General features: G+C 41.3%; 2 protein-coding genes, 1 long non-coding RNA gene and 1 pseudogene across 4 annotated transcripts; 1 reads left to right on the top strand and 3 right to left on the bottom strand.

The window, feature by feature from the left end:
- The first annotated feature begins 26,108 nt into the window (after nucleotides 1-26,108).
- GLRA1 (glycine receptor alpha 1) lies at nucleotides 26,109-130,065 on the top strand. Of its 2 annotated transcripts, none has more exons than XM_002804589.4 (9): nucleotides 26,109-28,348; nucleotides 60,830-60,957; nucleotides 66,473-66,540; nucleotides 92,825-93,048; nucleotides 96,440-96,522; nucleotides 97,642-97,779; nucleotides 101,313-101,527; nucleotides 123,501-123,647; nucleotides 129,588-130,065. In XM_002804589.4, the coding sequence occupies exons 1-9, from the start codon at nucleotides 28,293-28,295 to the stop codon at nucleotides 129,900-129,902; spliced, it is 1,374 nt and encodes a 457-aa protein (XP_002804635.1). In that variant the 5' UTR covers nucleotides 26,109-28,292; the 3' UTR covers nucleotides 129,903-130,065. The 2 variants fall into 2 exon arrangements, with proteins under 2 accessions (XP_002804635.1, NP_001181426.1); NM_001194497.1 differs by having other exon boundaries at nucleotides 28,000-28,348; nucleotides 129,612-130,062.
- Nucleotides 52,992-53,869, bottom strand: LOC714001 (histone H2B type 1-K). The gene has a single exon (XM_001110898.5). It carries the CDS (start codon nucleotides 53,807-53,809, stop codon nucleotides 53,429-53,431), a length of 381 nt encoding a protein of 126 aa, XP_001110898.2. The 5' UTR covers nucleotides 53,810-53,869; the 3' UTR covers nucleotides 52,992-53,428.
- Nucleotides 92,496-136,528, bottom strand: LOC144329588 (uncharacterized). Its single transcript, XR_013394965.1, has 3 exons — nucleotides 136,392-136,528; nucleotides 135,996-136,110; nucleotides 92,496-95,117 (listed from the first exon to the last, which is right to left on the bottom strand). It is a non-coding gene; the product is annotated as an uncharacterized LOC144329588 (long non-coding RNA).
- LOC106998999 (glutamine synthetase-like) lies at nucleotides 101,979-104,311 on the bottom strand (annotated as a pseudogene).
- Nucleotides 136,529-144,179: the final 7,651 nt, after the last annotated feature.

Genomic DNA, 144,179 nt, shown 5'->3' with positions numbered 1-144,179 from the left:
TCTGTGATTCCAAAAGAAATGGGGCAAAGAGCACATTGATAGGGAAACCTTTCCTGCCTCTCAAGACCACTGAGGCCATCTTCTCCCTAACCTTTAAGATAATGCCCATGTTGATTTTTATTTCCAAACTTGCAATTTGGCAACTTGCTCTAGCCTTCTTTCCCCTACTTTTTCTTCCAATGATTTAGGCCGAGCAGTTGCTTGAGCCAAAACAAAAACAAAAAAAAAAACCCAAGCTGAAGTCTGCACCCTTCCCTCCAGAAGATAAATTATGTTGGTTTTTGCAGTGAGTGAATTGGGGCAGGAGAGAGATTTCACTAGAATAAAATGTTCTAGGCTGAAAAGGTGACTTCAAGTAGATTTGCTTTGTTTGCAGAGGTTCCAAGACCCCCTGATTTACCTGCTCCAGCCTGGGATGGCTGCTCACCTCCAGGTGATGGCCTAGGGGGACCCTCTTAAGACTTGGAGCAGAGGTGGCTCCGAACTGAAGGGCACTGACCATTGGCAGCTTGCCTCTGTCCTCTTCCCTCCCTTCACTCACAGGAACAGAGCTGTGAGTGAAGACAGGAAGAAATAAACCATCCTCTGTTTTTCAAGAGAAAGATAGCTTTTAGCAGAATTGTCTAAGATATCACACCCAAGGAGAGAGCAGGCCTACTTCCACCGACTCAGCATATTCCAATCAACGTAACAATGACTTTACATGGTACAGGAGATGATTTTAAGACACAGATGCATTAAATCACACGGAGCCATTTAGTGAGGAAGATATTTACTTTCCAATAAGCCTCAGTTTGGTGCTAGTGTGTCTTTAACCCTGTCCTACCACTTTCTTAATCATCCTTGTTAAACAAAAAAAGCAGTCTCCAGCCCAGGTCCTTTATCAGGGAACAGTATCTGCTAGAATGTAATTACTTTTTCTGTTTTTGTTATACTTGTTTTCACATCATCTACTTTTTAAAGCAAGTGATCATGGCTTCCCATTTATTGTAGTGTTATGAGGATTCCTTTTAAAATAAATACATGTACGTTTTAAAGGTGGGCCAATGTTAAGGAAAATATTAAGCAAATAATATAGGTGATTCACAGATATGACAACAATCACAAAGATACAAAAGACTAAAATTGGATAAATGTTGGATTAATTGGAAACAAATATATGGCATGCAACTTTTTTTCCCACTTCTTTTTCAAATTACATAATATATCCTCTTGCCTTGTTTTCCCAATTGAAATCCACTCAGGCTCTCCCACTTCCTTTTTCCTCTTTTCCCAAGGATTCCTTGGTAGCAGAGGAATTTGCTACTGGTGAAAAGAATATCATTTTCCTTCCCCTTAGATTCAAGGTGAATGCTTGGAGCCATACGAATGCCCATTATACTCATTTATTCATTCATTTAATTAACAGACATTTGCAGGCACCCACTCAGTATCAGTCCTGTGTCAGGTGTGATGATACATCAGTGAACAGGAAACACACAGTCCCTGCCTTCCTCGGGCTCAGCATCTAGTTGAGGAGGCAGAAGACTACACAAGCAACTGCAATATAGTGTCATACATCCTGGAATGGGGGAGCCACATGGCACTGGGAGCACAGATAGGAGATCAAGGAAAGCTTCCCAGGTGAAGGCAGCAGTGCCTGATGTGCTATGTCTGCCAGCTCCATATAATCACACATGGAGACCAGTCTCAGTACCTTCACTCTTCTGCTGGGAGATCTTGGGCTAGGTATGTCAACCCTCAGCCTCAGTTTCCCAGTCTATTAAGTGGGGATCATTTGATCTCCCTCTTAAAATTATTTTAAAAATTTCATGAGACAATGAGTAGAAAATGTTGTAGCACATTGCCCAACACATAGTAAATGCTCACTAAATGCCAAGTAACTTCCTTAAATATCTTTCATCCAAAAACTATCTCTTACACACTTGAAATTGTATGCAAATATTCCTGCCCGACCTGAGCCAATTCTATTGGAAAAAAAGCAAAGAGAAGTTAAGACTGTTTATACAACACACAACAGATCTAGGACAATACTGAATAGACATACTTTGCTTCTGATCTGATAGTCTGTCCTTAAGTACAATTGGGTCTTGAAGAAAAATCCTGGGGTTGGGGAAGAATTGATTATAGTGGCCAAGATGGGGAAGTTCCAAAGAAAAAGGTTATGTGGTAGGGTTGGTTGGTTGGTTGGGGATGGTGGTGGGTGGGGAGTGGAAAGGGTGGGGTGAGGGGAAAAAAAAGAATGAATACAGTGAAAAATAGATAATAAATGTTGGAAGCAGAAAAAAATAAAGAATAATCTCTCCCTTTCGTGTCCTCTGCAGGGACATGGATGAAGATGGAAACCATCATTCTCAGCAAACTATCACAAGAACAGAAAACCAAACACCACATGTTCTCACTCATAAGTGGGAGCTGAACAATGAGAACACATGAACACAGGGAGGGAAACATCACATACTGGGGCCTGTTGGGGGATGGCGACTGGGGGAGGGATAGCATTGGGAGAAATACCTAATGTAAATGACAAGTTGATGGGTGCAGCAAACCAATATGCACACGTATACCTATGTAACAAACCTGCACATTGTGCACACATACCCCAGAAATTAAAGTATAATAATAAAAAAGAATAAGCTCTCCTTAATTAAAAGTAAAAGAGAGCTCTCCAGATTCTATTAGAAAATGTGAAGAGCTATAGCAGGTATATGTGAGTACTGTGTCTTTTCCAAAATGAAAATTAGAACTATTGAAGGAACTACAAATCTCTACAAATTTTTATGATGCTTTCATGTTTATGAAGTGGATTCCCATGCATCACATCCTCACAATGGCCCTATGAAGTAGGTATTACTATTAGCTCCATTTTATGGATGGAAAACTGAGGCTTGGAGAGAGGATTTGATTTGCCCAAAGCCACCAGTGACTACATGAAAGTGCCAGGGATCAACCTCGGGCCTCCTGACTCCATGCCTGGTGACCTAGACTAGGGGACAGCAATTTTTTCTGTCAAGGGCCAGAGAGTAAATATTTTCAGCTTTGTGGGCCGTGCAGTCTCTGTCAAAACTTCTCAACTGGCCCATTGTGGCATGAAAGCAGCCATAGATGAATGTAAACAAATGGGCATGACTATGCTCCAATAAAACTTTATTTATGGACACTGAAATTTGAATTTTGTGTCATTTTCATGTGTCATGAAATATTATTCTTTTGGGGTTTTTTTGACCGTTTGAAACTATCTTCAGCTGGTTGGTTACAAAAACAGGCAGCAGGCCAGATTTAGCCTGTGGATGGTAGATTGCTAACTCCTGTTCTAGAATATCTTAAAGATGAATGAGGCATAGCCCTGCACTCACAGACTTGGAGCAAAGGAGGCACAACCAATTCTACTTCAAGAGAATTTGTTGCAGTTAAATTTCAATCACTGCAATACAACCGTCACAATACTTGTCACACCTGCAAAAACTTTCTCCTATTATTTAACCTTTTTTCCCATTGACTGACTTTTTGACTTAAATAAGTTTCTTTTTACATGTTGTCATACTTTTATAAATAAAAAACTCATTTTACTTGCCAAAACCAGAAAAGAAACAAAAAAATAAAAACAAAATAATTAGATGAGTGCTATTAAATTCTAACTACCTCCAATCACCTGCCAAAGTGATTGGGCCTGAGGCCTGCTTTGTCTTCTTCCTTTATTTGAAAAAAAAAAAACCTAGCGGTGGGGCGCGGTGGCTCACGCCTGTAATCCCAGCACTCTGGGAGGCCGAAGTGGGTGGATCATGAGGTCAGGACATTGAGACCATCCTGGCTAACACAGTGAAACCCTGTCTCTACTAAAAAATACAAAAAATTAGCCGGGCCTAGTGGCAGGTGCCTGTGGTCCCAGCTACTCGGGAGGCTGAGGCAGGAGAATGGCGTGAACCCGGGAGGCGGAGCTTGCAGTGAGCTGAGATCCTGCCACTGCACTCCAGCACTCCAGCACTCCAGCCTGGGCGACACAGCAAGACTCCATCTCAAAAAAAAAAAAAAAATCTGGCAACGGGCAAAAAGGTGTTTTAAAATCACACTGACACCAACATGACACCTTCCTCTTGATGTAGTCAGAAATACTACAGAGGGACTAACTTTCTCAGCATGTAATCCAATTCTATTCAATACCAGGTCTTTATCTATGTAAAATCATCTTCCAGGCCATAAGGCCCATGAAGCCCACACTCTGGAAACTGCTATAATACAAGCAAAGTGCCACAGATTTGTACAAGCAGGAGAGATACATCTGGGTGGAGGGCAAGAAAAACTTCAAAGAGAAAATGACCTTTCAAGGACATTAAATAGTATCTAGGATTTCATCAGGCATGAAATTCAGAAAGAGCATTCCAGACTGCTGAATAAAGGGGTGAATGGGCAATAAGACCAAAAAGAAATATGGCTTCTAAATCATGAACGGCATGGAATATCATGCCATGGGCTTTGGATCCAAGCCTTCTTGTTTTCTTGAATGTTCTCCAAGTCAATGGATGCTCAAGGTTATATTTTTAGACTCCTCTACATGAGGGAGATAAGAAGATGTAGTCCAGGGTCTCTAGAAAAGGCTCATGGTGGGGCCGGGCACAGTGGCTCATGCCTGTAATCCCAGCACTTTGGGAGGCCAAGGCAGGTGGATTACCTGAAGTCAGGAGTTTGAAACCAACCTGACCAACATGATGAAACCCCGTCTCTACTAAAGATACAAAAATTAGCCAGGCATGGTGGCATGCACCTGTAATCCCAGCTACTCGGGAGGCTGAGGCAAGAGAATTGCTTCAACCCAGGAGGCGGAGGTTGCAGTGAGCCAAGATCACACCATTGCACTCCAGCCTGGGTGACAGAGCAAGATTTCAACTCAAAAAAGAAACAGTCCATGGTGACATGGGGACAGAGAGGATTATTAGAACTGGTGGTTCTTGACTTTTGTACCACTGAAGATCATTTTGCATTTTCTTTTGTGCATTTCTGACTTTGAAATATTTCAGTCTACTAAACTGCATGATTTAAGTCTTGATGACTGTCCTGTTTTCTTGACCACTGATATGCATCCTCCCCAGTCATCCTGAGAGACTGGTGCTGACTGCACTCAATTGCTCTGATTTCAGCCAGAAGTTAAGGAAGAGCCTTGACAGGGGAATTAGTGTTCTCGTTTGAGCAACCGTGTCATGAGGAACTCGGACTCCAAATCAAGGACTCTCAATGCTGAACCTGATTGTCCTGTTCTAGCTCCACACACGAGTATGAATTCAGGGCCTGTTCTCCAGGACCACCAACGATTTTACACCACACAGAACTGGTATGGAAATGGAAAAAGATAGCCTCGACTGTAATGTTTTAAAAGAAAGAAAGAAGAAGGCATCATGCTCTCAACTGCTTACTCTCTTCTTCATTTGGAAACCCATACATAAATATAAAGACTGTTCTTCCATTATAGACTGCAATGTAATCACAGAGAAGCAAATGCTGTTTGCGGGAGCTGCTTCCCACCTGCGGTGTTCCCAGGGTGTTCAATAACTCAATAACCTCACAATTGGTTGGTGGAATCACAGTGTAAGGCAATGTCACTGCAATGCAGCTGTAGAAAATGCCCAGCAGGGCCTCTCCAAGGATCTCCCATGAAGGCAGCAGTACTGGCCCCCGCAGAATCATCCAGGAAACAAGGCCCATCCTCGTACCTCCTCGGTGACAGTCACCCCCAATACACACAGGGCTTTGAGGCTTGCAGAGGGTTCCCAATCTCCTGAGCAAGAAGTGAAACAAGACACCTGAGTCCCAGTGAACTGAGATGACCTCCAAACTCCCACTGCCTAAAATAACCTCTTCTAGCCCTGCTCACCTCCTACCTGAAATTCACAGCTTCCTGCTCTGGCATAAGATTGTTTTACAAAAAACAAAAGTGCTACAAATTCATCGTGGCCTTGCCATGTTACAGTGAATGCCTTCTGAGTATGGGAGCTCCCACACATGGAAGCCTGTCTTCATTTCTAACTCCTACCTTACCCTTCAACCTCCTCACACTGCTCTTCAGCACTTTCTGAAGTTTGGTCTTCACTTTACTCTCCAGCTTTCTTCCCCACTACTCTTCTCTATACCCTCTGCTGAGACCCAAAGTCTGTCTCCTAAGGGAGTCCTGCCCCCGCCCGTTTGCCCTGGCTAAGCTTATTCTGGAGAACACCCTCCTCTCTATGATCCATCTCCTCCAGAAAGTGTCTTCTGAATTCCAGGCCATGGTGACCATATCCCTCACCTCGCATCCTCCCCCTTGGAAACACTGAGGAGGCAGCAAGTCCAGGGGAGGAGTGTGCCATGGTCCCTGCACTGCTCCCCTTATTGAATTCATTTCCCCCTGACACCCACAACCCATGTCGTATTTCCCAGACGCTGATTTTTTTTTTTTTACTTTAAGTTCCAGGATACATGTGCGGGATGTGCAGGTTTGTTACATAGGTAAACACCCACCATAGTGATTTGCTGGACCTCTCAACCCATCACCTCGGTATTAAGCCCAGCATGCATTAGCTTTTGTTCCTGATGCTTTCCCTCCCCCCGCACCTCCCCCTGCCAATAGGCTCCAGCGTGTGTTGTTCCCCTCCCGGTGTCCCTGTGGTCTCTCATTATTCAGCTCCCACTTATAAGTGAGAGCATGCAGTGTTTGGTTTTCTGTTCCTGTTTAAGTTTGCTGAGGATAATGGCTTCCAGCTCCATCCATGTCCCTGCAAAGGACATGAATAAATGCTGAATTTCTTATGAGCAGGGATTATGCCATCTTCCCTACTGCATACCCAGCACTTGATTCAGTACCTCCCCCAGTGGAGATACTCAAAGAATGTTGCCTGAATGAATAAATCACGAATCGAATATGCGAGTGAATACAGGCTTGGGAGTCAGATACACCTGGTTTCAAACCCTGACTCTACTGTTCCATAGCCTGTAACCTTGGGTAAGTCACTTGCACTCTCCAGGCTTTAGCTTCAACTTCATCATCTGCAACATCTACAAGAGAGTCAGAATACTCCCGAGGAGTTGTTGGTAGAGATTAAATCACATAATGCACACTAAACTCTTAGCACAAGCCTAGAGCAATAAAAGCATTCAATAGATGATACCCATAGCTGTGGACCTTGAACCTCAACTGTATGCCAGGCACTGAGATAGGCAGTGGGGATTCTGCAGTCATTAAAATACAGGGCCTGCTTTGTATTTTAATTACTGTGTTTATGTAAATCTTATCTTCCCAGTTAATGATGGAAGAGTACGTTCATTTTGTTAAATAGTTTATATTAATGATCTCCTGTGATCTTCACAATAACCCCATAAATTAGGCACATTTAACAGATTAGGAAACTAAGGCCAAAGAGTTAACCAACTTGGCTAAAGTCATACAGCTCACAAGGGACCAAATAGACACTTGAAAACATACTATCTGCCTCCAAAGATCCCTTAATCTCAACACCAAGCACTCCTCTTATCTCTAACAACCTGTTATTTACCTTTTCCCACCAGGGGTACCACTTTATGTTACCATAGCATCTATAAAACACAATTGGTTTGTGAGTGATGAGGTAGAATATACACCTATGGGGAGAGAGATAAGGTGTGTAGAGGTGAACAGTAAAGCAGGATGACTGGTTTTCAGATGAACTCTTATGAACTCTTTTCTCTGCAATTGCCATGGTACCTGGCTTACAGCGTGTTAAGTGAATGAACACCTGGAAAGAAGAGACCCAAGAAATTACCAGATTGTAGATCCTGAGTAATCAAAAGAAACTTAATGACTGAAGGAATTGGGAAGCTGAGGCAGGACAAACAATGAAATGGAACACGACCAAAGCTGAGCTTCATGTGAGAAGAGCTGGTTTTAACCCATCTTGCTCACTTGTCTCACTGTTGAACAGTAGGCAAACCCTAGCCTCAGGTCTCTCATTGCTAAAACAGGACACCAAAGACTTGACCTTCCAAGCTTGTTGGAACACTAAGAGACTCCAAGATTTCTGAAAGTGCTTTTTAAAAAGTTAAAAAGGCAAATTTTGAGGATGATATTTTAAATGTATTTCTTATAGAACTAAAACTGTGACATGGTAAAAAGTACCACATCAATTGTTCAAGAAGCAGGATTTGCGTCCTAGCTTTCCTTCCCTGGGCTAGTTTGCTTCCTGAGCAAACTCCTTAACCTCCTGGAGTCTTTTTCCCTATCTATAAGACCAGGGACGTGAACATTAACTCCTCAGGGTTGGCCTGAGTGCTAAATATGAAGATGGATACAGTAGCTCATTCTATGTCTATGTTATCATATCTGGGATTGTCTGCAACTGTGTTTTGTTAATTTGTTAAGTTTATTCTATAAATAATAAATCCTTCCCTATTGCTCTCCTAACAGAAGACAGCATGATTTACCATAAATGGTCCAAACTTTAGGATCAGATAGAACTCCCTTGGGATCTCAACTCTAATCCTTCCTAGCTGGGTGCAGGCAAGTTACTGCCCCTCTGTGTCTCTTCATCTTTAAAGCAAAAATGATAACACTACCTCATTTCTCTTTTTTAAAATGGAGATGATATTAAGTGCACAAAACATATATTTATTAAGTATCGATCATGTGTAATAATTTCTTATCAAGGAGCTTATATAAAGAAAGAATTTATGTAAGTTTTTGATTAAGTTTTGTTCTATTGATAGTGAACCTCAAACCTTATAGAACGAAGAATTACTCTGGGAGCAACTTGGCTCTCCATCAAGGGTTGTGCTGGGGACTTGAGATCTTTCCTTGCCATTCTCTAAATGACCAAAAGACAAGAATGGATTTTCTATTCCCAGGAAACATGTTTTGTTGATGCACTAATAACCCAGCCACTGGAAATTCAGGTCAGGGATTTGGGGGAAAAACAGAAGCAACTACTATCAGCCTTTGGGGAACCCAATGTTAAACTCAAGCTTTTAAAACAGCTTCTGAAATCTAAAAGAAAACTGCCTTTAATGAGTGCCGGCAACCAGGATCCCAGAAGAGATTGGAGAAACGATATTGTGTTTTTATCTGCATTGTTGGCTTTGGAAAGTGGCCGGAGGCCTCAAAGGCTCAGATCGCCAGTCTCACAGTCAGCTGTCAACTATATGCTCAGAGGCACGAGCTCTAATGTCTCTGGGGGACCTCCCTGACCTTTTCTGCCTGAAGCCTAAGATGCTACCAGGAAGGAAGGATTTTGGCAGCCCCAAGGAAGTGCAGGACACAGACAGAGTTTAGGGATCCTGGTAGGAGAGGAAGAGTAGACGTAGAGCCTCAGTAGTAACAACAGTTGAGTCATAATATAATAACAACTAGTAGTAATAACAATTGAGTACTTCCTCTGTGCCAGGCACTATGTTAAGTGTTCCTTGCGCATGACTACACAACATCCCAGTAGTGGTACTATTACCATCATTTTACAGATAAGAAAAATAAAGTTTGGAGATGTTCAGTAACTTTGTCAAGGTCATACATTAGTAAGTAAGAAATCCAGAACTTGAATTCCAGAGCCCACATTCTTAGTCACTATGCACCACTGCCTATATGTTTATTAAATGAGTGAGGATTTACCTCTTGAGTATAAGTTTTGCTTCCATGAGCAAGCAAAAGCCAATTATACTGTAGATCTCTTAAATACTACTGTCTAAGTAGAAAGGGACCTGGAAGTTTGATCCGTCCTAAGATATTGAATCTCCTCTGAACTCTTCTTACCAAGTGATCACTCAATACTTGCTTTCATACATTTAATGACACAGACTTTAACTATCCTAGAAGATATCCCCTTCACCTTTCAACAGCTTTGGCTATAGGAATTCCTATATTAAGCTGAAATGTCTACCCACTGGTCATATATCTGCCCTTTGGATGGCACATAACAAATTTAATCCTTCTTCACATAGCAGCCCTCTAAGTACTCTGGAAACAATCATTCTGGTCCCTTGAAATATATTACCTCTACCTTCCTCCACTAACCCCACCCCCCCAATAAAGAATTAAGGCATTTACTTACTTGTTCATGCTCTGAATAAACAATTATGAATCGCTCATGGTAGGTTTATCTGAGTATCTACCTAGTTATTCTAGGAGAGAAAATAAAAATACACACAAATGATTACATTATAAGGTAGAAACTTATAAAACTGTAAGGATACTGGAAAGAGTGCTATGCAAGTTCAGAAGATAGTGTTTTTTTAGCTGGGTGATATGTGCAGATGATGTAGAAGAGATGCTGTTTGGGCTGTCTCTTAAAGTATGAGATATACATATTTTAGAGATGGAGTGTTGCTATGTTCCCTAGGCTGGTTTCAAACTCCTGGCCTCAAGCAATCCTCAATCCTCCCACCTCAGCCTCTCAAAGTGCTGGGATTATAGGCATGAGCCACCATGCCTGGCCAAGCATTAGAAATATTACTGATCATCTGTTGTAGCAAATAACTGGATAATCGTAGGGTTATGAGATGCTGTAATAATATGAGGGCACTGACCTTGGAGCGGATCTGCTACACTGTTGCTATATCTCACTGCCCCTCATTTTTCTCATCTGTAAAATAAAACTTGTAACATCTGCCCTGACCATCCCTGAGGTGCCATAAGGATGAAGTGCAAGATGACGATGAAAGGGAATTGCTACGAGGTGTGCAGGGAATTGTTAAACCCTGTTTTCCTAGGCTTGAAGATTAACCTGACACTTACACAACTTGGTGAGAGCTGGGGAATCAGAAGACACATGTTTGGTGAGAGCCTTCCAATCCAGCACAAGCAGAGGAAGAAGAAAAACAAATGCCAGAGCCAAGCAACATGGCCTAAGTGTGAGCCAAGACAACCAAATAACAGCCCCAGTTCCTCGGCACCATTTCATTCAGAATAATCCTATAAGACGTGATCAAAGAAAGGATCAACAGCTCAAACATATTACCAGCTACCTAAGCATTTAGAGGAGAAGGCCCACTGAGAGATTAAGACACTTAGGACATGTCTGAGAGGTTTTCCTGCAGTTAGAGCTTCACTAATTGATATCCAAGCATCAGCAACTCTTCCATCTGGCTCGTTATTACCGCCACCTAACAAATAAGAGCTTGATCTCATCCAGAGTCAAGGGCCCAAAGCAGAGAGCTGGGGGAGGGGCATGGTGAGGTTTTTTTTTCAAGGTCATGCAAGACACCCTTTCACCTCTAATCAGGCTACACAGATACACTCTCGGGTTTGTACAAGTCACATGTCCACATAGTCAATCAACCATCAACAGGCATTTCTGAAGTACTGTATGAATCACAGCTATCTTGGGTGTAAGGGTGAGACAAATCCAACTAAAACTAGCTTAAGCACAAAATAAATTAATTGGTGCATTAAATCAAAAAGGCCAGATGAGATTGTGGTTTGAGGCTGACTGGATGTAGGCTCTGAAACAATCAAACAATATTATCTAGCATCTATTAATACCTCTCTCCAACTCCCAATTCTGAGTGCCTCAGTATTGGCTTTATCCTTTTTGTTTTGTTTACAGTGGGTGGGGGTATGGTTTATGAATAGTGGGCTCCCCTACTTACATCCTCAAAGTGGTAAGTCTTAAAAGAAAAATGAAGTGAAACTTTTTCCAACAAAAGACTCAGAATTAACTGTGATTGGATAGATTCAGGTCACATGTTTATTCCTGAGCAATAAACATGTTTATTGGGTGTTTAGGGGGTGGAGTATATCGACTGAGCAGTCCTGTATTAGGCATGCGAGATCTTTGGCTAATCCTACCAACAGAGGATGAAAAAGGGGTGCTCTTCACGGAAAATCCAGATACTATTATCAGAAGAATGACAAGTGTATGCTAGGAGAAAAAAAAAAAAGCAAAACAAAAATCCAGAGGTCAATTCTCAAAACTCTTGTGGTGGAAACCCAAAAAGGAAATCCACAATAAGATCATATTTTGTTATCAAGAAAATTATTCTTTAATTGAGAGGATTTGCCCCATGTAAAATTAATAGAAAACCTAATTATAACTAATGATCTAAAATGTACAATACAGATCAAAAGTCTAAAAACAATGATGTTAAGGATTAAAAGTGCAGGCTTGAGGTTAAGTCTTTTTTTTATTTTTTTTATTTATTATTATTATTATACTTTAAGTTCTAGGGTACATGTGCATAACGTGCAGGTTTGTTACATATGTATACTTGTGCCATGTTGCTGTGCTGCACCCATCAACTCGTCAGCATCCATCAACTCGTCATTTACATCAGGTAAAACTCCCAATGCAATCCCTCCCCCCGCCCCCTCCCCATGATAGGCCCCGGTGTGTGATGTCCCCCTTCCCGAGTCCAAGTAATCTCATTGTTCAGTTCCCACCTATGAGTGAGAACATGCGGTGTTTGGTTTTCTGTTCTTGTGATAGTTTGCTAAGAATGATGGTTTCCAGCTGCATCCATGTCCCTACAAAGGACACAAACTCATCCTTTTTGATGGCTGCATAGTATTCCATGGTGTATATGTGCCACATTTTCTTAATCCAGTCTGTCACTGATGTACATTTGGGTTGATTCCAAGTCTTTGCTATTGTGAATAGTGCAGCAATAAACATACATGTGCATGTGTCTTTATAGCACCATGATTTATAATCCTTTGGGTATATACCCAGTAATGGGATGGCTGGGTCATATGGTACATCTAGTTCTAGATCCTTGAGGAATCGCCATACTGTTTTCCATAATGGTTGAACTAGTTTATAATCCCACCAACAGTGTAAAAGTGTTCCTATTTCTCCACATCCTCTCCAGCACCTGTTGTTTCCTGACTTTTTAATGATCGCCATTCTAACTGGTGTGAGATGGTATCTCATTGTGGTTTTGATTTGCATTTCTCTGATGGCCAGTGATGATGAGCATTTTTTCATGTGTCTGTTGGCTGTATGAATGTCTTCTTTTGAGAAATATCTGTTCATATCCTTTGCCCACTTTTTGATGGGGTTGTTTGTTTTTTTCTTGTAAATTTGTTGGAGTTCTTTGTAGGTTCTGGATATTAGCCCTTTGTCAGATGAGTAGATTGCAAAAATTTTCTCCCATTCTGTAGGTTGCCTGTTCACTCTGATGGTAGTTTCTTTTGCTGTGCAGAAGCTCTTTAGTTTAATGAGATCCCATTTGTCAATTTTGGCTTTTGCTGCCGTTGCTTTTGGTGTTTTAGACATGAAGTCTTTGCCCATGCCTATGTCCTGAATGGTACTACCTAGGTTTTCCTCTAGGATTTTTATGGTATTGGGTCTAACATTTAAGTCTCTAATCCATCTTGAATTAATTTTTGTATAAGGAGTAAGGAAAGGATCCAGTTTCAGCTTTCTACTTATGGCTAGCCAATTTTCCCAGCACCATTTATTAAATAGGGAATCCTTTCCCCATTTCTTGTTTCTCTCAGGTTTGTCAAAGATCAGATGGCTGTAGATGTGTGGTATTATTTCTGAGGACTCTGTTCTGTTCCATTGGTCTATATCTCTGTTTTGGTACCAGTACCATGCTGTTTTGGTTACTGTAGCCTTGTAGTATAGTTTGAAGTCAGGTAGCGTGATGCCTCCAGCTTTGTTCTTTTGACTTAGGATTGTCTTGGAGATGCGGGCTCTTTTTTGGTTCCATATGAACTTTAAAGCAGTTTTTTCCAATTCTGTGAAGAAACTCATTGGTAGCTTGATGGGGATGGCATTGAATCTATAAATTACCTTGGGCAGTATGGCCATTTTCACGATATTGATTCTTCCTATCCATGAGCATGGTATGTTCTTCCATTTGTTTGTGTCCTCTTTGATTTCACTGAGCAGTGGTTTGTAGTTCTCCTTGAAGAGGTCCTTTACATCCCTTGTCAGTTGGATTCCTAGGTATTTTATTCTCTTTGAAGCAATTGTGAATAGAAGTTCATTCCTGATTTGGCTCTCTGTTTGTCTGTTACTGGTGTATAAGAATGCTTGTGATTTTTGCACATTAATTTTGTATCCTGAGACTTTGCTGAAGTTGCTTATCAGCTTAAGGAGATTTTGGGCTGAGACAATGGGGTTTTCTAAATATACAATCATGTCATCTGCAAACAGGGACAATTTGACTTCTTCTTTTCCTAACTGAATACCCTTTCTCTTGCCTAATTGCCCTAGCCAGAACTTCCAACACTATGTTGAATAGGAGTGGTGAGAGAGGGCATCCCTGTCTTGTGCCAGTTTTCAAAGGGAATTTTTCCAGTTTTTGCCCATTCAGTATGATATTGGCTGTGGGTCTGTCATAAATAGCTCTTATTATTTTGAGGTACGTTCCATCAATACCAAATTTATTGAGCGTTTTTAGCATGAAGGGCTGTTGAATTTTGTCAAAAGCCTTTTCTGCATCCATTGAGATAATCATGTGGTTCTTGTCTTTGGTTCTGTTTATATGCTGGATTATGTTTATTGATTTGCGAATGTTGAACCAGCCTTGCATCCCAGGGATGAAGCCCACTTGAACATGGTGGATAAGCTTTTTGATGTGCTTCTGAATCCGGTTTGCCAGTATTTTATTGAGGATTTTTGCATCAATGTTCATCAGGGATATTGGTCTAAAATTCTCTTTTTTTGTTGTGTCTCTGCCAGGCTTTGGTATCAGGATGATGTTGGCCTCATAAAATGAGTTAGGGAGGATTCCCTCTTTTTCTATTGATTGGAATAGTTTCAGAAGGAATGGTACCAGCTCCTCCTTGTACCTCTGGTAGAATTCAGCTGGGAATCCATCTGGTCCTGGACTTTTTTTGGTTGGTAGGCTATTAATTATTGCCTCAATTTCAGAGCCTGCTATTGATCTATTCAGGGATTCAACTTCTTCCTGGTTTAGTCTTGGAAGAGTGTAAGTGTCCAGGAAATTATCCATTTCTTCTAGATTTTCTAGTTTATTTGCGTAGAGGTGTTTATAGTATTCTCTGATGGTAGTTTGTATTTCTGTGGGGTCGGTGGTGATATCCCCTTTATCATTTTTTATTGCGTCAATTTGATTCTTCTCTCTTTTCTTCTTTATTAGTCTTGCTAGCGGTCTGTCAATTTTGTTAATCTTTTCAAAAAACCAACTCCTGGATTCATTGATTTTTTGGAGGGTTTTTTGTGTCTCTATCTCCTTCAGTTCTGCTCTGATCTTAGTTATTTCTTGCCTTCTGCTAGCTTTTGAATATGTTTGCTCTTGTTTCTCTAGTTCTTTTAATTGTGATGTTAGAGTGTCAATTTTAGATCTTTCCTGCTTTCTCTTGTGGGCATTTAGTGCTATAAATTTCCCTCTACACACTGCTTTAAATGTGTCCCAGAGATTCTGGTATGTTGTATCTTTGTTCTCATTGGTTTCAAAGAACATCTTTATTTCTGCCTTCATTTCGTTATGTACCCAGTAGTCATTCAGGAGCAGGTTGTTCAGTTTCCATGTAGTTGAGCGGTTTTGATTGAGTTTCTTAGTCCTGAGTTCTAGTTTGATTGCACTGTGGTCTGAGAGACAGTTTGTTATAATTTCTGTTCTTGTACATTTGCTGAGGAGTGCTTTACTTCCAATTATGTGGTCAATTTTGGAATAAGTGCGATGTGGTGCTGAGAAGAATGTATATTCTGTTGATTTGGGGTGGAGAGTTCTATAGATGTCTATCAGGTCTGCTTGCTGCAGAGATGAGTTCAATTCCTGGATATCCTTGTTAACTTTCTGTCTCGTTGATCTGTCTAATGTTGACAGTGGAATGTTGAAGTCTCCCATTATTATTGTATGGGAGTCTAAGTCTCTTTGTAAGTCTCTAAGGACTTGTTTTATGAATCTGGGTGCTCCTGTATTGGGTGCACATATATTTAGGATAGTTAGCTCTTCCTGTTGAATTGATCCCTTTACAATTATGTAATGGCCTTCTTTGTCTCTTTTGATCCTTGATGGTTTAAAGTCTGTTTTATCAGAGACTAGTATTGCAACCCCCGCTTTTTTTTGTTCTCCATTTGCTTGGTAAATCTTCCTCCATTCCTTTATTTTGAGCCTATGTATGTCTCTGCGTGTGAGATGGGTCTCCTGAATACAGCAGACTGATGGGTCTTGACTCTTTATCCAATTTGCCAGTCTGTGTCTTTTAATTGGAGCATTTAGTCCATTTACATTTAAGGTTAATATTGTTATGTGTGAACTTGATCCTGCCATTATGATATTAACTGGTTATTTTGCTCGTTAGTTGATGCAGTTTCTTCCTAGCCTCGATGGTCTTTACATTTTGGCATGTTTTTGCAATGGCTGGTACCGGTTGTTCCTTTCCATGTTTAGTGCTTCCTTCAGAGTCTCTTGTAAGGCAGGCCTAGTGGTGACAAAATCTCTAAGCATTTGCTTATCTGTAAAGGATTTTATTTCTCCTTCACTTATGAAACTTAGTTTGGCTGGATATGAAATTCTGGGTTTAAAATTCTTTTCTTTAAGAATGTTGAATATTGGCCCCCACTCTCTTCTGGCTTGGAGAGTTTCTGCCTAGAGATCTGCTGTTAGTCCTATGGGCTTCCCTTTGTGGGTAACCCAACCTTTCTCTCTGGCTGCCCTTAAGATTTTTTCCTTCATTTCAACTTTGGTGAATCTGGCAATTATGTGTCTTGGAGTTGCTCTTCTCGAGGAGTATCTTTGTGGCGTTCTCTGTATTTCCTGGATTTGAATGCTGGCCTGCCCTACTAGGTTGGGGAAGTTCTCCTGGATGATATCCTGAAGAGTGTTTTCCAACTTGGTTCCATTTTCCCCCTCACTTTCAGGCACCCCAATCAGACGTAGATTTGGTCTTTTTACATAATCTCATACTTCTTGCAGGCTTTGTTCATTTCTTTTTCTTTTTTTTTTCTTTTGGTTTCACTTCTTGCTTCATTTCGTTCATGTGATCCTCAATCACTGATACTCTTTCTTCCAGTTGATCGAGTCGGTTACTGAAGCTTGTGCATTTGTCACGTATTTCTCGTGTCATGGTTTTCATCTCTTTCATTTCGTTTATGACCTTCTCTGCATTAATTACTCTAGCCATCAATTCTTCCACTTTTTTTTCAAGATTTTTAGTTTCTTTGCGCTGGGTACATAATTCCTCCTTTAGCTCTGAGAAGTTTGATGGACTGAAGCCTTCTTCTCTCATCTCGTCAAAGTCATTCCCCGTCAAGCTTTGATCCGTTGCTGGCGATGAGCTGCGCTCCTTTGCTGGGGGAGATGTGCTCTTATTTTTTGAATTTCCAGCTTTTCTGCCCTGCTTTTTCCCCATCTTTGTGGTTTTATCTGCCTCTGGTCTTTGATGATGATGGTGACGTACTGATGGGGTTTTGGTGTAGGTGTCCTTCCTGTTTGATAGTTTTCCTTCTAACAGTCAGGACCCTCAGCTGTAGGTCTGTTGGAGCTTGCTTGAGGTCCACTCCAGACCCTGTTTGCCTGGGTGTCAGCAGCAGAGGCTGCAGAAGATAGAATATTGCTGAACAGCGAGTGTACCTGTCCGATTCTTGCTTTGGAGGCTTCCTCTCAGGGGTGTACTCCACCCTGTGAGGTGTGGGGTGTCAGACTGCCCCTAGTGGAGGATGTCTCCCAGTTAGGCTACTCAGGGGTCAGGGACCCACTTGAGCAGGCAGTCTGTCCCTTCTCAGATCTCAACCTCCGTGTTGGGAGATCCACTGCTCTCTTCAAAGCTGTCAGACAGAGTCGTTTGCGTCTGCAGAGGTTTCTGCTGCTTTTGTTGTTGTTTAGCTGTGCCCTGTCCCCAGAGGTGGAGTCTACAGAGACAGGCAGGTTTCCTTGAGCTGCTGTGAGCTCCACCCAGTTCGAGTTTCCCAGCGGCTTTGTTTACCTACTTAAGCCTCAGCAATGGCGGGCGCCCCTCCCCCAGCCTCGCTGCTGCCTTGCGGTTAGATTGCAGACTGCTGTGCTAGCAATGAGGGAGGCTCCGTGGGCGTGGGACCCTCCCAGCCAGGAGTGGGATATAATCTGCTGGTGTGCCTGTTTGCTTAAAGCACAGTATTGGGGTGGGAGTTACCCGATTTTCCAGGTGTTGTGTGTCTCAGTTCCCCTGGCTAGGAAAAGGGATTCCCTTTCCCCTTGCACTTCCCAGGTGAGGCGATGCCTCGCCCTGCTTCAGCTCTCGCTGGTCGGGCTGCAGCAGCTGACCAGCACCAATCGTCCGGCACTCCCTAGTGAGATGAACCCAGTACCTCAGTTGAAAATGCAGAAATCACCGGTCTTCTGTGTCGCTCGCGCTGGGAGTTGGAGACTGGAGCTGTTCCTATTTGGCCATCTTGCTCCGCCCCCCCAAGGTTAAGTCTTAATACCACCAGTTACCTGCTGTAACTGAACAAGACAATCTCTCTCTGTGCCTTAAGCATTATTCCTCTATAAACTGGGGACAATAATAGACTCTACTCCATAGAGTTATTGTGATAATTTCATGAGAGAGTGTATCAGAAGCATGAAATACAGTGCAAGTCACAGTGTAAATAAATCTTGTAAAATTTTATTCATTCATTAATGCTTACTATGTGCCAAGAACTACTACAGACACTAGTAATAGATTGGGGAAGAAGAAAGTCCCTGTTACTGTGCTGCTTATATTCTAAAATGAAAAAGTAAATACATAAATGAACAAAAATTAGGTAAGGATGATTGCTGTAAAGAAAAATTAAGCAGAATGAATAGTAGTGATGGGGAAAGTACTTCAGGAAGAAGAGTAAGAGGTTTTATCGAGGAGGTATCATTTTAACTGAGATCTGAATGACAAGAAGAACCAACTGTGTGAATATCTGTATCTGTAGCTTGGAAACAAGAATGAACAAAAGTCTATGGCTTGGTAAGAGATGGGGAGAATGGCAGGAAGTGTCGTCAGAGAGGGGGGTCAGGGCTGAACATATAAATCCTATGGGCAATTGTATTTCATTATAAGTATAAAGACAATTCAATGCAAACACTAACTGTGTGAAGAATGAACTCTGGGTTGGATGTAAAACTAGAAGTGACAGCTAGAGAAAAAAAATTCTTGATGGAAGAAAAAGAATAGAAAGTAATAGCTGATCCCTGAAGAAAGCATAAGGTGAGCAGGCAAAAAGACCAAAAGTGAGCCAGTTGAGGGAATCCATGGGTATAGTGCAGAGTAATGGGGACCTTCCAGTGTCTCCTCATTGCCTCCTGGTTATGAAGGAGTAGTTTGGCTCTGACAAACATTGAGAACAACTATAACAATCGCATCAAAAATGAAATCAGATGTTTGAAGGCAATGGGGAGCAACCATAACTTGAAGAGCCACAGAGAAGGAAAATACATCAAAGTGGATCCTAAATTGGTGCTTTCTTCACTCAGGACATTTTCTGACCTCAGTACAGAGCAAAAGAGCAAAACAGAAAGCAGTGGCCTAGATCTCACAGCAGTTTCACTGGGATGGAAGACAAAAAATTAATTAAATGCAGCCAAAAATTGAGGAGCCAATATCCCCCCGCAAAACACACACACACACACACACACACACACACACACACACACACAGAAAAAGTGAGCTCAACATTCTGCATGCAATTCCTCATAATGCATTTGCCAAATTCTCAGCTGCACATACACGTTGTCAGAGGCCGAGGAGCCAAGCAAACATAGCTAATAACCTCCTCTAGGAGGTGGAGCTAATTTGCCTCTCCTTGAGTGTGAGCTGGACTTAATGGCTCAACCTCCAAAAGAACAGAATATGGGAATAGAAAAAATGTAACTTTGTTTATAGTAGAGAAACCTGGCAAACATACTACCTAAACCAAATGATCAAGTTTATCATCAATAGTGATAAGTTATGTTGATGTCAAGAATCCCCACAATATCACTTCATCTCTGTGATACTCTTCCAAAAACTCATAACCTCAGTCTAGTCAAAAGAAAATCATCAGACAAAACCAAATTCAAAATTGAGTGTCATTCTATGAAATACCTGACCAGCACTCTTCAAAACTCTGAAGGTCATGAAAAACAAGGAAAGACTGATAATCTGTCACCATTTTTAGGAAACCAAAGAGAAACAATGACTAAATGTAATGTGGTACCCTGCCTTTATTTGATCTTAAGACAGTAAGAAAAACAATAAGAAAAAAACTGTCCCAATATCGATTTTTTAATTTTGGCTAATGTACCACATTATATAAGATGTTAACATTAGGAGAAATTGGGTGAAGGATATATAAGAACTTTTCTGTACATCTAAAAATAAAACAAAATGAATGACAGTGATGGGAGGGATATTTCAGGGAGGAAGGTCAGAGACAGCTTCATTACAAGACATAATAAACATATTTTTTAAAAAGCAACTTCTAAGGATTGAAAAGCTTAGCAATGATTTTGGCAGTCTCACAGAGTTGAGGGAACAGAAATCGGAAGTCAGGGCCCACCAAAGAGAAAGGCAGAGAATTGGCTTTCAATTAAGACCCTAATAGGCTATGCTCATGGAATAAGGTAAATCAGAAAGAGACATCCTCAGGAAGCCTGAAACACAACTTAAAATCATCTTAATCCATGATTAAATCAAGGTGATCTGTCCATACTCTCTCTGCCAACCCAAAGGAAATTTAATCTTTCCCAGAAGATGACATGATCCAGTGCCACTATAATTTTTCATATACAATGTAAGGCAGTCACTCAAAAAATACCAACTATATCAGTAAACAGATACAAATGAACAAAATCTATGATAAAAAATCAAGCGATAGAAACATACCAATAGATGACCCATATTTTAGAATTACCAGACAGGAAATTTAATCAGGATTAATGCACTCCAGAAAATTGGTAAAAAGATGAGGAATGTCACCAGAGAACAAGAATCCATTTTAAAGAGAAAAGAAAAGAAGAAGCAAGTGGTAACACTACAGCTGGAAATTAAAACAATTGAAATTAATATTTAATTAATTTAATAATTAAAATTAATTTAACAAGTGTAAAATCAGATCAAACACAGCAAAAGAGAAGATTGGTAGAAAAAGTAGAGAAGATCGAGATTGGTGCAGAGAGAAGAAAAGAGAATAAAAAATGCAGAAAAGTGCATTAACAGCATACAAGACACAAGGAAAAAGCCTAACATATGTGCAATTGGAGTTCTAAGTGGAGAGGAGAGAATAAAGAAAAAGCAATAATGAAATGATGATTAGTGATGAAATACATCAAGGCACAAATTCAAAAAAGCTCTATAAGCCCCAAGTAAGATTTTGTAAAGAAAATCAAACGTAGGTATAGCACATAAAACTCATAAAAACCAAAGACATAAAAATCCTTAAAACCACCAGGGGGAAAAAATGAATAATTATCTTAAAAGGATCAAAAATAAGACTAACTGCTGACTTTTCAAAGATACGATGTCAGCCAGAAAACAATGGGATAACATTATTCAACAGTATACTTCTAAATACCTCTAAAATGAAAGAATAAAGCAGAGTGGATACCAGAAAATATTTTGAACTGAATAATATTGAAAATATATCTTATCACAATTTGTGGAATGCAGCTGAAACAAAGGTCAGAAAAAAAGATATATGAAAATAAGGAAGGTTGAAACTTAATTATCTAAGCATCCATCTCAAGAAGTCAGAAAAAGATAACCAAATTAAACCCCCAAAAAATGCATAAGTTGAGAGCAAAATAAATGGAATAGAAAACAAATTTATAATATAGAAAAGAATTTCTAAGTTGGTTACATGAAGTGACCAATACAATGGCTAATGACCTAGAAAAAGATAATCAATAAAAAAGGAAAAGTACACATTACCAATATAACAAAAAAGAATACATCACTGCAGATTCTGTAGACTAACAAAATAGGAGGATTATAAAAAATTTTATACAAATGTAAATTTTAAATAAAACGGACAAATGCCTACAAAAATACAACTTACTAAAACCAATACATGAACAAGTACAATCAGAATAGTTCTATATATATTAAATAAATTGAACCTTAAAATATAAACCCTCCACTAAGAAATTTCCAGATGGCTTCACCAATGAACACTCCCAAACATTGAAAGAAGAAATAGCACAACTTTGCGTGGATGTTTGTAAAGAATAGAAAAGAAAAAACATTCACAACTTGAGGATGCCACCATAATCTTTATACCAAAACCTGAAAAAGACATTTTTAAAAAAGGAAAGTTACAGGTCGATCCCCCCTCAAGAACAAAGATTATTTACTCCATTTAGTCATAAGCAAGCAAAATGAAAGTAACAGAAATCAGAATAATATTAATAGATATCTTTGGCAGATAATGACCGGGAGGAGATAAGAGGCAGGCCTCTAGCGTCCTCATAATGTTCTATGTGAGTGCTCATTTTGTAAATAATTTATCAAAATGTATGTATTTATGTGTATTTCAATATTAAAGGGTTTTTAAGTATGCAGTACAGGAATCTCCTTTATCACCTCCTTCCTTCCAATGACACTGATTATGCTTTTCTTGTGCTACCATTTTCCAAAGTTCCTAACACACAGACAGTACTTAATAAATATTTATTTTAAAATGAATGAACAAATCTTTATTTAGACATGCAAAACTTCAGCACAGTGTCAGACACACAACCAGTGTTCAAGATATATGTGTTTTTTAAATAAATGAACAAGGCTTTGAGTGAATGAACAAACTCAGTAAAAGTGTGTCCTGTGTCAAGCCTTCTTAATCACAAAAGTCTTTGTGGACACAGTAGGAGATGAGAGACCCAATGAGAAAAATCTGACTGGGCTGGATGCAATGGCTCACACCGTAATCCCAACACTTCGGGAGGCCAAGGCAGGCAGATCACCTGAGGTCAGGAATTCGAGACTAGCCTGGCCAACATGTTGAAATCCCATCTCTACTAAAAATACAAAATTAGCCAGGCAAGGCGGTGCACATCTATAATCCCAGCTACTTGGAGGCAGGAGAATCGCCTGAACCTTGTAGGTGGAGGTTGCAGTGAGCAGAGACCACGCCACTGCACTCCAGCCTGGGAAACAAGAGCGAAACTCCATCTCAGAAAAAAAAAAAGAGAGAAAGAAAGAAAAACTAACTGAATAAAGATAAAATAACATGTAAGGGCAGATGAGAAGAAAGTAGAAAAAAGAGGCAGAGATAGTTTGAGAGAAAGATGGAAATGAAGCACAGGGAGATCGCTAAAAGTCTCTTACGAACAGTAAGCTGTTAGAGCACCAAGTACAAGTATAGGCTTGACTACAAAAGAAAACTGGGGAGTCTCTGGTCTCTGAGCAGGTCAGCTTTGATATGAAGCATTTTTCATCACAGATCGTACCTCCTCTTCTTTTATTTTAGGTATCACAGAAAAAAAGGTAGGGAACCATGACCTGAAAGATTAAGAGTCCTCCAATCTAGATTCAGTTTTGTTGTGATATCTTAAGCCAGTCATTCCCCTTTCCTGGACCCTGAGTAGCTAGTAAAATGGGAGGAAAGGTCTCTTCGTATTTTATGCATCTATTCTTTACAACTAAAATTCTTCTGGTGTCACTGAGATCCCCTAAGTAGTTCTGGGGTCCCTTCTTTAAAGCATAAAGAACAGATAATTGCTTTGCAAAAAAAAAAGTAACAAGAGCACTCTGGATTAGGATTAGAAACAGCTGGCAGCAAGCCTCTAATTCTTTGGAGAAAAGACTCTTCCACAGTACCATTTTCAGGCCTTTATTCATCATACTACAACACAATTAGGTAAGCTGCTCAGTTGTTCCAAATATCTCTCTTTGCAAAGTATCATTCAGGTCTATCAAAGCAGTGTTGAAACATACAGCACTCTCCTCTGTGAATGTCATTATGGACAGAGGCTTGGCATTATATTAATTACATTAGCTGGCTCAGGACAACATAATCTCACCTGATTAACAATATTCCTTACTCTCTTTCTCCTGTATTTGTGTCCTCTGCCTGAATTTTTTTGTTCTTTTGTTTATTCACTCATTTATCCTTGCAATAAATATTTACTGAGCCCCTCGTATGTGCCAGACACTATATTATTTAGTATCTGATACCGATATGTGATATATATCAGTATATGTCAGTAACAAAAACAGGTAAAGTCTCTTCCCTCACAGACTTTCCTTTCTTTCTGCATGCCCTTTATCTTAGCTGAAATAAACAAAAAAAATAGTTGAAACACCCTTTAGCTATAATTAGGGTACTTGTGTTCTTGTCCCAGCTGTGCTATGAGTCTAAGGGGTAAGTCTATTAACCTCTCTGTATATAATTTTCCTCTTCTGTACACGAAAGTGTTGAACAAGACTATCCTAAGGAATTTCTCACGTGGACGTTTTCAGTAGCTCCTAACTAGTCTCTCTGCTTTCATTTTGCTCCTGCCATCCCTGAAATCTGTTATTGGAGGTAGTACCTGCTCTTGTCCCCAACTTCCTCTCTAATCTCATCTTCTACCACTATTCCCTGCACTCACTCTGTCCAGGCACACTGGTCTCCATGCTGTTTCTTGTACACTGCAAATATACTCCCCTCTTGGGGCTTTTGCATTTGCTTTTCCCACTTCTTAGAAAGCTTTCCTTACCTCCACCGTCCCCCAAGGTTCACATGACTCATTCCTTCACTTCCTTCAATTACATAAATGCCTTTTCAGGAGCCATTCTCTGATCTGATCACCTTACATAAAATAGAACCTCCATGCCACTCTCTGACCTGCCTTTTTCTTTTTAATTCTTATGACTACCTAACTCACCATATATTTCCTTGTTTGTCTTCTGTCTCCCTCCAACAGAAGATGCATAACATTAGAATAGGGCTTTTGGCTTGTGTTGTTCCCTGCTATATCCCCAGTGCCAAAAATAGTACCAGATACACAGTAAATGCTCAAAAAACATTTGTTGAATGAATAACATAATGAACCTTTTCTAGTAATAAAATAAGTTTCACTGTGTGTCAAAATTTATTCATACTTAGTAGGGTTCAAATCCAGCTACTAGGACCTATAAGACACCAGTCAAGTATTAGAACTACACTGGAGTCAGACAACACAGAAAAGTTACCAATAGAAATGAATCATTAGCTGAAGCCAATCCATTCCATTCCTTGAAGATTTTTGTTTCATAGCATGGTAAGCTACAATAAGATTAGACTTAAATATTTATTCCATGCAGTTTCTTGCAATGAGAAAAGTGTCATTACTACCCTCATTTCACTTAGGCCTAGAGAAGTTTAGTCATTTATCCAACCTATCCAACCTTTTGAGGAAGAGATAAAATAAGGACATAAATCCCTGACTGCCAAGCCCACAGTTATTTATTTTCAATAGTGACCTATACGAGAACAAAAAGATCTGTCCTGGCATAAATATGTGATGTGTGTGATGTGTAGGGTAAAAAGTGTAGATTAACTAACCTGAGGGACTCTTCCCACTGAACTTCTGAAGCAACTGCATATTCCAAAAGTTTATCTTATTTACAGTTTATTTTATACACTATCAGTATATACTGTACTGTTTATCTTATATACTGTCATATCCCCAATACTTGGCACATGCTCCTTTCATATGTGCTGATTAAATGAAAGTATCAGCCTCATAGTAAACAGAGGCCTATTAACAAACAGGTGCCCCTCAACCACCCCAGGTAATAATTACTCTCACTTCCTGCACAGGCCACAGCCTTGGAGCCACTCACACTCATGAACAGCCACACATGCACAGCACCCCTTGAAGGAAAAGAAAAACAAATTTCCACATGCTGCATCACACCTGGCTTTGCAGGTATTTCATAGTCAGATGAGGGACAAGGACAAAATTGCCAGCTTACAGCTTGTTTCAGTATTTCTAGGAGCACCACAAAGACACACATAGATACATACACATCTATGTATATGTGGAGAAAGACCCATTTACAAACACAAATGTACAAATACACATATGCATATCAAAATCACTTCAGAATTAGGCATGATACAAATCATAAATAAATTTATATATACAGTAACATACAAGCTGGTTTTGCCCAAGCATACTCACAAATGTACAAAAACACATACACAAAGATAATATTTACCTCAAGGTCTGACTGTGAAAAGTAAATGAGATTATGTGAATTCACAGTAGCTCTTGACACACAGAAACCATGCTAATAAAGGTTAGCTCTTGATTATATATATAAAAATACATATATTATTTATTATATTTAAATTTGTATCCAACTCATATTAATATACACCTTCAAAACAAAATTTCCTTTTCAGTCACTACTCAGAATATCATGGAAATTCTAGATTGTGGGAGCCAATAACAGAACCGGTAGTGTGGGATGTGCTATTGTAGTGCAGGGGGAGGGGAGGGAAAATCCTGCTGGTAGGAGGCTAGTAAACAAGACTTTCCAGAAGTTTTTGCTTGGGAGAAGGCCTAGCCCTGGAGGGAACTGAGCTGATGAGTACTCTTGGGAGACCAACCAAAGGAGTTTCTAACGTTATTGGATAAGGAGAAGGGGTTGTCCTCTCTCAGTAGCCTTGGGAGGGAGAGTCCCCAGAGTGCCAGTGAGTTCAAATCAGCCAGAAAATCCTTTAAAGTATTTATCCTGTAGTCCCATAGCTTGGAGAAAATCTGATTAACTCCATCTCCCCAGATGGGCTTTAGAGTGAAATGTATAGCTGGCTTCTAAGATTCAAATAAGGTGGGAAAACAGCGGAAGAAAAAACAGGGAATGTGAGTCATAACACAATCTCTGTGTGTACAACTTGGCTCTGCCATCAATTTGGAGCAAGCCACAGCTCTGTGAGGCTCAGTTTCCCCAGCAAATAAAAGGCAAATAAAACTGTCTCCTGTCCAGTTGGAATAAGGTGTTTTTATTCCCTCTCAAAAGGGTGCCAGCCACAACACCTCCCACTCAACCCTGGAAACTGCTCAAAGAATTTCTCTCGTATTTCCCTGCTGCGGTGACCCTTGAGGGGGTCTTTATCCACCAGACTTCTTTTTGGATATTCCTCCTTTCTTTCTGGGGCCAAATATTATAACTTCAGAGCTCTTTTTAAAAAATCAGGGATCTGCTTCAACTCTTCCTTTTTAAAAGGATAAATTGAGCCCAGAGCACGTCTTAACTAGGAACCATGTGTTTTACTCACATGCAACTGAATTCTTTAAAAATCAAGGCAACCTTTTGAGAGACCTAGAGTGATTAATTCCATAACCTCTCTTACCCTACCGCTTACACGGAAAGAAGCTTGGGGGTAGGAGGGGGATTGCGCAGATCTCGTCCAGCACTCCAAGCGTTAAATTCAACCCGGAGTCTAACAGGCTATTGGCCGAATACCGGGAGAAGATCTGGTTTTCGTAGCCGCGGGCCAATGAACACCTCGAGTGGGAGGGTTTGAAGATACTAAGGAGTTTCCCCCCTTTTTTTATCCTCTCAACCCCCTCCCATCGGCTGTCTCCGCTCCCATCCCCCACGCCTCCAGTTTGTTAAATTAATGCAGTAAGAAAGTCTGAAGATCTGTAGGAGCCTTGACCAAGGAAAGATGAGCGAGCTCAGAAAACCGAGATGCATCTGAGACATTGGGCTCCTGAGCCCCGCGGGGTAGCCATGGACCCCGGTAGCCCCTGAAACTTGCCCCGGGCTCTCTGACGCCTGCGGCCCCAAGCAATGGGACACCTTTTCTGCAGTGATCATAACTTATTCGGCGGGGACCGGGGACCAGGAAACAGGAATAGCAAGGCGACAGCAGAATAGCACCGAGGCAGGGGAATGAGATTCCGAGACTGGATTGCGATGCGCCAGCCTGGCATACTCTCCGAGATTTAACTGAAGGCAGCACCGTCAACCGCTTTCCCCTCGCCTCTAACCCCCTCAGCCGGCCCAGAGCCATACAGCTCTGTTCTCTTTACCCAAGATGCTCGCCCAATCCAACGGTCCGAGGCCAACGTTCTGATCTCCACAGAAGATTTTTTTCCTTGCATGGAGCTGGCCGTTTAAACAGAAAAACAGGGGTAAAAAAAAAAAAAAAAAGGAAATATACCCACCCCCAAACGTGCCTCCCCAGCGCCGCAGGGAGCCAACAGACACGCTGGAGTTTAACAAACAGCAATACTCTTCGCGCTCCTGAAAAGCAGGGCTGGACGCTCTCCGTGGTGCTGAAACGCCTCGCAGCAGCCGCTGTCCGTGGTATCCACAGCCCCCTCGCTCCGACTTCCCCTGGGGCTCTCCCTCCGAGCCCCTGTTCCCCGCCTCCCCTTAACATCTGGATTATTTTTTTCAATAGCGCTTTCTGGTTTTGTAAGTGCCAATTTGAAACATTTTTGCCCCCATAACTCGTGGACTACAAAGCACAAGGACCTGAAAAATGTACAGCTTCAATACTCTTCGACTCTACCTTTGGGAGACCATTGTATTCTTCAGGTATGCAATTTTCTACTGACCACATCGCTGTGATGGAAATGGGGGGAAAGAGTACAGAGGCTACCTTTGTCCGTGGTCCCATCATTTTGGGGAAGAGGGGTGCTGTATTCCACTGCAATCGGGTCCTTCCATCCCCCGTCTCCCTTCTCCCCCCTCCCGCCCCCCCGCCACCTCCCCCCACCCCCGCCCGCAGGGTGTCTGGCTTGTGCGTGGAGGTCTGAGACAGTCGCTGTTCTGGCAGCTGTTTGCCTGTTTCTTACGGTTTGTTTGTCCTTCTGTCTGCTACACCCCCCACCATTGGTCCCCAGCCCCACTGCATGTTGGCTTTCACTCGGCTGAGGACTTTAAGGGGAAGCTTTAGGAGTTACTCAGTTTAATTAGGACTGCATTCTCCCTAACCGCAGTGCCGAAAACCTCAGCTTTCCCGTCTGGGAGCCAAGTGACAACTAGTGGTGACGGGGAAGGTTGCACTCAAACTCGCTAGACACAGAGCATTTCATTTTCTCTCCTTTTTTGCTGTTGTTTTCTTTCTCTGCGAGGAGGGAGGGAGGTTACTAAGGCTGAGTGCTTGGAAACAATAGTATTATAACCTCAGTGTGTAAAGCCCTGAACTTGGGTGCAGAGTGGATCTATTCAGGAACATACTGGGAAACATTTCCCTTTTGAAACTTTGACTGCCTCTTTCCCCAACCCACCTTTCCAAACTCTGTTAGCTGCAGATCCTGAACTCATGAGCAATCCTCATTTGTTTTGTTCTTTAATTTGTGCTTATATTTGACTCAACAGCTGAGTTCTCCCATCCACTGTCTCTCAGGTTAAAATTTTCTGCCTGAAGGCTTGGCATTCTTATGTTAGTAGAAGTGAAAAGTGAAAAATCACCTCTTCAAGAAGGATTGAAACAGACAGTCCTTTTGTAAGTGGGTGAATCATACCACCTTCAGAGATGGCTATGAAAAATTCCACTTATATGAATTGAAAAAAATTCTTCTTCTTCCATGACGTGCAGGGATCATTAATCTTCCTCATTTTAGATGCCTGCCTCTCATATTTTACTGTGGCATTGGATTAACAGTCATTTGAAAAACCCACTCCAAATTGTTTTTAAAAACAAGTGGTCACCAAATATTATCCTCTCCCAACATAAAACAGCAAATAATTTTTGTTTTATTACACTTCATAGGAATTGCTGGTTTGAGTAATCTCTTGGCTGGTTTATTAAATGAATGACACCTCCCCTTAAATAGTAAGTTTCTGTATTTCAGCCTCTTTTCATGTCTTTCTCCTGAGATGAAGAAAAGGCATGCCCCCTTCTCTGAGACACCCAATGCTAAAGCTTCTAATCTCCAGTTCAAATAATTATTTTGTAGGCCACAGAGTCCTGACCACAGATCAGAATGCAAATAGTCAGAGAGTCAGATAGAATGAAAAAGTACAACAATCCAGGACCTTACGAAACGTATCAAAATGTGGTTACTTTATGGGGGAAAGGGCAGGAAGTATTCTATTAATAATATCAGATCCTTTCTCCCCTGCCTATTTAATAGAACTACAAAATGTATGGAGGTTGGGTACTTTGTAACATTTGTATGCAAATTGATTCTCTGTTTGGTTTACAGGAGACAGAACTGAATCAGAGAGATTAAAGAGCAAATTAATAGAACCAAGCACATCTTTCTCCCCACACACACTCTCTTTTTTTCTTGATGAACAGTATACAGTGCTTGATTTTCCTCTCCCAGACATTGTCTTTCACAAAAGGGAGACTCAGTCTAAAAGGTCTGCATTGTAGTCATTTTGATAAGGTTATGAATCCACTGTGTTAATTCTTCAACTAAGCTGGTGGTGGCCTATCAGCAAGCATCATTCTACATCTCTTTCCCCTACGTGTGTGAATGCACACATGAGCTACAATGGATGTGAAATATAATTCCATGTGTTTATAAGGAAAGAAGAGTTATAACTGTGGAGAGCTGGAAAGGTGGGTGGCACCACTGCACTTTTAAAATATAGGAATGGCTACTTTATTAGAGGAGTAAATGTTGATTTTTGAAACATATTACAGATAATAATTGAACTCAGGAAATTCAGCAATTTTTCAGAGAGATTTTTTAAAAAGTCATGAGGAAGTAAAGTGAGTAGCTTGTATTTGTTCAATTGGTATTTTCATTTCTAACTCACTCATTTTTAAAATTCCAGGCGAAAATACAGAAGCATTATAATGTGAGGACTTACTAGAATGTATGTGGGGGTAAATGGAGGCTGGCAGCTCTCTAGCAGGTTCCATTTGAATAACCCCTTCTTCCCCAGGGGATAGATGGTGTGTTGGAAGGCCAATCCAATCATCTCAGGCTCTCAGGTACTCCTTAGAATAAGTGATGCCAGCTGCTCACCTTGTTGGGGAAATCGGGGGCTAGGAAAGGCTCTCAATAATAGACATGCTGCATCAGCACATAATCAGCGAAACGGCAATAACAACAGCAAAACAAAACAAAAACAAAAACAAAAATCAAGTGAGTGAGGCAGAAATCCCATATGGTACCAACACAGAGGAGGAACTAAGGTCTTAGAAAGGGAGACATGGGGTCCTGGAAGACAAAAAACATTGTATGCTCATCAACTGTGTCTTCATAAGTAAGATCGGGCGATTTGGCTGTAGTTCCTGATCTGATATTTTTTAAACCTATGATTCTAAAATTCTGTAATTGGCATTCTGAGAGTCAATAACCTAAATATTTTCCCTTATTTTCAGTTGAGAATGGGGCCGTATATCCAGACTGGTCAAAAATAATAGGCAAATTTTTTTAATGGTAGAAGCACATTTCTTTCAAATGTCCTTTCAAGCCAAAGGGAACTTGGCTTTGATCCCCAGAGCCCTTACAGAGGCTTATGGCTGGGGTAGGCCCAGTATGACCCCAAAATTCTCTTGCCTTCTGAGCAACTCAAACAGACCCATGTTTCTCAAGCTCTGCACTACTGGCACTTTGAACTGGATAATTATTTGTTATGGAAGTTGTCCTGGGCATTGTGGGATGTTTAGCAGCATCCCTGCTGCTAGTAGCACTACCTCCCTGAGTCATGACCATCAAAAAATGTCTCCAGACATTGCCAAATATACATCCTGGGCAGAGGGGAGACAAAATTGTCCAAGGTTTCAAACCACAGTACAGAATGACCAAATTTTTAATCAGCTGCTCCAATGTACTAATTATAATGGGGAGGAAAGTCTAGCTTCCTTGAGAAAATGCCCCCCATGAAATACACAAAGCACCCTGATGAAACAAAAAGGGACCTAGCATGTGCTTGAGAAGGGAATAAAGGCAGGGAGATGAACCAGATCTAATCCCTGGGTGGTTTTCCCAAAAGATGAGCAACTTTTCTTTAATGTGCTACTTCCCTCTTCCATCCCAGTAGGTGCTTCCTTGCACTGGATTTTGTACTGAATATGCCACTCAGCTGCTAACAAAGGTCATCAAAACCTTGAAGGGAAAATGTTTCTATCCACATTAGGATCAAAAGGAAAATGACAAATACATTGTTTCATATCTCAGTCCTAAAGAAAAAACCTACCCAGTTGAAAGGTGAATGGGTTTTTCCTTGAGGTAGCCCCTGTGGCTTCTCCATCTCCAGGCTTGTCAAGAAGGGCAGATGACTGTCTTGATTTTTCCTTTCTGGAAAGACAGCTGTACTCTACCTTGAATCTTACCTGCTGCATTTTGGCACTGCAGAACTTGTCTAGGAGTTTCTGACATGGCCCAAGGACTTTTCCCCAACGAATGAAGTCCCTTGGGCAAGTTTGTATAAGCATCGAATTGCCAATTAGTCTACTCCCTTTATGGGCTTAGGAACCTTAAAAAACAGAAAAGAAAATGTTGTGATTTTGCTCCTGAAGGACAGGTGGGACAGGGACCCTAGGCTGGTAAGTGGAGTTATGAATCAGCACATGACTTCTGTATATTTGCCAAACTGGTAATGACCTAAGCAGAGGATATTTAGGAAATTGTTTTCTTTAGATTGCCTTATGAAAGAGGTTACGGCCATGTCCATGGTGCAGTGGAAAGAGAAGTTGGGCTATAAATTGAGAACTCCTGCCTCTAGAGTCAGCTTTGCTTCCATCCCACAGCATGGGCATAACAAGTCTCTCCCTCTAATGGGGACTCAATTTTCTTACCAATCAACTCAAATGACTGAATCTGACACTTCTACGCTCTCTCCAGCCCCTGATAAGATCTTTATCAAAGGCAGGGGTCCATACCCACAAAGCTTCAGGATGAATTGACAGGTGGTGACGCTGCCTTCATTTCTTCACTAGGAACTTGTTTATCATGTGCTTATGTGTTCAGTCTAAAACTAAGCACTCTGCAGGGACAGATGCCACAGTCCCTGTCCTTGCAGAAGGGGAGACACTGCTCCCTTTAAAGGTACATTAAAATCATTTTTTCATTCTTCAGAGGACCCACAGAGCTCCCCTCCAGGCAGCCTGTGCGTGCGTCCTGCGACAGCATCACATTTATGTGGGCGTCATTAACTTTATTTCCTTCATCAGCTGGCAGAAGCCAGCATGATTTTTAAGATGGATGGCACTGTCTCCCTGCCTGGCCATCTTGAAACTATTCTGCAGGTTTGCGTTAAACAAAGAGGCTTTGGCCTAAAGGGAAGGAGACCTAGGATCCAGAATTTAGCTAGTGGCATGACCTTGAGAGGGTTCTAAGACCTTCCTGGCTCTCAGTTTCCTCAGCTGTAAAATGAAGAGATTCGGCCAATCGCGTTCTAAAATCACTTTTAGCTGTGCCAGTTTAGGATATCTTCTCCCAATCTCTTCCATGATAGCACAGCTTTCGTTACAGCTATTGCAGTATATTTCAGCTATTATAAGAAATAGCCACATCAAGGTATAGTCAGGCTCAAAGGTCTGAAAGAATTGAGGACCTCACTAAGCAATTCACTTTTTGGAGAATTATCCTGACCCAGACACGATTATTGACAGATCCTATACATATGTCAGTTTCCGCGGGAAATGTTTATTGTGATGAGAAAACATGAGGCCTGATCGCTATACTCACAGATCTGAAAAATGGTGTGAGAAAGAGAGACCAAACATTTCTGTACTTTTTATCAATGATTCTGTTTGGCTCTTTTTCCCCTCACAAAGCCTATGTTTTTTGTTTTTGTTTTTGTTTTTTCAAAAAAAAATTTGTTTACCAGATACCATTCATCATTAACATATTTTTCCCATCTTTATTAATCAAAGGCATATGTAACTGCCAGAAATACTCAATACCTTGGGATAAGCAATGTTGCCACACTGAGTTGACCTAAGAAAAAACAAAAGTAAAGATCTGTGATTATTTTTAGTTAATCCAGAGAGCCTTGTCAGAAGTAAATATGCAATTTGTTAGAGCCTTTGAAATGTTTAAAATGCACTCTGAGTCCTCATTACTATTTCATGAATCTCCTATGTACCCAGGGACCCCATATTGGGAAACATTAGATTTGATTTATTCTATGTAGCTCCAAGAGAAAAATCAGAGTAAACTCATAGATTTTTTTTTGAAAGCACACATACAAATTTGGACTAAATATAAATCAGAACTTTCTGGTAGCTCTTTCAAATGGTACTGTGGGCTGCCTCAGTGGTAGTGATGGTATCTGTCAGTGGAAGTGTGCAAGGAGAGCCTGGACGTCCACCTCCCAGGAAAGACATAGAAGGAATTCAAGCTTCTTTTGCAAATTGAGATTTGTAATTTGCTGCAGAAGAGTGAATGAAATGCAAGTCAGAGACAATCCTTCGCAATTCTATATTCCCTCCTTTCCTGATTCCCAAATTGCCATCTAATCTTTGTAAGCTCTTCGAATCATGACATGAATACCCACTAACGGGGATATGTTTCTCCTTAAAATTGGATTGGATAATTAATAAATTGGACAAAGAACATATAAACACCATGCAACAAAGAATTATTGGAAGGAAATCACCTTGGTTATGTAAAAGCCTGGTTTTAAGAAATGAGAAGAGCCTCAGAATAAGCCAGAAAAAAACTACCAGAAAGTGCACTTGCCAACGGACAAGGCCACAGGCACCAATGGTGTTCACAGGACTGACGGCCTCTCAGCCTTGAACTCCAGCTGTCTCCCTGAACCAACTCTCCGTAAAGCCTAACACACAAAATGAAAATGCCATACAGCCAGCCAGCAAATTCATTCAGAAAGCACATTAGAAGGGAACAATGCCCAGAGATGCTGGGGAGAGGGGCTTATCCACACAGTGCCTATGTTTTGTAATGCAAGCTCTTATGAGGAGTACTGAGGCACCAAACTTTTGAAACTCCTTTCAAAGGATCCCTTTGTGGTTTTCTGAAGTGGATATTGTCCAAGCCTCCTGAGGCTAATTCAGTGCAATTAGATTACCACTCTCTGCCTTTGAATTGGGCTGGTTTTCAGTGTCCATTGCTAAATTAGTTTACCATCTTAACGGAGCTGCCGACAATCATTAATCCCAGCCGTGAAATGGGCAGCAGCTCTGGGCAGCATGCTCTCTTGCCTCATATTCTAGGCAACCCACAGGCACATGGAGAACAAGCCTCTGCTTCCTTTCTCACAAGTACATTCCCAGCTCTTCCAACCGTTCACCCTCAGAGATTCGTGTTTTCCTTCAGAGTGTCTTGAGTATCAGCAGAATCATGGAATCTTGGGGTATATTCTTAGCTTTAGAATTCAACGGCTGTCAAAGTTAGCTGTGAGGTGCTTGTCAAAAAGACAGATTCTCAAACATTTGTTAAGAGGACAGATCTCATAGTAAGTATTCTTACTGCAAATAACAACAACAATATTAATAAACATATAAAAGAGCAAGAAGAAACCTTTGGGGGTGATGGATAGGTTTATGGCATAGATTATGGTGATGGTTTCATGAGCATATACTTGTCTCTAAACTCATCAAGTCCTAAATATGCACAGCTTTTTTATGTCAATCACACCTCAATAAGGTGGTTTTAAAAATTAAATTAAATAAAATACAGCTTCTCAAAATCAAACTACTGAAACAGAATCTCTCAGAATGCGGACCCAGAAACCCATAATGTCAACAAGAGTCTCTAATTCAGTGCTTTTCAAACTTCAGTGTCCAGGATCACCTGAGGATCTCCTAAGATGCAGATTCTGGCTCAGGAGTTCTGGGATAGGCCTGAGTGTCTGCATTTCTAAAGCGTCCAGAAGATTGATGCTGCTGCTTCCTTGGATCAAAGGTTTGCACAGCAAGGCTCTAGATCATTCTGACAGAGAACCCCTGACATAGATCAACCCTTTTATTTTGCAGATGTGGAGGGGATAAATAACTGCCTCAAGTTTATAGAGTGGGTAAGCTCCCAAAGCCATACATAATCTCCAAACTTACTCCCCTACATGTCATCTATAGAGTCCATACACCCTACCTCTGCCACCACACTTTCTTTCTTTCAGTCCTCACACTCTGTCCTTTCTCATAAACACATTCACCCTTCCAGAGGGTTTCTCAGGGAGCTGTCCCCAAACTGGTGGCCTGGTCTCTGAAGTCCTGGTGCACCAAAAGCTCTCATTCACACTGCTGGGAACTTTATGTGACACTAGATAAAGAGAAGGGGCACCCGGGCAATGAGTTTTAAATCCTGGCCCTGGGACACAGCAATGAGTGTGTCAGGATTGATAAAGGAGGTGAATCAAGATGGTCAGAAGGAGAGGGTATGTGGTTTCTTTCTCCAAAGATGATCTCACTTACTAGTCTTCCTGTGTACATTGTACTCTCAACTTTTGTACTCTCAACTTTGTAAAGCTAGAGGCTTGCTTAGGACTCCCAGATGTTCACAGACCACTGCCACATTCCATCACCTGTCTGACCTCAGGACCATGATCTTCATTTTTCTGTATCCCTTTAACCTGTCAGCCTTTCTGCAAATCATGTTAGTATTTTATATGCCAAATAGAGTAACTACTATGATCTTCAGCCTTTTGAGAGCTGCGTGTTTATTGCTGTGTGCTCAGTTCTGCAACATTCGCCAGCTCCAGAGGAATGCGGCAAGGCTGCTGCAACCCTGGCTGCCAGGCAGATTTGCAGTACTGTCTTATAAAAAGCACTTCACAGGTTATAGCATGTTTTATATCCACGATCTCATATAAGCTGCCCAATCACCTTAAAAATTAGATACAGGACAATGGTTAGTAACTCCATTTTAGAGCTGAGAAAACTGAGGCTTAAAGAAAACAGGTGGTTTGCCTTTTGGTAACAGCAGGTAACCATGCTGTGATTCTCAGAGTAAAACCAGGATTCAAACACATATCTCCTTGCGCCTCACTCACCATACCGATATACAGAGATAGACAGACAGACAGAGATACATTTATGTAGCCCCTTTGAGCTGGTACAGCTGTCAGCCTAATAACCCTCTCCTTCTACCAGTGGATAACAGGGGTGGAAAGAAGCCTAGAAAAAAGAGCTGGAAATTTTTCACTGGCCTTTTGTTTGACAGAGCCTTATTCTTCCTACTCTTGGCCAGATAGGCATTTATTTCTCTGTCCTTGATCATGTTTAATTGTACAATGCATGCATACATTACCTTTTTAAGAAATTATAATACTACACCAAAGCCTGAGGTCCCCTTTGATAATGACCTCTAGGTCTCTTTCAACTGTTATCCTTTTTGATAATTTTTTATTCATATATATTATATATACATTATGTACACACATGTATATAACCATTAAAATATACAATCATTTCACGGAATCATATTTTCTATGCAATTTGCAGTTTGTTTTGTTCACATATTAACATGTCTTGGGAAGCCTTACTTGTTGAAGCATACAGTTCTACTTCATTCTTTTAACCACCACAGAGCATTTTATGTTATGGATGTCCCGTTGTTTTCTAGCCATCCCTTATTGATGGACACTTATACTTTTTCTAATTTTCCCACTGCAATCAGTGCTGCAATAATTACAGTGTACCTACAACTTTATGAACACATGTGGTATTTCTCCAGGTACATAATAAGAACTAGGAATGAAGTTGCTGGGGTACAGAGAAAATGCACCTTATATGTTAACAGATAACTGCAAACAGATATTCCTTTCTTCCTGAACCTTCCCTTCTGCCTTCCCTCATGATGCCCCATCTCAGCCCCAACTGCAATAACTCATTAAAAATAATCATTAGCATTTACCGAGTGTTTATTGAATGCTAGAGACTAAGCTAATAACATCATATGCCCTATCTCATAATTCTCAAAAAATACTATTACGTTCTATTATAAAAAGTACTATTCTATCCCCATTTTACAGGAGACAAGACTGATACATAAACAGGTTATGTAACTTGCCAAAGGTAAGACAACTAGTAAAAGGCAGAGCTAGGATTCAAAATTGGGCGTGACTGTAGAAAACACTCCTTTCACCATTACCCTGCCACTATTACTCTAAGAAAGAACCAGGGAGGAGGAAGGAGGAGACTAGACTGGATGAGAGAGATGAAAGATATGAATTTGCCTCTCTAGAAAATCAAGAGCTAATCTCTTGCAGGTGGTTCTGGATAGTTAAAAAGTTATTAACATGCATCTGTAAGTAGATACAAGCTTTCAATCTCTATCCTTGACACACAAGAGAAATTGCACTAGCTCCCACCCCCATCATAAGGTGTGTGGTTAGAGCTCTGTCAAGGGGTAGAGATGGTCAGCCACTGAAGGTCCTTTCTCCTTTGTCCCACCTGCCTTGTGACCAAGATCATTTCATTGAGAAAGCTAGCCAGGATGGTGGGGGAGAATTTCTGACTGAGTCAGGAGGTCAAGAAGAAGGGCAGCATAGTCTCTGGCCCAGGAAAAGAATTTTTTAAAATCTTGGTCCCTTTTACTCAGACCAAAGACATTTTTAGCTGTGTTCTCTAACCCCCAGACAGAGAGAACTTTCCCCAGTCTCCCTTATCTTCTGTATGTGCTCAGCCTCATGCACTAAAGATCTCACCACATGCCCCAGATGTATCACTCCCAAAGCAGACCTTCAAAGCAGGCTTTTCATAACATCTTTAAGCCAGGAAACCACATCCAGCCCAGATGAGGCAGGGGGAGCAGAAAGGGCCAGCCCTCCGTAATAGCCATTGGCATCACTCCTGACATGGCTTGTGGGAAACCCAGGCAATGCAGTCTCAGACATCTGTTTTCAATAGCTCTCTGGGTGACACCAGAGACATTTTCTAATGTGTCCCTACCAGCCTTATTGCTACTAGAGAAAAAGAATACAGTAGAAATAAAGTCCCCTACTACCAACTCTTAAAATAGACCTGCTGGTTTGTCATTTTGTTTTCCTTTATTTTGTTTTATACACTATAAAGTGTATTTGTTGTAAAATATTAAACAGCATAAGGAGATATGTTTGAAACTAAAATACACGTAAATCTTACTTCTTAGGATAAATCACTTAACAGCTTGATATTCATCCTCCTAAATGGTTTTAATAACATAACAATAACAAAAACATGAGTGCTTCCTATGTGCCTGACACCTTTCTAAGAGCTGGATAGAACTTAACCCATGTAACCTTCAGAACATTCCTATAAATCATATACTATTATTCATTTCATTGTACAGATGAGGTTAAATCATTTTCCTAGGATCACCCAGCTTGGAAGTGTCAGTGTGGGATTGGAATCCAGGAAGTGTGGCTTCAGACATCCCTTAGCTGCTGTGCTACCTTAGTAAGCTGCTTCTGTTTTACAAAAAATGGGATTATTCTAAACACCATGTTTGGCAACTTCTCTTTTATCGCTCAGGAATACCTTGTCAGTGTGCATATGGATCTACCTCATGCATTTTTGCAGTTGTGCTGCCCTTCTCTTGAAAATGCCAGGTTTTAATATAATATGAAACTCTCAGCTTGCCGCACACAGCACCCACTGCTATTTCCAACTCCTTTATTTCACACAAACTGAATTCCAACCCAAAATGGATTTCTCACTGTTCATAAGCAGCACATCCATAAGTCTCATCTCTGTATTGTAACTCATGTTGTGCCCTATACTCTCCATAAATCTGGTAAAGCTCCCCCCTCACTCTGCCTTAAAAGATACACCAACCAGCTCTAGGTTCAAACTCATCTGATTTTGAATCCTGCCTATGTTACTTCCTTGCTGTATAGTCTTGGCAGTTTGCTCAATCTTCCTGAGCCTCAAGTTCCTCATCTTAAAAACTGAGAATAACAACTTCACTGATAGATACACGAAGTCCCACTTCAAACACATTTTCCTATCAGAGCACAATCCCTTAACAAATGGTAATTTCCTCTCCTCTCTGAGATGCTATCCATGCCTTAAAACCTATGTCTGGCGTCATTTCCTCCATGAATTGTCCCTGGATTGCGTCTATGCCTAGCCCCAACTGGGCATGGACTCTCCTTCCTAAATCCTCTTGGAAATATAGGCATTATCCTTAGCACTTAGTTTGTTTAAAGTGACCTTACATACATTTGGGTGCCCTTCTAGCTTTCCTGTTGGATTGTAAGCCCCTCAAAGATTAGCGCTTAATGAATTTCTTGATGCATATGAAAAGCAAACAAGAAGAAAAGGAAAACATCCCCTGGTGCTTTCCAGAGTTTTCAGCTAACTCCACTACCCCCTCATAGATGTCATCCCAGGGGTTCATGTATATCAGACACTCAGTGTTTGTTAAATCAAATTGCTTTGTCCCCACGTGTCTGTTCCCATCCTCCTTCTATTGGCTCTGCAGAAGCCCAGGACCTGAAAGATTCCAAACAACCAACCCTAAAGCACTGCTGTATCTCACCATGACCCCTTTCTGATCCAAGAAATGAGTCACAGTGAGAGTGTGAGCTAGATATGGCGGCGCAGCTCTGGCTCCATAGCTGTTGCAGTGAGTTGCTTGCTCAACCTTACCCTTGCTCTCTGACAGGGCATGTCCAAACTCTGGGCCTCTCGAAACATCTGAGCCATTATAAACAAGGCTGCTCTTCACCATCACCAAGTCCTGTGGAGAAGCCCCTTCCATAAGACAAGGAAACCTTTCTAAAATAATTTTAAACATGAAGAAAGTATGGACTTACCTCAGTTAAAGGTAGTTTCCTCAATGTGACCTAAAACATCTAGTAGGAAAAAAGAAAAGAAAAACAGTCTTCACAGGAGCCAAGTAAAAGACTGCATCATGCCTAGAGAGAGGGTGCCTTGAATAAATGTATTGAATATGTCTTGGAGTGTAAAAAGCTATGCCTACTGAAAAAAGGAGGTGATACGGCCTAGTAAAAAATGTAATGCCTTATGCTGCCCAAAATTGGACAGCCTAGATATTACAGCAAGATTTTCCTTCCGCTGCAAATTCTGCTCTAACTTTGTAACTAGTCTCAGCTTTTCCATGCCTAAAATGAGATGGAACTATGTAAAGGCTATGGGTCTTTCCAGCTGTCATTATCTAATTCTTAAATTAAGTTGGCATATTGAAGGCCCAGCAGTTAAAAACTCTAGCTTGGGAATCAATTATACATATTCCAAAATCCTAGTTATACTACTTGCTATGTGTATGCCTTGGAGCAAGATTATTTTTAAAATTGCTAAGTCTCAGTTTTCCTCATCTGTTAAATGGGAATTATAATTATCTCTTCCGGACAGATTATCATACATATTAAAAGGGAGAAGGCATATAGATAGTTGGCATTGCATATGGCACACAGCAACTGTACAAAGCAGGAAAACCACTATTACTATAATTAAAGTAAGATAGGTGCAAAGTGTTGCGGGAGCATACGAAAGAGCCTGGTTAACTCTGTCTGGAGGTGGGAAACAGTATAAATTGAAGACATTTCACAGGACTCAGGATAATTAAACTGGGCCATAAAGAATGACTAATTTACCAGGTAGGCAAAGAGTATCAGGAGAGTGAAGCAAACAAAGGAAAAAGGCTTGCAGAACAGTCAAGCTGAATGCTGTTGAGCTCAAGGCCACTGGGTAGGCCAGGCATCCACCCTGTTAAGTTGGCTCATCCCATTCCTGCTCTACCCTATTCTCTCCCAATGGCCTTTCTATCAATTAGAAGCCCAGCTGAGAGAGGATAATTTGTTCATTATCCAAAAAATATTTATTAATTCCTACAATAACCAGGAGTTGTTCTAAGTTCTGGGGATAGATACATTGAGGAACAGAAGATTCATGGTCCCTGCTCTAACACACCTTAACTTCTAGTGGGGGGTACAAACAAATAACTAGTGGGGGGTACAAACAAATAGACAAATTGGAAAACTATAGAATTGCAGGACCTAGTAAGTGCTCTAAACCCAATAAAGCAGGAGAGGGTGACAGAGAACAGTCTACTATCAAATCCACCCTCAGGGCACCTACACTTTCATACATCTCCATTATCTCCCTTAAGCCTTATATAATAGGAGATGGGCAGGTTGTAGAGGACTGTTTCTTCTTCTAGTTGAGGAAATTGAAACCCTGAGGGGAAAAATGATTCATTCAAAGTCACACAGCCAGTTAGTATCATGGGCAGGCAACCTCATTCCATGCAGAAAAGTCAAAAATGGCCAGGATGAATGATTACGAGAAGTGGAGAGAGAAGGGAAGGCAAATAGCAAAACCGTTTGTATAGCAGGATCCCATTTTTATTTTTTTATATGTATTAATGTTCTCTTATGGGGAAGAAATCTACAGAAATGGACTGAAAACTGCTTATAGTTGTTATTATCTCTTGAGAATGAGACCATGGGGAACTTTTATTTCCTGCATTAAATATTCCTGTAATACTTGAATGTTTTACAACAATATATATTACTTTTGAAAAGCTGGAAAATATATTTTTTAATAAAAGAGGATTCCAGAGAGCATGGGCATTCAATCAAACTTAGTGCCCACCTTAACAAAAGGCAACCTGTACCAGGTAGGAAAGAAAGACATGTGGAGTCACCCAAACCAGTGCCGTGTCGATTGTGCTTTCTCTAAGTAAAAACCAGCCTAGAGGCTGAAACTATTTGGTGTATTTAGAAGAATTTTCTGAACAAATGGAAGTTGCTGTTCCCACAGAAGTAATTGTGCTGGAAGCAAATTGTCACTGGAAAATGGAAGGCTAGAGTTATATTATAGAATTAGGTGCTCAGAACAACGTGATTGATGGTACATACTCTCATCAGGGTGACTGGAGCCCTACACAATTCACTGTGCAATTTCATAAAATACTCATGACAAAAAAAAAAGTTAGAAATGGAAAGAATTATATGTCCCAATTCCTTTAGTTCTCAGGGAGGAACTGTGGCCAGAGGGAAAGGGACTTGTCCAAAGTCAACAGTAAATTAATGTCCAGCCTAGACAAGAACTGAGAATTCCAAGTCTCTTATCACCAAGACAACTTTCCCTAAAATCAAATCAGAGTTACACCAACAGTGTACAAGATACACTATAATGGTACAGGATAATGTTCTCTTATTTTATTTTACTAGGGACCAGAACTTACCAATTCCATTATGATATTGATAACATTTAAGACTAAAAATCAAACTAAAAATAAATTAAATAACAGTACATAAATTGGGCAAAACTCGTGATATGATATGCAAGTGATTTTGGTTTGGAGAATACAGCACTCTGTCGTCACATCTTAAACACTACCTGGGAGAAAATGGAAAGTATCAGAAGGACTTCTTAAACTGGGTCAGTTCTGAGCAAGGCCTAACTTTACTCTTAAGTTCCAAACAGCTTCTTCTCAGGGTAAGTCATGGACATGGGCTACAATTTGAATTCAAATAGTTGTAGAAAAGATGGTGCCTTTGGTTAAAAAGTGGACACATTCAGGAGGCAGAGCACAGCTGAGATCAGGTCACCCTTTGTGTAATTTGCCAAGTCTTTATCTGAGCTATGTTCATAATTTTCTTTTCTCTCCTTATTTATTAGAATGACATCTGTGACTCTCAACCCTTCTCCTTAAGGACAGAAATCCCTCTAAATAATAATATTTATAATTAATAATACTAGCAAATATGAATAACATGTATTTAGAACCTACTATATGCCAGAAACTTTTCAAAAAACTTGATATGTATTACCTATTTCATCTTTATAGCAACCCTATGAGGAAAGTACGATGATCATCCTCAGTTTGTAGATGAAGGGACTAAAGCAGTGACCTTACCAACCTAGGAACCCTTTAGGGCACCTTGGCAATTCAAGTTCAAAGTCTTCATACGGAGAGAGACAGTGGACAAACCCCTCCAAAGACGTGGCAGGGTAGGATGGAGAAAGTAGATAGAGACGCTGAGGAGTAAAATTGAGGGGCTCACCCCAAATCACAGCCACGATGGAAAGAACTTGACAACACACTTCTCTTTCAATTCTTCTACCCAAAGTCCTGATTTTCTTTCCATTTAACATTATGGGATTAAGAAGAAACAAAAGAGAAGAAAGAGTATTGAGCAAGATATAAAATGAACAATTAAAAAATAAAACAAGAAAGGGGAGAGAAATGTGGAGATAAGCAGAGTAATAAAGAGGGAAGAGCGCTCAACTCAGGTCTACTCTGGGTTCCACCAAGGACTCATTCTGTGAATCTCTTTCTCTCTTGGAAATGCATTCTTCTCATCTGTAAAATGAATTAGTACACTGTACTAGAGGACTTCTAAGATTGCTCTCAACTCCATCATCCCAGGATTCAGAAACAAATGAAGGAAAACGAAGAAGGTAGAGAAACCAGAAGGGAAAAAGAATGCAGGAGGGAAGAAGCAAAAGTTAAGGAGGAATGATGACAGGAGGAGGAAACAAGAGAGAGAAAGGAAGACATTTTCCAAAGCAGTTGGAATCTGCTTATCTTGTTGAAAGAAAAGGAAGGATCATCACATCACGAATTCCAACAATAAACGCTTTCTCTTCATGCAACTAACTCCATGTTTCTTGCTGGTGGGACCCATGGTTGATGTTGGTAGGAGTCTAGACTGATGTCTACAGAATAGGAGCCTGAGTAGATACCTGGGAGGAGGCAGGATGCTGCCTTGTTCTCAAGCCCAGGAAGGAAGGCTGCTGAGAGAGCCCTCAGAAGGGCGGCCCTTCCTCCTCTTCCTCACCTCTTCCTCCTTTTCCTCATCTACCTCTTCCTCCTCCAGGTCAGATAATGGACAACAATTATTAGCATATTCCCAGGCTCTGGGAAAGTCCTGGGGAAACGACTAGTGAATGTGCCCAAGGGAGCCGCAACTGCAACATTACAGCATTGTGCCTGCTAGAAAGAATCCTGGGAATCATCAAAAGGAGAAAATCCCAGGCAAGAAAGAGACCTTGCAAGGTCATCTTCTCCATCTCTTGCCTCTGAGCATCCCTTCCCTAATTGCCCAGGGGCTGCAATCCAAACCAAAAGATATAGAATAACACTCAGTCCTATCAGCTAATCTTTTCACAACTGTCTGAGCCATCCCAGGCCTTGCGACCTTTGTAGACAAAGACAGTGCCTCCAATTGATTGAACTCTAATGCACATGGCACAGTGCTGGGCATATAGTGGGCTCCTCGAACCCATCTGATATTTGATCCACAGGGTGACATGGTTTATTAGCTGTGTGGTTCTAATCTTTCCCCCAATAATGTCTATTCTATTGCTTAACATTTCAGTCTAAACATTCTTCCTTTTGTTTATTCCACTGCTCATGTTTTAAAGTCCAACCTGTCATTTGCCTAAGGGGACAGAAATTACCATGTACCTGCCACTGCAGAAGTGAAGTAAAATACTCACCCAGGAGGTGACCTTTCCAAGTCTAAAATTTTTCCCAATGAAGAAGTGAGTAGGCAGTGTCACCAAATAAATGAGAGCCACAGATATAAATAGAAAGATTATAGATAATTTTTCACTTAATATATAAAGAGCAACTTCTGTATACCAGCTTCTTGGCTAAACAATTTATCTATAATTTTTTTGTAAGTCTTCTAAAATTAGGCCATATTCTCAATTTATAGATGAAGAAACAGGCTCAGAGAAGTTAAGCAACTTTCAAGAACATCCAAGTAAGTAATAAAGTCACAGTTCCAGCCCACTCCTCAGCTGTCATCCTTACAGCATGCTACTGAGCAGAAGTTCAGCCTCTCCTTGAATACTTCCAGTGACAAGAAACTCATTATCTACTTAGGCAGCTTCTTCCATTATTGGGTGGCTCTAATGGTCTAAATATTCTTTCCTCACATGTATCAGGCAGCCACTTTGCTCTTTAAAATCCGACAGGCCTTCCCTAGTCACTTGGAACAAGTCAGTGGGCTGTAGAAGGTACTCAAACTGTAGAATTAGAAAGACCTGGCTCCATTCCTACCATTCCATCTATTAACCACATTAACTGTCAAGTCACTTCTGCCTCTGTGCCTGTTACTTCATCTGTACAATAGGAACACAAATATGTACCTCGTGTAGTGTTTTGGAGAAGAAAAAATAAATACTATTTGCAAAGCTAGATGTCTGGAAAATAAAAATACTCAAATCATTATTTTATTAAGTTGGGTCCCTCCTCTCCTAACAGCCCAACCGACCAATCCCTTCTGCCTAAGTCTTCTCTGAGTCAAACACCCACAGAGTCTTTAATTATTCCTTACAGGTCAATTTCAAGTTTGTTTACCAGCCCAATTGTTCCCTTTTGAACCTGCTCCAGCCTGTTAATGTCCCTCTTAAAATGCAGGACCTACAACTGAATATAATAAATTAGCCAAGATGTGAAGTATAGCCCACATCCGGTATTTCCTGCATTCCTGACTCAGTCTTCAGATTTTTCTGAAGTTCTTAAGAATTATTAGGTTAAACTTAGGTTGGCATAAGATTTTAGTGCAGATTATTTGAACCTTATTTTTCTTTGTAATAATTGCTAACATACTCAGTAGTTCCTCTGTGCCTGGCACTGCAATTCTCACTTGATACATATTTTCTTGCTTCGCCCAACAATTCTAGAAAGTATCCCTATTATTACCTTTATTTAACTGATAAGGAAACAAATTTGAAAGTGTTAAATGATCACACAGCTAATAAATCAGAACCAGCTAATAAATGGCAGAATCAGATTTGAGTCCACCATGCTATCCTACCCCCCATTTCGAGCATTTAGGGAATGCTTACAAAATGTAAGTACTTTGAGGGATTAAAAAAAAAATGAATATGACACAGGCAGAAGACATATGCAGGGCAATTTAACAGAAAAGGAAATGCAAAGCACGAAGCGATGTTGGGCTTCTGAACAATCTGTTACTAAGAGCTCTTTCTCCCCTCCAGCACGTTCCAATGTCTACAATTTCATGGGCAATGTGAGTCAGTGGAGAAAAAGGGAAAAAGTGGAAGCAGTCACCTCTCTCCTTTTCAACTTTTACTTACTCGCCGTTGCCTTCAGCCCTTGCCCCTAGCACACTGCCTTATGAAGAATTAATTTTCAATGAGAGCCAAGTTGCTGGTCCTGGGGGATGGGGAGGGGCTCCTTCACTCTGCTACAGCCTTTCTGTCTCAGAAATATTTCTAGCTTTGACTCAGCAATTTTGCTTCTAGGACATGAACAGAGGTTTGTGACCAAGGGGGTTTTTCCAGCATAATTTATGATAGCTAAAAATTGAAAATAATATAAACGCCTATCAACTGTGGGAGAGCAAAATGAATACTAATTTTAAATGACTGCATATGCCAGCCACACACTGGCATATGCACTCATTTAAAATTGTGTTTCTAAAGGTTTAATAGCAATAGAAAATGCTCATTTAGAATCTTCAGTCAAAAAATAAAAGAGGAAACAACACTGATTATAATCTGTAGAGGAAAAAAATCCTGGAAGAAATTTAGCAATATGTCAACAGTAGATATCTAGATAATGCGATTCCCAGGTGGGTTTTCATTTTTTTCCTTGAACCCCATTGTGTTTTTCCAATGTGCATTTTTTGCTTTAATCTCAGAGGAATTTTTTTTTTTTTTTTTAAGAATTGAAAGAATCTGGTCTGAGGGTAACCAGCCAACTTGTGAAAAATAGTTTTTGCCACTGGACAGTTTCCATATGTGCAGCAGCAATTACTACTCTGTTACCATCGGCTCATCTTAGTCCTATTGATTGAAATGCCAAAGTAATGCTATTAATTTACTACATAACAGATAAATTACTAAGAGCATAGTAGAACTACCTGAGATTGCTGTGGTACTCTTCTAGGGTCAGAGTGGGTGGCCCTTCTAGATTCCAATATAAAGCACAAAAAGCTTCTGGAAGTTCATATATTCATCCCCCATCACATAGCCTAGATCCACCAACTCTCTTTGAAGCCATAAAAATTGTATTGAACATGTACACTGTGCCATGCACCAAAGTAAGCACTGTAAAAAAAATGCTTATTCCTTACAAAAACCTTATGAGCAACAACTACTATCACCCTCATTTTACAGATGCAGAAACAAAGATTTAGACAGAATAAGGAACTTGCCCAAGGTCACACAGCTAGTAAAAGCCAGAGCCTGGATTTGATGCCAGAGTCTATGTGCTTAGCCCTGGAGCATGCCGTTTCAGCCAGAAAACAAGTTCTTATGCTTTCTTCCACATTATTTTAAATAGTAATTTAAAAGTTAGAACAGGAGCTATCTACACACTATGGATGAGGAAGCTGAAGGTTACACGTAATAAAGGACTTGCCCAAGATCATACAAGGAAGAATTGCAACAGGTAGAATTCTGCAAACCAGAATCTCTGACTCCATATCCACAGCTTGTTGCATTTCCAAGGTTGCTTCTCTTTGCCTCTGAGACATGCAACAAGTGGCAGAAGGCAGTGGGACTCAGGACCCCATTTGGTCCCCCTGTGCGTTAGAAAGAGGTGACCTGCTGGAGGATCTTGAAGGTACAGGGTAAAAAGGACAGAAATCCCAAGAAGAGAAGAAAACCTCAGCAAGGACCCTAGAGCTCCTTTATCCTGAAAGGGTAAAGGGGCATTGGCCACAAAGCCTTGTCGTTTCTTCATCATCCATCACTCTTCCTTCCACCTCATTAAGTCCCACAGGGTGTCAATGATACTTTTCCTGAATTCTCCTAAGTGAATATTCCTTCTAGAAGGTTATACTAAACCACAGAAGAGTAGAAACTTAAAATCATGCATATTTGAATTGAGTGAGCTGTTTTAGCAGATTTGAACAGCGGCTCCAAAACCTATGCCAAAATTTCACCTCGATTAGATTTATATATCAGCTCTGCCACTAACTCACCTTGATTAAGTCTATCAATCTCCCCAAGTCTCAGTTTTCTCATCTGAAAAATAGAAAAGGAAATGTTTGATGCTTCATAAAGTTGTTGGGAAGATTAGAACACCCGTATGGAACAGTTCTTAACTTGTGGATGGCACCTAGAAAGTATTTGGTCATTGGTAGTAGCCTTTGCTATTCTCAGTTAATCTCTGAGTCAGTTTTCTTATCTATAAAATGGAGATGATAGTCTTGCAGGGGTATAATATACATTTATTAATTTATAGCAGGTGATCAGTGAATGTCTTTTTTAATGCACAGGATGACCAGGTCTCATAATTCTATGACTCTGCTACTCACTTCTTGCCCAAGACTTTGGAACCTGCTGAGTGAAACAAAGAAGTTTCACCCCGCTGAGCAAAGCTGCAGCTCTGACTCTGTCTTAAAGGATTCAGGGGAATCAACAAAGGCTATTTAGAGAGCATTATTAGAGCCCTGGAGCGTCCCTAAAACTCTGTATTTACATGCAAATACCCACTTCAGCTAAACCCTATCAACTCACAGTTAAGTGTTCACTTTCTGAAGACCAGTCACTCCATTTATTAAAGGCAGCTTCAGGTTTTAATCCAAATTGCCCTTTCTACAATTTAAAATCATTTCTTCCTCAGTGCCTAGTAAGGATTGTTTATTTTCTGAACATCCTCCTTTGAATCATAGTCTTTGGATGCTTGAAGACCACACACATCCAAGCTCCACTCCTATGAAACCTCTGTTTTCTCTGGGATAAATACTACAGTTTTGCTGATGCATTTCCTATGGGTTCATTGCAACTTGGCTTTTTTTTTCCACTATGAGTTTGAACTAGTATAGACTTGGAAGGGAAAAGTGGTATGGTTTTTTCTAAAGGCCCTGGATATTAAAGCACTTATTTGTTCTCACATAAGTTTTCCTCTACTAGTTTGAGAGCCCCTGGAAAGCAACGGCTATTGCACATTCATCACTGATATAGTTAAGAGAGAAGTCTGTAAGGTCAGGTGAACCTGGATAAATTATTTAATCTCTATGGACCTCACTTTTCTCATCAGAAAAACAGAGGTAAATTATACCCCAACTCAAAGGGTTATTTTGGGGATTAAGTATTGCAAATAAAGCTTTTGGTGTAATGCCTAGTACAGTACTTTATAGCCACTCAATTAGGGCTGGCTGTTATTATTTTATTTGCAACCTCCTCTAACACCTAGTACAATCTCTGACAATATAATAGGCACTTCCTAATTATTTTAAGTAAATAAGTAAATGAAATAATAAACTAATGTGATCTAAAATGAGATTATCAGTACCTAAAAGTACCTAATGAATAAAGTTGACTAACCTGAGAAATGAGAGTTTATTTCCACAGCATCTGTAAAAGTACTGTGGCCTTCTGCCATTCAAACACCTGCAGTTGGTAAAGGCAGGTACTATTTTCAAGATGAGTGAACTGAGAAAAAGGCAAAACAAAAGGCAAGTTGACTACAGATCAAGTGTGATAGAAATGATGTAATAAACAGTCGAGAAGGTTTTTCCATATCATGACTGGTTCTGGGGAACGGCCAAGGAGTCAAGCAGAGGATAACCCAGACCAGACCTGGAGCCCTCCAGTTATGTTATGGTTCTACCATCTGAGACTGAGCAGGCCTCCTACCTCTCAATTGAGCCTCGCTGTCATCACCTGGACATGGAGATGCTGTCACAGGGCAGATGTGAGGATCAAATGTAGTGATGGATTTAGAAGTGCCATAAAAACTGAAAGTGTTACATGTGTGCAAGTGATTATCAATTACATTGTTCCCAACCCATACTTTCCAATTCCCAGAGCTCTAAAATTCCTAGTTTTAATTCCAGAGTTATGAGGAAACAGTTATATCATGAACCAGAGAGGCTCCTCAGAGGGACTCTGCAAATCACTATCACTCGGAAGAGTCAATATATTATAGTGATTAATACCATGGGCTTCAGAGACCTGTTGTCTCATGGGGCTACCATTTACAAACTGCATAACCTCAGGTAAATTTTCTGAAAATGAAAGTGTCAGCTTCCTCATCTGTAAAATGGGGATAATGATGTCATCGTCATGGTATTGAGAAGAGATTAAATACAGTGAAATATGTGAAGTATCAATGAATGATAGCCATTACTGTCATTAGCTAATATCATGTCTTCATCTGTTTTTATCCTGTTGCTATGTCTCCTCATTATCTATACTCCCAGGCCTTTGCAACCTCAAATGACCAATGCCTGCTGATTAATGCAATCTTTTTTCCTAAAACTTTCTGTCCAGAAGCCTGGGCTCCATTCTGTACAAAGGCACATTTCTCCAGTGAGATTTATCTGATTAAAAAAAAGGCTGCATTGAAGGTAATGAGAGCCATTTGCTCTTCTGTCCAACTTGTGGGATGCATGCTGATTATGTAGGGCCTGCTAAGAGCTTTCCCTCAGTCAGAGTAAACCCAAAAGGCCTGTTCTTCCACACTCAAGCCTCTGAAGAATCCCCCTGGATTCTTCACACTGTAACTCATCTGAGGGCCACTTGATGCCCCCAGGCTTAAGCCAAGCATTCTTTCACCATAGGACCAGACTGCAGAATAACACTGAAAGTCAGAGGCACGGGAAAATTTTTCCAAGTAAGACACATAGACACAGTTGGGGCAAAGTGAGATGGTTGTGGTAGAATTATAAATAGGGACATAAGGAAGCAGGAATGTAGGGTTTATGTGTAAACATAGGTTTGACCTAGGCCAGTGGTCCAAGACATTTCGTGTGAATACCACTGAAAGAAATGACTTTTTCTCTTATTTTTCTGCCTTGTATTTTCCCTGAGGACATTAAATATTTTCCCAAGGGGCTGACTAAGAGTATCAGGGCCAGAGTTTAGAACTCTTTGGACTCCAGTCAAATCCTATCACTGATGCCAAATAATGCTGCACAGCTAAATTAAGCTTCCTCTGGAATTTCAGGTATAGATCATCCATTTAACAAATATTTATTGAGCTCTGACTGTGTGCCAGGCTCTTCATGAAAACCATGTTTATTGAGAGCCTGAAGAGACATTTGTGAAAATCATGATTTCAGGGTTTTGTCTATATAACACCTTGATGGCCCCAATTCTGAGAAAAAAGAAGGTTACAGAGCTGAAAGTTTGGCTTGAACCAGAAAAGACCAGGGCTGTCCTGACTCCAGGCTTCACACATGCGCATACAGTAAGGAAGATGAGAAAAAAGAAAATGTCAATGTAATGTAAGCAAATACAGTGTGGAATGCCAGAGCTGGAGAGATCAAGTCACAAGCCACAAAATTGATTAAGCCTCACTTTTCTCACCTGTAAAATGGGGACAGGCATCCCTGCCTCTCAGGCTGTTTGGAGGATTAAACGGGATAAAATATGTAATGTGCAATTCAGAGTCCACATTAGGAATAGCAGATGCTCAATTAATGTCATTTCTTGCCACCAAACAAGAAAAACAAGAAACTTTTTGAAAATAAAGTGGGATGCTGTAAGAGATAAAGAGACCCCCTCATCAGGTGAATAGATTTGATAATCTACAGGAAATCCCACCCTATAGACCAGGCTGAGGGATTTAGGATGTTGTAGCAGGGCCAGGACTAGAGTGAAGCAGGTGAGGCACAAAATTTAAGGAGGTGCTCACTCTCTGGTTCCTGCAAGTGCAGGATTGGCACTTATGCAACCCTGGGATGGAGTGCCTCCTTAAATTTTGCTAGGTACCTCATTCACCTTTCTCTAGGTGGCCCTACTTTGTGGGGATACATACGATAAGGCAGGAGAGTTAGTGGATGGAAGGCTATCCAGAGGAAAACATGGAAACTGATGCTACATAGTATATGGGATCCCTAGAGGACCAGACTTCCTCAGGTGCAGAGGCAGAACCAGATGAGATTTTAAGGTTTAGTCCAGCTCCAAGAATCCAGGATTTTACATTGCTACAATAAGAAAATCATATGCAAATACATGTGCTTCTTACTCAGATAAGGGTTCCCTATAGGGGGCAGTAATAACTGTGGGAGGTAGGACAGGAAGAGGGAGAGGTGTCTTGTTCCCTAAGACCCTGAGGTGAACTGGGCTCAGGGCATGCCAACTGTGACATTCTGTTCCCAGGGGTGCTTAGCAGATCATGAAGTGACAGTAATAAAATGTCAAGCACTCCCTGGCCAGCCTAAGCCCCTTACTGCAATCAAATAAAATCAGAATTGCACAGCTGGCTGGGGGAAGCCAGATGCTGACCTGATGATCCAACTCAGGCAAAGCTGAGGGTGACCAGCAGGGCCCAGGCTGTACGACAAGCCCCAAGTCCCTTGGGATCAGAGCCAGGGATAGGAAACTGGCTCAGCCTAGAAAGCCAAGGGTGCCAGCCCAGCTCAGCCCCACCTCTTCCCAGAAGACCAGGACACCCACCCACCCCTCCTCACCATCCACTATTTCTTTTTCTTTCTTTCTTTTTTTTTTTTTAAGAGAAAAGGCATACAAATTTATTAAGGTACAGGGCTGGGGACCACAGAATAACTACCTCAACCCCTCAGTGGGGTACAGAAGCTTATGTACCCTTTCTCAGAGGCAAAAGAGGAGATGGGTAATGTAGACAATTTTTTGAGGAACAGTAAATGATTATTAGGGAGAAGGAATGCACCAAGGAGAAAGAAATTAACTTGTAAATGATTCTCTTTGGAATCTGAATGAGATCAAGAGGCCAGCTTTATCTTGTGGGTAAGTTCATCTAGGTATAGTTGCATTCTTCAGTCTTCTTTTCTGCATGCAGTAGATAATGAGGTAACCGAAGGCAATTGTGCTTCTTTTGGTAAGAAGCTTTCTTGGTCATATCAGGAAATTCCAGAGAAAGTCCCTCCTTGGCAGGTTTACTTAGCGCTGGTGTACTTGGTGACGGCCTTGGTGCCCTCCGACACCGCGTGCTTGGCCAACTCCCCGGGCAGCAGCAGGCGCACGGCCGTCTGGATCTCCCTGGAGGTGATGGTCGAGCGCTTGTTGTAATGCGCCAGACGGGAAGCCTCACCCGCAATGCGCTCAAAGATGTCGTTGACGAAGGAGTTCATGATTCCCATGGCCTTAGAGGTGATGCCGGTGTCGGGGTGGACCTGCTTCAGCACCTTGTACACGTACACGGAGTAGCTCTCCTTGCGGCTGCGCTTGCGCTTCTTGCCGTCTTTCTTCTGGGCCTTAGTCACTGCCTTCTTCGAGCCCTTCTTGGGCGCAGGAGCGGACTTCGCTGGCTCCGGCATGTTGAGGGCGAACTACGAGTCGAGGCGGACTAACAGCAGATCGAGAAAACGGGAAGTAATCACTATTTCTTTTTCATTTAGAAAAAGACAGCCCACAGGCAATGGGGCAAGAGAAAGCTTTCTCCCCTGAAAACACAATTTGAAAATGGCAAATGTTGGGTCTTTCTAAAAGCACACAGAGGCTACAATTAATAAAACTCAGACGAATTCTCTAATTAATCCCTGCCTTACCCCCAAATACTGCCTTCCACCACTAAGCCACCATAGCAGTCCAATTATGCCACCTAAGCAGAGTGGCAACCTCTTATAATTTCTTAAGTACCTAAACTATTCTATCTACTGGACAATAAATAATTAGAGGGCAAAGGCCAGTCAAATCGAATTTTTAATTACTACTACCTGCCAGGCACTGAACAAGACAGAGCCTACCCGCAAGTGTTTCATCTTCATTTCTCATCATTTCCCATTCTCTTCTCTCCCTCCCTCCTTCATACACACACTAAACTCTTCTTTCAGTTCTCCAAGTTGTCTCTCACTTCTAAACTACACATGCTGTTCCTTCTACCCCAAACACTCTTCCTCCTGTATTTTTCCAGGCCAACTCCATACCTAACCTTCAAGTTTTACTTAAAACGTCATTTTCTCCACAAAGCCTCTTGGAGACTTCTCATCCTCTCACCAAGTGTAGTTGGGTACCTGTCCACTGTGCTTACTGAATTCCTCAATTATAGTGCTGACCGTGCCTCAAACTCCTTCATTTTCACAGTGTCCTCTTCCTCTTCCACCTCCCACCTCCCTGTCCTCAATCTGCACCTCCAAGTTCCTCCTCCAGCTGTATGGGTCCTTCCCTTGGTTGCTCTCAGCCTCTTAGTCCCTCTTCTGCCCCTTTTCCATCCTGACCTCCTGGACTTCTCTGCTCATGGTGAACTGGAGAGAGGGAATCGACTAGGGGGATCCCCTCTGCTAACCCAGAGTGGTTCTTGGGGGTGTGGTACCATGTAAAATGTAGCTGAAATTGTTTCTCCCCAGTTTTACTGTCAACCCTAGCTCATTTGTAATTCAGATTGACAGTTTTACATTGATTCCCTATTTCCAATTGATGCTGCAACTGAAGAATGAGAATCTGAACATTCATCTGGCCTTTCTTCCAAGTAAACCTTGAGAAACAGATTGACCCTTTGGAGAAAAAAGTCTTGAGACTAGGTGAGGAAGAACCAAGATACAAAATCCCATTCCTCCAAAGAAGTCCAGACAAATCTGGATTCCCAGACCAGGTGTATGAAAAAAAAAAAAAAAGAAGGAATATTATAGACCCATAAAATGATGACTGAGGGATGGAAGGGCTCTTAGAGATCATCTTAATTTCATTGTATAACTGGGGAAACTGAAAGCCAACAAGGGAAGTGACTCACTGAAGGTCACACAGCCCCCAACTTCATTACATCACCCTGCCTCCAACCCCTCTGTTGAACTCTACTCCTGGAGCTTTGCATGGTCTCTGTCATTAGGAGTAACATCCGAGGTCCTTTAAGTACCAAAGTCTCTTAGTGTGACAAATCCCCTGACCAGAAGGTGGTGGAAAGTCTAGTGCATGCTCTAATCCCCACATACATCCATAAACATCCATCTATTTGTATACATAACATACCTAATACATCATACCTAGAAACCTGCTCACATCACACAAACTCACCTACATCCATAGACACACAAAAAGAAACTAAAATATATTTGTTCCTCATCCTGTCCATCAAAACTAGCTCTTCAGGATGTAAGGATCTTCAGATTATTAAGCAGGAGTGTCTAAATAGTCCTAGAATACCCTATGAATTTTCAAAGCAACACCAGATTGCTTTCAGTATTTTTCATTTCTGTGTATAATAGTCTAATGTTTTGTATAGTCAGTGCATCTATCGTAATAAGCCTTCTCAGTAAGGAATAGAAAACTTGGTCTCAGAAGACCTCACTGTCTTTCTGAAATTTACCATTAATCAAATCCGCCTAAACTGAGTCTGATTCACCCACCATATTTTAGTAATCCCTGAAAAAAACTGCATCATTTCCAAATACTGTCATAAGGTCAGAAAATTTTAACAATTGAGTGTTTTATTTCTCAGATTCATTCCCAGCTCTTCTGTCCAGCAGCTCATGGTCTATAAGCAAATGCTTAAGTTAACTGGGAATGGTGGTACTAAAAGAGCTCCCCAGTGCATATTTACTCTACACAGATGCACAGCACATCAGATTCACTGGGGTGGAGAGGGGGAGTTTTGAATAATCCTGTGCAAATTGTGCTGTCTAAATATAGACAGAAATGTACAAGGATTATCAAGTGGAGGGAGGCATAGCTACTTTGGCATTAATATGGAGCCTTTGTATTTGGAAAAGAGTTGAGAATTTTTGGCCTAGGGCACAGTGAGGGAGGAGGAGGATTTGAAGTGATTGACACAATAACAATAAATCATTATTGAACCAATTCTCTTCCAATCGTTCTTATTATCTCCAGAAGTCTCGTTAGGTGTTAATATGCCTCTAACGCCTGTCCTACACTTGCTGCACTTCCTTTGTAACTTAGAGGAGGCCTTGGGCTCAGAACATTGGCAAGCAGCAGATCACTAGAATTGTAAACTCTTCTCTTTTTGTCTTGTTGTCATTGTATTTGCTATTATGGTTCTCTTCCATTACGGCAAGTAATATTAGTTTTCTATTTGTGAGTAGTGAAATATAGTTTCCTTTTAAGTAAGTTTAAGCTTGAAAGAAGTGAGGCAATTTAATGAAAATAATTAAGTGAATGATAGAGGTAGTAAACAAACAGGGCAAAAATTATGAAAGTGCTAACAGGAAACAGCTGGTAAACAATATATGGGAGAGGCTGGACTAGAGATTCTCAGAATATGCTATTGTGAATCACTCGACAAAACAGAGGATCACTGGGTAGTTCACAACGATTTCCTCTCCATTTTTCAGTGTGGCAAATTCAGAGCAGTGTATATACAGATTGCTAGAATTCAGACACATGTTTTGACTTGCTTGGATATAACAGGGCAGAACAAGCTTCAGAAATAAATCATAATAATAGCATGACTATCATGATTTTATACTCTTCACAATTTACGAAGGACTTTCCCTTACGTTGTAGCATTTGGATAAGTCAACACTTGAAAATGTAAGTTCTAATTCCTTCTGTCTTTGAAGTGCTGTGTGACCCGAGGCCAGTAACTTAACCCCCCGGAGTCTTCATTCCCTCCACTTCGGCTCAGTGCCAAGGTTTTAAGTGAGCCAGTGGCTGGGTGACCAGACTGCAAATACCTTATTCCAGACATGCAAGTTAGAATAACCAGAAGACTCTTCAGCTTTGGGGAGGATTCTGGTATTAAATGGCATGTTATGGCAATAGCAAATGGTATGGGATAATTTGGGGCAAATTCATTCTCCCACTTTACTGCCTAATAGGATTGAGGCTTATGAGAGAGACCTAAGGGCCAAGAGATCACTTGTGCTCCAGGAACTGCTGGAAGGGAGTACTACGTTCCCAAATCTTATTATCAGAGAGGAGGGGTTGGAGAGAGTAAGGGAGCTTATGAAAGCTTCATAACTGCCACTTCTAGAGAGGTTCTGGAAGTGAATTATAACAGCAGAAAAGTCATAAATCACTAATTGCATGCCTGTGGTCCCCTCTGCCCACACCAGAGGCACACAGCAGCCATGAGTCCAGTGCTGAATGGACGGTGGCCCCAACTGTGGGCCATGGGAAGCATCTGGGGGGGCTTTCCAGCCATGTGGGCTCCATGGTGCAGCTGAAAGCGCTGTGAGACAAGGAGCAGCCCCAGACCCGCTCTGAACTGCTTCAAACACACACACACACACACACACACACACACACACACACACCATGCCACAAAGAGAAAAACAATGTTTCGAGCGCTTGCTGTGTTCTAAGAACAGTCCTAGGTATTTTTAACTATGCTACCTCAGTTATTCCTCATGCAAAACTCATTTGACAGGTAAGAAAACTAAAGCTCCTCAGACAGGTTAAGTAACTTTCCCAAGGTAGCACAGCTAATAAATGACTAAAACAGGATGAATTCCAAATCATCTGTTCTTTTCACTCTCTTGCATTATTCTATATTATGTTTCACAGTACATTTCAAAAACAAACACATGCAATATGCACATCACAGACATACATCTACAGAAGCATTTTACACATTCACAGCCTGTATCCCATGTATATATACAGCTCATATACAGACACCTCACATATACACACAAAAAATGCCCATACTAAATGTGATACTTGACATACATACACATGAACACAGAAATTCACATTTTGCAGATATCTATGTGACCCAATTCACTATGCATCTGCAAACACCACCATGCACACTCTAGTCTCCACATACATCCATACACATCCATCCATCTGTATACATAACACGTCTATACAGTCATACCTAGAAACCTGCCCACATCACACAAACTCACCTACATCCATAGACACACACAAAGAAACTAAAGCGCATTTGTTCCTTACCTGTCCATCAAAATTAGCTCCCCAGGATATGAGTAAGGATCTTCAGATTATTAAGCAAGAGTAAGAGTGTCTAGAGAGTCCTAGAATACCCTCTGAATCTTCAAAGCAATGCCAGATTGCTTTCAGTATTTTCCATTACTGTGTATAATAGTCTAATTATTTTAAAATTGTTAATCCATGTATAAATATTTATGAACACTTTTTACTAGCCAGGATATTTGATTAATTAAAGTAGCACATTATTCATTCATTCATTCACTGTGCAATTACTGAGCACCAATTAAGTATGAGACACCATGGTAGACACAGTGGGGAATGAAAGAACAAACAAACAAATAATAAATAAAACCACCATGACTCCTGCTCTTAAAACACAAACACAGATAACTACATCAGCACCTGGTGAGTGAGTTTATGGGTGTTGAGGGGGTGGAGGAGCAAGGAGACAAGACGGCTCTGAGGCTTCTAATCATAGAGAGCGGAAGTATATTGATGTCATCTGGGGAAACTGATTTAAAGGAGCAAGTCTGGGAAGGAAGCTGTAGAGTTCAGTTTAGGAGATGAATTTGAGACACTGGCAGAACATTGAGATAAATGTGTCCCACAGGTGTTTTCAAATTAGGAAGGGGGTTTTAAAGAAGAGGCCAGGGTGGTGACAGATTTGAGAGTCATCCATTATTAACTGATTGCTTAAACAGTTACAACTGATGAGACCAGAAAAGAAGCCGAGAGGAAGAACAAGACAGGTTGGGTACAAATCCTTGGGGAACGTTATGCGCTGCTTGGCTAGGTGACAGAAGCTTCCACCTTACACACACACACACACACACACACACACACATTCATATCTCTATGCATTTCCTCCAACATCCCAGTCCCACAAGCACATGTCAGTGCTGCTCATGGCTCCTAACTATCTCCTGGATATAATTTCACTACTAGGAAAGCTCAGTTGCCCAAAGCAACCCAAATTAGTGTTCTTCAACCTTTGAGACTCCAACATTGACTCTTATTGAAATCTATATGCTTTAAGAGTTTAGTATGGCAATTCTTCAAGGATCTAGAACCAGAAATACCATTTGACCCAGCAATACATTACTGGGTATACATACCCCAAAGGATTATAAATCATTCTACTACAAAGACACATGCACATGTATGTTTACTGCAGCACTATTTACAATAGCAAAGACTTGGAACCAACCCAAATGTCCATCAATGATAGACTGGATAAAGAAAATGTGGCACATATACCCCATGGAATACTATGCAGACATAAAAAAGAATGAGTTCATGTCCTTTGCAGGGACATGGATGAAGCTGGAAACCATCATTCTCAGCAAACTAACACAAGAACAGAAAACCAAACACTGCATGTTCTCACTCATAAGTGGGAGTTGAACAATGAGAACACATGGGCACAGGGAAGGGAACATCACACACCAGGGCCTGTAGGGTGGTGGAGGGCAAGGGAAGGGAGAGCATTAGGACAAATACCTAATGCAAGAGGGGCTTAAAACCTAGATGACAGGTTGATAGGTGCAGCAAACCACCATGGCAAATGTATACCTATGTAACAAACCTGCACATTCTGCACATGTATCCCAGAACTTAAAATTAAATAAATAAATAAAGAGTTTGGCAGAGGGAGGGTCACGTTCTTAATACATGAGTAATTCATACTGTGGTATGAATGGGGCCCTAAAGCCACTTTGTTGAATGGGTGTGGGGTGGGAGAGGGGTGACAGAAACAGTGTGATGCATCCCCACAGTCTGATTTCTAATCACCTAACTCTCGATACAGTGAAGTAGGCTACTACTGATTTACTCTGGGTCCTACATCAGTCCCTTCTGCTAACTGGGCCTCAATTTCCCAAGTGAGATTTTCTGAAGTATATGTTTTTTGAGACAGTGATCCCATAAGCACAAGCACATAAGCTTGTCAAAGCTTCTGAGGAGACTTGAGGTAAAAATGCCTGATAAAATTTGTGTTCCAGAATGCATCTGACTTTGCAACTTTTTAAAAAATTGGTGACTCTGATTCTGAAAATAAACCTTGAGGAAACGGTAAATTATTTGATCTCTAACATCCTTTCTGTCTGTGTGTCTCCATGGACCTATGAGAGTGCAGTTGCCCAACACAGGGTTAGGTCTACCAAAAGACTCACCCTCCACTCTTCTCTCCCAGGGACACCCAGCTGCCAAGTGTGGTTACTCAAAATCCCAGAGATGAAGCCCTAAAAATGTCAGTGACTTCTCAGCATCAATCAGACACTTGGCTGCCTGCCAGGATACCATGCTGGCTGATATTTGGGCTGGGTAAACAATTTAACCGGGGCCTTACCTCATTAAGGACCCATATTACCCATTTCTCCAGCTAAGAACACTCTTGTGGTTCTACAGAGGTTGGACAAGGCTGGGATCTGATCACAGTGTGAGAAAGAGCCATCATTAACCTTTTGCTTTCCTCTCTTCCTCCTTAGCCTTGCTGCTTCTAAGGAGGCTGAAGCTGCTCGCTCCGCACCCAAGCCTATGTCACCCTCGGATTTCCTGGATAAGTTAATGGGGAGAACCTCCGGATATGACGCCAGGATCAGGCCCAATTTTAAAGGTAGAGAAAACATTCCTTCCAGACCCACAGGGAAATGCTTTCCCACATTAAAGCAGCAAGCTGCATGGTATTGACGCAGATAGTAAATACACAGTGTGAATCTCATGACTCTTTCCTCTACCCAAGGCAGATATTCTTAATCAATTCAGTCTTTTCTCCCGCCAAGCCCAGACAAAGCCTCAGAGGACTCAATTTAACAGCACCTCTGGTTTCCAGGAGTCCAAAAGTGAATTAAAAACTATCTGCTACCTCTTGTATAATGGGAAGAAGGATAAACATGGAACGTGGAGAAATGGGTTCAAGTTTGGGCTCGAGTTTATTCTCTGAGCTTAGATGATGAGTCTCTCCCTTTCTTTGGGCATCAGTTTCTTCATCTGCGCAGTGATGGGCTTGGTTACTTCGGCAGCTTTTAAACATACGCTTCCCGGAGCTTTCAGGCTTCCATCAGGTGCCCCCAAAGGAGAAGCAGAGGGCATGATGAGCAAGCCCACGCTGCTCCTCCCCAAGCAGCTCCACTTTTATTTTCAATAATGGGGTCCCAACCAAAATTCTTCAGCTGAAAGTTTCCCATGGGCTAACAAATAATTTTGAAAAATTTTAGTCTAAATCAGAGTCATAATTTCAAATGCCTACCAGGGTTGATAACTTAAATCAGTGAGGCAAACCAAGAGTAAGACAATAGGGAGTGGTAGAGACTATGAATAAATAGAGGTACAGGCTCCTCTACAGGGGCAGCCTCTCCTTAGCCCCAGTCTCTAGTTGCCCTGCAGAAATGTAGGCCCCATGTTGCCAGAACATCAAGTATTCCAAGAAGAGCCAGATACTGAGATCTCTGTGAGACTACCTAATTCCTAAAACATGTAAATTCAAATAAAACATGTTTGTGACCCACATATGCCCTATGGGTTGCCAGTTCACAAACTCCACTCAGATGATCTGAAAAGGTTCTTTTACCTCTCACAATCCTGTGGGAACTTAGTGTCTATAACCAAGAGACTAGTTCCCTTTGTTTACTGATGCCTCAGGAAGTTGCAGCCATCTCAAACTGCCAAGCAGAACCCTGCAGGTGCAGTCTTAAGGACCTCCTTGGCAGCCTATGCACTCTGACCTTCCTCCCAGCACCCTAGCAAAAATCTTATTCCAAGGACCTGCAGCCAGCCTCCTAGACAAGCCTTGATTTCAGGTGCCCTTCCTCACTGTTCCTTTAGCTCACGTTCAAGACTAAACAAGGCATGTGACAGGTGGTAACAGCTTCCTAATATTTGCTCACTTTCCCCCTGCTCTCAGTCCCCTTCTCAGAGTGCTTGCTCCGCACAACTCTGCAAATAGAAAATGTTCTGGGAGATGCACCCAGGTCTCTGTTTGGGCCCACTCTCCCCCGTTTACCTCAAGGCTCCTTCACTCCCCCTGCACCTTGTTCCTGAGGCCATAGCTTCCAGCATTGTTAGCATAACCCCAAGGACAGGTAAGTCAAGAACAACGTTGCTGCCCCCAGCACACTCAGCTCAAGCCTTCACCAGGGTCACAATCTCTGATACCTAGAGGGGCAAGACAACTATAGTATATGAATGAAGCGGGGTGGAGACAAGAAAATAAAACCAGAAAACATAGGGCTTATCTAAGGGTAGCCACTTCTCAGCTCTTGTTGATAGCTGTCAGGCAGGAATGCAGACCCTGTACAGCCAGGCCTTCCAATACAAGACTTGAGTCTGAGGTTTTATCTGAAATCTTGCAAATTGACAACTAAGTCGTCTCTTTTAAAAACCTTGTCGGCCAAATCAAACACTTCCAAGAACTGGTTAGGGCCCTTGACAACCAGGTTGCATCCTCTGTCCCTCGCTGCTTTTAGGAATTCTAGTCCACCACGCCCCCTGGTGGGCTCTCTCAGAACTCCATCCTATGTAGAGGCGCCATGGTCTTGCTCTGAGAGAGGAACTCGTTCAACTGTTGAATGTGGGTGCATCCAGAGTTTATGTATTATTCTTTGTGCATACCACTGTACTTGACACATAGAAAAGCCCCAGTAAACCTTCATAAAGGAATGAATAAATAAATAAATGAGCCCACAAATATGCTAGGGCTTAGAGTAGTTAAGTGAATTTTTCAAGTCATGCTGTCAAAACCAGAGACTTGAACCCAGTTACTCTAACTTAATTCTTTTTCTAATAATAGTGATTTATTTATTTATTTGTTCATTTATTTATTTACTTACTTGGAAGTGGACATTTTTAAGAAATAAAATTTTATCCTGACCACTGAATCAAGGCCCTTCCAACCTTCCCACTCTGAGAACCTTACTCAGAACACTTGGGCCCAATATCTACAGAACCAGTTCATCTTTTAGGCACCTCTCAACCCTGCACTAGCCTTAACTCCCTCAACCCCCACCTGACTGAGAATGAGGTGCAGCTTCCTGGAGCCCCACCGCAGGAGCTAAGAAGTTTTCTCTGCCCTCCTTTGTGCTGAGGCCTGAAGAATTGCCAAGAGGATTTTCTGCCCCTGAGCCCTTTGATGCCTTTCCTGCTTCCACCGACACAAATCAGATTCCCCAAAACCCCATACAAACCATAGAGTTCCTGAAAAGGCCATTGAGGATCAGGGCCCCTATGACTCCAACATGATAGAAAGAGGTCGGTATCGTTTAAAAACTCTACGGAGGGATCCATCACGCAGCAGCTGCCTTAAGTGCTAGAAATTTTCCCTGCTCCTGACCCTCGTGAAAACACGGGTAGCCGGGAATACCAAGCACACTCTGCAGAGTACAATGGCAAAGACACTGTGAGGTGGAAGTAAAGGGCACTAAAACAGCATTCCAGTCCTCCCTCTACTTACCTGACAGGCATGACCCCAAATGAGACACTTACTGTATCTCAGCCTCTGTTTCTGCATCTGTAAAATGATCCAGCAGGACTATGCCATTCCAGCTCTGTCACTCTGTGTCTTCTTTATGACTTTGTGTATTATAATGGCTCCTAGGATCAGGGGCACAGCCCAATGCAAATACATACCAAAAAAAAAGCAAAATTAAACTTTAATATTTAATGAAATATATACATTATCCTGCTGCCAAAGGCAGCTGAATTGTAATTTTCTCAAGGATAATTTAATTTCAGATTTATTTCAATGAACCACACCTCCCCATAGGATCCTTTTGGCTGGCACCCTCTCACACACATAAATCAGAAACTAATTTATAATTGGAGTCACAGTGCCAGACACTTGCAGGGACTGGATGGGAACTCTGTGCACATCATTTCAAGGCATAGGCAGTAACTCCTTGGGGTATCTTAATGGCATGAGGCAACAACAACAACAAAAAAAACCTGGGTCTGAGTCTAAATGAAGGAGAAAAATCCTGACCATTCAGGTTTTTTCCACCTGACCTTTGTTTAGGTGGAAGTGACAAGGAGGCAGACTTCCACTCAGCACAAGGAAAAAAATTTTTGCAGACAGAGCTATCCAACTATGGAAAGGGCTGCTCAAGAAAAAATGAGTTTCCCACTGCTGGAAGTATTCAGGCGCTCAGCCTTGAATGGGTAGCTGGTCTACAGCAGTGGTCCCCAAACCTGGCTGTACATGAGACTCACCCAGGTAGCTCTCTGAACACTAGACTCTTGGGCTAACCTCAGAGATTTGGTTTCACCTAGTATGGGTTGGGCCAAAGAATCTGTAGTTTAACAGGTTCCCAGATGATTCTACTGCAGATAAACCTGTCTGCACTTCAGTTTGAGGAGAAATTGATGAGGTGACCTTTAAGAAACCTTCCAGCCCTAAAATCTTACAACCCTGAAATGCAAATGGATAGCTTCCATAAAGGAATTCCACATCACTGAAGCTGAGACTGACTGCCTAGATCAAGAGCTACTCTCTCTCCAGATTGATGAGGAAATTGAGGCCCAGGTCAGAGAAAAGGCATTGCCAAGCTCAACCAACCAGTGAGTGCTGGAGTTATGTCCAAAACCCAGAGATACTGATAATCCCTTGAAGGAAAAACCTAGATTCTCATCCCAAGACTGAGTCCCCTCCTATATGCCAAGACTTCTGATCCTAGCTTAATTTGAGCAAAATGCTTAGGCTACTTTTTCAAGAGGGACAGAATGCAATGGGTTCCAGAGGGCATAAGGACATATCTACTTTCTTCTTTCCACAATGAGAAAACTTTGGTTCAAGTCCTGGTTCTACCACTTGTTAGTTGAATGAGCCTAGGTGAGTTACTAAAATTCTTGGTGCTACCTTTGTCAAGTAGGAACAAGAATTCTGCCCTGCCTACCTCAGTAACTCATAGGAATCAAGAAAGTAAATCTGAAAAGAAAATCACAAATTGCAAATTACAATCTTCATGTGAAGGGCTGTGACCATTTATCCAAGTCCTATTCACCTTCAAAGTCATCTCCAGGTCATCACCTTTCTGAGGTCTTTCCTGCCTCATTCTCCAGAACTTCTCTTGCCTGGACTCCTGCTGCTTTTACCACTCTTACCCATAGTCTCACATTTTTCTTTGGTTATTTTATGTCAGCCCTTTTTGTCAGCTTATTTGGAAACCCCTTGCTGAAAATTCTGGACTCTGCCACTGTCTGTGTCATCGGGACCATGCCCCTTCCTTCCTCTAAACCTGTTTCCTGCAGAATAGCCATTAAGATGAGCACCCTTGGAGTTAGACAAATCTGAACTCAAACTCTGACTCACCCATTTACTAGTTATGTAGCCATGAACAAATAACCTCTCTGAGCCTCTGTTTTCTCTTCTGTAAAATGAAGGTAATAACCATACCTTCTCCTGGAGTTGCTGAAAGGATGAAATGAAATGATGTTAATAATACTCTCAGCACAGCAGTAACCCCCCTAATGTTTAGTAAATGGCAACTGCTATAATTAATAGTATAAAGTGAAGAGATTGGGCTTCAGTGAGACAACATTTCCTCTAGCAATGAGATAGCAAAGCAGTAAATAAGCCTGCATTTCTTTCCTACGCTTTGCAGTAGGATTCAGAAGACTTGCTCGGAAAGTATTTAACAAAGTCTGTGGACTTCCCCGGAGGTTCCTTCTGAATTCCTCAGCTGGTAATTCCCATCAATGCCTTTCAGACAATCATTCTTGGTTCATAAGTTCAAGGCAAGGAGCTTGCTGTTCCTTGTAATTCCCAAGATGGCTTCCAAATGTTGTAGCCATAAATATATTTCAGCCACTAATTTGTGGCTGAAAGGCAGCCGATGGGACTTGGGGAAGGAATTTCAACCATATGGCGGATGATGAATTATCCTGTGTTAATGAAAGTACATTTCAGCTCAGCCTCTGGTGTTCTGTACCTGGTGCTCACTTGGGGACCAGGAAATCTGGCATAGAGATGTTAAATGGTAGCTGGGAATCCCAGGTGCTTGGGGGTGGGGTGGAGAGTAAGCAAGGATCTCCTCCACCAAAGGCGATCCATTCCAGAAGTCAGTGTTCTGGGAATGAGTCCTACCCTGTGGGTTCTTCCATGGCCATGGGGTTAAGCAGGAATCTCTCTTGATTGGCAGGTCCCCCAGTGAACGTGAGCTGCAACATTTTCATCAACAGCTTTGGTTCCATTGCTGAGACAACCATGGTGAGTAGTCAAAACACAAGCTGTTAGTTCCTGCTGGGGATATCTCTCCATGAAATACTTATCCTCTGCATTGGTCTCCATCAAGGAAGTGGGGAATCAGCTGGGTTTTTTTCAAGTCTCCAGTGGTATACCATGAGGCTCAGATGTTTTTACTGTCACATTAAACGTTTTGAATGAATACATAACATCTGAAAATTGCCAAAGAGCTAGCAGGGTAAGCATCTGCCAAACGCCCAGGATTACAAGAACAAAATTACACAAGTCAAATTTTTAGAGTAAAAGAAAATGTGAAGACCTGTTTTTAAGTTTAACATTCAACTGCAGAATGGCAGAAGACTGCTGGTTATAGAAGCTGAAGTGGGTATATTGGGTTAATTGTACATTTCCTCTACTGTTGAATATGTTTAAAACTTTTCACAGTAAAAAAGTTTAAAATAAATCCATTACACTAGAAGAAATGCCTAGGAAAAAAATACCAAAATTGTGACAGTGATTATCTCTGAATTATAAACTTATGAATAATTTTTATTTTCTTCCTACAGTATTTATATATTTTTCAAATGTCTGCAAGGGTGAATATTAAATTAGTAATTATGAATAAGTATAATGGTATTTTTAAACTTTTCTCAGACTTTTTTGCTTTTTCAACAGAAAAGTCAATTGTATTTATGTTAAGGAAGTGATCTAGCTTGTGAAAAAAAATAATCAGGGCAGCCTAAAGTTAACTCTAACCTATCAATTTCTGGACATCCACCCGCCCCTAATCTAGTTCAGGCTTCCATCGTGGCTTGCTTACATGACTGCAAAGGGTTCTCGCTGGCTTCCAACTTGCCCCCTTCCAGTCTACCTTTTCCCATACTAGCCTTTCCAAAACACAAATCTAACCACTCCACTGCCCCGATTTAAATCTTTCCTATGGCTCCCCCATCACCCTCAGTGTTAAACCCAAATTCTTTTGCAAAGCTGAGGAAGCTCCCTGTGAATAACCCTGCTTCATCTCCTCCCTCTCCCGCTGCATCCTCTAGCTGCACCGATTGCTTACAGCTCTCTAGCCAGGTTGTCCCTCACTCCCTGCTTTACAGGCTTCTGGTGATTGCTGCTAGGCCACTGCCCAGAGCACCCACTCCAGCCTCCTTTCCCTTGCCAATTCCTATTCTCCTTTAAGACTCAGCTTAGAATTATTTCCACAGAAAGCCTCCCCATTCTAACATGCACGTCATGTGTGTGAGTTCACGTGTGCTCTTCACCCAAGGCTGGCATGGGTCCCTTCTGTCCATTCTCATGACACATTTTACAGTTTCCACAATAGCACTTGCCACTTACAATTACCACTGTACCAACCTGCTTATGTGTCCCTCCTGTCACTCTACTGTAAGTTATATGGGGGCTGGTTTCTTGTCTCATTTCCTGTGGGAACCTCAGCAGCTAGCACAGTGATTGAATAACAGATACTCAACAGTTTTTTTAAAATAAATAAACCAAATCAATTATATTGCTTATCAATTAAAACCAGTATTTGGTTCTAACCCTTTATGGGGATTACATCCAACCTTTCAGTCCCAGACTGGCAAAAATCACTGAGTTCAAGATGAGGTGGCAAATGGTCTAGAAGCTGTCCTTTTGCAAACAGGCCTGTCTTGATATGGTCAAGAAGATCATGCCTACATTCAAAGGACAACTGGTGAAACTCCCGAAAGTAACAGGCCTCTTATCTCCAAATGGAGATGGTTCCACTTGTTAGCTAGGAACAAACATGGGTGCTTTTCACTGGATATCCAGGTCAAATAAATAGCCACTTTTTTTCCACCTTTGAATGGATATCTTACAAGCACTCTTAATGAACCCCTCTGCTTTTCCTCCCCTCCTCCAAGATCAGAAGCATGTTGACATTTGTATTAATCATAATATGTACAGTAAATGTTGACACTTCCACTCTTTTTCCTCAATGGTAAATGGTTATCAAGCCAAGTCAGGGAGTGGACCACCTGGTTCTGTAAAGGACCTGGTTATTTGAGGACAAGTGCACATATCTGCACTCATTTCCCAATAATGACCAAACACAGACCTAATTCCTTCAAACAGATTCCTAAAAAAGAAAGATATAGCCTTACTTCCTGTGGTGACTAAAAGCCCAGCTCTGGAGTCACATACACTGAGCTCACTCTGTCTGCGAGGAGCTTATTTGCTTCACGTCTTTAAGCCTCAGTTTCTTCATCTGTAAAATCCCAATGGTAATTAACATACTGATATCATTAAGTTATTATGTGTAGTGTGTAGAGAAAAATTGTTTTGTTTTGTTTTGTTTTGTTTTGAGACAGAGTTTCACCCTGTTGCCCAGGCTGGAGTGCAGTGGTACGATCCCGGCTCACTGCAACCTCCGCCTCCCGGGTTCAAGCAATTCTTGTGCCTCAGCCTCCCGAGTAGCTAGGATTACAGACATGCACCACCAGGCCCAGCTAATTTTTGTATTTTTAATAGAGATGGAGTTTTGCCATGTCATCCAGGCTGGTCTCGAACTCCTGGCCTCATGTGATCCACCCACCTCGGCCTCCCAAAGTGTTGGGATTGCAGATGTGAGCCACCATTCCCAGCCTAGAAAAATGGTTATCATTGTATATGCTTTGTAAAGGCTCACGAAACATTTTTGATGATGGTGATGATGATGGAGACTCTGGACACTGCAGTCCCAACATTATCATTGATGATTTCCTGTGTAATCTTGAACAATCCTTAGACTTCTCTGAGCCTTGGTTTCTTCCTCCTCTCCTCTCCACCCCCACCCCCACAACCCTCACCCCCCATTTCCCACCCCACGTCTTCTGACTGCCTTTCCAGACTTCACTTCTGCTGCATTTTGCTTTCTACAGAAACAGTGTAGCAGAGTAATTAGACACAGTCTTCAATGCCCAGACAAAATTTGAGGCTCAGCTCTGTGATCTTGGCCAAGGTATTTTAAAGTTGGCTTTCTCATCTGTTAAAAATAGGGATGCCGGTAGCATCCACCTTATGGCCTGCTGTGAGTATTAAGAGATAAAGCATGGAAAGTGCGAAGCACAGTGCCTGACACAAAGTGCACATGCAATGAGCCAGCTACTGTTACATGCCATTTATCATTTTCAGCACATTTTCACTTTCACACTCTCACGTGATTCCTTCACCAAATATGTAGTCTTACAACCACTCTGTAAAGTAGGCATGCTATGTTCCCCATTTTACAACTGAGGAAATGGAGATCTGTACAGATCCTATCACAAAGCTACTTAGTGACTGTGCAAGGATTAAGATCCAGTTCTCATAACCTATAGATAAGTGTTTGTGCCGTGCCACACTGCTGTAACTCCAAAGAGCACCAACTAAAGAAACTGGAGAACCAGGACCTACAAAGTACACGTAAGCAACAGTCTAAGTGCATCAAAAGTGGAAACCCAACCCAATATCATGCCATGCCCCGCTCCCCTTAAGAGAAAATAGTAAGTAATGATAATGGAGATAATCAACAAAGGACCCTAGAGGAGATGGTCCTCTGGAGTAGAAATAATCTTCTGACAGGAAATGAAGGATCAGTTATGATGTGCTGCCTTGAAGGTAGACCATAAATGACACAGTTTTCTCCCTATTTATTACAGTTAAACCAAAGTAGGGCAGAGGGTGCTATTTCCAAGCTTGCACATTTCATAATCTAGTAAGATCTCACTTAACATCACCAATAGGTTCTTACAACCTGCAACTTTCAACGAAATGACTATAACAAGACCAATTTTCTCGTCAACCTTATAACAAAACAACATTATTTGATAAACTGCTGTATGTCATTTCACTAAAAGTCTGTTCCCAATAACCTGTCGATGATGTTAAATGAAGGCTTATGTACTATGATTTTTTTCCATTGGCTTCTTAATTATTTGTGTGTTTAACTTACTTTACAGATGATATGGGGAAAAAGTCTCAGATTAAAAAAAAAACTTAAGAAATTGTCCAGTCTGGCTCTCTATTTTCTGGAGAGAGAATCTGGTGGTTAGAATGGTAAGGTCATTTGAGCAAGGTCACACAGCATGAAACACGTGTGATAGAAACACGGGTCTGACGCTGTCTGCAGTGGTCACTAGTTCCCCTCCCTTCAGCTTCTTTTCCCTCTGGATTCCACCAATCAAAACTTTTGGATGCCTGTCCCATCCAAGCCTCTTTTCTTGTCACTCAAAGTATCTTTGGGAAACTGGTATTAGCATGAAAACAAGAAAAACAACTTGTTCTTGAAGAACTTATTATATGCTGCTACACACCAGACAGTGAACAGAGCACTTCTGTATCCACCACCTAATTTAGGCTTGATAACAACCCCCATAAAGTGGGAAAGGTTATCTCCAGTTTACAGATGAGAAAGCTGAGGATCAGAAAAGTTAAGTTATCTTCCTAATACGTAGCAAGGGTAGAACTTGAACTCAATGCATGGTCTCCTAAGCCAAATGTAAATATTTAATTCCTGAATGTTTGGGACTACTCAGGCCTTCCTTGTCTCCTTTCATCACAGAGAATTAGATAAAAGGGAACTTGAGCTTGAACAGACATAGAAACTGGAGGCCAGAGAGAGGATTGCACTTGCCCATAGACACACACACGCAGCTAATTAGTGGCACGGTCAGCCCAGGCTCCCTGACTTCCAGCCTGGGCTCTGCCTCTCCAACCACACAAAGAGCTAGTGTGTACCACGGGTCCAAGGTAATATGGACATCGTCCTGGTGTCAGAAACTTTCCAGGCTGTGTTTGTTCTCCAGAAACAGCAGGAGTGCATAGCAGCTCTATAAACAGCTGGAGTCCCCAGGCCTAACTGCCTGCCTCCCAGGATCTGGCTTTATTCACCGGAGCTAACAGACCTGAGAGCAGAGAGGCAGCCAGCAAAGCAACAGGGGTCTCTATCCAGTCCTGACAAGGAGAGGGCTGAGACTGCCTGTCCTTTATCTGACCTTCTCCAGGACTCTCTCTGAGTCTGTGCAGCAAGAGGAAGGTAAAAGTTGAAACAGAAATGTACAAGGGAGGCCACATACAGTGGCTCATACCTATAATCCCAGCACTTTGGGAGGCCGAGGTGGGCAGATTGCTTGAGCCCAGGAGTTCAAGACCAGCCTGAGCAAATGGTGAAACCCTGTCTCTACTAAAAAGAAAAAAAAAATTAGCCGGGCATGGTGGCACATGCTTGTAGTCCCAGCTACTCCTGGAGCAGGGGCTGAGGCAGGAAGATCACCTGAGCCTTAGGAGGTCAAGGCTGCAGTGAGCTGTGACCATGCTGCTTCACTCAAGCCTGGGCAAGGTACCAAGGGTCCAAGACAGGGTGAGGCACTGCTTCAAAAAAAAAAAAAAAAAGGAAAAAGAAAAAGAAAGAAATGTACAAAGGAAAAGAGGAAAGAGAGTCCTGATCTAGAGCAACCCCTCTGGTAGTCTACAAAGAGCTAAAACTCAGATGAAAACCTCTAGCTTGTCTGGACACGTGTGCATAAGTGTGTGCACTGGAGCATCTATGGATCTGTGTAGTGTGTATGTGGAGGTGTATATTGTGGGACTGTGGAATTGTGCAGTGGCATACATAGACGTGTGTATATGTGATGCTAATTTGAACATGTGTAGACATGTAACTTCAAAGAGAAATGTGTATGATCATCTATAGGTATGGATATAACTATGTGTATTTCTGTGGTTATATTTGTATATGTGGAAATCTGTACATATGAATACACATGTATCCGTGAGTTTGCATATATGTGGGAGATATGAAAGTACTTAAGAACGAATGTGCATGGAGTGTATTATTTTCTTTGGGTATTTGTATGTGGATATTTGTGAATATATAAAAAGATATTTAAGTATGTATCTGCATTTGAGTAGGCATGTTTACGTGTGTGTATGTGCATGTGCATGTGAATGTGAATGTGGGTGCATATGAATACAACTGAATAAGTAAAAGAGTGTTTAAATGTATCAGTACAGGAGTATGACTATACATGTGTGCACATTAAGGGACTTATATATTGCTGGAATTTGTGTAAAACTGTATATAAACACAAGAGAGAGAGACAGACAGAGAGAGAGAGAGAGTGTTGACATCCTTTGGGCATGAATCCTAGTATTTCCATTATTAGAACATGTGTTCCAGCCTCTCTTGCCAAGGAGCAGGCTAGCTTGGCACAAGACAGGTGCACGGTGGCCAGGACCCCTGCTGATTGATGACAGCCTGTGCAACTACAGTCCACAAGTTTGGCCTTATTTGACGTTAAGGGGCAACGGACAGAGACCTGAACCAGGAGTCAGGAGACCAGGGTTTGAGTTCTCACTCTGCCACCATGTAACACTTCTGAGATACAGTTCCCCCAGGTACCTGGCTCTATAAGAATGGTGTATAGGATCACACAGAGTAATAGGTATGCAAGTCATTAGTAAATGCTATAGAAATATAAAAGATTATTTACTACTAAACTAGTCAGCCAAAGCAGAGACTTTGCATTAGTCCATTTTCACACTGCTAATAAAGACATACCCAAGACCGGGCAATTTACAAAAGAAAAGGTTTAATTGGACTTACAGTTCTACATGGCTGGGGAAGCTTTACAATCATGGTGAAAGGCGAGGAAGAACAAGTCACATCTTACGTGGATGGCAGCAGGCAAAGAGAGAGCTTGTGCAGGAAAACTCTCCTTTATAATAAACATCAAATCTCATGAGACTTACTCACTGTCACAAGAACAGCTTGGGAAAGACCTGCCCCAACAATTCAATTACCTCCCACCAGGACCCTCCCACAACACATGGAAATTCAAGATGAGATTTCAGTGGGGACACAGCCATATCATTCTGCTCCTGGCCCCTCCCAAATCTCATGTCCTCACATTTCAAAACCAATCATGCCTTCCCAACAGTCCCCCAAAGGCTTAACTCATTTCAGCATTAATTCAAAAGTTCACAGTCCAAAGTCTCATCCAAGACAAGGCAAGTCCCTTCCACCTATGAGCCTGTAAAATCAAAAGCAAGTTAGTTGGCCAGGCACAGTGGTTCATGCCTAGCCAACATGGTGAAACCTCATCTCTACTAAAAATACAAAAATTATCCAGACATGGTGATGTGAGCCTGTAGTCCCAGCTATTCGGAGGCTGAGGCAGGAGAATTGCTTGAATCCGGAAGGCAGAAGTTGCAGTGAGCGGAGATGGTGCCACTGCACTCCAGCCTGGGCAACAGAGTGAGACTCTGTCTAAAAGAAATAAGTAAATAAATAAAATAAAATCAAAAAAAAAAAAAAAGCAAGTTAGTTACTTCCTAGATACAATGGGGGTACAGGCTTTGGATAAATACAGCCATTCTAAATGGGAGACATTGGCCAAAACAAAGGGGTTACAGACCCTATGCAAATCTGAAATCCAGTGGGACAGTCAAGTCTTAAAGCTCCAAAATGATCTCTTTTGACTCCACGTCTCACATTCAGGTGACGCTGATGCAAGGGGTGGGTTCTCATGGTCTTGGGCAGCTATGCCCCTTTGACTTGCAGGGTATACCCTCCCTCCTGGCTGCTTTCATAGGCTGGCGTTGAGTGTCCGCAGCTTTTCCAGGCTCACAGTGCAAGTTGTCAGTGGATCTACCATTCTGGGGTCTGGAGTACAGTGGCGCTCTTCTCACAGCTCCACTAGGAGGTGCCCAAGTGGGGACTCTGTGTGGGGGGTTCAACCCCACATTTCCCTTTTGCACTGCCCTAGCAGAGGTTCTCCATGAGGGCCCCACCCCTGCAGCAGACTTTTGCCTGGGCATCCAGGCATTTCCATACATCTTCTGAAATCTAGGCAGAGGTTATCAAACCTCAATTCTTGACTTCTGTGCGCCCACAGACTCAATACCATGTGGAAGCCACCAAGGCTTGGGGCTTCCACCTTCTGAAGCAACAACCCGAGTTGTAGTTTGGCACCTTTTAGTCATGGCTGGAGTGGCTGGGACACAGGGCACCAAGTCTCTAGACTGCACACAGCACAGGGACCCTGGGCCTGGCCCATGAAACAATTTTCTCCTGGGCCTTTGGGCCTGTGATGGGAGGGGCTGCTGTGAAGACCTCTGACATGCTCTGGAGACATTTTCCCCATTGTCTTGGGGATTAACATTTGGCTCCTCGTTACTTATGCAAATTTCTTCAATTTCTCCTCAGAAAATAGGTTTTTCTTTTCTATCACATTGTCAGGCTGCAAATTTTCCAAACTTTTATGCTCGGCTTCCCTTATAAAACTGAGTGCCTTTAATGGCACCCAAGTAACTTCTTGAATGGTTTGCTGCTTAGAAATTTCTTCCACCAGAACCCTAAATCATCTCTCTGAAGTTCAAAGTTCCACAAATCTCTAGGGCAGGGGCAAAATGCTGCCAGTCTCTGTGCTCAAACTAACAAGCATCATCTTCGCTCCAGTTCCCAAAAAGTTCCTCATATCCATCTGAGACCACCTCAGCCTAGACTTTACTGTCCATATTACTATCAGCATTTTGGGCAAAGCCATTCAACAAGTCTCTAGGAAGTTCCAAACTTTCCCACATTTTCCTGTCTTCTTTTGAGTCCTCCAAACTGTTCTAACCTCTGCCTGTTACCTAATTTCACATTTTCGGGTATGTTTTCAGCAGTGCCCAAAGTCACTTCCACGTTTTCAAGTATCTTTTCAGTATCGCCCCACTCTACTGGTACCAATTTACTGTATTAGTCCATTTTCATGCTGCTGATAAATATATGCCCAAGACTGGCATTTACAAAAGAAAGAGCTTTATTGGACTTACAGTTCCATGTCACTGGGGAGGCCTTACAATCATGGTGGAAGGTAAAAGGCACGTCTCACATGGCAGCAGACAAGAGAAGAACTTGTGCAGGGAAACTCCTCTTTTTAAAACTATCAGATCTTTTAAGACTTATTCACTATCATGAGAACAGCATGGGAAAGACCCACCCCCATAATCCAATTACCTCCCAACAGGTCCCTCCCATAACACATGGGAATTCAAGATTAGATTTGGGTGGGGACACCAACACCCAAACATAAGGAAATGCCCTTCTGGGTTTTGGAATTTTTTGTTGTTGTTTTGTTTTCACTTTTGTTTTTTGCTTGTTTTTATTTTTACTGGTCTCTCTTCATTCATTTGTTCTTTCCACTGCATTTATTAATTAAGGTCTTACATTTGCTAAATTTGGCATTAGGCTCTAGAGATAGAGTTCTGTTTTAGTCCTATAAGCTAGGCTTTCCTGCAGTAACAAATCCCCAAAATCTTAACATCTTTAGACAATAATGTTTCATTTATCGCTCATCTAAAGTCTGCTGCAGATCTAGGGGCTCTCCAGGGCTGCTTTCCCTCAGGTAGTAGCTCAGCATTGCATTTCCATAACAATACACAATTTCACATTTGCCACACAAGAGAACAATACACCAAAGGGTTGAACACTGGTGTATTAGTGCGTGCTACCATAACAAAGTACCACAGATTGGATGCCTTTAACAACAGAAAATTATTGTGTCACAGTTCTGGAGGCTAGAAGTTCAAGCTCAAGGTGCCACCAGAGTTGGTCTCTAATGAGGGTCCTTTTCCTGGCTTGTAGACAGCCTTCTTCTCACTGTGTCCTCACATGGCTTCTTCTCTATGCAAGGAGAGAGAGAGAGAGATCTGGTACCTCTTTCTCTCCTTATTAGGACATAAATACTACTGAATTAGGGCCCCACCCTCATGACCTCATTTAACCTTTATCACCTCCTTAAAGACTCCATCTTCAAATACAGTCACTCTGAGGGTTAGGGCTTCAACATATAAATTTCGGAGGGACACATTCAGTCCATAACAACTGGCAAGTAAATGTGTTCCACCTAGGAGTGACTTCTGCTTGCATTTCGCTATCCAAGGAAAGTCACATGGCACTGCCCAAAGAGAAGTATAATCCTCCCATGGTACCAGAAGTAAACAGGAACCAGACATCAGTGAGTAGGAGGTCTCTGCTTTCAAGGAGTCTATTTCAAGGAAAACAAGATAATACCACAGTAGGATGGGTGAGATTACAGAGCTATGCCAGGATGCTGTGGAACACAGAGGTTAATAATAATTCTCTGTAAATTATTAATAATAATTCTCTGAATATGTGTGTACCAGGCACTGTTGTATTGTGTGCTTTTGAGTTATTTTTCTTATTTTCTTTTTTCTAAACTGATCAGCGCCAAATTGCGTGATTTTTCTAAAGCAGCAATCTGGTCATGGTACTTCCCATGTTCAAACCTTCCAGGAGAGAACAGTTTCAAGGGATGAACCAAAGGATGAAAGGGTTTCAAAAAACTGTTGTGTGTCCAATAGTGCCAAAAGAGGAAAGAAAAGTCAAATAAGAAAAGAAAGTATCGTCTAGTAGTTTTGGCAGTGGGGGATAGGGGAAGGGAGGGTAAGTATATAGAATTAGGGAATGCAATTTCAGGGGCATGCAGAAAGCAAAGGATAAGTTGAAACAAAGACAGCATGAAGATAAGCCTTTCAAAAAGCTCTACTGTGAAAAGAATGTGAGGTTTTAGTATTGGTGTTTGTCATTTAGTGAGTACTTTTCTGAAAGTCAGGTAATTGTGGTTAGTGAATTATGGGAATTATTTTATGTACAACAATCCCATTTTATACGTAAGGAAACTGAGGCTTAGAGAAGCTTGATTCACTCAAATTTTTCCAGCCAATAACTGGCTGTGCCATTTATCATCCCCAGGCTGCCTGACTCCTGAGGGCCTGTTCTTGGCCTACTCCATTTGCTGAGCATAAAGAAAGAGGGCAGTGGGAAGTGGCAGAGCCAAGGGCACCAGGGCCATGTGAGGGCATGACCTCATCCTGGTCTTCTGCAGCATCGTTTGGTCATTAAGAAGCTCAGTAGGATTTGTGCAGTCCTTGTCTATGGCCATACAATCCTGAACACACCCAATCTCATCTAATCTCTGAAACTAAGCAGGGTCAGGCCTGGTTAGAACTTAGACGGCAGGATTTGTCCAGTCCTATAAGGACTTGTGTCACAAGAAAACCTTGGTCATCTATCATTTTGGATGTTTGCAAATAAGACCTCAAGATACAAGAAAACAGCTACCACACAGGGAGATCAAAAGCCCCTTATAGCCAAGTGTGGGAGTTCATGGCTATAATTCTAGCATTTTGGGAGGCTGAAGTGAGAGGATCACTTGAAGCTAAGAGTTCAAGACCAGCCTAGTCAACAAAGTGAGACCCTATCTCTACAAAAAAATTAAAGTATCAGCTGGGCATGCTGGCATGCACCTGTAGTCCCAGCTACTCAGGAGGCTGAGGAGAGAGGAGATCACTTGAGCCCAGGAGTTTAAGGATGCAGTGAGCTATCATTGTGCCACTGTACTCCAACCTGGGCAACAGAGCAAGATCCATCTTTAAAAAAATAATCCGTTTATACCCAACCATAAATATTAACACATTGGCTAGGGAGCAGTCATTTAGTCATAAGTCAAAGTCAACCCATCCTGGGATCAGTTGATTGAATGAGGCAGACATTTTGAATCACAAAAATAAAACTTAAATCCATCTACTTTTTTCCCACTTTGCTGCTCTCAACTCCTAGTTAAAATTGGCATAATCTCTCTCCTGCTTGACCAAATGGCCTCCTAACTGGTCTCCTTCCTTCCCCTCCTCGTGCCCCCTACCACTTCCCATAGTTGCTAGAAGAATCATTTTAAAACGCAAATCGGATCACAGAATTCTCCTACTTCCAATCCTGCAACAAGTTTCAAAGGTTCTTACCACATTCTGTTCCCTCTGCCCAGAAAGATCTTTGCATGCCTGGCTCCTTCTTACCCTTCCGGTCTTAGCTCAGACATTGCTTCAGGGGGTCCTTCTCCACCTCCCTACCTAAAATAATCCTCCTCTTCCAGTTACTCTCTATCACATCACCATGTTCTATTATCCTCAGAGCAATATCTAAAATGTAAAAGTTCACTTGTTTGTTTGTTGCCTTGTTGGCTTTTTCATCCAGAGTGGGGACCTTATTTCCCTCAATCACCTCTATATTTCCAGTTCCCACCACATTGCTTAAATCACAAGAGCCAGTCAGTATTTGTGAAAGGTTCTCTAAGCACACCCCCATCTGTTGCCATAAACATCGTGTCCAAGTATTTTTGCTCGCACACCTCCAGTGATGGGGAACCTACTACCTCCCAATTTTAGGTTCAAGGGGTCATGCGGAGGTTTGTTACATGGATATATTGCGTAATGTTAGCATCTGGGTTTCTATTGAACCCATCACCCAAATAGTGAACATAATAACCAATAAGTAATTTATTTATTGGTCTTTCATCTCAAGATGGAACTCAACACACTGAGGAGAGCACCCTGATGGTAAAGGGACAGCCCATTTCATCTTTGGGCAGCTCTGAAATCTCCATTTACCCATGGCTTTAGTCCTGACCCTCGTGCCACACAGAACCAACCAACTCAACTGACAACCCTTCACATAATTGAGATCGGTTCTCCCTGTTCCTCCCCAAGCCTGGCTTCCTCAACCATTCTCTCTAGTTTTCAGTCCCTTCACCACCAGGGTGCTCTCCTCAAAGTGCACCCAGCGCTTGATTTCCATCTTGAGATGAAAGGTCAAGAAATAAACCACCTATAGGGTACTATGTTCACTATTTAACTGATGGGTTCAAAAGAAGCCCAAGCTCCAGCATTACACAATATACCCATGTAACAAGCCTGCACATGTACCCCCTGACTCTAAAATAACAATTTTTTTAAAAGAAAAAGAAATAGACCCAGTCTCACAAGGAGTGTTCCGAGCAGAGCAAAGTGGGGCCATCCTTATTCTGGGTTAGTGAATTTCAAAGCATTGTTTTTAATAGCAGTCCCACCTTAGTTCATTTCTAAGGTAAACTTTTTTTTTTTTTTTAGACAGAGTCTTGCTCTGTCACCCAGGCTGGAGTGGAGTGGTGCGATCTCAATCTTGGCTCACTGCAACCTCCACCTCCCAAGTTCAAGCAATTCTTGTGCCTCAGCCTCCCGAGTAGCTGGGATTACAGGTGTGCGCCACCACACCTAGCTAATTTTTGTATTTTTAGTAGAGATGGGGTTTCACCATATTGGCCAGGCTGGTCTCAAACTCCTGACCTCAAGCTATCCACCCTGTCAGCCTCCCAAAGTGCTGGAATTACAGGCATGAGCCACCGCGCCTGCCTGTAAGGTAAATCTTATGTAGCACTTTAATGAGCAGATTTTTTTAAATGGGTGGTTCTGGTTGAAGTGGAGAGAGAACCAAGAATCTCATTCTCTTGACCTCTCTCTCAACCTCTCCCTCCCCCAGGAAGCCCTTGGAAAACCTTCTCTAGGCTGTAAAATCCATTTCTACTCATTCCACCTCAAAGACCTTCCCATTTCGGGAGCCATGTCACAATGTTCACTTGCAGTATGCTTATGGACAGCAGCACCCTGGAATATTTTTAAAGCGCATTAGTAATATATGAAAACAAGCTTTTGTAATTAGTTCAATAAAAAGCAAAAATGAGAACGAGAAATAAGAATGCCCCTGTTTTGCCCTCCCCTCCAATTCCCTTTGTCCTATCCTGAGTTAACCATTGCAAATAAAATTTAGTGTACACCATACTAGTCCCCTTTCCTTGATTGTCCATACATTCAGGTACATATACATGTATTTGTGTAAGTAGGATTGTGCAATACAATTTGCTTTTTCCACTCCACCACAGCTTGACGCCTCTCTCCACATGGCTACATATAGATCTGCCTCATTCTTTTTAACTCTCTACACAGTCCCAAATTTGGAAACATGGGAGAACAAATATATTGTTTATTAATATTACATTAAATATATGACAAAATTATACTATGTTTCCAGGCTTTATAACCTCCCGGTAAAATTCCATGGTATGGAGACACCATCATTTCACAGTATTTAACCACTTTCTCTTGACATGATTTTTGGTTTTTTCAGCTTTACACTATTGCAAACAATGCTACAATGAGCATTCTTGTACATAACTCTCTGTGTGCATTCCTTTAGGATATATTCCAGAAGTAGAATTGCTTTAATGAAAGAATATTCACTTTCTAAAAGTATTTTGCCCAATTCCTTTCCAAAAAAAAAGCTTCAATAATTTACATTCCCTACAATACTGTTTATTTCTCTTCATCCTTGCCAACCCAAGATATTATCAAGCTTTTTTATTTTCACCAAATGGGATTTTCAAAATGGTACCTCATTGTCATTTTCAATTTGCACTTCAGATTCCTAGTGAATTTGAGCATCTTTTAATACGTTGACTGGGCATTTTGAATAATATTATAGGTTTCTTTTTTTATATGCATCTCCTAAATCATTTGGAGTTTAATTTTATATGAAGAATTTGTTGGTTGCTTAACTCTATTTCTCTCTGATTGAGTTTCTATTATTCCAACACCATTTCTTAAATAGTTACTATTTTTCTACTGATTTGAAATGCTATCTTTTTCATAAACTAAATCCCCATGTATACATTTCTAGTCTCTAGTCTCAGTTTATTGCTCCATTGTTCTGTTTATCTGTTTCTGTACCAATATTACACTACTTTAATTTCTATGACGTATATTTCTATGTCTGGTAGAGAAAGCCCTCTGTTGTTCTTCATTTACAAGCTTTTCTTAACACTTTCAGCCCTTTCTTTCTTCCATGTGAACTTTAGAATCAGTGTATTGAGGCCTATAAAAATCGTCTCAGGGCCAGGCCCGGTGGTTCACACCTGTAATCCCGGCACTTTGGGAGGCCGAGGCAGGCGGATCACGAGGTCAGGAGATCGAGACCATCCTGGCTAACACAGTGAAACCCCGTCTCTACTAAAAATACAAAAAAAAATTAACCGGGCGTGGTGGCGGGTGCCTGTGACAAGAGAATGCCATGAACCCGGGAGGCGGAGCTTGCAGTGAGCCGAGATTGTGCCACTGCACTCCAACCTGGGTGACACAGCAAGACTCTCAAAACAAAAACAAAACAAAAAATCCTCTCAGGTTTTGATTAGGATTGCATTGAGTTTAAAGATTAATTTGGGAATAAAGTACATCTTTACAATATTTTATAAGTATAGTACATCTCTCCAATTATATGGGTATTCCTTCATGCCTTTCAGTAAGTTTTGTAGTTTTTTTTAATATATACAACTCACATATTTCATGTTAGCTTTATTCATAGATATTTTGTGGGGTTGGTTGCTATTATGCATAAGATCTGTTGTTGTTGTTGCTTTTTCCATTATACTTTTGTCTCTCTACACAGCTTATGCTAGGTCCCTTCTTATCTTCTTGGGTCTGGGGGATCCAAGAGAAAGTCTGTTCACTCTTATCCAATTAGATATGGTGCCACACTCAACAAAGCTTTGGTAAACAAAAGACTAAGAGAGGACCAAGGAGAAAGCCCTCAGAAATGCCATTAGAGTCTATCACGAGCAAAGCACGGGGTGATGAGCAGTCTTGGTACCATCTGCTGGATGATTCTCTCCCAGTACACCAGGGGAGGCATCACAGCAGTGAACTTATGACTACCCAGAGCGTGACTCTTCATCAGATCCAATTCCAGAAGGCTGACTCATGACCATCAAACCCACGAAAGACTGAAGTGGGGAAATCAAACTGCCAAATTGTTCCAATTTACAGTAAGACTTTCTATTGTAATAATAAGAATGCCGTGTCCACCAGGAGTGTGCTCCCTTGCCACTATCCTAATACCAGGAAAGCCAAGCAAAAGTTGCTTTTAACATAACTGGAATTGTAGAAAAGAGAGGTAGACAGTCTTGAGGGAAATTTCATCCAGGCCAGAGAGAGTTCTAAGAAGCCATCCTTGTGTCACCACACAGAAGCCCTCCTTCTAGTGGCAAGAAAGTTGGTGTTCCCCAAATATACATATGTAACAAACCTGCACGTTATGCACATGTACCCTACAACTTAAAGTATAGTAATAATAAATAAATAAATAAATAAATAAAGACAACATAATTTGTCACAATTTGGATCTAATTACATATTCATATATTCATTTATTAGTTAAATACTTGTATGTGTTCAAAGATACTCTTTTCCACTATTTTGAATTTAATAATATTGATTGGACTTTTAAATTCAAGTAAAATATAATGTAGGGAAGATATATATATATATATATAACTAAATACCCCTATATAAACTGAATAAATTAAATTGGAAATACCAAAGGAATACTCTGCTTGCAGATATTCAAAAGTAGTGGTTTGAGAGATGGGAAATGGGATATTTATTAAAGGTTGCCTGACTATTAAAAAAAAAAAAAAAAAAAAAAAAAGAAAGTTGGTGTTCCCACAAATATAGTGATGGAGGATGCTAGATTACCAACTGCCAAATTCCTGCTACTTGAACTGCCCTTTCTTATGCTACAGAATGAATGTCCCACATATGTTTACAAAACAGATGCAATACAACAAATAAAACAAGATGCAACACAATAAATTAGGGTTCTTCTCATTACATTACAACCACATGCCCATCCTAAGTCATTGAGATTACACACAGGTCATTCAGATTGATGCTGGGCCTCAGATTTGAACATGCAAATCCCTCCATTGCATATTCATCTCCTTTTTTTTTTTTTTTTTTTTTTTTTTACTCTCAGAGGGTGACCTTAATTTCCATATTTCCAAGTTTGTTAGTGGCATGTCTCAGCATTGTGCCCTGCACTGCCAACTCTATCAGCTTTCCTCTTTCCAGGTTAACATCCACCCTTCCTTCCATTTGCACCCTATAGCAACCAGTCATAAATCTACTTCACTGCTTAATATCCCAATCCAAAATTCTTCACCTGATACTGATTATAAGGTTATTTATGCACCAACCCGTCACATGGGTGGGCTCAGCGGGGGCCTGGTATTCTACGTCTACTATATTTCCTTGATCTACCCCATAGATAGTCTAAAATATGATATTTAATATTTAATAAAAAGTTTAAATATATGTTTAACATATTTAATAATTTTAATAATAAATGTTTACTTTTAAAATATTTTAAATAGCTGGTTTAAAATAAAGTAAATTGAACTTGGTTTAAAAATTTTTTTAAAAGGGGAAGATACAGCCTATAATTGTCAAAAGAGTGTGAAATTGGAAACCAGAAGTCCTGGATTCGTATCTCTGTTCCTAGCACCTACTAGCTATGTGATTTTGGGCAAGAAACATAACCTCCATTTAACCTCTCTAAATTTCGGTTTCCTCTCCTGTGAAATGAGTATAATAATACCCAGTATGCTAGGTTAATGAAAAGTTTTTTGTTGTTGTTGGTTGTTTTTGTTTGTTTGTTTGTTTTTTGAGGCAGAATCTCGCTCTGTCACCCAGGCTGGAGTGCAGTGGCATGATCTTGGCTCACTGCAACCACCACCTTCCAGGTTCAAGCAATTCTCCCGTCTCAGCCTCCCAAGTAGCTGGGATTACAGGCGCTTGCCAGCACGCCTCGCTAATTTTTATATTTTTAGTAGAGACGGGTTTTTGCCACATTGGCCAGGTTGGTCTCAAACTCCTGACCTCAGATGATCCACCTACTTTGGCCTCCCAAAGTGCTGGGATTACAGGCGCGAGCCACTGCACCCGGCCAAAAAGTTTAGCAAGTTCTATGCGGTGGCTCATGCCTGTAATCCCAGCACTTTGGGACGCCAAGGTGGGTGGATCACTTGAGGTCAGGAGTTTGAGACAAGCCTGGCCAACATGGTGAAACTGCGTCTCTACTAACAATACAAAAATTAGCCGGGCGTGGTGGTAGGTGCCTATAATCCCAGCTGCTCAGAAGGCTAAGGCAGGAGAACCCCTTGAACCTGCGAGGCAGAGGTTGCAGTGAGCAGAGATCCCATCACTGCACTCCAGCCTGGGCGACAGAGCAAGAGTCCATCTCAAAAAAAAAAAAAAAAAAAGTTTTAGCAAATGTTAGACACCCAATACACCCAATAAACAGAACTGCTATTCACATTTTTATGTAATTATTAAATGCACATTGATCTTTAGTGATCCCCTAAAGACAAATAAAGATGCTAATTTCCACTCGTCCAAACCATCTACAGTTCTTTACAACAAATGTAGCTTTGATTGTGTGATATCTAAATGAGAATGCACCAGGCAGCATGGTGACTTAGGAGAAATTCAAGACACAAAGCATCTGGGGCCAAGCAGGCAACAGACAGGGATCTGGACAGTCCACAAGCACTGGACTTGAGTGTAGAGCAGAGAGCAGATGAATTCCATGGCTTGAGGCAGAAATAAAGCACTAGTGGATTGCTAAATCTAGGGCAGAAGCTTTCTGTCCTTTGCCCTTTTCAATACTTCCTGTTAGTTGTGGGCATCTAAAATCCCACAGGTACGTCATAGCAGCCAGAGGCAGTACTGATGACACTGAGGTGTCATCAAACTGTCACTCAATGCATATCTGGGATATCATGGGTAGTGTAGTCTACTGGTTAAATGCTTGGGCTCTGACATTAACGTCCTGGGTTCAAATCCCAGCTTTGTCACTTACCAGTTGTGCAATGTCATGAGTGGAACATTAATCTCTCTGTACCTTGATTTCCCTGCAAAATGAGAATAACAATAGAACCTACATCACAGGGTTATTGTGAAGATAACACACATAAAGGTCTTAACACAGTTTCTTGCATGTGATAAAGTCTCAGTGTATTAGTATTATTTGCATTGTTATTATCAATTCTGAATTTACAAGTAACTAGCAGCAGGAACTTGAGCTTTTAGGGCTCCAGTTTTCACATCTGTCCAATAGGATTTCTGCATGCAGGTCCCACCTTAGTCAATTGAATTGTGGTATGCCCCTGAGGGAGACTCCCTTTCTATGAAATGAGAGAGTTGAGACTGAAGTCTCCAGAGTTCTTTCTAGCTGTAATATTTGATGATAAAAATAGTGATGATAAGAACGATGATTCTCTCATCTAGCTCCAATCTCCATTCTTGCTATCTTGGTTGAGAACCTTTATTACCTCCCAACTGGATTGTCACAACAGCCTTAAAACGGGTCTTTCTGTACCTGTTTTCTCCTGCTTCCAATTGTCTACAGTGGTTCCTACCATACTGATCTTCCTGAAATCAAACTGTGACATTACCCCACTGCTTAAGTCTTCAATGGTGCTAAATTGGCTACCAAATAAAATCCAAACACCTTGGTTTGGCAGTTAAAGATATCCACAGTCTCAAATTAATTCATTTTGCAGCCTTATTACAGTAGAGTAGTTAAGAGCATGAACTTTATGTAATCAGACAAACCAGATTTGAACTCCAGCCCCACTATTTCCTAACTGTGTAAATCCGGAAAAAGCACTTAATCTCCCTATACTTTCTTCATCTATAAAAATTAGGTTGAAAATGCCCAAGTCATAGGATTGTTTTAAAGATAAAATAAGCTGACATGTATGGCATGCTTACAACATAATGCCTGGTGTATAATAGGGCCTCAATAAGGGGCAATTGTTACTATTTATGCTGCTAATGGTTGAGCTAAACTCAACTGTTTGAATGCCCCTGCCTACACACCTCTGCTTGTGCTATCCCTTCTACATGAGATTCCTTTTACCCCCAATTATACATATTCTAATTCCAAATACTCTGAGGCTGCAGGCCTAGTCCTAATGTCTTACCCTTATCTCACAGATGTGAGAAATATAGGCTTGGAGCATATCACTGGCCTTGTTCCAGGTGAAACCAGATACTGTTCACATCTCAGAACAATACTAGATCTAGAGATGCTAACTTCTGGAGGATGGAACAAACTGAAAGGGGCCACCTCAAATGCTACCTTCTCCTCAAAAGCTTTTCCGGATTTGCCCAACTTGGCTGGAAATCATCTCTAATGGCAATTTGTTAAAAGTATTTATTTATTTATTTTGGAGACAGAGTGTTGCTCTGTCACCCAGGCCTGAGTGCAGTGGCACAATCATGGCTCACTACAGCCTAAACCTCATGGACTCAATTCATCCTCCCACCTCAGCTTCCCAGGTAGCTGGGACTACAGTCATGCACCACCATGCCCAGCTAATTTTTTTATTTTTACTTTTTTTGTAGAGACGGAGTTTTCCACATTGCCCAGTCTTGTCTCAAACTCCTGGGCTCAAGCAATCTGCCCATTTTGGCCTCCCAAAGTGCTGGTATTACAGGCATAAGCCACCACATGCAGCCATTAGAACTTCTTATGACCCTCTCACTTTCAATTTTGTGTGGTAGATATTTGTGTCCATGCCTTATCTTGCTTGCTAGATAAACTGAGTTCTTTAAGTATAGAAATGAAGACCCTGTGCCTCCATCCTCACTGTACTCCCAATCAGCCTCATAAATATTAATAGAGTTGGATTGAGTTTAGAGATGAGATATCCCCTTGGGAACTGGAATGATGAGATGTTAAAAGGTATAAGGATCTGGTTCTTTTGTTTACCTCTTGATGCAATGTCTCTTGGTTCTGACTGCAATGGGCCCACCTCTTGCATTCCACATGCCCTTGCCAGCAACACTCTTGCACAAGCTCTTAGCTCTATCCTACTAAAACATTTCATGTTTCCTACTTCACCACCATACTGAGTTTAGAGGAGTTTATTAGGAGAGGTTAGAATCTGAAATGAGGCACAGTGTGGGTAGAGGTCGGGGACAGATCCAACTTCAGGTGGTACATAGGAAGCCCTCAATAAATGTCTGTGGAATGAATGAATGAATAAATTAATGAGTTAATGCTCTACCTTAGTCTCATAAGCAGGGCAGCTAGTTGCCCAGTTACCAGAAATTAGATCATCAAGGAATCAGAGAGACAGGATGGGTGAGTTGATGCTGAACACTGTTGAACCAGAGCTCTGGAAACCCCTTCTTCTTCAGGTTTGTGGGCTACCCTTGAGAGTTTGAGACCTAGAAACCAGCTCCCAGAGGTGGAACCTCAGGTTCTAGGGTGGAGAATTCAATTGCTGCTCCTCCAGTCCCTGAACTTGAACATGGCCCCCAGCATGTCGAACACCAACCCGCATATGTATAGCTATGGCCAAATAAGCAAAACAGCCTTTAGCTTTCGGCCTATTACACCACTTACATTGATCTTTTCTGAACTGCATTTCTCACTGCTGTTTGCCAATTTAAGGGAGGAAATCAATGGCAGCAACTTGTTTGGGTAGCAGCTGCTAGGGCAGGCGCTGCCAGTAGGAGTCAAGCTGCCTGAGGACACCAAGATACATTCTCCGTCTCCTGCTCAAACTTTTCATTAGTCATTTCATAATGAGAGGCTCATTATGAAATACAAAGAGATGGGTTTTATTTTGTTTTTCTTCTTTTAGATGATGTACGTTTATATTTTTTAACTGTCAACGTGCATTGCTTCTGAAATAACAGTTAAAACATTTTAAAATATTAGTAATAAAATGCAAATGTAATAATGTTCATCTTTACTTAAAATTCTTCAAACTCTCCACATTATTATCAGGAAAAAGTTCAAATTTCTCAGTAAAGCTTGCAAGACCGTGCATGCGTCCTCCCACTCTTCTATTCATTCACTTGCTGTTCTTTCCAAAGTGCCCCACTCTTGCTTTGCCTCTAGGCCTTCACATATGCACTTCCAGCTGCCCAAAAATGCTTTTCCTCTTTGACTCAACCATATTTGGTCTCACCTTAAATATCACTTCTACCTGGAGACTTCCTTGATCAGCACCCCCAAGTCCAGGTGGGAACCTGTCTTCTATATTCCCCAGAACCCTGCGCTTAACCCCTATCACAGTCCTTATCTCAGTGCGGTGTAAACGTTACACGGGAGGCTCTGGAGCTGAATAAATATATCTTTCTTGTCCTCAATGGATTCCTCAGTGCCTAGAATAATATCTGGCACTTAAGAGAGTTCAGTTAAATGTTATTGGAAAAAATAAAACTAACCACAATTAGCTGTTAGATTTGGAAAAGTTCTTAGAGATCATCTAGCCTAACTTCTTTTAACAGTGAGGCTCAGAGAAGCAGAGTCAAGTTCTAATTCGATTCTTTACTGAATTGTTGTGCAATCTTAGGAAATACCTTTCCCCTCTGGGTCTCAGTCTTTCCAGATATAAAATAAGAAAAGCACATTCTGTTCCAGCTTTTTCTGACTTTGTCTCCTCTTCCTTCCCATAGGTACTAGGTAGCTCATAGATACACTGACTGGGTGACTAGGTGAGATGGTGCAGGAAAATATAAGGTCCGGTTCATCCGCTCAAATTGCTCCCAATCAAGCTGAGGACATAAGACATACACAGTGAAGAAATGCTCAATTACACGTTCCAGGTGATTCGGTCTTGCTAGGAATCAAAAAGGAAGAGGTCAGGGAAGCCTGGGGCATCAAGGCTCCTGCAGGAGATAAGCCTTAAGCTGAGAAAGCAGAATTTGCCTGAGCAATGAGGCTGACAGAGAGCGTCCCTCACACAGGATTGGCTGTCCACACCATGTGATGTAAATCACAAGTGCTCACTAGAGGCTCAGGCTGATGCTGATTCCAGTCCTAGCTCTGCCACTCACTGGCCCTGTGCCTTGGACACATTTCTCAGACCTGTTTTCTTACCCTCACTATGGGAATCTGAATGTCTAGCTTGCAGGGGTTTTGTGAGGATTAAATGTATGTGACAGTATCTAGAACGGTGCCTGCTGCCTAACAGACCATTTTAAGAAATGCCACTTTCTTTTCTTTCTGCTAGCCACATAAATGGACTTGACATGTCACTGGCAAGAACATCAAGAGTACAGCTGGGGCCTGGGGACTGAAGGCTTTTTCTGCCCAACCATTCATAGTCTGTTCACTCTGATGTGACTTGCCCAGTGCCTCATCATAACACACATACACACACACACACACACACACACACACACTTCATGCAAAATCCAAGGGAGAAGGAGAAGGAGAGACTATTTCCAATCCCCTGATCAGATGGGACCAGATTGGGAGCTGTCCATTACCATCATCAGGACAAAGAGCCAACACTCAGGCCGGGCCTGGAGTTCTCCCACCACCATGGGACTTATAAGATATGAGATTATGAGGCCAAATGTCACTTTCTATGGGGCTGGAGAGAGAGGCTGCAATTAAATTATAGAAAAATCCTATAAAATACCTTAGAACATTTTATGAAGCTATTGATATTTCTATAGGCAAACAGACCAAGGCATGCACGGTAGGAGGAATTGAGCAGGGGTGAGGGTGAGGGTGGGGAGGAAGCTTGTTTGTTTTAGTTTATCTCTGCTGATAACAGATCAAGACTGATGAGGATTTACAAGCAGCATTACAAAAGAAAATATTGCATGACCTGTTTATCCAGCACCCTCAGGGAAAAAGCAATAGCAGGTCCTCATGTGTGGAGATTATTCCTTGGAGGAAAGCATTTAAAGCTGGACTTGAACTGAGGATATTAATCATTTGGGGAACTATAGACCCTTGTGGGAGATTCAACACAGAGAGCTATGCCCTTCCTGCTTGGGAAACACAAATATACCCTAAACTCTACTTGTAGTGTCATGCTATTCATGAACTCCAGGTTTACAATGTCTCTGTAACAAAATTTAAAACTTTCTTTTTCTGTTTTGTTTGTTTGTTTGTTTGTTTGAGACAGGGTCTCACTCTGTCACCCAGGCTGGAGTGCAGTGGCATGATCATGGTTCACTGCAGCCTGGACCTCCCTGGGTTCAGGTGATCCTCTGACCTCAGCCTCCTGAGTAACTGGGACTACAGGCTACTGTATAGGCCATCACATGCACCACTACACCCGGCTACCTTTTGTATTTTCTGGTAGAAACAAGGTCTCATCATGTTGGCCAGGCTGGTCTCAAACTACTGGGCTCAAGCAATCCTCCCAACTTGGCCTCCCAAAGTGCTGGGATTACAGGCATAAGCCATCGCTCCTGACTGAAAACTTTCTTAATGGAAATATTTCTTAACTGCATGACCCAGTTTTCTGCTATTGAGATCTACCCATATCATAACAGCTCCTCACGTTGTAAATATAAACTGAATGGACTCTTTCACTTCCTCTAGGAACAGCTGAGGCAATTGAGCAAACTCTCAGCTAGGAGTCAGAATACTTGGATTCTAGAATCAGCTCTGGACCTACATTTTCAGAGTGACAATGAGCCAGTCTCAATTCTCCCTGGACTTTAGTTTCTTCATCTAGAAAAAAAAAAAAAAGGTGGGAGGTGGGGATGGAGTTTTGACTAGGACAGCCATTCCTAACCTATATTCTATAGAAGATACTCATCATGCACAAACATAAGAATTCCATGGCCAAAATAAATCATATTCTATTCCCTTCTTGAGATGCACACAACTCATCAGCATATTAAGGTCTCTGAGAAGTCCTGCAATAAAGAAACCTGTTGTATTTCATCTGGTCTAACATTTCCCTAATTGATTTGACTCATGAATTTCCTTTCAGTGGAATAACTACACTGCAGTCCCATCAGAGAAATATTAACTAAGCACTGAGTTTAGAAGCTAGTAAGATGTGACTCCATGACATCTATTAAACCTTTCCAAACAAATCAACATATGTCACAGTAAGTTATAGAAGGCTGAGATTAAAACAGAATGGGATGAACCCTAGGTACAGCAGGAACAATACAGAATTCTTCTGCCCATCCCTCCTTCACTTCTTGAGAATTAATTATTCTCTTTAGGCAGAATAGTTTGAATGCTCAGACATCAGCTTTGATTATATCCTTTCATTCTTTCAATTTGTCTAGACCAGTGACTCTCAAATCTTGGTGTGCCTAAGAAGTACTGTACTATTGGGGTTGAGGGGAAAAGGGGGACTTCAATTTATATGCAATGTATTTTTTCTCAGATGAGTAGATTGCAAAAATTTTCTCCCATTCTGTAGGTTGCCTGTTCACTCTGATGGTAGTTTCTTTTGCTGTGCAGAAGCTTTTTAGTTTAATTAGATCCCATTTGTCAATTTTGGCTTTTGCTGCCGTTGCTTTTGGTGTTTTAGACATGAAGTCTTTGCCCATGCCTATGTCCTGAATGGTACTACCTAGGTTTTCCTCTAGGGTTTTTATGGTATTAGGTCTAACATTTAAGTCTCTAATCCATCTTGAATTAATTTTCGTATAAGGAGTAAGGAAAGGATCCAGTTTCAGCTTTCTACTTATGGCTAGCCAATTTTCCCAGCACCATTTATTAAATAGGGAATTAGAATGGCAATCATTAAAAAGTCAGGAAACAACAGGTGCTGGAGAGGATGTGGAGAAATAGGAACACTTTTACACTGTTGGTGGGATTGTAAACTAGTTCAACCATTATGGAAAACAGTATGGCGATTCCTCAAGGATCTAGAACTAGATGTACCATATGACCCAGCAATCCCATTACTGGGGATATACCCAAAGGATTATAAATCATGCTGCTATAAAGACACATGCACACGTATGTTCATTGCGGCACTATTCACAATAGCAAAGACTTGGAATCAACACAAATGTCCATCAGTGACAGACTGGATTAAGAAAATGTGGCACATATACACCATGGAATACTATGCAGCCATCAAAAAGGATGAGTTTGTGTCCTTTGTAGGGACATGGATGCAGCTGGAAACCATCATTCTTAGCAAACTATCACAAGAACAGAAAACCAAGCACCGCATGTTCTCACTCATAGGTGGGAACTGAACAATGAGATCACTTGGACTCGGGAAGGGGGACATCACACACCGGGGCCTATTATGGGGAGGGGGGAGGGGGGAGGGATTGTACTGGGAGTTATACCTGATGTAAATGACGAGTAGTTGGGTGCTGACGAGTTGATGGGTGCAGCACAGCAACATGGCACAAGTATACATATGTAACAAACCTGCACGTTATGCACATGTACCCTAGAACTTAAAGTATAATAATAATTTTTTAAAAAATGTATTTTTTCTCTTATTTAAAAAAAATGAAGCAAACATGAAAAAATATTGACAGGATGATGAAAACAAGTGTTTATTACACCCGTCTTTGAACTTTTCTTTAGTTTTATTTTTTCAAAATAAAGAATAACATTTACATAATCTCAGTTCAGGGTCGAATATACCTCATGGGGAATTTAGAGGATTTTCAGGGGTAATTATGACTCCCATGGTTTTTGCCTGATACACACCTTTTATGTCTCACTCCCATATAAGATGCAACCACACTTAATAACATCCTCCAGAAAAGGCTTTACTAACCAGAAATACCCAGGTTCTCCAAAAGTTGATGTCCTTGGGCCTAACACTGCCTTCACCTTGTTGTTTCCTGGCTGTAGGACTATAGGGTCAACATCTTCCTGCGTCAGCAATGGAACGACCCCCGCCTGGCCTATAACGAATACCCTGACGACTCTCTGGACCTGGACCCATCCATGCTGGACTCCATCTGGAAACCTGACCTGTTCTTTGCCAACGAGAAGGGGGCCCACTTCCATGAGATCACCACAGACAACAAATTGCTAAGGATCTCCCGGAATGGGAACGTCCTCTACAGCATCAGGTGAGTTCTGACCAGGTTCACCCACTCCTTCCTCAGAATGTGCCTTACCCGACTACCTTCTGGGCACAGACCCTAAAAGAGGGGCCTAAACAGAGGTGAACAGGCCCTGGTAACCCAACACCTTTGCAGAATAGGCAGACCCAGCTCTGTAACTTATACTCAGCAAGTAATAATAAAATACAATGGGTATTTTATTCTAGGAGCCAATGATTTATTATAACCAAGGAGACCAAGAAAGGCATCCTAGAGAAGGTGGGGTTTAAGTTACCCAGCATTTCAATCAAACAAGATAGGAAAGAGTATCCAAGCATGATTACCAATAGCAAGAGCTAAGCCTAGAAAATCACAGCAACTTCAAAGTAAATGAGCCTGCCAGGTGGATGGTGTTGCTCACAGTCAAGGCCAGGGTTACTCCATCCCTTCTACAAAATCTATCCCCCAAACTTTGCATTGGGTCTAGGAGTTTAGATTTCCCTCTCCAGATGTGGAGTATCCTTGAGATACTGGTTAGGGGCAAAGCCTTCAGAGTCTGCTGCCACCCCTCCGCACCAAGTCCTGATCTCCTCTCCTAAGGCATAAGGAAAATGACCAATGTCAAAGAGGTGAAAAAATACCTTACACATGTAATAATAATAGCTACCATTCATGAGAATTCACTAACTACGCTGGGTACTTTTCATGTGTTATATCTAGCCCTCCTAATAACCCCATGAGGCAGGTTTTACTATGCCCATTTTGCATATTAGATAAATGAGAATCAGAAAAATTTAAGTAACCTGCCAAAGTTTCCAGTTTGTTAGTAGCAGAGCCTAGATTCTAATCTGTATTAGTGTGAATCTGATGCCCTCTCAAAGTCCTACAGCAGTGCATGGCATTCAATAGGCACTCAAATATTTGATCAATATATGAATATGTTCTTATTTCAAAGAACTTAAAAGGGCGCTGGCCCTAAATGTCTCCCCCTCCTGCTCCAGTCCTTCAGGGAAACACATTTTGTTTCCTTTGGGTGATGAGCCTTAACTTTCCCAGCCTGTGGGAGAGGCTGTACAGATCCTAACCCTCAGGTTTGACTGAACTCGGTCTCTCCCAAGAGCAGGTTGGGTAGGGGAGGGAGCTTAGGAACCTCACCATCAAGAGAAGGCTTGGAGGAACCCGCTGCTCATATGGCCTTCCTCGCTCAGGAGCCCACTTTCCCATCCCCCCAAGTAAACATCCAGACTAGAGGAGTGACAGGCTTAGGAAATGGCCACCCAGGCCCGGCTGGCTAGGGGGTGGTAAGGTCAGCCTGCTTGGATTTTGCTGCTGCCAAGCTAGTTTCCTATCTTTAGGAAGCTAAGTCCTGGAACAGCATGATAGAAGGACAAATCAGCAGAAAGTGATGTTTCCAAGGTCATTCGACTTCAGGAAATTAACCCAATGTGACAGCTGCCCCACTTTGGAGCTTTTATCTGCAGAAATTCAACTGCATTCACTTTCTCTTCACTGTCTCCCTCCTTCCACTCCCTTCTTTTCCCTCTTCTTCCTCTCCCTCTCCCTTCTATTTTTCCCCTTTTGCTTTAACCTTATGCTTAAAGGGGCCCAGATCCAGAGCTGTGGGTGTGAGCTGGAGGAAGGAAGTTCACAAAGTGCTGTGTACCTCATCACATGCAGCCAAAGTGCCAGTTCAGTTCCACTAGAACACCACCAATTATGTGTCTTAGGGTATTGGGGTTGGCTTTTCAGGAGAGCAGTGCTGCCAGCAAACACATAAGTCAACCTCACCCTGGGACTCAGAAGCCAAAGGCCAGGACACATGGTTTTGAATCCTGGCTGATGTATCAGCTTGCTGTGTGACCTTAGATGACTCTCAGCCTATCCCTTTCTGTACCCTGGGTTTCTCACCTGTCACATGAGGGAGTTGGCTTGATGATCTAAGGCTCTTTGGGCTCTGAAAGCCTTTCTTCTCCGTCCCCTGCAGCAGGCACTCAGATGTTGGAAAAGCCTTTCAAGCTGGAGTCTTGTATCCCAGCTTGAGCTGCAGGCCTCGAATTCTGTTAAGGGGACTCCCTCTGGTTCTGAGTCTGTGGCCTCTGTAAGGGTTGAACAACCAAAATAAATAGCTGGCCCAGAATCCTTAGGAGCCCACCCCTTTCCGGTCGACCCCTAGCATGAGCCTACTGATGTGAGTCAACTGTGTTTGGACACCCAGAAAGCAGACGGCCTCTTTGAAATAACCTTTGATGAGCCCCGTGTGTGAAGAAGGTAGCCAAGAACCACTTGCAACATCTGCTGCAGGTGCACATGGGTGCTGCTCAACTTAAAATTTGAGCTCTGTCCCTACCTGAGGGCTATGCAGAAGAGTATGGAACGGGAGCAGCCCCTGGTCTCCAGGCAACTTGCTAAAGACAGGTCTCCAGAGGCCAGATAGACTCCAAAGAAACCCAGAAGTTCCCTGACTCTGTGTCACTTTAGGCAACCTACTTTTACCTCTCTAAGCCTCCATTTTTCAATCAGGAACTTGGAAATACACACATACTTATTTAATACACACAAGTTGTCCACACTCGCCACCACCCAAAGGTGCTGCATCCCAGTAGCCATCAGGAGCTTTGTCTAGGCTGGGCAAAGTTGGCTGGGAGACCAGATGGCCACCAGGTCCCTGAGGTGGGGTGGGAAAAGAGGTTTGTCACTACTTCAGGCCTGGGCCCAGCTGGTGGGAGCCATGGCAAGGGCTGTGGGAGCCTGGAGAACAGAGCCTGCCGCCAGGCCGGAGCCCCCAGCTCATCTGCACCTCCAAGGTCAGAGGGCCTGCAGGTCCCCAAAGCATCTGGCTGCACTCTGCTTCCCACCACGCTTCTTGCCAGAACTCCTGGTGGATTTTTTATCCTTCAGTTTTGCTAAATTCCATTATGTGCATTAACAGTTTGTATGTGTGTGTGTGTAATTTTCAGGGCTTTCTATATATATAAATCTTGTCACGGCCGGGAACAGTGGCTCACGCCTGTAATCCCAGCACTTTTGGAGTCTGATGTGGGAGGACTGCTTGAGCCTGGGAGTTCGAGACTAGCCTGGGTAACGTGGTGAGACCCCTGTGTCTACAGAATAATTTTTAAAAATTAGCAGGCGTGGTGGCATGTGCCTATGGTCGCATCTACTCTAGAGGCTGAGGCAGGAGAATTGCTTGAGCCTAGAAAGTTGAGGCTGCAGTGAGCCATTATTGCACCATTGCACTCCAGCCTGGGCCACAAAGGGAGATCTCACCTCTCAAAAATAAATAAACAAACAAACAAACACAAGTTCCCTGACCTTCTTTCCCTACCCTGGACAACTGATTTTCTAACAATAACTACAATAGAGGCACAGCCTCCCTGATGTGTGGATCCTGCATCATTCAACTCCCTTCTCTTCCCAGAATCACCCTGACACTGGCCTGCCCCATGGACTTGAAGAATTTCCCCATGGATGTCCAGACATGTATCATGCAACTGGAAAGCTGTGAGTCTCTTGCATGAGTCCTCTAGAAAGAACCAGGCTCCCTTTTTTTACCCATGGGACAGGCAGAAATTCCCACACAGCTGCTCCTAACCACTAGAGCCCAGGAGATTACTATAATAACCCAAAATATTCCATGAAGGACTTTGCTTTTAGAAAATGCATTAGAAATATAACTCCCCTTACATTGCCTGAGGACCACGTTTTGGAGCCAGCAGCGTTCTCCAAAGGGTCATTGTCCCATGTCTATGGTTAATGTGAATGGAGGAGAAATGACTTGAATGAGTCATGGTCTTTGAAACCACAAGAAGTTCACTCCAGCAGGGGAAGTAACAACTGACTGCACAAATAACTCTAATAAAGGGTGGCAAGTGATTGTTGTGTTGTTAGAAGTACAAAGCACTGTGGCCTCATGGCAGAAAGAGTGCTTCCTTTTGATGGAGAAAGAGAGAGGGTATTGGAGTAGACTTTATGGAGGACCGGGATTTTAACAGATTGGAAAGCTGACTCCTGTGATTGCAAACAGAGAAACCAATCTGACTAACTTAAAAATACAGAAACCAAGGCAGAGCACTTAGACAACAGGAACTAATCGACCATTTCCTTGGAGTTCTACCTGTGAAGGGAATGAGCACAAACCAATTCTGAACCTCCTGTTACTTCACTCAATAGTTGCTGAAGTGCTGGGGCACAGTCTGGCCTAGCTTGAGTCACCATTTCACACTTTCTACCTTCTACCCCAGCCAGTGGTTAGTCCCACCAAGACAGCATGCAATAGAGTTGTTCCACAGAGGAATATCTGCTGTGAGCAAAAGAGGAGGCTGACAAGGATGGTGTGCAGGTGAAAATAGCAGATGTCAACAGCATTTCACCATGGGAGTAAGAGAGGGAACAACAGGACAAGCTAATGCAGAAGGTTGGGAAGAGAGGTGGAAGGGCTCTGAGGTAGATACAAATAACCTGTTTTTTACCTCTTTTGAGAGGAAAATAAAAAGCAACCTGGTCTCACAAGTTTCATCAAGTGTCTGATGTTTCTCTCAGTCTCTAACCCTAACCAACTTTGACATGCTTCAAACAAGTGCTTCTGAGTGGTGACTGCTCCTTCTTCTGATCCCATCCCAGTTGGATATACCATGAATGACCTCATCTTTGAGTGGCAGGAACAGGGAGCCGTGCAGGTGGCAGATGGACTAACTCTGCCCCAGTTTATCTTGAAGGAAGAGAAGGACTTGAGATACTGCACCAAGCACTACAACACAGGTAGGTACAAGGGCCATCCTCCTCAGATCCCACCCCCCAACCAGGACCAGAGGTCATTTCAAACACATTCAATCATTGATTCAACAGATCTTATGAAGTACCCATGATGGGCACAGCTCTATTACCTACTGGTTAAAAGAATAGGTTTTGAAACAAAAAAGTGGCTCTGACATTTTCTTCCTATGACTCCTGCAGTGAGTGACTGAAGCATGGGCCCTACCTAATTACCAGGGAAGCTGGTAAATACAGTCATTATTCCAGGTAGCAGAATGGATCCTATTTCTAAGGCAGAAGTGAAGAACTGATATTGGGAAGATACCTAGTAGTCTCTGTCACAGATGAACTGGCATTTCCAATAGAGCAAAAGTAGAGAGAATGCTCACAATAGACCTCAGCAAGAGGGAGCTGAGAGGTGTCACTGAAGGTTAGTAAATAGCTAGAAAAAGTTCACTAGCCTGTGAGCTATGAGACAGCAGAGAAGCCACGATGGTGTAGCTCAGCTCTCTGTCTCCCATGCCTTTGTCAGAAGATTGAATATCTGGATGACTAACTGGGGCCAGATCAAGACTGGCTTTGTGTGTCCTGTCTCAGGCTGAGAACAAGCTCATAAAAGCACGGGAGAAGAAAGTCAGTCAGTTGGTATAGCAGCTGGAAGGATGGGTAGGAAGCTGGGGTCTGAACCCAGAAGCACAGAGTAGAGAGGCATGGCAGGCCAGCAAGAGGAGGAGGTGACAGAGAGGGATTGAGAGAAACCATCGTAGGCTCTGGTGTAATTAGACAGCCCAGTGAAGGTACAGGCAGCCTGGGCTGCAGTCTGTCTTGGGCAGCTGCCTCTTTCTGAGTCACCTCAGAGATACTCTCAAAGTCCTTGAGCCATAATGGCATTCCCATAGCAGCCATGAAAGCAATGACTCCCAAGTCAAATCACCACAACTGACTCTTCATCCCTTGAGCCATAATGGCATTCCCATAGCAGCCATGAAAGCAATGACTCCCAAGTCAAATCACCACAACTGACCCTCACATACCAAGTCTTTTACTCTTTATGCAGCATTTTCTTTTCTTTTTTCTTTTTAGCTTTCTTAAGGTATAACTGACCAATAATAATTGTATATATGGAAGATATGCAACGTGATGTTCTGATATACATATGCATTGTGAAATAATTACCACACTCAAGCTAAGTAACATATCCATCAACTCACATACTTCTCATTGTGTGTGTATGTGTGTGTGTGTGTGTGTCTAGTAAGAACACTTAAAGACCTAAATTTAAGATTAAGCTAAAATGATAAAACTTCTAGAAAGACATGAGGACAAATCTTCCTAATCTTAGATTTGGCAATAGATTCTTAGATATAATACCAAAAACACAAGCAATAATGAAAGAACAATAGATAGATTTGACTTCATAAATATTAAAAGTTCATCAAAGGACACTATCAAGATAGTGAAGATAAAGAACCCACAGAATGGGAGAAAATATTTGCAAATCATAAATCTGATAGGAGTCAAATATTCAAAATATATTTTAAAACTCTTAAAATGTGAGGGAAAAAAAAAAGGCCAGGCATGGTGGCTCATGCCTGTAATCCCAGCACTTTGGGTGGCCAAGGCAGGGGGATCACTTGAGGCCGGGAGTTTGAGACCAGCCTGATCAGCATGGTGAAACCCTGTCTCTACTAAAAATACAAAAAAAAAAAAAAATTAGTTGGGCGTGGTGGCACATACCTGTAATCCCAACTACTCTGGAGGCTAAGACAGGAGATCCCTTGAACCCAGGAAACGGAGGCTGCAGTGAGCTGAGATCGTGCCACTGCACTCCAGCCTGAGTGACAGAGTGAGACTCTATCTCAAAAAAGAAAAAGAAAAAAAAAAGTAAAAAGGAGATCTACCCTCTTAGCAAATTTCAAGCACACAGGACACCACTGTTAATTCTAGTCACATTGCTGTACATTAGATCCCCAGAACTTATTCATCTTGCATAACTGAAATTCTGTACCCTTTGATGAACATCTCCCAATTTCCCCCATCCCTCAGCCTTTAGCAACCACCATTCTACTTTCGGCTTCTATAAGTGTGACTATTTTAGATTTCACATACAAGTGAGATCACACAATATATGTCTTTCTGTGTCTGGCTTATTTCACTTAATATAAAAATGTCCTCCAGCTTCATCCACATTGTCACAAATGGCAGAATTTCCTTCTTTTTTAAGGCTGAATAATGTTTCATTTTCTTTATCTATTCATCCATTGAGAAATATATCATGGTCCAGCAATCCCACTTCTAGATACAAAGATACATAGCCAAAGAAAGTAAAACCAGTATCTCAAAGGCATATCTGCACTCCCATGTTCACTGCAGTAATATTCACAATAGCCAAGATATGGAAACAACCTAAATGTACATAGCATATTCTCATTCGTTTCACTTGCTCTTCACCATTTTCATTTAAGTGAGAGCTGAACTCCGTGCTAGACCCTATGGATGCAAGGAGAAAAGACTGACAAGGCCCTGCCTACAGCTTACAGTCCAGGGAACTCCAGGAAATTCCCTATTGTGCTTCAGTAGACAGGAACTAAGGCCCCACCATTAGACTGGGCCCATCCCAGTTCCAGGGATACATAGACAGGGAGGAGACAAGCTGCCTAGTCTAGTGCAGAAGACAGAGAGAGAGACTGACTTGCCCGCTCACTCACTGTATTATGTCTTGAAGGCTCTGATGATCATGTGAACAGGGCTCAGGGAACACAGAAAAAGAGCAGCATTCTGCCTGGGAGAATGTTCACATTTACACTGCCATGGAGGAGAAGGAAGATTTCTTTGGCTGGTTGTGGGAAGGAATAAGGGCATTCTGGGCAAAGGGATAAGCAAGATCAAAAGCTCAGAAACATGAAAGTTCAGGGAATGCTCAAGGCAAGGGGTGGCATGTAGGGAGTCATGATTAGGGTGAAGAAAGACGGGAAAGTGGATAGAAAGACTGGTTAGAGCTTGGTTATAAAGGGCAGGCTAAAGAGTGAACTTTTTCCTGTAGGTAATGGGAACTGCCTTGCATGAGGAAAGAAGGAGGAGACCAAAGGTTTTAGAAGAGGAAATAACAGGATCAAGTCATGTTTTGGGAAGATAACTGGCAGAAAGGTAGAGAAAGTGCCACTTAGGCCCATTCTTAGCAACAAAATACTGATGATGATGATGATGATGACGATGGTGATGATGATGGCAATTGACAATCCTGAACATTTACAACGTATGAGGACTGTGCTAAGTTTTTCATAGGCATCATCTCATTGTATCCTCACATTAATCATATAAGTAACTATATGATAGAGGTATTATTATTATTATCCCCAGTTTACTACACATGAGGAAACATATACAGAACAATTCAAATACTTGTCTAAGGACACAGGTAGTATGAGACTGAACCAGGGAAGGAATGTTCTAAGCTTGTTCTAAGAGCTTGTTCTAAGCCTAGAGCCTTTTGTCCTATTCACCAGGCTACACTGCCTTCTCACTGCAATTTCTTGCAGGTAAATTCACCTGCATTGAGGCCCGGTTCCACCTGGAGCGGCAGATGGGTTACTACCTGATTCAGATGTATATTCCCAGTCTGCTCATTGTCATCCTCTCATGGATCTCCTTCTGGATCAACATGGATGCTGCACCTGCTCGTGTGGGCCTAGGCATCACCACGGTGCTCACCATGACCACCCAGAGCTCTGGCTCTCGAGCATCTCTGCCCAAGGTAAGTCCCATTGCTCAAGAGCACAGAGCACCTGGACAAATAAGGACAGCATCTACTTCCTTGTTCTGCCTAAAACATGGGGAGCAAAGGAATTATTCACTACTTATTTATCTACTATACTTTGCAGGATCCTGCAGATCTTTGCAGGTTCTACACTTTTCTGATCCATCAAACCTTCCACCAGACTCAACATTATGTTCAGTACGAGTTGCCAGACACCACATTCTGCTCCACTGTCTACCAACACCAGACACACATTCTGCTTCATTTACTGTTAACACTCAACTTCACATTCTCCTCCATTCACTTTCAGAGCTAAGTACAACATTCTGCTCTTTTCACCATTAATAGTAAAAACTGTGTGTCAGGGATCTCCAACACTAATCCCATATCTACAGATTTGATAGAAAGATTCATAGGACTCAGCATAAAGTTGTATTTGCAGCTAAGATTTATTTATTTTTTAATTTTTTGAATTTAAAAAGGCCTTTATATTCCACCCTTTGAGTTGCAATTGGGACAACTGGGAGATGGGGAAGAGTTGGAGTGGGATAAAGAACTAGGAGGGGCTCAATGGCTGGAGGTCTGGTCCACTTAGTTTTTGTACTGGAAGAGCTCACTGCCGGTTTCATTGGGAAGACACATGTGGATGAGGGCTTCTGTCACCGAAAAGGGTTCGCAGTTGGCAGAGTGGCGACGGTCTTCAAAGTAACCCTTCTTCTCCTGGCCAACAGTCCAGGGAATGCATATGTTGGCACTACAATTGGCTACACCAGCAGAAAAGTCGTTGATGTTGGAGGTTTTGTGGAATCCAGCTACGTGCTGGGCTTTGTCCAGGCCTCCCTTGGGATCATAGGAACGGATGTGGTACTAGTGCCACTTGCTTAGTTTCTCGATGGCCTACTCAATGTACTTCAGACTATTCTCCTCCCACATGGCCTTGGTGCTAAAGTTGGTATGGCAGCCTGTACCCTTCCAGTTCCCAGGAATGGGCTTAGGATCAAAGGTTGCTATCACTCCAAAGTCTTCACATACATGATGCAAAATGAAACAGGCCACTCAGAAATGATCTCCCATGCTGATTCCTTCACAGCATCCGATTAGAAATTCCCACTGGGCAGGCGTGACCTCAGCATTAGTCCCTGCCATCTTGACTCCAGCATACAAGCAGGCCTGGTAATGGGCCTCCACAATGTCTGTGCCATAGGCTTTGTCTGCTCCCACACTGCAGTAATATGGACCTGGGGTCCTGGGAAGCCATTGGAAGGCCAACCAAAGGGGTGCCCATCTGTCCCCATGAGGGGATATTCCTGGTCCATGCCAAACCAGGGGAAGTGGTTGCTCACCATGTCCATTATCCACTTACAGGTGTGCCTCAAATTGGTCTCTGCAGCCTTTTGGTTGTACTTGAAAACTTCACAGAACACCAGCTTGTAGGGTCTTTACTGAAGGTATCCCAAAACATGGCAGCAGGCACGAAATGCATGTCACTGTTGGCGCCTTCAGACTGTAAAATACTACAGCCATCAAAATGCCAGGCCAGGCATGGTGGCTCATGCCTGTAATCCCAGCACTTTGGGAGGCTGAGGCAGGTGGATCACCTGAGGTCAGGAGTTGGAGACCAGCCTGGCCAACATAGTAAAACCCCGTCTCTACTAAAAATACAAAAAATTAGTTGGGGGTAGTCTCACACACCTGTAACCTAGTTACTTGGGAGGCTGAGGCAGGAGAATCACTTGAACCTGGGAGGCCGAGGTTGCAGCGAGCTGAAATTGTGCCATTGCACTCCAGCCTGGGCAACAAGAGTGAAAACTCTGTCAGAAAGAAAAGAAAGAGAGAAAGAGAGAAACAAAGAAAGAAAGAAAAGAAAGAGGAGGGAAGAAAGGAAGGAAGGAAGGAGGAAGGAAGGAAGGAAGGAAGGAAGGAAGGAAGGAAGGAAGGAAGGAAGGAAGGAAGGAAGGGAAGGAAGGGAGGGAAGGAAGGAAGGGAGGGGGGAGAGAGAGAGAGAGAGAAAGAAAGAAAAGAAAGAAAGAAAGAAAGAAAGAAAGAAAGAAAGAAAGAAAGAAAGAAAGAAAGAAAGAAAGAAAGAAAGAAAGAAAGGCAAGAAAGAAAAAAGAAAAGAAAGAGGGAGAAAGAAAGAAAGAAGAAAAGAAAAGAAAAGAAAAGAAAGAAAAAAGACAAGACAAGACAGAGAAAGAAGAAATTCCACTCAGGCAACTAACTCTTCCACACACTTGGGCTCACTGTCCCGGGTCCGGGTCTTGCAGCGCAGTCCTTCTCCAGTAACATCGATCCAGATATACATGGCCTGGACTCTCTCACCCTGAGACAGGGACATGTACACATGCTTAATGACTTTGTTTAAGTGGAAACATGCTGAGGCAGTCATGGTGGAAGGTGTTCTGGGCGCCGAGCAGGCAGGCGGGTAAAGGTAGGCCGTGAGAGTGAAGTGAGGAGAGGAGAGGAGGCCGCCGTGCTGCTCACACACTCCATTCTTCTCCCATTCTCAGCTCTCCACAGCTACTATTTATTACAGCAACATATTCAGAAGATATGGCTAACTCATCAGGGGGAAAGAACATAGGCAGAGACTAGAGGAATCCATGTGCGGGCTTCCTTACTCTCCCCCTCCCATGAGGGGTCACACAGAATGCACTCTTACTCCAGCAACAACAATGCAGACATGTGTGTGCTATGTTTCTGCCCCAAAAGACAGAAAAACAGAAACTGTTAGCCAGGCATGGTGGCCTGCGCTTGTAATCCCAGCTACTTGGGAGGCTAAGGTTGAAGAATCACTTGAACCCGAGAGGCGGAGGTTGCAGTGATCCAAGATCATGCCACTGCACTCCAGCCTGGGCAACAGAGTGAGACTCCATCTTAAAAAAAAGAAAGAAGGAAAGAAAAACAGAGTCTGCTCTATGCTCTAAGATTCATTAGAGGCTCAGCGTTCCATGTTTTAACTGGGGGCTGGTCATATCAGCACCCTCTGCCTAGCATGTGCCAAAATTCCAGACTCCCAAAAGGAAAGCAGATTGTTCAGCAGGAACCAGATTGTACAATCTAGGCACAGTGAGCCAGCCTTATCAGTTAGGGAAAGTAGGAATATTCCCAAAATCCAAGTTCTCAGATGCCATCCAAGAGGCAACCTTGCAAGCAGGCCCTTCCTAAGATAGCAGCCTCAGGCCTGTTTTGTTAACCCTTTTCTGATCACACTTCAATTTGATACTTATATTTCTAGTGTTAAACACCACATTTGGTGTTAACTCCTAAACTATATTCTGCTTCTTTCACTATCAACACTAGACACAACATTCTGCTCCATTCACTATTAATGTCAGATACACATTCTGCCCCATTCACCCTTATGCCAGACACAACACTCTGTTCCATTCACCTCTAACACCAGACACAGCATCTCCCTTCATCCATTACTAACACCAGGCACTATTTTTCTTTCAGTCACCCTTACGATCAATACAACCTTCTGTTCCCTTCACTGTCAACACTAGATCTTGCATTCTGCTTAATTCACTACTTTTTTTTTTTTTTTTAAGACGAAGTCTCACTCTGTTGTCCAAGCTGGAGCGCAGTGGCGCAATCTCAGCTCACTGCAACCTCCACCTCCCGGGTTCAAGCAATTCTCCCGCCTCAGCCTCCCGGGTAGCTGGGACTACAGGCATGTGCCACCATACCTGGCTAATGTTTGTATTTTTAGTAGAGATGGGGTTTCACTATGTTGGCCAGGCTGGTCTTGAACTCCTGACTTCGTGATCCGCCCACCTTAGCCTCCCAAAGTGCTGGGATTACTTAATTCAGTTCTAACGCTAAACATAATGTTCCGTTTCACTTACTATTAATGCTAGACACCATATACTCCTACATTCACCCCTAGTTGAGGTACAACGTTCTGTGCTTTTCACTGTTAATGATTGATGCTTCATTCTACTCCACTCTCTTTTAATGCTACATGCTGCATTCTACCACATTCACTATTATTGTTTGAGTCGCATTCTGTTCTACTCACTCAAAAATAGACATGATATTCTGCTCTACTATTAATGCCAGACACCACATTCTGCTTCCTTTAGCCTTCTGCTAGAAACAATGTTTTGCACCATTTCCAATTAATGCTGCTTAACATTCTGTTTTGACATAGAAAAGTTGAAAGAATATACAATAAACACCCTCACACCCTTTACCCAGATTCACCAGTCATCATTTCCCACATACACTTTCTCAATATAGGTAGACAGATGGATAAATAGATAGATAGATGGGCAGGTAGGTAGGTAGATGCAATTTTTGCTGAATCAACAAAGACATGGCAATTCACCTCAAAATAAGGAAGGAGAATCACAATGACATTATCACATCTTTAAAAATTAACATTAATTCAATGGTTATTATTGAATTAGAAATAATTCAATTTGAAATAATTCAATAATGTCATCTAATACAGGACCTTTATTTAAATTCTCCCAGTTGTCAAAAAAGTCATCAGAAAATATGATGAGGGATCCAATCAAGCATCCAATTCATATTGCACACAGTTGCTCTATTTTGTCTCTTCTAACCTAGAACAGTCTCCTAGCTGTTTTTTGTTTTTCATGACACTGACTGTTCCATTAACTTTTAATGTGAGACACAACATTCTGTTTCATCTGCCATCAGCAGTAGAACCACACTCTCCTCTATTCCCTTACAACAAAACTCGACAATATGCTCTCTGAAGCATTCACACCAGACCTCAAATTCTGCTACATTCACCACAAATGCTTGAATCCACATTCTTTGATCACTATTAACACCTGACAACACATTCTGCTGTGTGCTATTGTAACAGCAGACATAATGTTCTGCTTTCTTTTCCTTATGCTAGATTCAACATTCTGCTCCACTCACTATTAATAGTTGATGCCACATTCTTCTCTACTTATGGTTTACACTAGACTCAACATTCTGCTGCACTCATGGTTAACAATATTTGGCTCCATATGTTATTAACACTCAACTCCACCTTCCCCTTCATTCATACTTTTTATTTATTTGCCTTTTTAAGCATTAGATTTAGTTCATTTTAGTATATTCACAAAGTTGTACAACCCTATCTATACAACTTCCTACAGATAGTATCTAATTCCAGAACATTTTCATCACCCGGAAAGAAAATCCATACCCTCCAACAGTCACTCCTCATTCTCCACTCCCAAGAGCCTCTGGTAACGATAAATGGATACTTACTACCTGTATAAATCTGCCTTTTCTGGACGTCTCGTATAAATGTAATCATACAATATGCGGCCTTTTATGATTGGCTTTTTTCATTTAGTGTTTCAAGGTTCATCCATGCTGTAGAATGCATCAGTACTTCATTCCTTTATATGGCTGAATAATATTCCATAGTATAGATATATCACATTTTGTTATCCATTCAGCAGTTAGGCATTTGGTTTATTCTCACTTTGGCTATTATAAATAATGCTGCTGTGAACATCTGTGTACAAGTTTTTGTGTGCACATGTTTTTAATTCTCAAAGATATATAACTAGAAGTGAAACTGTTGTGTCACATGTACTACATGCTTAACTTTTTGAGGAACTGCCAAACTGTTTTCCAAAGCAGCTATACCATTTTATGATCCCACCAGGGTTCCAATGTCTCCACATCTTCACAAACATATATTATTATCTGGTTTTTTTAACTGTAGCCATTTAGTGGGTGTGAAATGGTATTGCATTGTGATTTTGATTTGCCTTTTGCTAATGAATAATAATGCTGAGCATCATTTCATGTGCTTAGCGATCACTTCTATATCTTCTTTGGTGAAATGTCTGCATTTCTGCTCCACTCACTATTAAAATCTTTTGGTCACTTTTGTTATTTATCTTATTATTGAGTTGTAACAGTTCTTTATGTATTCTGGATTTTAGACCTTTTTAGATATATGATTTGCGCATATTTTCTCTCATTCTATGTGCTGTGGTTTAGATTCTTGTCTCTTCCAAACCTTGTATTAAAATTTAATCCCCAACATTGGAGGTGGGTCCTAATGGAGGTGTTTGTATCATAGGAGTGGATTCCTCATGAATAGATTAATGCCTTCTTTCAGGGGTGAGTTCTCACTATATTCATTGTTAAAAAGAGCCTGGCCACAGGTAATACACCTGTGTAACAAACCTGCATGTTCTGCACATGTATCCCAAAACTTAAAGTAAAATTAAAAAATAAATAAAATTTTTAAAAATGATTTTTAAAAAGAGCCTGGCATCTCCCATCCACTTCTTACTTCCTCTGTCACCATGTGATCTCTGTTCATGGCTTCCCTTCACTTTCTACCATGAGTGGAAGCAGCCTGAGGCCCTCACCAGATGCCCAGTCTTGAACTTTTCCAAACATCAGAATTGTGAGCCAAATAAACCTTTTTTTCTTTATAAATTATCCCATCTTAGATATTCTTTTGAAGTAACACAAAATGGACTAAGACTCTATGGGTTTTCTTTTCACTTGATTGATAGTATCATTTATGCACAAAGGTTTTTAATTTTGATAAATTCTAATTTATCTATTTTTTCTTTTGTTGCTTATACTTTTGGTGTCTTTTTTTTTTTTTGAGATGGAGTATTGCTCTGTCACCCTGTCACCCAGGCTGGAGTGCAGTGACACAGTCGCTGCTCACTGTAACCTCTCCCTCCCGAGTGCAAGCGATTCTCCAGCCTCAGCCTCCCAAGTAGCTGAAATTATAGACATGCACTACCATGCCTGGCTGATTTTTTTTTTTTTTTTTTAAGAGACAAGAGTCTCACTCTGTCTGTTGCCCAGGCTGGAGTGCAGTGGAACGATCTCGGCTTACCGCAAGCTCCGCCTCCCAGGTTCATGCCATTCTCCTGCCTCAGCCTCCCAAGTAGCTGGGACTACAGGCACCCGCCACCACGCCCGACTAATTTTTGTATTTTTAGTAGAGACGGGGTTTCACCATGTTACGCAGGATGGTCTTGATCTTCTGACCTCATGATCTGCCTGCCTAGGCCTCCCAAAAGTGCTGGGATTACAGGCATGAGCCACCGCGCCCGGCCACAATGCCTGGCTAATTTTTATATTTTTAGTAGAGATGGGATTTTGTCATGTTGGCCAGCTTGGTCTCAAACTCCTGACCTCAAGCGATCTGCCTGCCTCAGCCTCCCAAAGTGCTGGGATTACAGGCGTGAGTCACTGCTCCTGGCCTCGGTGTCATTTTTTAGAAACTATTGCCTAATCCAAAGTCATGAAGATTCATACCTATATTTTCTTCTAAGAGTTTCATACTTTAGCTCTTATGTTTAGGTCTTTGGCACATTTAGATTTATTTATATATATGATTTATTTATATATGTGGGGGAAGAGGCCCAACTTCATTCTTTTTTTTTTTTTTTTTTTTTTTTTTTTTTTTTTTTTTTTTTGAGACATAGTCTCACTCTGTCACCCAGGCTAGAGTGCAGTGGCATGATCTTGACTCACTGCAACCTCCACCTACTGGGTTCAAGCAATTCTTCTGCCTCAGCCTCCCGAGTAGCTGGGATTACAGGCATGTGCCACCACACCTGGCTAAGTTTTGTATTTTTACTAGAGATGGGGTTTCACCATGTTGGTCAGACTGGTCTCAAACTCCTGACCCCAGGTGATCCGCCTGCCTCAGCCTCCCAAAGTCCTAGGATTACAGGTGTGAGCCACCATGCCCAGCCCAACTTCATTCTTTGACATGTGAATATCCAGTTGTCCCAACACCATTTTTTGAGAAGAGTATTCTTTTCCCTGTTGAATTGATACCCTTCTCAAAAAAATAAATTGACCCATAAATGGACTGGCTTACTTCTGGACTCTCAGTTCTATTCCATTGATCTATATGTTGATCCTTTTGTCAGTACCACACTGTTCTGATTACAGTAGCTTTGGAGTAACTTTTAAAATCTGGAAGTGCGAGTCCTCCAACTTTGTTCTACTTTTTCAAGATTGTTTTGGCTACTCTCTGTCTTTTGCATTTGCACACAAATATAAATTTTAGAAGCAGCTTGTCAATTTTTGAAATGAAAAAAGTAGCTGGAGTTTTAATAAAGAATGCATTGAATCCATGGACTAATCAGGGGAGTATTGCCATCTTAACAATATTATGTCTTCCAATCCATCAACATGGGATTTCTTCCCATTTATTTAGGTCATCTTTAATTTCTTTCAAGAAAGATTTCTAGTTTTCAGTGTACAAGTCTTGCACCTATTTTGTTAAATTATATAACAGGTATTGTAGAGATATATTCTTTTAAGCTATATAAATTGAATTGTTTTTAAGTTTAATTTTTAAATTCTAGTCCATAGAAATACAATTGATTTTTGTATGTTCATCTTGTATCCAATAACTTTGTTGAACTCATTTATTAACTCTAAGTCTTTTATACATCCTTAGGATTTTCTTTATACAAGACCATGTGATGTACAAATAGAGATTGCTTTACTTTTTCCTTTCTCACCTAGATGTCATTTATTTCTTTTTCTCACCTAATTTCCCTGGCTAGATCTCCCAGTACAATGAAGAACAGAACTGGTAGGAACAGATATTCCTGTCTCATTCCTGATCTTACATAGAAAGCTTTCCATTTTTCACTATTAAGCATGAGTTTAGCTGTGGGTTTTACATAGATGCCCTTTACAGTTTGAGGAAGTTTTCAATTATTAATTTGTTGAGTATTTTTACCATGAAAGGTGTTGAATTTTGTCAAATCCTGTTTCTGCATCTATTTAGAGAATCATGTGATATTTTTCCTTTATTTTATTCATATGGTGACTGATTTTTGTATGTTCAACCAACATTGCATTCCTGGGATACATCCCACTCACTCATAATGTGTAATTCTTTTTCATATGTCACTGGATTTGGTTTGCTAGTGTTTTCTTGAGTTTTTTTTTTTTTTTTTTGGCTATATTCATAAGAAATATTGATATGTAGTTTTCTTTATTGTGATTTCGTTGGTTTTGTTGTCAGGGTAATACTAGCTTCTTAGAATGAGTTGGGAAATGTTCTATCCAATTCCACTTCTCTGAGAGAGTATAAGAAGGATTCGTGTTAATTCTTTAAATGTTTGGTGGAATTAATGAAGGAAGCCATCTGGTCCTGGACAATTCTTTGTCGAATTTTTATTACTAATTTAATCTCCTTACATGTTATGTGTGTATTCAAATTTTCTTTTTTTTTTTTTAAGATGGAGTTTTGCTGTTGTCACCCATGCTGGAGCACAGTGGCACGATCTTGGCTCACGGCAACCTCTGCCTCCTGGGTTCAAGCAATTCTCCTGCCTCAGCCTCCCAAGTAGCTAGGTTTAAAGGTGCACGCCACCATGCTTGGCTAATTTTTGCATTTTTAGTAGAGATGGGGTTTCGCCATGTTGGCCAGGCTGGTCTCAAACTCCTGACCTCAGGTGATCCACCCATCTTGGCCTCCCAAAGTGCTGGGATTACAGGCAAGAGCCACCATCCCTGGCCTCTATTTCTTTTTGAGTCAGTGTCTTTTTAGAAATTTGACCACCTCATTTAGGTTATCAAATTTATTGGCATACAGTTGTTCAAAGTATTCCCTTATAATCCTTTTTATTTCTGTAAAGTCAATGATAATGCCCCCTCTTTCACTCTTTATTTTAGTAATTTGATTCTTCTCTCATTTTTTTTCTTGAATGGTATTGTTAGAAATTATTCAATTTTGCTAATTTTTTCAAAGAATCAACATTTGGTTTCACTGATTTTCTCTATTATTTTTCTACTATTTTACTTATTACCATTCCAATCTTTATTATTTTCTTCCTTCTGCTTGCTTTGACTTTAGTTTGCCTTCCTAGTTTCTTAAGGTGCAAAGTTAGGTTATTGATCTGGGACCTTTCTTCTCTTTAAAACAGATGTTTACAGCTATACACTTCCCTCTAAAAATGATTTTAGCTGCATCTTATTAGTTTTAGTATGTTGTGTTTTTAGTTCATCTCAGAGTATTCCTTAATTTATGTTTTATTTATTCTTTGATGCATTAATTCATTTTTGTGAGTTTTCCAACTTACTTTTGGTTATTTATTTTTAATATTTCATTGAAATCAGAAAACATATTTGGTATGATTTCAACTATTTTAAGTCTGAGACTTGTTCTATGCATAATACATGGTTTATTCTGAAAATACTCCATGTGCACTTCAGAAGAATGTATATTCTTCTGTTATTGGGTGGAGTATTCTATAGGTGTTTCTTAGGTCTAGCTGGTTTACAGTGTCATTTAAAGTTTTCATTTCCTTGGCGATCTTCTAATTGTTCTATTCATTATAAAAAGCAGGGTTTTGAAGACTCCAAGTATTATTGTTGAATTATCTATTTATCGCTTCAATTCAGGCAATTTTGCTTCATACATTTTGGGACTCTGTTGTTAGATGCATAGATGTTTATAATTGTTATATTTCTTGATGTATTGACTCTCTTATTATCAAATGCTCTTCATCTCTTAATAACAATTTTTTTTCCTAAAGATTGGTTTGTTTGTGGGTTTTTTTTTTTTCTGATATTGGTATAATCACCTACAGGCCTCTTTTGGTTAGTGTTTACATGGTACGTTTTTTTCCATTCTTCTACTTTTATCCTAGTTGTGTCTTTGAATCTAAAGTGTGTCTTTTATAGACAGTATGTAGTTGCATTTTATTTTTTAATCAAGTCTGACAATCTCTTTCAATTAGTTTGTTTAGCCTATTTCCACTTAATTTAATTAATGTAATAAAAAATGCAATTTAGTATCATTTACATCTGCCATTGTGTTGTTTTCTATATATATCTTATCTTTTTTGTGTCTTTGTTCCTCCGTTACTGCCTTTTTACATTAAATATGTATTTTTGTGAGTGCAGTTGCTCATGCCTATAATCCCAGCACTTTGGGTTGCTTGAGTTCAGGAGTCCAAGACTAGCCTGGCCAACATGGTGAAACCCCATCTTTGCAAAAGATACTTTTAAAAAAATAGCTGGATGGAATGGCATACAGCTGTAGTCCTAGCTACTTAGGAGGCTGAAGTGGCAGGATTGCTTGAACCTTGGAAATTGAGGCTGCAGTGAGCTATGCTTGCAACACTGCACTCCAGCCTGGGTAACAAAGCAAGACCTTGTCTCAAAAAAACAAACAAACAAACAAACAAACAAAAAAACACTATTTTCTAGTGTGTCATCTTAATTCCCTGGTCATTTCTTTTACTTTTTTTTTTTTTTTTAAGTTATTTTTTTCATGATTGCCCTGGGGATTACAATTTCATCTTATTTCAGAAACATCTAATTCAGATTATTAATACTAACTTAATCACAACAGTGTCTTAGTTTACTTGGACTACTAAAACAAATGCCACAGATTTGGTGGTTTAAACAATAAAAATTTATTTCTCATAGTTCTAAAACCTGGGAAGTCCAAAATCAAGGTAGCAGCTAATTCAGTTGCTAGTGAAGGTTCTCTTTCAGGTTTGCAGATGACCACTTTCTTGCTTTGTGCTAACATGGTAGAGACAGAGTTCTAATTTCTACTGAATTAAGGCCCCACCTGTAAGATCTCACCCTAAAGATCTCACCTCTAAGATCTAACCCTAACCCTAACCCTAACTCTAACCTAATCACTTCCTCGTAGGCCCTGTCTCCAAATACAGTCATATTGGGGGTAAGGACATCAACATATGAATTTTAGGGGCACACAAACATTCAGTTCATAACAGTACACAAAAAACTTTGCTCCTATATAGCTCAATTACCTCCCCCTTTCTTTACACTATTATCATACAAATTACATCTTCATTATATGTGAATTAACACAGGTTTATAATCATTGCTTTACTCAGTTGTCCTTTAAATCAGATAGGAGAAAAAAGTTACAAACAAAAACTACATTTTTTCATATTGTCTTGAATATTTACCTATGCAGTTACTTTTACTAATACTCCTTATTTCTTCATATGAATTTGAGTTATGGTCTAGCATCCTTTTATTTCAGCCTAAAGGACGTCCTTTAGTATTTCTTGTAGGACAGATCTGCTAATGGAAGTAGTTCAGCTTTTGTTTACCTAAAAATATATTTTTCCTTTTTAAGGGATACAGAATTCTTGAGAAAAATTGGCAGTCTTTTCCTTTCAGCACTTTGAAAATGTTATCCCACTGTCTTCTGTACCCCATGGTATTAATGAGAATACAACTGTTAATCAAGAATCCCTTGTACAAAAGAAGTTGCTTCTCTTTTGCTGTTTTATGATTCTGCCTTTGCAGGAGAATTTCTTGAACCTGGGAGGTGGAGATTGCAGTGAGAAGAGATCTAGCCATTGCACTCTAGCTTGGGCGACAGAGCGAGACTCCATATGGAAAAAAAAAAAAAAGATTCTGACCTTGTCTTCTGACATTTTGATGAGGATGTGTGTAGGTGTGGATCTCTTTATCTTACTTGGAGTTCCCTGTGCTGCTTAGATGTATAGATTACTATTTTTCAACACATTTGATTAAGTTTTCAGGCACTATTTTTTAAAATATTCTTTCTCTTCCTGTCTCCACTGCAGATTCCTACTAAACATTATGTTGGTGCATTACATGGTTTCCCACAGGTTTCTGGGGCTGTTTATTTTACTTCATTCTGTTCCTCAGACCATATAATCTAAAATTCACTGATTCTTCTTTAAGCTTCCTGATTCTTCTGTCTTCGTAAATCTACTGTTGATTCCATCTCGTGAAGTTTTCATTTCAGTTATTTTACTTTTCAACTCCAGAATTTCTATTTTATCATTTATTTTTTTGAGATGGACTCTCGCACTGTTGCCCAGGCTAGAGTGTGGTGATACGATCTCAGCTCACTGCAGCCTCTGCCTCCTGTGTTCAAGTGATTCTCCAATCTCGGCCTCCCGAGTAAGCTGGCATTACAGGCAACCACCACCATGCCTGGATAATTTTTGTATTTTTAGTAGAGACGAGGTTTCACCATGTTGGCCGGGCTGGTCTCAAACTCCTGACCTGAGGTGATACACCCGCCTCAGCCTCCCAAAATGCTGGGATTACAGGCTATCATTTCTCTTTACTAATATGCTATAATTTGTGAGACACTGCTCTCATATTTTCCTTTAGTTGTTTAGACATAGTTTCCTTTAGTTTGTTGAACATACTTAAAATAACTGATTTAAAGTCTTTGTCTACTAAGTCCAGCATCTGGGCTTCCTCAGGGGCAGCTTCTTTTGACTACTTTTCACCCTATGTATGAGTCATACTTTCCCCTTTTTTGCATGTCTTAGAATTTTTGTTAAAACTGGACATTTTTTTTTTTTAAGTTCTGGGATACATGTGCAGAACATGCAGGTTTGTTATATAGGTATACACATGTCATGGTGGTTTGCAGCACCCATCAACCCATCTACGTTAGGTATTTCTCCTAATGCTATCCCTCCACTAGCACCCCACCACCCAATAGGCCCTAGTGTGTGATGTTCCCTGCCCTGTGTCCATGTATTCTCACTGTTGAACTCCCACTTATAAGTGAGAACATGCAGTGTTTGATTTTCTGTTCTTGTGTTAGTTTGTTGAGAATAATGGTTTCCAGTTTCGTCCATGTCCCTGCAAAGGACATGAACTCATCCTTTTTATGGCTGCATCATATTCCATAGTGTATATGTGACACATTTTCTTTATCCAGTCTATCATTGATGGACATTTGGGTTGGCTCCAAGGCTTTGCTATTGTGAACAGTACTGCAATAAACATACACGTACATGTGTCTTTATAGTAGAATGATTTATAATCCTTTGGCTATATACCCAATAATGGGATTGTTGGTCAAATTCTAGTTCTAGATCCTTGAGGAATTGCCACACAGTCTTCCACAATGGTTGGACTAATTTACATTCTCACCAACAGTGTAAAAGCATTCCTATTTCTCCACATCCTCTCCAGCATCCGTTATTTCCTGACTTTTTAATGATGGCCATTCTAACTGGTGTGACATGGTGTCTCACTGTGGTTTTGATTTGCATTTCTCTAATGACCAGTGATGATGAGCTTTTTTTCATGTTTGTTGGCCACATAAATGTCTTCTTTTGAGAAGTGTCTGTTCATATCCTTCACCCACTTTTCGATGGGGCTGCTTTTTCTTATAAATTTGTTTAAGTTCTTTATAGATTCTGGATATTAGCCCTTTGTCAGATGGAAAGATTGCAAAAATTTTCTCCCATTCTGTAGGTTGCCTGTTCACTCTGATGATAGTTTTTGTTGTTGTTGTGTTTTTTTGTTTGTTTGTTTGTTTTATTTTTTGGGGTTTTTTGCTGTGCAGAAGCTCTTTAGTTTAATTAGATCCCACTTGTCAATTTTGGCTTTTGTTGCCATTGCTTTTGGTGTTTTAGTCATGAAGTCTTTGCTCAGGCCTATATCCTGAATGGTATTGCCTAGGTTTTCTTCTAGGGATTTTTTGGTTTTAGGTCTTACATTTAAGTACTCAATCTATCTTAATTTTTGTATAAGGTGTAAGGAAGGGGTGCAGTTTCAGTTTTCTGCATATGGCTAGCCAGTTTTCCCAACACCATTTATTAAATAGGGACTCCTTTCCCCATTGCTTGTTTTTGTCAAGATCAGATGGTTGTAGATATATGGCATTATTTCTGAAGCCTCTGTTCTGTTCCGTTGGTCTATATATCAGTTTTGGTACCAGTACCATGCTGTTTTGGTTACTGTAGCCTTGTAGTATAGCTTGAAGTCTGGTAGTGTGATGCCTCCAGCTTTGTTCTTTTTGCTTAAGATTGTCTTGGCTATGCGGGCTCTTGTTTGGTTACATATGAAATTTGAAGTAGTTTTTTTCTACTTCTGTGAAGAAAGTCAGTGGTAGCTTGATGGGGATAGCACTGAATCTATAAATTACTTTGGGAAGTATAGCCATTTTCACAATATTGATTCTTCCTATCCATGAGCATGGAATGTTCTTCCATTTGTTTGTGTCCTCTCTTATTTCCTTGAGCAGTGGTTTGTAGTTCTCCTTGAAGAGTTCCTGCACATCCCTTGTAAGTTGTATTCTTAAGTATTTTATTCTCTTTGTAGCAGTTGTGAATGGGAGTTCACTCATTATTTGGGTCTTCTCTGTTTGTCTATTATTGGTGTATAGGAATACTTGTGATTTTTGCACATTGATTTTGTATCCTGAGACTTTGCTGAAGTTGCTTATCAGCTTAAAGAGATTTGGGGCTGAGACGATGGGGTTTTCTAAATATACAATCATGTCATCTGCAAACAGAGATAATTTGACTTCCTCTCTTCCTATTTGAATACGCTTTATTTCTTTCTCTTGCCTGACTGCCCTGACCAGCACTTCCAATACTATGTTGAATAGGAGTGGTGAGAGAGGGCAACCTTGTCTTGTGCTGGCTTTCCAGGGGAATGCTTCCAGCTTTTGCCCATTCCGTATGATATTGGCTGTAGGTTTGTCATAAGTAGCTCTTATTATTTTGAGATGCATCCCATCAATACCCAGTTTATTGAGAGTTTTTAGCATGAAGGGGCGTTGAATATTATCGAAGGCTTTTTCTACATCTATTGAGCTAATCATGGTTTTTTGTCATTGGTTCTGTTTTTGTGATGGATTATGTTTATTGATTTGCATATGTTGAACCAGCCTTGCATCCCAGGGATGAAGCTGAATTGATGGTCATGGATAAGCTTTTTGATGTGCTGCTGGATTTGGTTTGCCAGTATTTTATTGAGGATTTTCGCATCAATGTTCATCAGGGATATTGGCCTGCAATTCTCTTTTTTTGTTGTGTCTCTGCCAGGTTTTGGTATCAGGATGATATTGACCTCGTAAAATGAGTTTTGGTATCAGGATGATGCTGGCCTCATAAAATGAGTTAGGGAGGTGTCCTTCCTTTTCTATTGTTTGGAATAGTTTCAGATGAATGGCACCAGCTCCTCTTTGTACCTCTGGTAGAATTTGGCTGTGAATCCGTCTGGTCCTGGGCTTTTTATGGTTGGTAGGCTATTAATTACTGTCTCTATTTCAGAACTTGTTATTGGCCTGTTCCAGGATTCAACTTCTTCCTGGTTTAGTCTTGAGACGGTGTATGTGTCCAGGAATTTATCCATTTCTTCTAGATCTTCTAGTTTTTTGCATACAGGTGTTTATAATATTCTCTGATGGTAGTTTGTATTTCTGTGGGATCAGTGGTGATATCCCCTTTATCCTTTTTATTGTGTCTATTTCATTCTTCTCTCTTATTATTCTGGCTAGCAGTCTATATATTTTGTTAATCTTCAAAAAGCCAGCCCCTGGATTCATTGATTTTTTGAAGGGTTTTTCATGTCTCTATCTCCTTCAGTTTTGCTCTGATCTTAGTTATTTCTTGTCTTCTGCTAGCTTTTGAATTTGTTTGCTCTTATTTTTCTAGTTCTTTTAATTCTGATGTTAGGGTGTCAATTTTAGATCTTTTCTGCTTTCTTCTGTGGGCATTTAGTGCTATAAATTTTCCTCTAAACACTGCTTTAGATGTGTCCCAGAGATTCTGGTATGTTGTGTCTTTGTTCTCATTGGTTTCAAATAAATTATTTATTTCTACCTTAATTTTGTTATTTACCCAGTAGTTATTCAGGAGCAGGTTGTTTAGTTTCCATGGAATTGTGTGGTTTTGAGTGAGTTTCTTAATCCCGAGTTCCAGTTTGATTGCACTGTGGTCTGAGAGACTGTTTGTTATGATGTCCATTATTTTGCATTTGCTCAGGAATGTTTTACTTCCAATTATGTGGTCAATTTTAGAATAAGTGTGATGTGTTGCTAAGAAGAACATATATTTTGTTGATTTTGGGTGGAGAGTTCTGTAGATTTCTATTAGGTCTGCTTGGTCCAGAGCTGAGTTCACGTCCTGAATATCCTTGTCAATTTCTGTCTCGTTGATCTGTCTAATATTGACAGTGGGGTGCTAAAGTCTCCCACTATTATTGTTTGGGAGTCTATGTCTCTTTGTAGGTCTCTAAGAACTTGCCTTATGAATCTGGGTCTGTATGGGGTGCATATATATTTAGGTTAGCTCTTCTTGTTGCATTGATCCCTTTACCATTATGTAATACCCTTCTTTGTCTTTTTTGATCTTTGTTGGTTTAAAGTCTGTTTTATCAGAAACTAGGATTGCAACCCCGGTTTTTTTGTTTGTTTGTTTGTTTTTTTTGCTTTCCATTTCCTTGGTAAATATCCCCCCATCCTGCCAGACACGATTGCTCATGCCTGTAATCCCAGCACTTTCGGAGGCGGACGCAGGTGGATCACCTGAGGTCAGGAGTTGGAGACCAGCCTGACCAACCTGAAGAAACCCCATCTCTACTAAAAATACAAAATTAGCCGTGCATGGTGGCACATGCCTGTAATCCCAGTTACTTGGGAGGCTGAGGCAGGAGAATGGCTTGAACCCAGGAGGCGGAGGATGTGGTGAGCTGAGATCGTGCCATTGCACTCCACCTTGGGCAACAAGAGCAGAACTCTGTCTCAATAAAAAATATACATATTATACATACACACACACACACACACACACACACACACATTCCTCCATCCCTTTATTTTGAGCCTATGTGTGTCTTTGCACGTGAGACTGGTCTTCTAAATACAGCACACTGCTGAGTCTTGACTCTTTATCCAATTTGCCAGTCTGTGTCTTTTAACTGGGGCATTTAGCCTGTTTACATTTAAGATTAACATTGTTATGTGTGAATTTGATCCTGTCATTATGCCAGCTGGTTATTGTTCCCGTTAGTTGATGTGGTTTCTTCATAGTGTAAATGGTCTTTACAATTTGGTATGTTTTTGCAGTGGCTGGTACCAGCTGTTCCTTTCCATGTTTAGTGCTTCCTTCAGGAGCTCTTGTACGACAGGCCTGGTGGAGATGAAATCTCTCAGCATTTGCTTGTCTGTAAAGGATTTTAGTTCTCCTTTGTTTATGAAGCTCTCCTTTGCTTATGAAGCTTAGTTTGGCTGGATATGAAATTCTGGGTTGAAAATTTTTTTCTTTAAGATTGTTGAATATTGGCCCCCAGTCTCTTCTGGCTTATAGGGTTTCTGCCAAGAGATCTGCTGTTAGTCTGATGGGCTTCCCTTTGTGGGTAACCCGACCTTTCCCTCTGGCTGCCCCTAACATTTTTTCCTTCATTTCAACCTTTGTGAATCTGACAATTATGTGTCTTGGGGTTGCTCTTCTCAAGGAGTATCTTTGTGGCGTTCTCTGTATTTCCTGAATTTGAATGTTGGCCTGTCTTGCTAGGTTGGGGAAGTTCTCCTGGATATCCTGAAGAGTGTTTTCCAACTTGGTTCCATTCTGTCACTTTCAGGTACACCAATTGAACGTAGGTTTGGTCTTGTCACATAGTCCCATATTTCTTGGAAGTTTTCTTTGTTCCTTTTCATTCTTTTTTCTCTAATCTTGTCTTCATGCTTTGTTTCACTAAATTGATCTTCAATCTCTGATATCCTTTCTTCCACTTGATCGATTCAGCTATTGATACTTGTGTATGCTTCACGACGTTCTCGTGCTATGTTTTTCAGTTCCATCAGGTCATTTATGTTCTTCTCTAAACTTGTTATTCCAGTTAGCAATTCTTCTAACCTCTTTTCAAGGTTCTTAGCTTCCTTGCCTTGTATTAGAACATGCTCCTTTAGCTCAGAGGAGTTTGTTATTCTCCACCTTCTGAAGCCTACTTCTGTGACTTTGTCGAACTCGTTCTCTGTCCAGTTTTGTTCCCTTGCTGGCAAGGAGTTGTGATCCTTTGGAGGAGAAAAGGCATTCCAGTTTTTGGAATTTTCAGCCTTTTTGTGCTGGTTTTTCCTCTTCTTCGTGGATTTATCTACCTTTGGTCTTTGATGCTGGTGACCTTCAGATGGGATTTCTGTATGGCTGTCCTTTCTGTTGATTTTGATGCTATTCCTTTCTGTTTGTTAGTTTTCCTTCTAACAGTCAGGCCCCTCAGCTGCAGGTCTGCTGGAGTTTGCTGGAGATCCACTCCAGACCCTGTTTTCCTGGTTATCACCAGTGGAGACTGCAGAACAGCAAAGATTGCTGCCTGTTCCTTCCTCTGGAAACTTCATCCCAGAGGGGCAGCTGCCAGATGCCAGCTGGAGCTCTCCTCTATGAGGTGTCTTTCAACCCCTGCTGGGAGGTGTTTCTCTGTCAGGAGGCATGGGGGTCAGGGACCCACTTGAGGAGGCAGTCTGTCCCTTAGCAGAGCTCGAGTGCTGTGCTGGGAGATCCACTACTCTCTTCAGAACTGGCAGGCAGGAACGTTTAAGTCTGCTGAAGCTGCTCCCACAGCTACGCCTTCCCCCCAGGTGCTTTGTCCCAGGGAGATGGTAGTTTTATCTATAAGCCCCTGACTGGGGCTGCTCCTTTTCTTTCAGAGATGCCCTGCCCAGAGAGGAGGGATCTAGAGAGGCAGCCTGGCTACAGAGGCTTTGCTGAGCTGTGGTGTGCTCCACCCAGTTCGAACTTCCCGGCAGCTTTGTTTACACTGTGAGGGGAAAACCACCTACTCAATCCTCAGTAATGGTGGACACTTCTCCCCTCACCAAGCTCAAGGGTTCCAGGTCGACTTCAGACTGCTGTGCTGGCAGCGAGAATTTCAAGCCAGTGGATCTTAGCTTGCTGGGCTCCATGGGGATGGGATCTGCTGAGCTAAACCACTTGGCTCGCTGGCTTCAGCCTCCTTTCCAGGGGAGTGAACGGTTCTGTCTTGCTGGGGTTCCAGGTGCCACTGGGGTATGAAAAAAAAAAAACAAAAAAACTCCCGCAGCTAGCTCGGTGTCTGTCCAAATGGCTGCCCAGTTTTGTGCTTGAAAACCAGGGCCCTGGTGGCATAGGCACCCGAGGGAATCTCCTTGTCTGCAGGTTGCAAAGACCCTGGGAAAAGAGTAGTATCTGGGGCCAGAGTGCATCATCCCTCATGACACAGTCCCTCAAGGCTTTCCTTGGCTAGGGGAGGGAAATCCCCAACCCCTTGCGCTTCCTGGGTGAGGCAACACCCTACTCTGCTTCAGCTCACCTTCTGTGGGCTGCACCCACTGTCTAACCAGTCCCAGTGAGATAAGCTGGGTACCTCAGTTGGAAATGCAGAAATCACCCGCCTTCTGCATTGATCTTGCTGGGAGCTGCAGACCAGAGCTGTTCCTATTTGGCCATCTTGCCAACCAATTTTAGACATTTTAATAATATAATGTGGCAACTTTGAAAATCAAATTCTCCCCTCTCTTCAGGATTTGTTGCTGTTGCTATTCAGTAACTTTTCTGAACTAATTCCGTAAAGTTTGTATTATTTATTTTGTAGGACCACTGAAGTCTCTGCTCAGTTAGGTTGGTAGTCAGCTTAAAATCAGACAAAGGTTTCTTAAATGGCCGGAACCTATAAGTCTCCTAGCCTTCACCAAGGGGCTCTCTATCTTAAACATTCTGCAAGGCAGTTTACAACTTTGACTCAGGCTCCACTTCCTGCTTGCTCAGACTATCAAGGTTAGCCAAAGGTGAGTGCCTAGAGCCATCTCAGGTCTTCCCGGGAATGCACACAGCTCTAAGTTTGCACACAGTTTCCCAAGAATATGTCAGAGCTTTCCAAAGCCCCCTATAAACATCTCATTACCCAGCTTTTCCTTTTCAGCTTTTTGATTATTATTTTGCCCCAACTGCCTCAGGTAGCAATTACTGTTGATTGCTTTTGATGAATGCCCTCAAAGAAAAGGTTGTTCACATGGGGACAGCTCCAAATCAGGTCAAATAAAGACAGCCTTATGAGTGGCATTTTTGAGGGAACCATGAGGTATGTCAAACGATGATAACTCTCTGGGAATGAGGCATTGAAGAAGCTCCAACTGTGTTCTGCTCCATCCAATGGCTTCCAGACAGCTGTTGGTTTTCAAGGCTACCATGGAGCTGGATAGATTAGGATAGGAATATGGCAAAACACCACAAAGCTCCAAGGGGAATGAAAATACATGTCAGTGCAGAAACTTGTACTTGGTTGTTTATAGCAGCATTACTCACAGTAGCTAAAAAGTAGAAAACTTAAATATCCATTAACTGATTAACGGATAAACAAAATGTTGTATATCCATAAAACAGGGTATTATTCAGCCATAAAAAGGAATGAAATACTGATACATGTTACAGTGTGAATGAACCTTGAAAATATTACGCTAAGTGAAAGAGGCCGATCATAAAAGGCCACATATTGTATTATTTCATTCATATAAGATATGGATTAGTGGTTGTTTATGGTTAGGGGAATAGAGAGGTGATAGCTAAAAGGTAACAGATTTATTTTTGAGGTAATGAAAACGTTCTAAAATTGACTGATGATGATGGTTGCACACATGTGTGAATATTCTAAAAATCGTTAAACTGTACATTTTAAATGTAAGAATTGTATGGTATGTGAATTATATCTCAATAACACTTTTAAACAATGCCACAAAACTTGTGTTCTTATTAAGATTCAGCTGATTTTCTTGAATAAATGTTGACAGGACTGATATAAGCCTTTGGTAATTAGTGGAGGTCTGAAAAGTTGGCACTGACAATTTTTTCCAGTGTTCCCATTAATTTTTTGGAGGAATTTTCAGGTGGTCCTTACGATGACATTTTTGCTGACATCCTTCATTCACTTTTAATGCTCAGTACAACAGTTTGTTCCGATCACCCTTAAACAAAACACAGCATTCTGTTCTAAGTGATAATGCTAAATATACCACCGTCCTCTCTTTAGTACTCTCATAGGTACTATAATCTATTTACCCCGATATTCTTTCCAGTCTGTTTGATGTATTTCTCTTCTGTTTTCCTCTCTACCTCCACCCTAATAACCTAGCTGAGGAGCAGACAGCAGTGGGTGATGTGGGGAACTACTGAAGAGCTTAATATTTTACACTCCCCTGCTCTCACCTCCCTGTGTTTCTCCTCCACCCCCACTCTAGGTGTCCTATGTGAAAGCCATTGACATTTGGATGGCAGTTTGCCTGCTCTTTGTGTTCTCAGCCCTACTAGAATATGCTGCCGTTAACTTTGTGTCTCGGCAACATAAAGAGCTGCTCCGATTCAGGAGGAAGCGGAGACATCACAAGGTAGGCCTTTGGGTCACTGCCTAAGGAGGGATAGCTGGTAGTGAACAAAAGATTTCTAAGCAGTCTTGTCTGTGTTATTTGTTTCAATGGTCCACCCTTCTCAATGTGCAAGGCAGGTTAGAAACAGAAATTAAACACCTAGAGGTCTCAGCTTTCCCTCCCATAAATAATGCCCTAGAGTTGGGTCTATAGGCAGTCACTCTTCGAATCGTAACAGTAACACTACAGAAATTATCAAGTTATACCTAAAGGCAGAACTAATTAATTAAAAGCTGATGGGGTCAAGAAAATAACTAACTATAAATCTAAAAGATTGGGAGATGTCCATTGGCTTTTTTCTGCAAGCCTGCATTGTTTTAATAGGCTTGATTCCAGAAGACAATTGCACCACAAAAGGTGAGATCTTAAAGTAGAATGCCCAGGTTCAGGCCTTTGCTTCCTGCCTCCAGGAAAGAGGCAACAAGCAAGATCTCCGCCAGAGTGGGTTCTCTCTCCATATGAGGGATTGAAAAAAGGAGTATTTGACATGGCACCTCTGAAAAGTTACCAACCTCTGTTCACAAACTGCTCCATACCCTGGGTCCATAACTAGTTCCCCAGAAGATCCAACCACCCTGGCTTTTTCCTTAGTTCTTCAAACATACACACAGGACTTTTAATATCTTGTTCTCTTTCCCTGTACTGCTTTTCCAGTACACTGTGTGTCCTAGCAAATGCCATGTTCCAATTGAACTCAATTTCTAAACTTCTAAAAATGTATCTCGATTTAAAAGCGTAAATTCAATGATGTGATTTTTTAAAGCCAATCTCTTCCACCAAATCGCAAGCTCCATAAAAGCAGAGACCGTGTTTGTTTTTGCTCCAAGGTCTATCTCTGGTGCCTAACACAATGCCTAACATACAGTGAGCATGCAATAAGTATTTGTTAAACAAATGAACAAAGGGATAAACAAACGATTAGGTTGATGCAAAAATAATTGCAGTTTTGGCCATTAAAAGCAATAAAGAAGAAGCCTCCAGACAGAGAGTCTGAAGTTTTTCCAGTGACAGATTAGGGCAACCAGGGACCCTGTCATAGCGTTGCAGGTCACAGCACGTACCTGCAATGTGCCAGGTCCCACAAGCTTTAGACTGACCTATATAAAATCGTTGTCTATTAGTCAGTAAAGCTCAAAAATAAAATAAAACAAAACAAAATAGTTGTCTGCCCAAGCACAATGTGCTGTGACAAAGGACCCTGCCTCTTAGTTTTCTTTAGTATGTGACTTCGAGCTAGCCTATTCTTGGGCCCAGGTTCTCCATGTGCAAAGTGCATATAAAGGGAAACTCTGGTGAGAATTAAATCAGGGGATGCCAAAGTAGCTTTAAGTTTTGTTCCTGCCACACAAGTGCCAAGGATTTAAATGATTACATATACACACATTTCCATCAGTATGTTTCTTAAACATCAGCAATCTGATTCAATTAACTTCTGGCAGTTTACCACAGGGAGGAGGCCGACATTCCAAGACAGAAGACGTTCATGGGAATTAAGATATCACCATCCTTCTAAACTACATTAAGGAGGAAATTGTCTTGGGTTCAGCAAGCCAGATAGAACTTCTTAAATGACCCCTGGTTTTAGTTACTCTATGTTGTCCATTTAATACCTAACCTCTGATGCTTTAAAAAAAAAAAAAAAAAAAAAAGTCTAATTAAGAAACTGGCACGATGGTTTGTGCCTATAATCCCAACTATTAGGAAGGCTGAGGTGAGAGGATTGCTTTAGCCCAGGAGTTCCAAACCAATGTGGGCAACATAGTGACTTTGTCAAAAAAAAAAAAAAAAAAAGAGAGAGAGAGAGAAAGAAAAGAAAAGAAGGAAAGGAAAGAAAGGAAAGAAAAAAAAGAAAGAACTAAAGAAAGAAACTGACCAAACATAACTATCCCTGGGATTTTATTTTTCCTTTTCTCCCCCCGCCCCCATAGACTAGCTGCTTTTTGTAATTTCGTCTGCTAGAGACAGTTGTTGTAAACACTAATTTGAAAAGACTATGTCCAAGATATTTTACTAGCACCAGCCCTTTTGATTGGGCACTGCACAGCTCCAGTAGATGCTGTTTGCATGGACTAAAATGAGAATGGAGCCTCCTAAAGATATATAGTATGGTGGGCCTATGGTACTTTCAAAGGCTGCTTCTACCTTCCCCAAATATCTACCAGTTTGACACACTAGAAGAAAACAAACACTATCTCTCTGGCCAGATAAAGTGTGAATAAGGCCACTAGCTAGATTTGATCAGATTCTCCTGCTCAGTTCCCTCCTGGAAGATACCTCAGCAATCACCCCATCCACTCCTTCCATGCAACTGATGAGGGAGACCCACAATAGCAAGGCCAAGTCACCAGTATCATGAGGCACTACTGGCAAAGGCAGGAGAGGTGCTGAAAGACCCGAGACTCTCCTCTAAACATTAACCATATCACCGTGAGTTCTTATCTGTTCATCAGTGTGTCCATCCTGAAGCAGATAAAAATGGCCCTGCATTTACTAGATCTTAAATAAAAACTAAGCCTCATCACAAGGCAGAGGTCAAAAACTAGTAGCCAGAAGGCCAAATTTGGTGTGCAAATATCTTTACTTTGGCCTGGAGTGTTTTTAAAATCTGGACTAAGGGGTCAGCATTTAAAAATCACACTTCTGGCTTCACTAGAAAAAAATCACAGCATCCAGCCACACTGGATGTGCTTCCCATAAGGTACTGGTACACTGGAACTGCCTTTAGGTAGGGAATGCATTTTCCAATTAATACCATCCCTTCTAACCAGGGACATTTCTCAGCCCCAACTCACTTTACCACTCACATTTCTCCTGCCTGCCTCCCTGTATGCATTTGAATTAATGTAATCTCATTCATAAGGGCTCTTAAGTTGGCCCAAATATCAGAAATTACAATGATGCAGAATTAAGCTCACCATAAAGAATAGTTTCCTTTAGAGTAAGCCACTCTGGAAGTGATTTGTACACTAGAGGTGTACCAGTTTGTTCTGCAGAAACCTCTCTTTAACAGGAAGTTTGCAGACGGGATTTTAAGTCCCAGATGGTGAGTGGAGAAGAACTAGCTACATGCCTGAATTTCTCAGAGCCTGTGATCTTGGCCAGCTTTCCCAACTCCCACCATCTTCCCATGTTGTCTCATTTATTGTGCAGAAAGCATCTGGTTCTCGAATTCTCTGGCCGGCCTCCTTAGGCAAATTATTAGGAAACCATATCTGTGAGCACCAGACTCAGCAGGCATACTACTAGCAACCTCCCTGAGTTCCAGAGTACACTACCAGATTTCCCCTGCTCCAGCTCCAAGCCGCTCTAGATGCAGTTGGGCATGCATTTCCTGCCACCTGCTGGTTCCAATAAGAATAGCAAGCCTTTTACCAGTCATTCCTAGGGAATTTTTCTCCCAGACACAGTATGAAATTGATAATCCTCCAGCTAGATGGGGTCTTCAATCCAAACCTCTACTCCTTCCATTCCCATGTTTAACAGATGAAAGGCAAAGAATAATTCACCCAAAGCAGCATAAAAAGTTAATTTGGTACTTCCTCCTACCTAACTAGGTCCCAGTTTAAAATAAAAAATAAAATAAAATAAAACACCATCCCAGCTCCAGCAAGGGGAGATTTTCATTGAAATGCAATAGTGTCAGACTTACACCCCCTTCTAAGTACTTGGCCGGCTCCCCCCGGCTCCTCTCCTTGGCCCTGGCATTGAATCTTCTACTGTTGCCCTATTCATAGACAAGTACTTACTGAACACCTGATTGCCAGGCACTGTATGTAGCACATCCTCTTCCTCCTCACTTTTGCAATGGTGTTGGACAGGATTCATTCATTTTCCAAGGATTTCTTGAGCATTTACCATATGTCTCAAACCTTTCTGGTGCTAAAAATACAACTCCATTTGAACAAACAAACAACAACAAAAAAAAGCAGCTAAAGCTGGTGAAGATATACAAGTAAACATTTGCTCAACAAACATATACCAAATTTTGAGCTTATGAACCAGGGACTATGTTCATATGTTCAGTGTTGAGAGTGCAGTGAACATGACAGACTTTGCCTCTACTTTCATGGAGCTTATAATCTAATAAGAGACAGATGTTAATGAAGAAATTACCAACAATGTGATAAGAGCTTTAAAAAAAGACGGAGATATGTACAGAGAGCTTATGGAGCACACAGCAGGAACGGCTAGCCTATACTTGGGAGCTCAGAGAAGGCTTCTGAGGAAAAATTAGGTGAAAGAGGAGTTGGAGCCAAGAGATGGGGTTGTGAGTGTGTTCTAGGCAGGGAGAACAACTTGCACAAAGGCAAGAAAGGAATTCAAGAAAAGAACCATGACATTTTCAAATATAAGGAAATATTTCGGTGACTAAAGACACCAGATAGAAATGGCACAAGATGAGACTGGAAAAGCAGGCAGCGTCCAGGTTCTAAGGCCTTGTTTATCGTGTTCAGGATTTTAATTAACCTGAAGTCAGTGGCAGCCTATTAAAAGGTTCTAAGCAAAAGATGACCAAGATCTGTGTTGTAAAGACTCAGATGGGTTGGGTGGTGGGGGCAGATTGGAGGCTGTTGCAATGGTGGGCTGGACACAGTGGCTCACACCTGTAATCCCAGAACTTTGGGAAGCCGAGGCAGGAGGATCTCTTGAGGCCAGGAGTTCAAGATCAGACTGGGTAACATAGTGAGACCCCCATCTCTACAAACAAAATAAAACAAACAAACTGGAAGGTGGCCTGTCCTACAGTAGAGATGGAGAGGCACCAGTGGATCCTATACTGAGTTTCTTGTTCTCTGTTGGCCAGGTCCTGCACGGGAACAAGCAGAAGATGGTGTTCCTTTCCTTAAAGCGTTATCTAGGTGGGCAATGTGAGCTGATAAAACTTCCCAGTGCCAACATTGAATCAACAGCTCAGTTGAGACCAAAACATTAGACTCTCAATTCCTCCTCAGAGCTCACATGCAAAGTTAACAAAGCTGGACATGAGGAGAGCAGACAATAGGGCCTCCATGATTCAGACCAGGGCAAGACCACTATGACCTGGGAAAGGGATGAACTAGAAGGATCAGGGCAGCAGGCATTTTGGTAGTGAGCATAAGGAAGGGACATGAGAATGCACAAGAGAAAATGTACAAACAAAGCTGGAGGGGTGCAAAGTATCTGGTGGCGGAGAAGGAAGGCCTAGAAAGGTAAGTTGGAGCCAAATGATGAAAGGTCTTGAAAGAAAACTTAGTAAAAATCCAGAGGTCTGTCTGAAGTTACAACTGCCAGGGATATGGGAACATGGAGGCAGGAAGAAGCTGTGGCTTCCCTGGCTTGTAGAATGGAAGTGAGGCCCAGAGCTCCTGCTCCATCCTGGCCTATAGCCATCCCCCTTACCAATCACTCCTGGGAGCTATTAATTGGGGAATGGGATGGGGAAGAGGGCAAGGAAGCAACAGAGGCAAAGCAGGGGATCTCTCCAAATTGTCCTCCGAATTTCTAAGTAAAACCCAGTACAACCTTGAATATGTTCTTAATTATAACCTCTGATGGTCAAAAGAAACTTGTGGAGTAGTGGGGAGAATCTTATCCCCCAGCTAGAAGAAAAAATGAAATAAAAATTCCCGAGACTCACAGAAGGAAATTACTTGCCTATGGTCATACAGCCAGCAATTTATACAGCTGAGACTTGAACACAGGTCTCCAGACTCTGAACCACATTCCTATCCCCTGTTCTGCACCTGTTTCAGCAGGCAAGTGGCGCCCCTCTATAAGGCAGAACTCCCCAGCCAGCCAAAAAGCCTCCAAAAACCTAGAGTGATGCAGTCTGGAAAGCAGGGAGAACCAGATGGGCATGGCCTGGCCCCCAAAGGAGTGCCTTGCAGGGAGGGTGCCTAGCCCTTGTCTTATTTTAAGTAGAGCCCCATGTTGAATCTATTCCAGGAGGATGAAGCTGGAGAAGGCCGCTTTAACTTCTCTGCCTATGGGATGGGCCCAGCCTGTCTGCAGGCCAAGGATGGCATCTCAGTCAAGGGCGCCAACAACAATAACACCACCAACCCCCCTCCTGCACCATCTAAGTCCCCAGAGGAGATGCGAAAACTCTTCATCCAGAGGGCTAAGAAGATCGACAAAATATCCCGCATTGGCTTCCCCATGGCCTTTCTCATTTTCAACATGTTCTACTGGATCATCTACAAGATTGTCCGTAGAGAGGATGTCCACAACCAGTGAAGGGTCTGAAAGGTTGGGGGAGGCTGGGAGAGGAGAACGTGGGAATAGCACAGGAATCTGAGAGACTAAGGAAGAGAAGGGGAAGAGAGGGAGGGGGCACACTTACACAACTCTCTCTGCAATATGTGCAATAGCAAAATGCAGTGATGCATGAATTTTACAATGTGGCACTATTTAACCTCGGGTGGGCTGTGGGCGGGGGGTCAGGAGGGACTTTTCTAATATAGGAACTGAGGGCTGGGAGGAAGGGAGGGGGTAAAGGCAGGGGTGGGGATTGGGGAAATAATAGCTTTCAAAAATCTCAGTCCATGGCTGTGCAGTTTTCCTGTTGGGAAGGAGAGCGCAGTCTGCCCCAGAGCAGAAAGAAAGCAATGTAATATATGATATATATTCATGCTTAATATTAATGCAAAACCACAAAAACAAAAGATTTGTTTCTTAACCTATCAGCCTAGTAACTGCTTAAATTTTTAAAGTCACAGAAGTAATGGACAAATTTTCCCAGAGTGGAAACAGTCACAAATAAGCTTGCTCTGGTGTATGTCCCACATCATACCCCTCCAAATGCCATACCCGTCTTCAAACTGACCCAGGCAGACACATGCCAAAAAGCCATTTTGCCTCTGCTTCAAGAGGGCTGTGTGGTATGGGAAGGGGTAGTGGAAACGGGGACAGGTGGAGAGACGAGAAGGGAGTGACTAAAGAGACAGACATTTCAGAGGCCAAGGATTGAGAATGTAGGTAACCCCAGCTCAACCCTCACATCTCAAGGCCACAACTGTACCTCTCTGAGCCCTCTTGCTTCTGTGCTTCAACAATGTCCCACTCACCCTCCACCACCACCCAGAAATGGCCAACGTGGTTTTCTCATTATATTGCCAATGTGCAACCTTTTTTTATGGTTAAAAAAAAAATCTTGAAAAATAATATGCAGATAGACTGAGTGTAAACAGATACTTTTTTCAAATGTCTATTTTTTTGGAGAGTCTCTTTGGAACTGCAACTCAGTGCATGTTTGGGAAGGTGGGGTCAGTGGTGTGAGATACAATTATTCTCTAGTGGTCCTACAGAGTAAAGTTTTAAGAGGTGAAACAGCAGTGTTGAGTCTGCTGCCGATTAGACATAAATGGGTGGGGAGAGATAGTAATGTTTAGAAAATGTTTGTTATATTTTGACATATCATATATCACAATGTGCAAAGTTTGGGGGGCTGACCCCGTTATATTTTTGTAAGTCTGTTTTTTTCCTTTTAGGTGCTTTAACATTTAGGAAAGTTAGACAAATATTTTTCTTTCAATTCTGAAGTGCCAGAATTGTCCTGGGACAGCTAGGGCACTCCAGAAAAAAGAAGCACCAGGAGATGAATTTAGTTTGGGGGATGGGGTGGGCATGGTCCTGCTGACAGAAATGGATATCAGAGATGGGAAGTCTGCAAGGTGGAGACAGCAGGCCTCTGTCCACTGTCAACAGCACTATGCCTGAAATAATGGCACCATTGTCTGAAGCATTTTCCCTGCTTTGGCCCATGGCCAGAGTATGGGGGTTCCATTTCTTTCTTTGCACTTTAGTGTCTGAGCTTTGGATCAAAGGTGTAGGTAGAATGTTGAGATAGCTGACAATCAGTTTGTCCTGAGGCCTGGGGTTTCAAATGTGTCTTTTAAAAATCTCCAACTTGAGGCAGGATGGAGGAGGAGTGGTAAGCAGAGAAGACACACTGGAAGCCTAACTTTTCCCTAAAGCACCTTCCCCTAGGGGATTTTCTCCCATTCCCTCAGCACAATAACTAATACAGTCCTAAAGTAGCAGGTCAAGACAAAGATCTAAAGAGATTTACATAAGGAAAATGCACTATGCAGTCAAAAAAGGATTTGGCTTTGAGGCTTGAATGGTAAAGGTGATTACATCCAGGTCCAGGGAAAATAAATTATTGCCTTCCCTTCTCTTGGCCTGTGTAGACCAAAAAGCTAAACTGTATTACAGCTTTGGATGATATGATAGAACCTGTAATCTTATTTTTCTAAGAAAACTTGGGAGATGGGAGCCAAGTGGGTAGAAGTCTCTCATCGAAGACCACTCTTTCTCCCATCACAAACATGTGTCCAACGGAGGAAAAGTTTAAAAGAGGGACTTGAACGACTACACTTCAAGATGAGAACATCAGTCTTCGAGCTGCTGTCAGCACCTTTCATTAGCACTATATTCTCAAGTGGTGCATGAGTCTTTGGAGAGGCCCTTTCACTAGCACTTTATTCACTTTATTTAGGGAAAATCATTTCTTAATCTAAAAAAATTAAGCCCTTCTTCCAACTTTACTCATTACTGGACTAAATTCAGAATGTCTGAAGTCTCGGTGAATCAGGCAACAATCGTGCTAGAGCTCCAGCAGAAACTAAAGACAACGCCATTGTTCTAAGACATTCTGCCTCCACTCAAAACAGATAATCCGCAGATTCCAAACCAGCCTCCTTATAAGTAGTGTCTGGAATCCATCTGAGAGAGAGAAATCACTGGGCCATTTGCCCAACCTCTGCTGGGTCCTTGAACTTCTGCCACCATATTCAGCTTGTGGGCCCACTGGGAGCTGCCAGGTTGACAGTAGCCAACAAACAATTGAATAATCTCTTTGAGACACAGAGGGGGAATGTCACTGAAATCTTCTCTCAGACTATTTCAAACTAGTGTCCCTTATGGAAAATCAACATGAGTGGAGTGATTATAGCAATGAAAAGAACCTGGATTTTAGTCCTGCCACTACAATAGGCTGAGTGACCTTGGGTAAAGGACTAGGCTTTAGTTTCTCTAAATACACAATATGAAGAGTAGTATAGTATCTAAACTCCCTCTTAGCTCTAAGTGCTCTATGACTCTGTGTTTAAGCTAGTCTACAGGAAATTCACATGACCAAAAATTTAATGTCACTTTGATTTCTAAACCCTCCAAGGTGGATGTGTGGATACGCATGCATAAACACATGGACCCACACATTATTGCCTTTGGAAAATTTGCAGATTTCTTTTTTCTTTGCCCCTCTTGGCGAACGGTGGTGAGGAAAGGACATGAATCATTACAAAGTCAGAAATATCATCATGAATTAAGAATGGAAGCATATTCAAGGAAAAGACATTATCATCAACGTATAATGTAGTAAGGATTTAACAAATTACATGAATTTCATCTTTATGGAAAAATCAAACCAGATAAGCTAAGCCAATTACTTTAAGTGGCTCCAATGAACAGGGCAATACTTTCTTAATTTCCTCTTCAGTTTGAGCACAGGGGATACTATGCTTTGGGATTACAGATGCCAAGTGGTATGGTGGCCAAAAAACTGATTTAGGTACAATGAACGGTTTACCAGTTTTCAAACTCTTTGCTTATCCAGACCACACCAGTATTTATACATGGTGTGAGAACTGGACACTGGCATAGAGGATTGGTGATTTCACCCTCCAAAACTACAGCTAATTCTAGGAGCCAAATCTAGGAGGTACCAATTAAGCAGACCAAATTTCTGCTTAATTGATTCTCACTTATTAGCTTATAATGTATCTCATTCATTTCAAGAATAGTCAAAATAAATGGCTGAACTTTGACACCCTCTAGTCCTTTCAAACACTGTTAGCTAAGACTCTAAGGAATGAACAAGAACAGGCATGAACAGAAAGGAAAAAAAAAAAATGTATGTCCGTGTGTATGTGGACATGTAATATCTTGATTTTAACTCTATTTTTAGTTTGAGTCTAAAAAACAAGAGGATTGGTCTTTTGACCCAAATTATTCCTTCTAAACTGTCAATAAATAAGAAATGAATCCCTCTCAAAAGCTCACCAATCTTTTTCATAGGCTATTTTGTTCATACTGGGGAGAAAAATAAATACGAGACATGGTTCCTTTCCCTCAAAGTACACATCTTTATGAGCATCATAAAATATAGAGATGGTGGTTTTTGAGGCTGCATTAGATTACAGAGTGGGCTGATGCCCCACCTAAACTGGTACCATCACTGATAACAGTCTTCTGTGAAAATTAGATTCCTTAGTTAATTGCAACACACTGAAATAGAAGGGGTGATTATTATGTCTGGAGTAACTGCCTCCTTACTAGAAGAATCTGGCAAGCACAAGGCTTGGTGGTGGTACAATCTGTATCAGCTTTAGGACAGAAGTCAAGATCTAAGATTTGTAGCTGTTTCCTAGTCTGGCTGGAATCCCAGTTAAGGAGCCATGAATACCACTCCAGAAAGCATCTTATTCAATGAGCACCTTTTGCACATTCTACCCACCCTCCACACCGACTCTGAAAAGGCAGACAAGATTTTCTCTGTGAGCTATGTTTCCTGGGTTGGCTAGGTGGCTTGTACTCTGAGGGGCTGGTAAGGTATGTTGAGAAAGAGTGAATCGACCTCTTCCCTTGATATATGGCATCATTCCTTCTTGAACCAACCAACCCCAAAATTCTCTAAATAGGCAAGCAGACAGCGTGTTTTTAAAATATAATTTAGCTTCTTTTCTACCACTGAGCTCCTCCTCTCAGAAATCAACTCCAGAAATTTGAATTAAGAACCTTCCCTGGCTGGGTGAGGTAGCTCATGCCTGTAATCCCAGCACTTTGGGAGGCTGAGGTGGGCAGATTACCCGAGGTCAGGAGTTCCAGACCACCCTGGTCAACATGGTGAAGTCCCATCTCTACTAAAAATACAAAAATTAGCCGGGCGTGGTGGCGGGTGCCTGTAATCCCAGCTATTCGGGAGGCTGAGGCAGGAGAATCACATGAACCCAGGAGGCAGAGGTTGCAGTGAGCCGAGATCACACCATTGCACTCCAGGCTGGGTGAAAAGAGACTCTGTCTTAAAAAATAAAAATAAATAAAAATTAAAAAAAAAAAACCTTCCTATTTTCCTGCAGTTCTGTGAAGCCAGAGACAAGTGCTAATCCTGACCAAAGGGAGGAGTAGGAGAAATATGACTTGTTTTAATTGAGCTGCCTTGCTCTTGAGAACTACTTGCATCAGTATGAGGGAAATCATGTACGTTGGTAAGGCTTTGGCCTTATTGTATCCTGAAATCCCAATGCAGAGGGAGAACATCCTTGGTAAGCTGAAATCCCTATAGAATAACTTAAAAAAAAAAAAAAAAAAGATCCTGAAATGAAGCCCTCCTCAACCAAGCCCAGTATTAAGAGAATGAAACCAATAACTTTTTTCTGATTGTCTTAGCTGAGGATCCCAGAATGTCAAAGGTTTCCTACAAATATCTCACCCAGGTCTGAGTAACCTAGATTTGCAAGGGCCCATACTAGATGACACCTCTACCAATTATCATCCTGTTGTTTCCTAAGGATTTCTCAAGTCGTAGAGACACTAAATAGGTTTGCTCATACGTTGGTGCTATTTCATGTTGTTTTGATGGAGCTATGTGGTTATTTAAAGCAGTAACTAAGGTGCTTTGTCATTCATTAGAACAGCAAAATGAGTTCCAAAGTAGAAAAGTATTGGGCAGTAGAAACTGCCCAATAATTTTTAATACTAAGGCTCCTTCAGCTAATAGACCATTACTTCTCCTTCCTTTGCTTTCCCCCTACTCCTCCCACTGCCTCTCTTCTGTCAGCATCCCGTTTCATCAGTTTGTGCCTCTTATTTTATGAAACTGAACTATTAAAAGATGCTGATTTATTTCCAAGAGAAGTAGGGTAGACTAGAATGGACGTAACAACTCCTGTCTTATTTGCTTTAAGGCTGCAATTTCTGTTCATTGTCTTGCCCATGCACTTTGAAATTTCATTGCTCTGCTTTGGAACATTGGGTCGAGAAGTCAAAATGTAGAGAATAGCAAACCAAGAATATACTCTTCAGAGAGCCCAGTGATGGAAATTATATACTACATAGGCCATTAACCAGCTACAAAGCAGTAGCAGCTAACTAACCTGGGAATAAGAGACATCTGCTGGCTGCATACTGACTCCAAGCATAATGGGTCTCCCCTTCCCACCTCCACCTGGCTCCACAATTCCCTGCATTGTCTTTTAACCTCCTCTTCTTCAGACTTAACTGTTTCCTTATGCAACTCCAGAAACCCAGTATCTTATTTAAACACACCTGCCATTTGAAGTAGACAGGTCAGGGAGCGGTGTGGGTCCTTCTTCTGGTATAACCTCAGGTTCATCATGGGAATATAGATAAGCTGTTTCACTTTCTTGGCCTATTTACTCTCCTGTAAAAAGAGGAAGTTGCAGGAGATTCTTCAAAACCAAACTGAATATTTTGATGGGTTGAAGAAAAGAAGAGCTTTAGGGTGTGTTGTAAAAGGTTTCATTGTATTCTAGTATCAGGCTTGGCACCCCATCTCAGGCCTTCTGGTGAGTAGGTAGGGAAACATTTAAAAAAAGAGAAGTGAGTCTTGGCCCTTGAAGAGATTATAATCTTAATCCTTTTCCTTGAAAGTCAAGGTATTTCACAACACTGGATGACTTGCCTCTAAGACTAGCTTCTCACCTGAGAATCCCATCACTCATCAGGACATTCCACTCTGGTGTTTTAGCACGTGTATCCTATGAAGGCTGTAACCCACTTCCCATGGCAGTTGTCTGAATTCTCTGCCAAAGCCTCTGCAAGAATCAGAAATCAGAGCAGAACTTGTGAAATATCCTTAGAGAAATAACTGTAATGACTCCTCCCTGCTCCCCCCTCCCCCACCCCCAATGTAATCATAGTGAGAAACTTCCAGCAAGATTTAACAATGTATTCCCTGGTGTGTTCCTGTTACTCTAAGTGCACCTAAAGCAGAAAACATGGGACCATTCCAGACCATTGGAGGGTTTTGTCTAAATTCATACCATTGACTTACTAATAAAAAGCAATTTATAGCTGATGTGACTGGAGTTGAGCCAGCTCTCACCATATTCACCCTCAAACAAGACCTCATCCTGGAAACGTTTCTGAAATGCTTCTGCACTCCTATAGTTTCAACACTTCTTATAATCAGAACACTCTCTTTCTCAACAGGGATATTATGTATGCTTTATATCAATGGAATCCGAGACAATCAATCCGAAGTCTCTTGGAGGATGGGACATTTGAGCTCAGATTCTAAACAAAAGTTCTTTTCCATAGCAGTTCACTATCTGGATTTATGTAATTGTGGTCTCATTCCAGCAGAGCAGTTTCTAACGGCCCTTTACTCCCACCCAAGCTCTGGACATGAAGTAGGAAAATGAAATTACAAGGGAAGCGTGTCAACAGAGCTGCCCCTCTCCAAAAAAGTTAAGTAGATGCTCCTGCTTGTGTTGAAGTCCTTTTGTCTGTGCAAACTAGCCAGATGAGTTCATTGGACAAGGCCTCCATGACTGTGCTTCATAGAATCCACTTGGCCTCACCTGTCTCTTCAGTTGCATCTAGCTTGGTCTTTGGCACAACAGGACCATGAGCTACAGCAGTGATGTCAGGAATGTCTTAGCTACTGCTCTAAGGGCCAGCACAGTACCCCTTCTGGTCAGCTCTGGATGTTGTTCAGAAAAGTGGCACTCTTTGAATGGTCCCTATTTAGTGACCCCAAGTCTGTCTGGTTTAGTGGGTCTCCAGGTCCACGCACATGTCTTTGGATGACTTTTGAAATGTTTCCTTAGCCAGGAGAAAGCATTTTAATCTTCTTTCAAAGTGTAAGTTACAATGGGCTCAGGAAGAACTAGAACATATTTTATTACATAAAACATCACATGCATACATAATCTCCAGTTTTTCTATTCAGATTTTTAACTTCCCTATACCTGTCTTTCCACCTGCTATATATTAAATCTATTATGGAAAATCGGTATACCATGAAAGCAGGGCATCAGAGTAAAAACACAGCCCCTTTTCCTACAATATAGAAGGGGATAATAAAAGCACCAATATCACTACTAAAAGTGGGATGTAGTAACAGGAGCAGGAGGAGAGTCCCATGGAGAGGGCAAAAATTAAATAATGGAATGTGAGCAGTAATCTAAATAGATGAGATTTTGAGAGATGAGGACAAGATTCCAGAGAGAGGGAACAGTATGAACAAAAATATGGAGATTAAAAATAGACAGCACATTTCAGGTTATTATCCATTTGGATAAAGTGTAATCAATGGGAGACACATTTGGGAAGATAGATTTAGACTACATCGAAAGCTTAAAGGGTCAGGATTCATTTAGTATAGCAGTTCTCAAAGGCAAACCAAAATGGTGCTCCTTCACAAACAGAGCGGCTTTCTATCTTCTTTCCATTAGCTGACACCTTCAGTCCAGCTCAGATTTTCCTGTACTTATTTTGAGCAAACTTAACTTTTCCTTTGTCTCAGAAGTAGAGTACCCACTAGAAATTCACATCTTCAAGAGTGTCAGTTTGAACCAGTAAGTACTATGCATTTAGTGTGTCCTAGGTACCCACTAGAAAGGGGATAGATAGGTATGGTAAAGTCATGGTTTTACTATGAGCTCACTATACTGATTCTGAACAAATTATTTCTATGCGTTATCAAGGCAATACTTAGTACAATGAAGGTATTTCTAAAGGAGAGCTTTTGATCCAAATTAGTACCTTTTATTGATCTAACTGAAATAGTAAACAGACCTGAAGAAAACATAGTCTAGCATGTCCTTTTTTACACCCTCAGTTGCATCTGAAATTACTTCTCCCAACAAACATCTCTATTCAAAGCATGAAAATCAGGTCCACAAAGAAAAAAGGTATAGAGAGGGGAAAAGAAGTCAAATATGAGTAGAAAAAATAAAGACAAACATGTAATTGACTGGTATTAAGTCATTGCTAGTCCAAGCACAGAAAAGGAATAGTTTCTTTCACAAAGCTACATTTCTTAAGCAAATTCTTTAGAACACGATTGCCTCAAATCTTTTTTAAAACTGGTGTTTATATATCAAATCATCAGTTTGCTAAACTCAACTTTTTCCACATTAGATGCATCTGTACCTCATCTAAAAGCATACCATACTCAACATGTCAATTTAGCCTGAATGGTATAGAAAAGGCTAAAAAATTGAGTTCCCACTAGGTACTTCAGAGCATTTTAAATTCATATTACTTCATATTCTAATGGTTCAATCTTCCAATACTTAAGCCATTATATTTTCAGCACTAACAACAGTTAAAATGGTATGAGTAAATTAAATCCCGAGGGGGTCCCACCTGCTTATTATATTGAATGGATATAGATAAAATACCTACTCAATGTGATCCTTGTGCTTGTTAGACAAAAGGTTAGTGCAATGTTTAAAAAAAGAAAAAACAGCTTGAGTTTTACTTTCAATTCAAAACAAACATAGCAGGGACCTCAGTGGCCTCCAAGTATGTCTGATAAACTGGATAAAACATGTCTTCAACTGCTTTGGACTTGAAATGGACAAAGTGAACCACAAAGTGACCAATACAAAAACCTAATACTTTTTAAGCCCTCTTGATATTCCAAGACTGCCAAAGGGTATTCCACTCTCATTGTCTAGATCAGCATCACAGTAGACCTGTTCATTAAAAATCACCCTATCTAGAATTGATGCAAGTTACTGCAATGAATAATTTGTAGTGCATTTAGGGTGAAGAGTGCTTGGTGCATGATTAGAATACTCAGTGACCGTTAACTTGGCAAGTGTTCAGACATACGATAGTGCTTCCAAATCACAAATCACTTGGTCCTCTCCCCCAGGAGAGGCCATAGGGAGACCTCATTCTCAAACTCGACTGGCCTAGGGAAGCTATAGAAAGAGACCAAGTTACCTTGCAGCCATAGTTGTGAACACACTGGAGACATACTTGAAAACTGGCAATGAACAGGACAACAGAGAGAATTCATTGCTAAGACAACATTAATGGCAAAGTTGTCTTTAATTTAAAACATTCCAAAATGAGTTTAAGATTACAAAATAAATGCAGTCACTGGAGGAAGGGGTTATTTTATTTATACACTCGATCTCAGATTTAGCAACTTTTAGTTTTGAGTCAGAATTCATTGACTAACTTAAGATGGGCTAGTTTCTGCCAACAGGGCAAGAGTGTGCAATCTCAGAGTCCCACCCAACCTTGCCAAAGCAAATGACTTCTGCATTAACTGGAAGTCATCCCCAAAGGACTTGCCCTTCATGTTTTCCCCATTTTGCCCACTTACTTGCACAAAAGGTGTACACTTTGTCTTAAAAGTTCCCTAGTTTGATGTTTAGGCAGAAGAGCAAATCCTCGGTTATTATTCTGCAAATAATTTTACATTTCCTTTATTCCAAAAATGTAGCTACTAAGTTAAATGTATCATGACCCACAAGGGGTAAAAGTTAGATACGAACTTCCAATAGCTAGGGCATGTTTCCTGAAACACTATGGTTCATTAGGTTCATTAGTACATTATTCAAGAAGTTATCGTAACCCCAAAGAATCTAAGAAGGGCACTGTGTAATTCTTCAGGTCACAATGCCAGCACGACTGTGGAGTCTGTTACAGGTAAGACAACCACAAGTAACAATTCTGTGATTCCAAATACTTTGGGGATGCAGAAAATGTGCTTAACTGGGCAGCGTGAATTAGCTAAGCAACACAGTGCTATGATGGAAGAGGTTCAAGATGATTCATACTTTCATTCCAGACCAGAAGTCACAAGCCCACATAGCAGCAACTCTGACAGCTAGCCAAAGTAGAAAGTATTTCTAAAAAGCAGCCTGGGGACATTTTAATTAATTGGCCTGGAAAATTAGGTCAGAATTACAAAGTTCCTCATCCTCATGAAGAAGAAAATGTGATAGTATGTCTTTTATATGGAAATTTCTTTGTATATATGTATAAACTTGGTATGGCCTTAATGCTGCAGTTAAGGATTTGTTTGGCTACCACCTTAAGCAGCGTGTTAAGCAATCGCTTCCTTAATGTAACATTTTTACTTCTTACTGGACACTCAACCTTCAACAACTAATTCCCTTTTGCCCCTTACTCTTCCCCTTCTTTTTTTGCATGAAGTCATAAAAGTTATGGCAGTTATTTTTTGGCTTGTAAAAAAAGAAATCTATTTCTGCAGTCTGAAGATGGAATGTAAAATTTCTGTGAAACATGTATATAACAGTATATTTATTGAACCATCCATATACACATATCCATGCTGATTCCAATGGAAAAAAATTAAAGTTTTCTGAAATTTTCTGTGGTTAACTCATAATTATTACTATTTAACCAACTTTATATGCAAGAACTTTCACTTACCCCAGGGAGAAACCTATGTATAACCTGGAAAATATCTCACTTTAGACAACGTTTTATGTCGAGAAATGAGAATTCATTGGTTCATTCAAGAAGTATTTATTGATAGGTGCTAGGCAAGATACAAAGATGACTCAGACACAGATCCTGCCCATAAGGAGCTTACAGTCTAATAGGGGAGAGAGAACACATACATGGGATACATGGTCAGAGCTATGTTTCAGTAAGATGAATCTAACATTGTGTATAAAGTAGGCTGGAGTAAGAAGAGGTTAAGTGAAGCTGAGAGTACTGAAATTACATAGGTGAGGAAGACAGACGTGAAAGACTTGAGGTAGAACTGACAGGACTTAGCTGAAGACTGGATATTGGGAATAACAAAAATGGAAGCAGATGACTCAGACTTTAGCATGGATGATGTCATGAACTGAAAGAAGGAACAAGTTTTGGCAAAGAAATGAAAATTTCATATAAAATTCTTCTGCACAGAAACAAACTGCCTGGGATATACCAGGCACAATCAGGAAGAAATGGCTAGTTACCCAGACCAATGGAAGCACCTCAAAATGGCCAGTGACTTCCTCCCCCTTCTATACCCATCCCCCCAAATTTCCCAACAATTTCCTCCACTAAAATGGTATAGTGCCTAACATTTATTAAATTCAAGGTCTATCTCCAGACATGCCTCCCTTAGGAATGAAAACAGAAATATATTAAGTTATTCAACTCAGTAAGTTATCATCTAAAGACTCTAGTTGTGAGTCACTGTACCTTCTGGTGGAATACAGAGATTAACTCCCTAGTCCTTATCTTCTAGGAGCTTACAGTCTAGTAAAAATAATGTAATTCTAATTCTAGATTGAAGGGGTAAGTTATGAACTATGAGAAAGACAAAGTGCTCTAGAACAGTTTTAGAAATGAAGGTCGGAACAGGACCTCAAACAAGAGGGACAATGTGGAAAGCAGATGAGAATGGATTTGTTCCTCGGACAGATCAGCCCCAAAAAGGGCTACTCCCCATTCCTGTTGCCAATTTTTTCTTAGGAAAAAACATAGCTCTTGTACTGATCTTTTAAAAAAAACTACTTACATGGCAAGAGATAGGAGGAAAGGGGAGAGTGTAGATCTCAGTGGACCTTCAGGGAAGAGAGAAGGCACTTGAAGCCAAGGAATCACAATGCCTGGCTTATCAGGAGGACCCTAAGTGTTTTAGCAAGGCTGGAGCATCACTTCCATGAAGAGTGGGAAAAATAACTGAAAAGTAGTATTAAGACCTTGATATAAACATGGCATTGCCAGGCACTAAACAGGGTACACGCCTAAGACCAAATTGCTGCCCCCTAGGAGCTTACAATTACAACAATACAAGGTGGAAAAAGCACCACAATGTACAGAATGCAAAATGCTGAAGTATTTAGGAGAAATTACAGCTGAGTTTCAGCTATTAACACATTAGGATACCCAATAGCTTTCTGACAGCTAGTAGTAAACCCATCCCTGAGGGGAGCACAAGTTAATGTCCTTAGACAACAAGCCCTGGTAGAGCTGAGCCATTAAAGACAGTTCTAAGAAAATAGAGAAAACAGGGGTATGAAAACTACAGAAGCAACTGGGTGAACATACAAAAAGTGATACCTTCCCTTTTCCTCCTGACAAACTTTAACAGTGCTGGCCTTCCTACAGTGAATCTAAACCGATGATCACCGTATTACTTCTAGAAGCAGATCTGGGACTCTACTAGCCAATTATCTGATCATTTGTAAAATGAAGGGGTTGTACAGGTCACTTCCTAGTCCTTTCCAGCACTAACATTCTATGATTCAAAGAATTCTGAGAGTTTCTCTGTTCTTTGTGGTAATAATCAAAATAGAAGAAAAAAAATTTAAGTCTGATGCTTCTCACTCAAAAATATAATTATTTTCTATATAAATGACAAATGATCCCTATGCTATCAGCTAAATTTTACTTCCACCCTATCCTTCTTCAAAATTCATAGATTTTTTAAAACCACATGTCCTACAAGATACCTTAGCATGCATCAAATGGTTTTTCAAAAAGTTTTCTCCTCTCCTACTTCCTTATACCAGCTTCTTGGTATAATGTCATTTAAAGGGCCAAATCAGTGTACATCCAATCTTCGTAACAAAATTTTAAAATTTAGGAGAACAACTGACATCAAAACATAAGGACAACGAGTAACCAAAGTGGTTTTTGTTTTGTTTTCCGATTTTTTGTTTTTTAGAGACAGGGTCTCACTCTGTCACCCAGGTTAGAGTGCAGTGGCACGATCATAACTCACTGCAGCCTCCAACTCCTGGGCTCAAGCAATATCCTGCCTCAGCCTCCCGAGAGACCGAGACTACAGGAATGCGCCACCACGTCTGCCTCATTTTTCAATTATCTGTAGAGAGAGGGTCTTGCTGTGTTGCCCAAGCTGGTCTCAAATCCCTGGCCTCAAGCAATCCTCTGGCCTCAGTCTCTCAAAGCACTAGGATTACAGGCATGAGCCACCCAACCCACCCCAAAGTGATTTTAACTTCAGCAATAGTTAAAACTGTTTCTATCCAGGTTAAACAGGATTTAATCTTCCCTCTAATTACTACGAAAAATATAGGCAACCTTCCCCATAAGTGAGCTCCTGAGAATACTTGATTCAGCAAATCAATAATTTCTGGTAAACATCCTTAATTCACTTAAAAAAAAAAAATCCTAAGACACACTGTATGCATTGTATGCACACTGTAGCTTACAAATCTGGGACACTGGCCACATTTCAAAATACTAAACACATATGAATTTCTGTAATTGCCCAAGTCACATGATTTATTAAAGAAATAGTTGATCAGATTCCCTATATTATCTTCCTCTTACTTACAGGGAATTAAAAGAAGCTACTAGGTTTAACTAGGAACTGTGGAGAGAAGATGAATCCAATGTTCTCAAACTAAGTCACATAAACAGAAACTAAAAACCTAATTCCAAGTCAACGCATATGCATAATCAAAAACCAAAACTGGTTAAGGGTTTTAGGTAACCTCTAATCATCTTTTTACTCATTCAGGCCTTGAT

The sequence above is a fragment of the Macaca mulatta genome, chromosome 6 (assembly GCF_049350105.2).
Source record: "Macaca mulatta isolate MMU2019108-1 chromosome 6, T2T-MMU8v2.0, whole genome shotgun sequence".
Lineage (NCBI taxonomy): Eukaryota > Metazoa > Chordata > Mammalia > Primates > Cercopithecidae > Macaca > Macaca mulatta.
The sequence above is the reverse complement of the archived record's forward strand: the minus strand, read 5'-3'. Positions and strand labels throughout refer to the sequence as shown.

What these genes read in the sequence shown, in the direction of transcription:
- GLRA1 (XM_002804589.4), top strand. Translation starts at nt 28,293, where the DNA reads ATGTACAGCTTCAATACTCTTCGACTCTACCTTTGGGAGACCATTGTA. An exon ending in GAGACCATTGTATTCTTCAG is followed by an intron (nt 28,349 to 60,829) that starts GTATGCAATTTT and finishes CTTCCTCCTTAG; the next exon opens with CCTTGCTGCTTCTAAGGAGG. An exon ending in GGAAGCGGAGACATCACAAG is followed by an intron (nt 123,648 to 129,587) that starts GTAGGCCTTTGG and finishes TATTTTAAGTAG; the next exon opens with AGCCCCATGTTGAATCTATT.
- LOC714001 (XM_001110898.5), bottom strand. Translation starts at nt 53,809, where the DNA reads ATGCCGGAGCCAGCGAAGTCCGCTCCTGCGCCCAAGAAGGGCTCGAAG.